Source organism: Oryza glaberrima, chromosome 7 (assembly GCF_000147395.1).
Source record: "Oryza glaberrima chromosome 7, OglaRS2, whole genome shotgun sequence".
NCBI lineage: Eukaryota > Viridiplantae > Streptophyta > Magnoliopsida > Poales > Poaceae > Oryza > Oryza glaberrima.
The window spans coordinates 3,146,154-3,289,509 of record NC_068332.1 but is presented as its reverse complement, the minus strand read 5'-3'; the positions used below and the strand labels follow the sequence as shown (position 1 = coordinate 3,289,509).

The 143,356-nt window shown below is 41.2% G+C and overlaps 9 protein-coding genes, 3 long non-coding RNA genes and 1 pseudogene across 27 annotated transcripts; 6 read left to right on the top strand and 7 right to left on the bottom strand.

Moving 5' to 3' along the window:
• Positions 1-8,010: 8,010 nt before the first annotated feature.
• Positions 8,011-12,441, top strand: LOC127778631 (uncharacterized). 4 transcript variants are annotated; one of them, XR_008018545.1, is made up of 8 exons: positions 8,011-8,578; positions 8,977-9,096; positions 9,240-9,310; positions 9,491-9,582; positions 9,708-9,830; positions 10,784-10,886; positions 10,997-11,052; positions 11,690-12,439. It is a non-coding gene; the product is annotated as an uncharacterized LOC127778631 (long non-coding RNA). The 4 variants fall into 4 exon arrangements; XR_008018546.1 differs by lacking the exon at positions 9,708-9,830 and having other exon boundaries at positions 8,977-9,142; positions 11,690-12,441; XR_008018547.1 differs by lacking the exon at positions 9,708-9,830 and having other exon boundaries at positions 8,012-8,578; positions 9,477-9,582.
• An 11,394-nt stretch (positions 12,442-23,835) lies between these two features.
• On the bottom strand, positions 23,836-26,935 carry LOC127778398 (uncharacterized). 3 transcript variants are annotated; one of them, XR_008018504.1, is made up of 5 exons: positions 26,428-26,935; positions 26,229-26,299; positions 25,061-25,595; positions 24,675-24,932; positions 23,836-24,287 (listed from the first exon to the last, which is right to left on the bottom strand). It is a non-coding gene; the product is annotated as an uncharacterized LOC127778398 (long non-coding RNA). The 3 variants fall into 3 exon arrangements; XR_008018505.1 differs by lacking the exon at positions 23,836-24,287 and having other exon boundaries at positions 24,419-24,932; positions 25,061-25,134; positions 25,383-25,595; XR_008018503.1 differs by lacking the exon at positions 23,836-24,287 and having other exon boundaries at positions 24,419-24,932.
• Positions 26,936-35,557: 8,622 nt separating this feature from the next.
• Positions 35,558-39,300, top strand: LOC127779920 (F-box/FBD/LRR-repeat protein At1g13570-like). Of its 4 annotated transcripts, XM_052306852.1 has the most exons (6): positions 35,558-35,663; positions 35,774-36,060; positions 36,290-36,463; positions 36,562-37,419; positions 37,522-37,674; positions 38,512-39,300. In XM_052306852.1, exons 3-6 carry the CDS (start codon positions 36,401-36,403, stop codon positions 38,926-38,928), a joined length of 1,491 nt encoding a protein of 496 aa, XP_052162812.1. In that variant the 5' UTR covers positions 35,558-35,663; positions 35,774-36,060; positions 36,290-36,400; the 3' UTR covers positions 38,929-39,300. The 4 variants fall into 4 exon arrangements, with proteins under 4 accessions (XP_052162812.1, XP_052162814.1, XP_052162813.1 ...); XM_052306854.1 differs by lacking the exon at positions 35,774-36,060 and having other exon boundaries at positions 35,564-35,663; XM_052306853.1 differs by lacking the exon at positions 35,558-35,663 and having other exon boundaries at positions 35,718-36,060; positions 36,294-36,463.
• A 929-nt stretch (positions 39,301-40,229) lies between these two features.
• LOC127778765 (glycosyltransferase BC10-like) lies at positions 40,230-42,599 on the top strand. The gene is made up of 2 exons (XM_052305384.1): positions 40,230-41,490; positions 42,226-42,599. The coding sequence occupies exon 1, from the start codon at positions 40,381-40,383 to the stop codon at positions 41,458-41,460; it is 1,080 nt and encodes a 359-aa protein (XP_052161344.1). The 5' UTR covers positions 40,230-40,380; the 3' UTR covers positions 41,461-41,490; positions 42,226-42,599.
• Positions 42,600-60,878: 18,279 nt separating this feature from the next.
• On the bottom strand, positions 60,879-64,535 carry LOC127778727 (uncharacterized). Of its 2 annotated transcripts, XR_008018556.1 has the most exons (6): positions 64,423-64,535; positions 63,983-64,330; positions 62,320-62,915; positions 62,143-62,240; positions 61,937-62,042; positions 60,879-61,354 (listed from the first exon to the last, which is right to left on the bottom strand). It is a non-coding gene; the product is annotated as an uncharacterized LOC127778727 (long non-coding RNA). The 2 variants fall into 2 exon arrangements; XR_008018555.1 differs by having other exon boundaries at positions 62,143-62,915.
• On the top strand, positions 62,294-66,027 carry LOC127778726 (nuclear transcription factor Y subunit A-2-like). Its single transcript, XM_052305346.1, has 6 exons — positions 62,294-62,385; positions 62,597-62,942; positions 63,998-64,116; positions 64,217-64,285; positions 64,461-64,604; positions 64,761-66,027. Exons 1-6 carry the CDS (start codon positions 62,377-62,379, stop codon positions 65,151-65,153), a joined length of 1,080 nt encoding a protein of 359 aa, XP_052161306.1. The 5' UTR covers positions 62,294-62,376; the 3' UTR covers positions 65,154-66,027.
• Positions 66,028-67,108: 1,081 nt separating this feature from the next.
• Positions 67,109-68,203, bottom strand: LOC127779917 (uncharacterized). The gene has a single exon (XM_052306848.1). The coding sequence runs from the start codon at positions 68,116-68,118 to the stop codon at positions 67,543-67,545; it is 576 nt and encodes a 191-aa protein (XP_052162808.1). The 5' UTR covers positions 68,119-68,203; the 3' UTR covers positions 67,109-67,542.
• Positions 68,204-68,443: 240 nt separating this feature from the next.
• Positions 68,444-70,349, top strand: LOC127779216 (RNA-binding protein CP33, chloroplastic). Its single transcript, XM_052305956.1, has 4 exons — positions 68,444-68,938; positions 69,041-69,142; positions 69,271-69,576; positions 69,930-70,349. The coding sequence occupies exons 1-4, from the start codon at positions 68,507-68,509 to the stop codon at positions 70,122-70,124; spliced, it is 1,035 nt and encodes a 344-aa protein (XP_052161916.1). The 5' UTR covers positions 68,444-68,506; the 3' UTR covers positions 70,125-70,349.
• Positions 70,350-70,534: 185 nt separating this feature from the next.
• On the bottom strand, positions 70,535-81,513 carry LOC127779214 (uncharacterized). 6 transcript variants are annotated; one of them, XM_052305951.1, is made up of 15 exons: positions 79,615-79,677; positions 79,300-79,382; positions 78,822-78,997; positions 75,172-75,303; positions 74,122-75,050; positions 73,966-73,986; positions 73,566-73,847; positions 73,413-73,456; positions 73,229-73,309; positions 72,456-72,526; positions 72,271-72,381; positions 71,976-72,058; positions 71,501-71,717; positions 70,954-71,037; positions 70,535-70,783 (listed from the first exon to the last, which is right to left on the bottom strand). In XM_052305951.1, exons 5-15 carry the CDS (start codon positions 74,147-74,149, stop codon positions 70,708-70,710), a joined length of 1,098 nt encoding a protein of 365 aa, XP_052161911.1. In that variant the 5' UTR covers positions 74,150-75,050; positions 75,172-75,303; positions 78,822-78,997; positions 79,300-79,382; positions 79,615-79,677; the 3' UTR covers positions 70,535-70,707. The 6 variants fall into 6 exon arrangements, with proteins under 6 accessions (XP_052161911.1, XP_052161912.1, XP_052161910.1 ...); XM_052305952.1 differs by having other exon boundaries at positions 78,822-79,015; positions 79,471-79,618; XM_052305950.1 differs by having other exon boundaries at positions 79,471-79,618.
• A 2,196-nt stretch (positions 81,514-83,709) lies between these two features.
• LOC127778824 (uncharacterized) lies at positions 83,710-87,763 on the top strand (annotated as a pseudogene).
• A 2,819-nt stretch (positions 87,764-90,582) lies between these two features.
• On the bottom strand, positions 90,583-91,986 carry LOC127780759 (peroxidase 5-like). The gene is made up of 2 exons (XM_052307714.1): positions 91,688-91,986; positions 90,583-91,507 (listed from the first exon to the last, which is right to left on the bottom strand). The coding sequence occupies exons 1-2, from the start codon at positions 91,901-91,903 to the stop codon at positions 90,758-90,760; spliced, it is 966 nt and encodes a 321-aa protein (XP_052163674.1). The 5' UTR covers positions 91,904-91,986; the 3' UTR covers positions 90,583-90,757.
• Positions 91,987-94,023: 2,037 nt separating this feature from the next.
• On the bottom strand, positions 94,024-97,028 carry LOC127780489 (peroxidase 2-like). The gene is made up of 2 exons (XM_052307403.1): positions 96,712-97,028; positions 94,024-95,001 (listed from the first exon to the last, which is right to left on the bottom strand). Exons 1-2 carry the CDS (start codon positions 96,934-96,936, stop codon positions 94,180-94,182), a joined length of 1,047 nt encoding a protein of 348 aa, XP_052163363.1. The 5' UTR covers positions 96,937-97,028; the 3' UTR covers positions 94,024-94,179.
• A 22,077-nt stretch (positions 97,029-119,105) lies between these two features.
• Positions 119,106-125,903, bottom strand: LOC127779079 (protein ETHYLENE-INSENSITIVE 2). 2 transcript variants are annotated; one of them, XM_052305769.1, is made up of 8 exons: positions 125,725-125,903; positions 124,994-125,413; positions 124,362-124,448; positions 124,127-124,240; positions 123,816-124,028; positions 122,776-122,952; positions 120,000-122,657; positions 119,106-119,855 (listed from the first exon to the last, which is right to left on the bottom strand). In XM_052305769.1, exons 2-8 carry the CDS (start codon positions 125,267-125,269, stop codon positions 119,535-119,537), a joined length of 3,846 nt encoding a protein of 1,281 aa, XP_052161729.1. In that variant the 5' UTR covers positions 125,270-125,413; positions 125,725-125,903; the 3' UTR covers positions 119,106-119,534. The 2 variants fall into 2 exon arrangements, with proteins under 2 accessions (XP_052161729.1, XP_052161730.1); XM_052305770.1 differs by lacking the exons at positions 124,994-125,413; positions 125,725-125,903 and adding an exon at positions 124,785-124,964.
• Between the last annotated feature and the right edge of the window lie 17,453 nt (positions 125,904-143,356).

Genomic DNA, 143,356 nt, shown 5'->3' with positions numbered 1-143,356 from the left:
CAAGATTGGCTACATGGGCATCGAGAAATGTAAATATTAATGAATCGCTTGTTTACGAGGAATGACTAGTACTCTCTCTATTCCTAATTGATCTTCATATATGATTTGTGCATCAATATGTTAGGAACTCAATTGGGCTGTACATGGGCTATGTTAGCCATACTACAAGCCCAGCCCATGAAGACTGACGAAAGGATACAAAAGGCAGCAGCAGCCCTGCTCGAGTCATCGAACATATGAACCGGCACGGCGGCGGCGGCGGCGACGACTGTTCCTGTCTTGGAACTCGTCGATCTCTTCTTCTTCCTCCCTACTTCTGCTAGTGACTTGTATCTCATATTCACTCCAATTTTCCACCACAGGGATTGAGTTGTAGTAATACAATTGCAGTTCAAACCACCTCATCCTCCATTGCTTGTACTAGATATTGTTTTATTGAGATCTGGGTATTGGGTTGCTAACAATCTGGTATCAGAGCCGTTCGGTTCACTGGGATTCTTGTCATGGAGGTGTTGGGGAGGCAACCATGCAAGATGGAGCAAGAATTGAGTTGGGAAGGTTCTCATCCAAGCAGCGCCCACCAACTGCTCGATGGAATACCAAGCCAACCTGGGATGTCCAAGGAAGATCAGAGGATATCTGAGCCCATTCCCATCAATACCACCATGAATAAAGAGGAGAAATGGCTAGATGAAGCTTTGGATCGGATATTGGAGAAGTTTGAACAAATGGAGGCCAAGCGCCGGCAAGAGGACAAGCTCAATCAAATTTTTCAGAAGTTGGAGGAGATAGAGGCTCGTAGGAGCAAGGCTTCCGAGGAGACGATTGCTGCCATAAGGGCAACCACCGCCATTCTCAAGGCTGCATCATCTTCGACACCTATGGCACCACCTACTCCAGCGCCCACCAACTGTTTGATGGAATGCCACAACAACAACATCAATTGGGTGGCAGTGAATTCAAGTCACATCCGCGAGGTACCTGCCCCGATGGTTGCCTTCGAGCTTGGGGACGTCGAGGACAAGGATCCTGTCCCCTACATTGCCGCCAAGGACCTTCCCAAGGTCACGCCCACCAAGTGTTCGACGATATGTTCCAGCTCCGACACCAAGCCCGATCACACTGTGGCTACTGTGGTTACCTGCGCCACCCTTGCCGTGTCATCAATGGAGCTGGTAACTATTGACGGCACCACTGGCAGCACCAACATTGACATCCCTGATAGTACCAAGGCGATGCCCGCCAACTGTTCGACTGTTGGCCTTGATGTCAAGGGCGGCGCAGACCACGCCAGGGTCACATGCCAGATCATGATGGGTGTGCCTGAGGGTGTTGTATTACCTGATGCATCATCCGAAGTCTCGTCGCCATGGTTGATCGCTGAAATGGACCTTGCCAAGCTGATGCCCACTGAGTGTTTGATGAAATGCCTCAAAACTATCAAGAAGTTGCTGGTGGGGCATCCCAAGAGAGATCCTTGGCCACCTCCCTGGTCAGGTGGTGTGGTTAGAGGAGGGGAGGTGTGGCACATCCCATGGTATGTACTCGATTCCTTTTGGACAAGTGTAGGTTTGATGCCACCATGGCCAACTCCAACTTGTGATGGAGTGATTAATGGATGGGATTTGTAGCCTATGGCTGGTCTAGAATTCAAACTCAATTGGGCAAGGGTACATCATTTGCCACCTTGGCCGCCACCTACCGAAGTAAGTTGTCTTGCATTGGTATGTCAAGGCAATGTAATGATTCTCACTGAGCTGAAGGATATTAATTTGCACCGTGGTGAGTTGAAGCCATGGCCTCCACCAAATCAAACAAATTGTAGAAATACTTTTGTTCAGGCTGCGCAATGCAAGTGCTGGAAAACTAGAGTGGGAATGAGTCTATGTGCTAGGATGGAGCAGTGGAATTTGTTGAATCAGGAAAGTTGCACAATGGTTGCAGTATCTAGCCTGCAGGAGCATATTAATGGGCAAGAACAAATCTTATGCAAACCTTGGAATCCAAGTGACAACAGGACCTCAATTGACATAATTCTGTTGAATAGTTGGTCTCTAGTACACTGCTATCATCTGGGGCATATTGTTGGCCTTACATGTCTTGAAGCTTTGGCCATTCTAGTTTGCCATGAGATGGTTAAGTTTGGGTGGGCTGGTACTGTGTACAATGACCAAGACAGGCATACAGTTGTCAGGCCAGCAAGAGCATTTGTCAGGCATGAGCTTGACATCGGGAATGGTTCACATATACTACATGTTTCAGAGGCTGGAGCAAGATGTGGGTCCGTGAGGAAATTGCTTGAACTGATAAGGAATGAGAGGACTTTCCAAATTAAAATTATGGTGAAGAACTTATTGCAAGAGGTAAATATGATCAGCAGTTTTGACACTTCTATACTTGAGATGAACACACATGTTCTGAAATATTCAGCTTCTACTCAAGTACTTGATGCACATGCACTGAATATTTATAAGTCAATTGGGCTGCTGAATCTTATGACACACAAGCAATTGCAGTGCCTGCTCATACACAGGACAAAGAAATTTCTACTTAGTGTTATTGTCGTTGTCCATGGGAGCAGAGGATCTAGTTTTGAGGCTGGACTACACCTATGTGCAATTTCAAGAAAATATCTTACATATAACAGTATGGCTATATGGGATACTAAGTTGCTTGGCATGACTAGGAAGGACCAGTACTATGAAAAGAGCCAAACCAATCAAAGGTGGATGCCAAAAGAGTGCTGGGCAAAAAAAGATCAATCAAAAGCATGCAATTTTGCTCCAAAGGAGTTATATCGAAGCAACAATCTTAGCATCCATCAGTTTATTCTTCAGGAAGATGACTATTGGAATTCTAGATGGTTCACATACATTTGCAATATTTTGCATCGGCTTGAGGACAAGCCGAATTTTAAGAAGAGGGAATTGCTAGGAACTTAATTGGGCTGTACATGGGCTATGATAGCCATACTACAAGCCCAGCCCATGGAGACTGACGAAAGGATACAAAAGGCAGCGGCAGCCCTGCTCGAGTCATCGAACATATGAACCGGCACGGCGGCGGCGGCGACTGTTCCTGGCTTGGAACTCATCGATCTCTTCTTCTTCCTCCCTACTTCTGCTAGTGACTTGTATCTCATATTCACTCCAATTTTCCACCACAAGGATTGAGTTGTAGTAATACAATTGCAGTTCAAACCACCTCATCCTCCATTGCTTGTACTGGATATTGTTTTATTGAGATCTAGGTATTGGATTGCTAACACAATACCAAGATAATCCTGCGGAGCACTTAATCAGCATCGAAAACATGCATTATCGTTTCGTATCCGTGAATGTAGCGCCATCAATTTTGCATATCGTATGGCTGGCCAATCAGTTGTGAGCTTATTAAATCCATGCATGCAGCGGCTCCTAAGAGCAGGTACAATAGCAGGCTATAAGTAAGCTGCAAACATATTTTAATAAGATAAAAGATGAGAGAGAAGAGCAGCGGACTACAAATCTGTAGCTAGCTGCAGCACGGACTCTAAGACGTAATGTGTGTATGACGGTGGGACCATATGCTAATAGTATAGTAAGCAACTATCGTATGAATTGGCTATTAAATTGGCTATAGAAAAATTGGAGCTAATAGTTGACTATACTATTAACCTTGCTCTAATTAGTTTTGCATGCCGCATAGCCTGACCAATCAGATGCATGTAGTGTTCGTTAGGAAGTGTCATTAACGTCCTTCACAGGATTTTCATCGCCTCCCCACCGTAATGCGAAGATCAAAATGGAATTATCATTTTTTTTGCAATACAATGATCAAAAGGGAACGGAGGGAGTAGCATACTCCCTCCATTCCAAATTGATCTACATATTTCATAGGTACACCAAGACCAAGAAAGCTAATAACTCTCTCATACTATATTTACTCTAACAACAAACTCGATGTATGCACCATCCCCACTATTTCCTAACCAATAGCAAATCAAGATATTGCATGTGGGTTATAAATACTTGTATGCATGGATGCATGCATTAATATCCATTTACTCCAATGCACAAATAACGAATAGACTTAATAAATGAACATAAGTATGTAGATCATTTAGGAATATCCTCAAAAAAATTATATGTAGATCAATTTGGAATGGATGGAGTATTTAAATAGATGATAAATAGAATCACTTATCCTTGGTCTGTGTGCCAAGATGAAATATGACTATCAAAAGTAGATGGAGGGAGTATCTTTTATAGTACTCTCTCTGTCCAAAAAAAACTCAATTCCTGGGTTTCCGTGTCTAACTTTTGAACGTTCGTCTTATTTGAAAAAGTTATGAAAAAATTTAAAAAGATAAGTCATGCATAAAGTGTTATTCATGTTTTATCATCTAACAATAATGGAAATACTAATTATAAAAAAATTTCATATAAGACGGGTGGTCAAACATTGAACATCAAAACCCAGAAATTTAGTCTTTTCGGGACGGAGGGAGTATCAGATAACCAGAACATTAGTCAAACGGGCCAACAGTCAAACGACAATGGGAATAAAATTCTGGAAAAACATTCTTGACTTTGCTCTCTAAATTTCTTTTTTTTTTGACGAGGAATTTATGCATGGTCGTTGCTCATCTCAGTAAAAATACATTCTTGACTTTGCTCCCTAATCCTCAATTTTTTTGTTAATCTAATAATCTTTCTATCTAGCGAGGAATTTATCATGATCACCGGCAGTGGAAAGAAATTCTTTCTTTGCTCTAAATTTCAAATTTATGGCAAGTGCAAAAAGAGTTCTGACTTTGCTCTAGATTTTGCTAAGAGTAAATTGCACTTTGCACCCGATAAAGCACGCTTAGTTTCACTTTACAATACGTTTAGCGTATACATATTGCCTTCAAATAAGTTTCACTTAGCACCAGAATATACATAATCAAATCTATAGAAATTTCATAAAATCAAATTTTATAAGATATGGATGAAACTTTGTGAAAACATGGTCTTTATTTTTTAAAAAAAAAATCGTAAGGTTCACTCATGATTTATAAGATTTTGCTTTAGTTATATGACACAATCTAGTGCAAATTGAAAATTATTTTGATATGCCCTGATACAAAGTGAAAATTGTCAGGGTCACGGGTAAGGTATACACTCTACCTTTGAATGTATGTTGTATACTGATATGGTATACCTGCACGTATACGGATGTTTCCTATATACGTTAAGGAAATTGATCACGTAACAAAAACAGAGTCCACGGATGGAAGGAGTCCTACTCGGACAGAGCTGGGTCATTACTGTATCGTGTGGGGTCCGATGTCTCCGAGTTCTACTTGAAGACCAACTGACCTGCGGTATAAAAGGGACCCCCTGAGAGGACCTAAGGCATCGAATCTCACAGCCAACACATCCACCACAGCCTATGAAGTCGGAGCCTACAGGAGCCAAGTCGCCGGGTGATCTAGTCGAACCAACTCGACTACGGTCTCGTCGGTATCATCGAGTTCTGCTATTCCCTTTGTAATCTGTGGTTTCCATTATATAATCCCATATCAATTAGATTAGGGCTATTACCTATTAAGGGGCCTGAACCAATATAATCCTTGTTCCCTCTTTACTTGATATTATACTACGTAGATCCTCGTATCAGCGTACCCCAATACCCTCTATATCCGGTCTATGGGTATCCCCGTTGACAAAAATATATACTACTATTTTTTTTAAGGAAAACAACATAAGAGAGCCTTTTCATTGACCCCTAGGTGTAAATCGAAAAAGAGAGAAGTCAAACTGAAAATACATAGTAAACCCAATGCAAAATAGAACACCCAGTGGAAAGTGCAATTCACTCTTCCGCTATAAGTTCACCAGACATCCCTCACGTTTACATCAAGTCTGTTTAAGATCCCCAATTCCCAATACCATAAATCTCTACCCCTTAATTATTTAAAACCGTTCAAAGTTAGTCCTAAGATAGTAAACATTAAAATTTTTCTTGGTTTCACTGATGTGGTATATGTCAGGCCCCACATGTCAATGTACCAGTGAGACGTTATTAGACGGAGAAGGCTCTCCTGGTACAGCAAGACGATACGATTGGATTTCTTGTTGACCTGACCGCTACTGCAAACTTCATTGTTCAGATTGGAGATTCGATCCACAAATGATCTGAAGCTACGTACCCCTCCAGTATGAAGCTGCTCTGGATAATCTTCAGTCATGTCAGCACGTAACTTGTGCGGTTTTGCCTACGAAAAGCATTTGCTGTAACTTGAGCTTTAATCCGTGCACAATAGTACGGCATACTCGCTCCGTTCATAAATATTTGACGCCGTTATGTTATTTTTTTAACATGTTTAACCGTTCATCTTATTAAAAAAATTTAAGTAATTATTAATTATTTTCTAATCATTTGATTCATTGTTAAATATACTTTTATGTATACATATGGTTTTATATATTTCATAAAAGTTTTTGAATAAGACGGGCAGTTAAACATATTTAAAAAATCAACGGCGTTAAATATTTAGGGATGGAGGGAGGGAGTGGTAAATATCATTATGTGTGCACAATTTGCTGTAACAAGCTGCAGCCTGCGTCCCAACCAGCTGCATATTCTAGATTAGTTAATCATGGCACAAATTTTGACAATTTAACTCTTCGCAAAAATTAATTTTACAAATAAACCATGGCCAAAACTTATTTAAAAAATGACCTTTCTATTCAGCGTCAAATCGTATGACGCTAAATTTAGACACCTCAGCGCCAAATAGCACGGTGCTGAATACATGTTGGTACGTCGACTCAGCCTCCCATCCGCAGTGGCACGGCATTCAACGTCAGTTGACGTGACGCTGAGGTGTCTAAGTTCAGCGCCATATAATTTGGTGCTGAACAAAAGGGTCACTTCTAAAATAAGTTTTGGTCACGGTTCATTTGTAAAATTAGTTTTTGCAAATGGTCAAATTGTCAAAATTTGTATAATCATGGCCCGTCGAGCTCCGCGAGCATTTTGCCAACCGGCATGGCCACTTGCTCGCCGCTCTCTGACCTTATGCCTTTGGCTTTCCACATAAGGTCGTCGTGTGGGTGGAAGCCGGGTGACGAGATGTCGGCGTTCCAAGGCGTAACGGAGCCTCGCGAGAGACCTCTTCGACACGCGCATGAACATATGGGCCTCCGACTATGCCACATCAGCGAAACCAAGAAAAAGTTAGAATAAATTCATGTGAGGTCTCTTAACCTGTTAACAAATCCGATTTTCATCCTTCAACCAAAAAACCAACTTGTCAACAAATCCGATTTTCATCCTTCAACCGAAAAACCAGATACAACGGTCACTCAACTGTCAAAGCCGATACATGTAGGTCCTATGGCGGTTTGGACGGCGGTTTTTACTGACGCAATATAGGTCCCATGGCAGTTTGGACGGCGGTTTTCGCTGACGTGGTGTCTAGGTGGCTACTTTGACTCAGTGTTCACATTACGTGATGCTTAGTTGGTAATTTGATTTGGGAAATATTAGAAATAGGTGACGTGGCGCACGGGGAGGTGTTCATCTGTAGCTTCTTCTCATCTCCCTGTCCCGCTGCTGCTGGCACATGCTGATGCAGCGTGCCACCTTTGAAGTGAAATGCAAAATCAAAGATAATTTGCATGTCCCTCCATCGACGCGGTTCACTTTTTTAAAAATATTTAACCGTTCATCTTATTTAAAAAATTTAAATAATTATTAATTTTTTTCTATCATCTAATTTATTGTTAAATATACTTTTATATATACATATAGTTTTACACATTTCAAAAAAAAACTTTGAATAAGACAAACAGTAAATCATGTTTAAAAAAAGTCAAACATTTAGGAAAAGAAAAAGTAATAAATACTAGATCGATCACTTTCCCTATATCTATACTAATATAAAAATTACGAATTTATCCCCAATCCTTCAATCCTTCAGTTCCGCTATCGCGTGGGACCCACCCCTCACCCTCTGCACCCGAAAAACCGCGCACAAAAAAGAAAACAAAAACGAAAATCCATCCGCTCCCGCACGTTTTGCATCGCCGCTAACCTCCGCCCGGCCCCGCACGCCTGCGCCGCCGATTCCCTCCGCTTGCACCGTCGTTCTCCCCATGCCGCACCGCCGCTTCCCTCCGCCCGCTCCTCTCCCACGCCGCCCTCTCCACCTTTCCTCACGTCCCGTCACGCCTGCCCACCTCAGCCGCAGCCCACAAGCAGGGTACCGGATCCCGTAAACCCTAGCCTTTGCCTCGCCCTCGCTGCCTCGCTGGCTGGATCCCCACTATCTGGGCGCCGTCGACGTCTGGTCTCCATCGAGCCGCATCGCCCTCGCGTCTCCACCACACCTCGCCGTCGATTACCCGTAGTCCGGCCGCCGTCGATCCCTCGACATCTTGTGTCCGCCGCGACTCCTCTGCCCCCTCCGCAAACTCATCCGGATCACGTCTCCCTTGCTGCAAGACAAATGTGAATCTATGTTGAGTTCCGGACAACTGTGGGCGAAAAGGCAAAGATTTTAATGGCTGACGAAGGCCAGCGACCGGAATTTGACGATGAAGTAGCAGTAAGTGGAATTCCTCTGTTCCATAGCCAATTACCTTCTCCTCCAAAGTTATTCTCTCTGTTTGGTGCCTCTCAAAAATTAAAATTAACTTAGGATTTTTCTGTTCCATAGCCAATTACCTTCTCCTCCCAAGTTATTCTCTATGTTTGGTGCCTCTCAAAAATTAAAATTAACTTAGGATTTTTTTTAATAGATCGATAGTGGCTGCACAGATTACTATGTGCGTGCAATGGACCCTATGAAATCACAATGTTTGGGAGTAAATTTAGTAAAAGATTGCTATTTCACTGTCAATGTTTGGGAGTAAATTTGTGCCTGCAGAAGTTTGGTTTTATCCCCCTATGCAATACGAGTATAATATATGTCTGATTGGTGTCTTTGTTTTCGCTCATATCAAGCCAAAGATTGAAAGAAAGAGAGAAAGAGATCACAACCTGGTGGAATATCTAGCTTCAGCGGAATAGAAGGGTCTTCCATCGCGTTTGCTCAGATGACAGAAAAGTGGCGCAGTTAAGCTGGTAGGAGTTTTTCTTGACAGGAAAATTCAGTCGCTTTCTCTTCCATGTAATATCCTCAAATTTTTTTCTGTAATTTCTTCCCGTCATATGAACTCATGATTCTGTGGTGGTGCCCTGATCTTGATTTCTGTGGGTTGTTCCAGGTGGATCTATGGAGAGAGATGGAGCAACTGCACCACCGCTAATGGTGAAACACAATGTGTTTGAGGAGAAGGTGATTGACTTGCATGGCATAACCATGTTACGGTGTAAATGTTTTCGAACAAAAGTGCAAATTATGCATTTAAACAAATCTGAATCCTGTTTACACCTGAATCAACCTTAACTGGTGGTTTAGCTTGCAATTTTATGAGCAGCTCAATTATATAATTCTGAATCAGGGTCATGCTAACAGATAGGTGATGTATTGATACAATGGATTGTTTCCAGCAATTTTCTTGAGATGGCCAACTAATTCAAGAAGCAAATTGAAGCCATAATTTCCAGGTAAGAGCTTCATTTTATTTCGATGTGATTGCGCCTACAATATATTTTGTATAAGAGTACCTTTGGGTATGCGCACATTGATATTTACAAGTCATTTTTGTATTTATTTTTTCATCATGTTTCAGATAAAACAACAGGCTGCATACTATTTTCTGGATTTTTCTATGGGCATGCATGCTCACCAGAGTGGGAGTATATTGCATCCCATGACTAAATTTATCATACATTTGTCAACCTGCTGACCACAGGTTTTTTAGCTTCTTATTCATAACTACAGTTAGCAAGCAATGGTTTCAATATGTTCGTACTTGAGGGAGGCCATATACCTAAAATAAGTATATGTCAGTATTTTCAATAAAGCATGTGAATATGTTTGAAAGGTGGTGCAGAGCTTGCAAGTTATCTTCTCATTTTATCCAATAAACTATTTATTTAGCTTTTAGTAGCTCTGTATTTTTTTTTCTATCTTCCTTTCTCTGTAAAGATAAAGATGAAATGCTTTTAGTAGCTCTGCATTTTTTTTTCTATCTTCCTTTCTTTTTCTTCTTTCTTTTCCTCAGTTTCATAAGAGGTATAATATGAGAATTTTGGGTATAAGCAATTTTGCAACAGATTGAGTGGATCCATGCAGCAAACCATTAGCTATAGTCTGTGTGCTTACTTTTTTTGTTTAAGCACTTCTTTTCACATTTCTAAAAAATGTGGGTGATAACGCATTTCTAAAAATTATGGGTGATAAAACTTTTGTTTGTGCCTAGCTTAAGATCCTGAGGTATTCTGAAAAGAACATCTGTACGTGTTCTTAGCTGTAAAATCTGAGATATTTAACAGAAATATGGAGACATTTATGAAACTTTATTATAACTATGGATGCTAGGTCAGGTAACTTACATGGAGATAATACCTTGATGGGGTAGAGGGAGTAGGGGGTCGTTATTAGTTTGTTAATTTGCAAATAATCCTGATGAATGGATCTGCTTTGAGATTTGACAATGATAAGTTGGTGATGCTTGACTAAATTTTTTGATATTGTGGTTAAAGACAGTTGATTTCCCTCTCAATTCGATAATTAAACACAGGACTAAGTATAATGGGATTTTTTTTGTGAACATGTGCTCCTTTGTATGTCCTGCCATATATACATACATATCCTAATTGTGATGCTAGCCGTGGATAACCATTCTACGATGTTTTATTTCAGGTTCAATCACGAAAATATGCATCTGGGATATTTAATTTTCCAGCATGCAAGCTAGCTATAAACTGCACTGAACATCATTAATCTGGCATTGGCAGATTTTCAGGTCAGCTTATGGAAGCCTTATGTGTATTCCAACTAATAAGCTCCTTACTTTGTATTAAGGTTTGTAATTTTTACATAATTATCAATCCAGTAACCCCCTTCTATTTTCAGGCCAGTGCCATAAAGCCCCTTGAACTTGTCAGTGCCATATATAGTAACTTGTACAGGTAATACAAGTTCTGTTATAGTAACTTGCGTGCAATTTGGTTGCATGTGTGGTTGTATTTCGGTTTGATCAGATATATAACACTAGCATTTCGGTTGGTTGCAATTTTTACCATCAAGGCCTGCATGGTGATTACAGAATCTGAGTTAGCTATGCACATATCTCTGAAATTTGCCTAGCATACTTCCACATCATTCTCCCAGGATTGGCTTGTTATATATCTCCCTAACAACAAGCAACCTATAAAGATGCCATAATAAAAAAAATGCTAAGAATTATGCTTGAGTTTTGACTTCTAACAATCAGATCCCTACCTGATATAATCTGTACTCTAAATGATGGTAATATAGCCAATAGTTTTAGAATGCATGTGTGGTGACCATCTAGGATTTTCATACGGTACTTATTACCTTTAGGTAACAACTTTAGCATATTGTAAGGGCTATCTGATGTGCAACTTTAGCTATCTGAACAATGCTATTGCAATTATCTTTGAGCTGCAAACCACAAGAAAGCTACACTGTTAAAAAAAAAAAAACAAATCCCCTTTTCCTTATGTATAGTTGCATTACTTTCAGTATTACAAAATGATCATGCAACATTCCTCTTGTGCTTATTATGTATAACATCTTTTCTAGGTGGGATGTGGCTGATAGCTGAACCAATTCTGGCAATGTTTCACATTTTGTTGAAGAACTGCATGTAGAATAGCTTGCTTTGGATGGAGAAATCTACTGGAAGGATGGTAAATCGTCTTTTGTACATGCAAAGCCATCAAAAGTAGCTATTTTGTGTTTGCAGGTGCCACTCTAGACTAGATTGGGTGTTTGTGGTGCGGGCATCTGACCTGTATTTCTTAGATTGTAATCAGATGCATTTTGTGAAGGATAAAGTCATCAACAGTAAATTAATTGTGTAAAAAATATGTATTTGTTTCATGATCATTAATTTAATTGGTGCACTTGGCAATGGTACATTCGATGCAACATATTATATTTTGTTTTTTTAAAAAAGCTGGTTCTTAGTGTCTAATTGCATGCTAAACAGGGAGACAATCTGCCAGGACTAATATCTTTTGCCAGGAATAGTTTGTCTGCCAGTAATTCATTGTCTGTCGGGAAAACTAAAGAATTGCCGGTACTCTTCCGCCAGTCAAAAAGATATCTAACACTCAATTTTTTTCATAGGAACAAACCATTAGTGGTGATAATTGACATGTTGTGTGCTAACTATGTTTGGTTAACTAAAGAAATAATGTTTATTATTTTCCAACGGAGCCAAAATTCTATGAATATCATATCTTTTATGTCATTGACAATGGAATGAATTATTAATGAATAATGTTAGATTTATGTTCATGAAACATTCAATTAATGCCAGCTATAAACATTCAATTATTGAAACATTCAATTAAGTCAGCTATAAACATATTTTAAGCAGGTAAAAGAGGAGATATCTCTCCTCTTTTACCTGCTTAAAATATGTTTATAGCTGACTTATAGTCTACTATTGTAGCTACTCTAATAAAGTTTAGTCTTTCATTGTAGCCCGCTATTGTAGCTACTCTAATGAAGTGAAGTTTAGCCTTTCATTGTAGCCTGCTGCTTTTATCTCTCCTCTTTTACCTGCTTAAAATATGTTTATAGCTGACTTATAGACTGCTATTGTAGCTACTATAATGAAGTTTAGCCTTTCAATAATGAACTGGTTTCTGGTTATCATTCAATGATTCATCAATATGTGAAAATGTTGGACAGTAAACGGAAATGGAAAGAAAGATACTTCTACAAATTATTCTATTTCTATGAAAGTGTAAAAAGAGCTCACTATTTATTTTATATTTTCTATTTTGAAATTGAGATGGAAATGACACATTCTATTTTTTACATTAACATTTTAGATAGGAACAAACAACATATGTTAGATGAATCTTAAGATTCTAATTTTACACAATTGATAACTTCAGCTTCAAAAGATCATAAATGATGAAAAACTTTGCACGTGCACGCTCACTAGTATATAAATATACACTAGTCTTCCTCGGAAGGATCGAGCACATGCCCTGCGAAGACGATGGATTGCGACCTCTCCTCGACGATGAAGAAGGCGAACAGATGGTCGGCAACGAAGTCCACCAACTTCGGCGGCGGCGGGTAGTAACCGTCGTACAGCGAGAACCCGAGATCATCGTCGAACTCCTGCCCACGGGGACGCACTCCGGCGGGAGGTGGTCGTCGACGAACTCCGATCCGGCGAGGAGGTGATCCTGTCGAGCAGGTCCGATAGACCGGCCGTCGCGGTCGTCAGGGAGGAAGACGAGCATGGCGAACGACGGGAGGCTGTCGCGGAGCTTGAGGTCGTTGTGGGTGTCGCCGCCTTGTACGGCAGGCGGAGCACCTTGAAGCCGTCGTGGCACGCGACGTGGTGGTAGAACCCCGCCGGCCGCTGCATGAAGGACACCTCGACAGAGCTCCCGTCGTCGAGGCGGCGGAACTCGCGCTCCAGCGCGATGTCGTCGATGGCTTCCACCCGGCCCACCTCCACGGAGCGCTCGGCGACGCCGGACTCCGCCAGTGACGGCCTGATGAGCACGTACCACCGCCTCCTCCTCGCCGGCCACGCTCGTGGTACGTCCGGTCTCCATGTCTCGGTAAGAGCAGCTCACTTCGAACAGGTGGGTGACGTCATCCCAGGCGGGGGCTCTCGGGACGACGATGAACAGCAGGAAGCTTCTCTCCTAGCTCGTCGGCGACGGAGAGGAGGCCACCGATGCACTGCGCGAACCCGTCCTGGATGGCCGCCTCGTTCGCCGCCACGTCGTGGTCCTTGTCGAAGCCGAACGTGTGGACCGGCGGGGAGCGGCCGCCGCCGTCGGTGCGCACGAAGTACAAGCGGTACGAGCGCGTCATCGTAGTTGGCGTCGCGGCCGCCGCCACCTCCTCCTGCTCCGGCGCCGCTGCGCAAGTCGGCCAGCGACGACCCGGGAGCCGCCGCGCGTGTGGCTCCAGCTACGCAACCGCACTCGCCCACCGCCGCTCCCGCTCCTCTCTCTCTCTCTCTCTCTCTCTCTCGTCGGATCAGATTGAATCGAGGGGATTGAGGTTCTCTGGGGACGGCGGCGATGGAGATTGGAGAGCCGAGATGGACTTGTGGGGCCCACGTGGTCCCACCATCTTTATTCTTTTTACTGACATGCGGGTCCACGTGGGCTCCACCCTTTTTATTAATTTATGTGCAAAACTGACATGTGGGTCCCACGAAGTTTATTATTTTCCAGATCGAATTGCCACGTAAGCGCACGTCAATGCCACACCAGATGAAGACCAATTCAAATTAGCCATGAAGACGCCACGTTAGCAAAACAGATGTCAAAACTGGTAAGGGATCCGTTGTATCTGGTTTTTCGGTTGAAGAACGAAAATCGGATTCGTTGAACCTCAGATGAACTTATTTCAAAAAAAAAAATTAGTCAATACTACTTTGGGATCAACTTTGAACGGATTTGAATAGTTGAGGGGTGAAGATTCCTACTGGGGGGATTAGGGATCAGACGTAAAATTGAGGAATGACATGTGAACTTATTCCTTCTCCACGTGCACACACGGTCCATGGTGGACTAATCCACCGATGGGTAGGCCCAAATCTATCGGTCCACATAGGAACGTCCACATATATCTCCATCTTCGTACAAGTATGGGCGGTCGTTGAGGCCCATACAGGCCTTGTGTAACAAATAGTCACCACGCAACACAACACGTGTACAAGTAGAGGTAATACAAGGAAGTGTTTGTTGTAAAAAAACGTGATCACTTGCATAATTTCCAATCTTGAAATCACCTACTATTTTTTCTTTGGCAAAATTTGCTAAAGGATACCCAAAAAAAATATGTAATTAGCTGTGGGACATCGCAAAGATGTGAATTTACCCGAAGACACTCAAAAAAAGTAGTAATTTGCTGCAAGACACTGGTCGCATTAAAATATAATATCTCCATGTAAAATGACAGTTTTGTCCTTATCTTCTCTGTTGTCCCTTTTCCCCATCTTCAACGTCGAGCGCGCACCCAGCGGCTACGGCAGGGATGACGGACGTGTTCGACCAACACTGCGACCTCCTCCTCCCTGATGCAGTGGGAGAAGAGCACGCAAATGCGGCACTCCTAGCACTAGTACTCGCCGTAGGGCGCGAACGCGACGTCACAGCCGTAGAGCAGCCGCTCGGCCATAGCGCTCCTGGGCCGGCTCGCCGCAGCGAACGACGACAACCACCACTAGCATGCGTTCGAGCTAGAGTAGCAACACCAGGCCATGTGCCGCGGTAAGGGATGGAATGCCTGGTGCGGCAACGTGCCGAGTAGGTGGAGGTATCTGAGCAGCGGGAGCCTCCGCGGCTATGGCGGAAGCCTCTGCCAACCATCGCCATCCTCCCACCTCTCATGCCTATTACTCCTATTCACATCTGGAAGCAGTACGAGGTACATGAGCGCTACAATGATGTCAAGGACTAACAAGACAACAGCATCTCTGCAGAATGAAGGATCCACTGAAGCAATCTGTTTCTAATTGGTTACAAACTTTATAGGATCTTTTTCATTTTCTTTTGTTTCTTCTTGTAAATATTTACTATAATTATTCTTTCAATAAATGAAAATCACACTGCTGGGCAAAGACCTGGCAGTACTTTCAGTAAAAAAAAAAACAAGATAACAGCAAAGTAAGAGGGCCATTATATGCACAGCAAAGCATTTGTTTGCTTGGTTGTAGCCGCATGCGGTAGCAGGGTGGATGGATGGATGGGGGCAACACCTTACACATGTATTACATTATGGCCTGGCAACTCGAGCAAATGGGAGCGACAACTGAGGAGCGTTTGAAGAACATTGGAACAAAGAAGAAGATAAGGGTAAAAGTGTCATTATATATGGTTTCTCTCTCATCAATTGAGTAGATATTATATTTTAATGCGTTCAGTGTCCTACAACAAATTACCACACTTTTAGAGTGTCCTTGGGAAAATTCATGTTTTTACAGTGTCCCATAGCTAATTACATATTTTCTGAGTGTCCTGTAGCAAATTTTGCCTTTTTCTTTTTAAAACAAACCCGAACTTTCATTACTCCATTAGCTGAGATATCCTCGGCAACCAAATTTGTAATACAAGATAGCATAGATACAAGCACTGGCTCAGAATCTGTCAAGCACAACGATCCCAGCTCAGGAAGTGTATGGGCTACTCTATTTCCTTCTCTTGGCTTATAATTAACCCAGAAAGAGATAAAATTTGAAGACAACAAATGCTTCAGTTCCCATATCACAGTGTTATAGTCGGGACCATTGTTGCATCAGACTCCAAAATGAGCTCAGGATATAGCAAAGAGAGCTGACAATCGGATACACTTTGGAAAGAGGCAACAATACATGATATATACCACTGGAATTATGTGCACAAGGTTCATAATCATGAGACTAAGATCAAGAACCGCTTACCCACTCATGAGCGATATCTTCGGATTTCACAAAAACCATTAATGAACCAATGAAATCTGAACAGATCCTGTGACAAATTTAAAATAAAGTTTGATTTTCTTTTTAAAAAAAGATTCACCAAACAACCGAGCGGTTTGTGTTTTTTACCCAGTCAACCGGCATCGTAAACCATGGTGTAGGACTATCGGGGGAAGAAGGAAAAAAAACACTTGTACGTGGATGGAGTAATTTACAGGGCAACTTATCAACAGCTCGGATTCCCTAATACAACTGCAGAACCAAGTGATGAACCAATGGTGACTAGAGTGTCCTATATTTCACTGGAAACAGTTAACTAGAAAAGCGAGCCGATTCTTCTGCTTCTAATGCTTTCTCGCTAACTCCACAAACAATTTCTTCAGGGGCCTCCTCTACAAACTACAACATGAAAGAAATGCATGGTTAAATGGATAGTTGCCATGCAGAAGAAATATCTGCGTACACTTTCTGAAATGAGATGGGCCAGCAACGGCATCATACTATGGATTTCTGGCTGCATCTCAAGAAAGGCGCTTGGAGAGCCGGTTGGAGAATAACGTATCATTAAGTCGGTTGTCGCGCAGGGATCCAGGATAAGAGATATCAGCCAAATTACCCTCAAAATATCAAAATATCCGGTAGATATAGGCCTTCAGACCCTCATCAGCAACAAAATTGTGACCGATTGATTTGCATCACCTGGAATTATCAAAAGTAGTCAAGTAGATAATTGGTTGGCAAAATGCATCAAGGAAGATCGTGTCTGAACAATTTATGGCAAGAACATGGGGGTGATTCACTTACACAGTTACACTTCTCCTTGTCAACCGTTGAAAGTAAAGACAGGACCAGCTTCTCCTTCTGCAGGCATTAAAGCGGTCATGATGATGAACACTTGAACACATAGCAAAAAAAAAAAAGACTTATACTAAGACATGTTCCAAAGCCACAGTTATGAAAGTAAAATCAGGATGTTGATGCTTATCCCAAATACAGTCTTTTCATCATGTCAAGAAAGCTGCAGGGGAGCACATCTGAGAAAGAAAGCAATTGTTACGCATATGCACGTACAGGTTCCAACAGTGAAGCTTGCCCAGTTAATAACCACACATATGGTTTGTTTTGTAGCAACTAAAAGCTTTAACTTGAGTATTGCAAGAAGATCAAACAAATAATACTTACCATTCTTCTTGGTAACAAACATCGTGTGCATGAAATTGATTCTTAGATTTCTAAATGAAAATATCATAGTACATATAACGAAATGCCACCAGAAGGAAAAAAAAAAGGTCAAAAAAAGACACTCATCGATATGTACTCCAGGACATCTGCATCAGTACAACAGAACACTCTGCTCGAACACTGTTGATACCCCTTATCTGTTATCACATTTACAATGAAACAAAATGATCAGCACAGCCAATGGCACCACTTTTAAGTACGAGCAGCTCAAGTGAAGTATTTACCATAGCAAATTCTGAAATCTTCTGACAAGAGAGAATTCTTAGGAAGGGGAGGAGCAGGCCAGAGGGTAACAACATTTGGTTGTTTTCTGTACAGCATTGGCTTAATAAGGTCAACAATGATATGCTAGTATGCTACTGACAATGAAAGTGAAAGTAATGCATTGTAGATTGCAGGGAATAATAATCAGCAGTTAGGTATAACTACCTGCCATAATTCAGTGACAAAAGGCATGGAGGGGTGCAATAGCTTCAGTATGTTTTCAAACACATCCAATAGAACACTTTATGCCATAGAAGAAGCTGAATCATCACCAGAAAGGTATAGAAATGTCTTGCTACTTGCTAGCTTCAATACACCTGCACAAGAATTAATTAGTTAAGACCTAAATCCACTAAAAACAATCAGAGCAGCATACAGGAATAATATAATGCAGAAGGAAGCATGGGACCAGGCAACAGCTTTGTTCTACTACTAGATGACAAAGGTAAGGGAAATACACCAAGGAAATACAGTAGTACAAAAACATGAACCAAATTTATAATTTGTTTTATATACTCATGTTCAACATAAATGAAAATCCTGTTTGTCTGAAGAGCAGCGAATCAACATGAAGCGCAACAGTACATAGCTTAACTGAAAGATGAAAAGCTAATAAAGCTTTTCGTGGTGCTAACATACCCACACTCAAGAACATCTGCATGGTAAACTTGCTTAAAATACTCCAAGAATGGATCTGGCTGGCCAAACAAGTGTACTAAAAGGTCCCGAACTCCTGATTTAAAAAAAGTGTACTGAAAAGCCATAGAGCACTGCAGGACAACTGCAGCAAGTCAAACTACAAAACTATCTGTAATTTCTTAATAGCTGAAGCAATTTATAGTATTTATACTTTTACAAAGTACAACACATGAAAATAGCATTCATACAGGCAAGAGTACCAAAAAAAAACAATAATGCAGTATAGGAGTTGCATTGACTATTAAATCTTCTTATTGCAGGTGTGTGTGATAAATACAAGGAGATGGATAAAAACTATTCCAAAGCACCTAACATGGTAAAATTCAGGAGGAACTTAGTGGATTACTACATCTTAATAAACACAGTTCTGCTCCATAATGCAATCCCTACAAAAAAGAAATTAGGCCTATGTTATGAATGGAAGAAAACAGAACTCCTTCTGTCCCAAATTTTAATACACAGTTGTTATGTTTTGGGAGGGAGGTGGTATCACAGAACCAGATGCTCACCCACAAAATGGAGTATTGCAGAAGAACAATTAAAAGCAAAAAATGGCAGATCACGACAAACCTTGAGAACCAAGTGTCAGTGTGAATATCAGGATCTTCATATATTCAAGTTTTAAACTGACTTTCTGTTTTTTTTCCAGAGCTTTGGCAAGTGCCTCGTCTGCATTTGTAGCAACAATATAGTGTTCATCACATGTCCTTCCAAAGAAAAACCAAACAGTGATCCGACGATCCCACCACAATTGTCTACTTATACACCAATCCTTTGTTTTTGTCAACGAATGATTATACATATTTGCAGCAGCAGCACACCAAAAAATATTGGAGAGGGGGAAAGGAGAAGCAAAGTCAGTAAAAAGAAATAATTTCTCAAGGAGAACGACAGTCAGAGAAATTAACATTTTATTTGGCATAAACAATATATAGTTTTACTGAGTACAGAGACAATTTCATATTTAGTAGTTTCAGTAAAAGATATGCTCAAAAGACAAGTATGATTCATGTATTACCTTTTCAAATCTCTCTGGAAGAATAGTTAGTTAGCTGTCCTTTTTCTTTTCTTGTTTTTTTGAATACGCATGACTATGCGCATGATTTCATTAAGAAGGAAGAAACGATGGGGGAGTGGCTAAAACGCCTTCCTCCCCAAACAACAACAGCAGATTGCTACACAAAACACAACTCAGACAACCTGACCTTACCCAGCTGGGTTTAGTTGTCCTTTTTCAACAGCACAGAGGGCCTTTTTCAGCTTATGGCCCCATAGTGTCCAAACCACTACTTACTAATCAATAGGTCTATTACCTAGGAACAAACAAAACTAGTTTGATAATCTCTATACAGAACATCAGTAGCCAGTAGCCTACATATATCAGCAATTCAGCAGGAACAGGAAAGGCGATTACACTTACTCAAAGTGTATCAGTGTTCCTTCTTTACTGCCAAGTTAGTCTCAACAAGATCAGAGCACAACTTCCCTCATGCCCCGAAATGATCCACACACTGAATAAACATAGCAAAGTCAGTGAAAGCAAAGAAACTATTAAATACAGATGGCCCAGAAGCTGTGTAGCCTGCAGTGCAAGCATAACTGAACAGATCAAAGAAAGGACGGACTGCTCAACGTCTACCACGAGAGATTGCCGACTCAGCATTCATGTATATACAAAATACTCGGTGCACATGTAGTCGCTGCAACTTTTTGGTGTTTGCATGCATGGAAGTTTACCTCTAGCCACACTGCATGCAAGATCTTGACGATCAGGTTCAAAGCATAGAAGCGTGCCTTGCTGGCCGATAGGAGACTGATGCTTTACATCAGCACAACTCACCGCAGTTATATAACATAGCACCAGCAGCAGAAGCCACATAGTTCAAGAAAGCAAAGCACATGATCAACAAAGTGCAAAACCTGAGAGTATTTTGGCAGCAGCGGCAGCGGTAGTTCAAAATTGCTGCAGCTTGCAGCGACTTTGAACTGTCGCAGCCGCAGCGGGCTGCGGCAGCCATATATAGCTGCCAAACACAAACAGGGCCTTGTCTTGCCTAGTTAAGATTTGAGAAGCAGCAGATGCAAAGCAAGTGGAATGCAGGACATTTCAACAGTGGCGAATGGATTTCATTTACTTGCAGGCACAGATGAGCAGCAGAACCAAGTAATGGAAGGGAAACAACATGTAGAGCGCTGACAGTATTTGAATTTCATTTCATTTAGAGCAAACATCATATATCGGAAGCTAAGGGGGGAACCTTCCTGGAATAGTAACTTCTTTTTACATGAAGCAGAGTATCATTCAGAATCAACATGTGGTCGAAAACTATCAAAGATGACCAAAGAGACACCATAGTATTCTATTCTGTTCTGTTCTATTCTATTCATCTCCAAATTGATTATGTGCCAGCTAGCGTAATGTGGCCTATTCAAAGCCGATATGTGGGTGAGAACTTAAACAGAAGCACCATTGAAGCTTCACCGTGTCAATGTCCCGAAATCTCAGCGACGCGGACGCAGCATCAGGCCGGGCCTCATCAGTAAGTAAAAGTCCCATAGCGGTATTACACTGGTTTTAATAGTTGAGGGCCCGTTGTATCTGATTTTGTGGTTGAATGATGAAAATCGAATTCGTTGACAAGTTAAGGGACCTGGGATGAACTTATTCCGGATGGGAACGGCCGAGCGGCCCAAAAAGGAGGGAGGCTTGGGCTGAAGGCGGCCCAAGGAAGGAATGGGAGCTTTTCTTTGGTTTTCAATTTATTTAAATTGATGTAATGAACTTTGTGACTTTAAAATTAGCTATTGAGCTCCGAAAATTCGCGGAAAAATCCGGAGAGTATATTAGGGCATAAAGAATATTACAAAATATTCCCGGCCAATGATTTTTACAGTAAAATTTTAATTCCCTCATTATTTCACTTGATTAAATTGCTTTAATTCTTATTTAATTTCTAGAAAATGCATTATTAAATGATTTTTAATCCCTAACGAAAATCGGGGCATTACAGCCATGGCCGCGGTTTCGTTGAGCCGCCGTGCCAGAGGCGAGCGCGCAACGGCGGCGAGCGCGCGGGGGCACGCTGCGACGGGGGAGGAAGACGGCGGCGCTGACGGGAGGGAGGGGGATGGCGGCGACTGGGGAGGAGGTCCTTTTTGCTGATAGGAACCTTTAGTCTTAAACTATATCAAGTATTTCTTTTGGCTGATAGGATAAGGTCCATGGCTGAATGTACATCATATTGTTTGAATCAGGATTATGTGATATGTTGGTTATGAGCATTTCATTTCTTACTAGAGATTTAGTATTACTGGAATTACATGCAAAGAGGAATGGTAGCAAGATTCTCTGAACTTATGTCCTAAGCAATTTGTTTTACTTACATCACTAGTATCGCAATGTTCTTCTTTTTGCTGAAAATAGTTAATATGTTATGTGGTATTTGTGATTATCTGCTGTTGAACAGAAATTTAGGAATTTTCTTCATTTGATTCTCGTGTTTTTCCTGAATTTTGAGGAGTAGTTTAACCTTATGTAACCTTTGGCTGTAAAGATTTGTTAACTTATTGTATCCTTGTTCTCAGGATCTTATTTTGTCCAATAGTCACGTAACTGCAGACTGCAGTACCGGATTTAGCACGGTATAATATTGCCTTCATAGTTGCATGCATCTACTTGTGCAGATATATAATCTAAGAAAAAGTAAAATTTGATAATATCGCATGGAAAACCTGACAAACTTCAATTCTTTTTGGAATAGTTGCTTGAGTCTCAAGATTTGATCCCTAAAATGGTTTACCTAACCAGGAAGTGCCATGTGGCTGGTAGATCGAGTTACTTCTCAATAAATCTTTAATCTCGCGGCTATATATTTCATCATTATTTATGTTTTAATTGATATTGATGTTATCATTATTCATTCCTGTAGAATGCGTTTGTATGATGTGTGCCGTAGAGTTTATCTTTTGCATTCTAATTCAAGGAATCTTACAGCATGATTGTTACTATATGTTGATTAAAGTTGCTTATACATATTTATAACTTAAACTGGTGCATGGACAAATTTATTAATATTGCGACAAGGCTTAAGGCTATCTTTGGCAATGTTGCAATTTCTGTTAACCCAGAGAGGTATGAATTCTTCTTAAACGTTCGGTGAAGCTAGTATACTAGGGAAAAAAAAACTTCTGTTGCTTCATGTTACAAGCTACACTATACCGGCCTGCATAAAACTGTTCCATTTCTTGAAGGGATTGAGTTTAATAACCAATCTTCTTTTCCGTGTTAAAAATGCAGGATAATGATTAATGCTTACAAAGTTATGCACAATATGTTGGCAACCTGGTTACCGTTTCCTTTACATTTGGGAGACATGTTCCTAATATTACTAATATTATCTCTAGTACTTTGTATCTTTTCAGGAATTCAGTAAGGGCATTGCAACGCTAGTCAAAGTAAAGCAATGCAAAAGGTTCTGATTCACTAGATGCTTTTATTGTGTCCAAATGTGCATGACCATCTCAACTGACCATGATCGGATTGCTGCTCAGGTTTGTATTCATATAAATTAAATTGCGTGTTCAACATAACATTGTGAAATAGTGGGCTCTATTAACTTACTAAAATTTTTGCATTTCATTTCAGTTGGTTGTGGAAAATGTGTTAGCTGCTGAACTGAGAGTTCATGTAAAAATGTTTGGGAGTGGAAAGAAATGTCAGGCCTTTTCTGAAGCTAGACCAATTTGTGTGCACTGTGTTTTTATGCACCTAGCACTATGATATTTTTGCTTATATGAAGTGAACCTTGCTAATAATTACTTGGATTTGGTGTTAACCATCTGTTGCTATCCTCGGTTACCGTTAGCGATTGTGTGCATTGCATTACTGTTGGTTTTTGTACTTTGGTTATCAAGTGCTGTTGAGCTGTGGCTTCTGCCAGTGGTGCTATGCTATACTAATATGCCCGTGCTCTCGCTACGACTATATTTTAAAATGCAAATGACATGTTTCTTAATTGTAATCATTCCATAGTTGATAATAGGTGCACAAGAAGTTTAGTTCAGAAACGCTTTTCTTCACATCGTGAGTGTCCACATCAAACTAATGTTGCACAAAATAAAAACTACCAAACATAGTTGTGAGCCAAATGACATGCAAATCATAAATGTTATGAGCAAGCAATTGTACACAGTTTCCTCCGTTGCACATTAGTAGTACATTCCAAAATCTGGGAAAAAACTCGAGATAGATAAAACCAAGTATAAATTGGACACAAATAACTCCCATGTCGTCCCTTCATAGCATATGTCCCATATTCTCACTGTGGAATCTTCTTGATCAAATTTCACTTGATCAAAGTCATACCAATAAATAAGCACCGAGTCAAACATACAGATCACCATTCCTTAGGATCAATAGAGATTTCTGATAAAGAGCATTAGTGTCTACGACACCCCCTTGTTCCCTTCCCTGCACTTCACACTATCTCTCCAACTCAGTTTAATTGAAACTTATAACACGCTGATCTGTTTTGAGACAAATAGAGGAAAATAAGTATAATTAACTAGGCACAAGTGAAGGCGGAGCTTTTAAGGGAAAACAAAAAATATCTAGTAGTAGTATCTTACAATCCAGAAAAAATCAATAGAGGACCATGTAAACATATAATAAAATTTTTATTTCACAAGTTGCAGCTATTGGAACAGGTAATATGACTGAAAATGCTTATCATTCATACACCAGTCAGTTGTTCATGTCAAGCAATGGAACGAGCCACTGTTTGTCTCTAAAATAGTCTACCAAAAGCTGAAATTCACACACGAATATATTCCTTCTCTCTAAAACGATCACCATTTTCTTTAACGTATGATATATAGTAACAAAGTCTGACAGAGCATGTCCTTCTTGCACACCTTTGTCTTTGTCTCGCAATGTATGTAAAGCTGCATATGCCTTATCTTGCGCTCACCAGTAGCCCAGCTGCACAGGTTCCAATTATCCCATGGCACAGGGCCATCCAGGTTCAAGAACCTGGTCATATTTCCTAAATCTTTCCATCATTCCTACTGTTAACTGGTTCATTTGTACACTGCAGAATAACTTGTCTACTGCTTCCCCCAAAATTCCCATTTTGATGTATGGCACGCAACAAGCTCAACAGTCGTCACATTCTGATAGAAATTAGTATAGTTAGTCACAATTCTTTTCATGCAAATTATGTGTAAAAGCATTGAGAATCAAGACCTAAAAAGGTTTAGATTGATACAAAATTCAAGAAATAAGAAAAAAAAATTTACACCTTGGATATAATGCTTTTGCCATTGATCCAGCCACTAATCTTTTCATTTGTCTGTCATCCACCTGCAGATCAACCTAATTCTAAATGGACATCAATAATCATCATGGCCAATATGTTCAAATGAACATCTGAAGATGTGTTCTAGCAAATTCCAATATCTAACCATGTCACCCATTTACAAGCACAATAGCTGTTTCGTAAGAGAGGAAAATGCACAAATATGACACTGCAGAATCTGCTAGCACAATAGGGTAGGGGAAACAAATCCCCAAATTGTGCACATTGCACTTCACCAATCAGTTCCCAATTCGTAGTACCTTACCTGTTCCTCCGTCGTCGTTGTCTAGATTGGAGCCGATGATGCAGACACGGATGGAGTCGGTGGAGGTCTGGGTGGTGTTGAGGGACAGAGGCGGCGACTCGGGCAGGTGTCGGGGGACAGAGGCCACGAGTCGATGACAGGACCATTAACCAGTCTTGTGAGCTTCTGTGAACACATTGATATTAAAGCCTCCACAAAATTTGCCTCCAGTATCTAGTAAGGATTGAACATAATTTAGAAGAAAAACAACAAGTATGATAAACTAAAATTTACAATCCCCTTTCTCACTCTTGCATTCCTAAAATGTACAACGGCACGTTTCAACCAAAAGTTACCAGAAAAGCTATTTCCTACCCATTAATAGGAAAGAATGTTTGAAGAAAACAGATCTCCTTGGGGACCTGTACAAAATTGTGTTCCTTTCTGATCAAGGTTTACATATAACTTGCCATTGCTGTAGTTTCTACTTTAGTGAGATAACTGGATTAGCATCCAACATTTGCCATTTACAGTTGAGCAGCTCCACTACAGTTCTAGACCACCAGCAAAGCAAATCTTGTACAGCAGGAGCAGCCCACTCATTAACCTAGTTGACTGAGATCAGCACATAATGATTGGATAGCAGCGACTACTCCACAACCACTCGAAACCAGCAAAACAAACAAAAATGCTGCTCATCTTACGTCAACCCGTACAGCAATCTATCAGTACAAAATGAGCGCAAATTTGACGGCTGCCGCAATAAACAAATCAGATATTTCAGTTGTGTATAGGTAATGAATTCTCTGATCAATTTTTCGTAGGGAGGGGGGGGGGGGGGGGGAAACGATTATCGGGAGGCCTCACCGGTGAGCACGATTGCCTTGACTTCGTCGCGATCCATGCCTCCGCGTACTTCTCCTTGAGCCCCTGGATGACTGCACGACGCATGGGGAGCAAAATCCAAACCCGTGCATGGAATCAGTGACCAGCAACACCAAAAACCCCAACACCAAGAGATGGGCAAAAAAATAAAATCGAGATTAAGAAAGCGAGGAGGGTTTACTAATGGGATGCAGCACATTGACCGGCGGGTTGCAGAGGGTAACGAGCATAGCATGACGCCGTCGGCGCCCACCTCCATGATGACGCGGATCGACTCTGCCATGCTGGCTCGCTTGCTCCGGGAGAGCCACACCGCGAGGACCTAGGGTTCGATCAAGATAGAGAGAGAGGGAGAAAGAAGAGGACATGGAAGGGCACAAGGGGACGGGAAGAGAGGCTCAGGTGGCTGTGCGTGGCGACGATGGCGGAGATCTCGACCGGCGTAGGAGACGGCGCGGAGTGGATTAGGGATGCGGAGGCGGCGGCAGCGGCAGCGGCAGCGGCAGCGGCAGCGGCGGCGGTTGAGGGGGAGCGAGCGAGAGAGGAATTAAGGCAGCGGGATGGCGCGATTTGTGGGGATGCGGCGGCGGTGGCGACGGCAAGGATAGTGGATGCGGCGGCGGTCGAGGGGAGCGACCGAGAGATGAGGAGGGAATGCGCGTTCTGAGAGAGGAGGGGAGAGCCGGAGAGGTGCGTGCGGATGGGACGGGAGAGAGGAAACGTGGGACTTTCTGAGGCGTTGGATGAGATGATTCTGGATCGTCGAATTTTTTTTTTTTTGAGAATTACACCACTAAAAGCAAAACACCGTTAAATCCTGAAAAATTCGCTCCCATGGGGAGTCAAACCCAGGACCTCAGGTGCTACTGAGGTTCTTGTAATCACTAGGCTACAGGCCCTTTTGCGAATAGTCGAATTTGATGAATGAGGTTTGTATAGGACTGTAGATGGTGAATTATAGGGTAGATAGAAAACTGCGATGACGTCAGAAATGCATTGAACCTGATCTTCAAGATCATGCATGCAGTGTGGCTTGAGGTAAACCTGCATGTTTATAAACACAAAATGTTACGGTTATCACATCCACATAAATACCAGCAGTGTGCACTGATATAAGAACAGTAACTTTAACTTGATGTCATTGAAAGTTGCAACCCCATGCAAGAACGACTGATGTTTAGGTGATACACGGTATACTATCTGTTATCAAATTTGCTCTTGTGCATGCTTACAGAACACCCCGGACCATATTTATTAGGAGTAATTTAGCTTCGATGTAAGGAGCCATCTTTGTTACTCCTACAACTTACAATTACAACTAGTTGATTAACGTGTTAGAATATATAGAGGTGCTTTCACTCTGCAATTGGAACTGGGAACTGGTGGAATCTGAACCGAACTGATCGTCCTATATGCAGCGGGCTGGTGGCCTGGTGCTGTGGTACGTCCTCCCTTGCACATCCCTGTTGCCCCAAGCGCTGGCAGCCTTGCCCTAGCGGATTTTTTTTATTATTTGAACTTTTTTAATTTTAAAACAAACCCATTCAAACCTTATTTTCAAAATCTAAAACCTTTGGTCCCGCCAGCCCACCTCATATGGCAAAATAACATTGACACGCCACACGCTATAAGCATGGCAGTTTTATCTTGCCACGCCGCTTGCTAGACCGGCGTGGCTAAATAATGCTGTCACGTTAGCTAGATCAGCATGACAATGTTGTTTGACACACCACACAATATAAGCATGGCAGTTTTATCTTGCCACGTCAGCTCGCTAGACCGGCGTGGTTAAATAACATTGTCACGTTAGCTAGATCAGCATGACAATGTTGTTTTGTCACGTTAATATGGTTGGTGTGGTCAGAAGGTTTAGATATTAGAAATAATTTTTGAAAGAACTTATTTTTGAAATTAAAGATTAAAAAGTTCAATTTGTTTTTTAAAAAAATCTGCCCTAGCCGATCTCCGCAAGAGACTAAAGTCTAGTCGCCTGGAGCCTCGCGAGCCGATGCATCGTTGCTAGGGTTCATCGATCTTTCCGATTGATTGCCGGGCATAGTTATTTCTTTTAGATAGTGCAGGTCCAATCGGTTGCTTTTTTTTCTATAAGAAGTCAAAACGGCTCGTTAGGGAATAAAAATGAATTTAAAGGTAAACTTATATATATATATATATATATATATATATATATATATATATATATATATATATATATATATATATATATATATATATATATATATATATATATATATATATATATATATAGGGTAAGACTATTTTACACCCCCTATAGAATAACTATTCTGTACCCCCTCCCTCCCTCCCTCCCCCGGTCCCGCACCACCTACGCGCGCCATCCTCCCCTCTCCCTCCTGGCGCGCCCCTCCTCTCCCTTTTTCTTTTTTTTTCGCTCCCTCCCCTCCTCCCGGCGCGCTCCTCCCCTCCCCTTTTTCTTTTTTTTCGCTCCCTCCCCTCCACCTCCATCGCTCCCTCCCCCCTCCCCTTTTATTTTTTTTCGCTCCCTCCCCTCCACCTCCATCGCTCCCTCCCCTCCCGGCTTCGCCTTTTTTTCTCCCTCCCGATCTCCCTCTTATTTTCTTCGCTTTTTCTCTCTTCCTCCCTTCTCTCTCCTTTTTTTTCTCCCTCCCGATCTCCCTCCTCTGATTTTCTTCGCTTTTTTTTTCTCTTCCTCCCTTCTCTCATTTATTTCAGGAATAAACCTTTTTTTCTTCTCTTTTCTAGAAAAATTAAAAATAATTTGGTGAATTCAAACATGATCTCATTGTTCATGCGAAGCTTTCCTAACCCATTCACCCTATGACACTATGTGATTAGAGATCATAATTCTTTGTTTTTTGTTTTGTATGTCTGTTCAAATTTTGTGAGAACAAATAAATTATGTTACTGTAGGAATCACACCAGCAGTAACGTTATCGAAAAAGTGTAGTAACATGATACGTTACTGCAAAACTTATAGTCTGTTACTACACTTTCGGCAGTAACATCATGCTGAAAATTGCAGTAACAGAGAACGTGTAACAGTAACAGCGGTATTAATGCTTGTCTAGAGCTAAAACCTTTAACTCAATTTTATTTTTCTAAGACGTTTGCACCATAATGTTCATAAAAAGTGTTTATAAAAACTAAATCCATCATGACTATTTTTTGACATCGTTACTGTGGAAATCAGTCATTTTACTACACATTGACCGTCGTGTTACTGCACCGTTCCTACGGGACGAGAACTAAAAAGAGGTAAGTCTCTATCTTTAGAGAGCAACATCTCTCAGATAATATCTTGTTTTTCTAATATGTTTGCACCATAATGTTCATAAAAAAGTGTCTAACGAAACTAGATCCATAATGACTATTTTTGACGTTGTTACTGTGGAAAGCAATCATGTTACTACACGTTGACTGTCATGTTACTACGCTGTTCTTACGGAACGAGAACTGAATTACTGCACAAAAGTGGAAGTGTTACTGCAAGGCAGGTACATGGTACCACATGCTTATGCAGTAACACTATCCAAAGATTATAGTAAGACGCATAGTTACTGCAAAACTTATAGTGTTTACTGCACACTGATAGTAACATCGCGATGCGATTGTAGTAACGTACAACACATAAGTAGTAACAAGTAATATTATAATATTACTACTTGTGAAGAGTTAAATTTCAAAAGACTAATCTTTGAAGAGCAATATCTCTAATGTGATGTACTATTTTTAAAACCGTTTGCAGCATGATATTAAAAAAAGTGCATATCAAAAGTAGATCCATCATGACTATATTTGATCGTTGTTACTACACGTAAGACATGATATTACTATATAATGGACGTCTTGTTACTGCACTCTTGTGAGACGAGAGCTAAGAAAAGGTGGGTGGTGGGGGGAGTCAGCAGACGGGTTGTAGACTTGCTATTAAGAGTTAATAAGTTGTAGACTGACTAATCATCCCTCTTCTCCCGAATCGTTGCTCCCCCAATTCTTCACAAAGCACTCCAAAACAATCACCATTATCTCTCGAAGGCTCCAAGTAAGAAAATATGTATGTAGTAGGGCTTAAACAACCTCTCATGCAATGTCTTTTTCTCCTTGAAAAAAATATCGATAACTTATTGGTTGTTACTATGTTCATGCAGTAACTTTACTAAGCAATTATAGTAACACACTATGTTACTGTACTCTTGTAGTAACACGAAAGATGCGGTAGTAATAGTAATGCTATAGTGTTACTGCATGTGGAGGATAAACTTTAAAATGTCAATTTTTGAAGAGTAATATCTCACAAGATATGCATTATTTTTAAAAACCGTTTTCACCATAATGTTGTAAAAAAAGTGCTTATCAAAACTAGATCCGTCATGACTATATTTGAACTATATTTTAACGTCGTTACTGCAAGTAATACATAGTGTTACTGCACAATGACTGTCACGTTACTGCATAATTCCTGCATGACGAGTGCTGAGAAGAGGTGGGTTGTGGAGGAAGTCCCATGGGTTTGACCGATGTGGGGGCGTTTTGACTGACCTTTGACTGAGGTGGGAGGCTTTGAAATCCACAGGCGGGTTTAGAGAAATAGCACTAAGCCTCATGGACAGCAAATATGAACTGTCCATAGCACCGAAAAACTTAAAAGGGAAATCATAGGGCCCCTCTCTAGGATACCGGGATTTGAAATCAAAAGTAAGATCTTTTGTTTTAGTAGCACTAACAAAGCTGAGCCATCTGTTTATGTGGTCTGCATGTTCATTATCCAACTTACCTTGGATTGCTATTTTTTGAACACTTAGACCACTGTGTTGCGCAAAGACTTAACTGACTCTCTCGATGAACATTTTCATCCTAAGCCGTGCATCATGTGAGGTCGAAGCTAATCTTGGCGACATCGAGTAGAAGGAGAATTCCAAGTTTACATGGGAACACCAAATTTTTTTCCAGTGGCTTGATAATATACTCGTCCTTGCCGCCTCTTTTATCGGCAGCCGGGATATGATACCAATCAATATATCTTGCAACGAGGAGAACAATGGTGTCAACTGTACATCATTGAGCAGACAGACAAACAAATCAGCATGTTGTTGATGAATGAATTATCAATTGATCATACCGTAGGTAGGTCATTGAAACGAATCACTGGTCTTTTCCTTTTGGTCGTAGTAGCATCATCCATGTCTTCTTCTTTTTTGGTTGTATTAGTTCCAATCCGTTTCAAGCTTCGTTTTGTCTTTCTCGTAGCCACCAAAAATATGAGGTTTCTTTTGCCAGTAACCAAACTGCTGCCCACAGCAGCAACAGCAACACCAACACCTAGCTAGTAACAAAATTCATGGCTTGAATCTTACTAGGAATCTTACTAATCTGATGCAGGGATCGATTGATTGCCCTGTTCTAGATCGATCGGGTACTGTTTCTGGAAGATGCAAATTCCCTGTACGGGCAAAAGAAGAAATTTTGAAGGGATTGGAGGGGTGAATACCTGAGATGTGGTCGATCGGCAGGATTCGCACCCGCGGCAGAGGCAGATGCAGACGTTTGGAGGAGGAAGATGATGATGAGCACCGGACTTGACCTGAATCCCCTTCTTCATGGACATCTCCGAGCAGTGTCAATACTGTAATCTTAAACAAACACTGGTAGAATTATCCATTTTTTAAATAGATGTCGTCGGTAACTTTTTTATTAGGCGTCGTTTCATTAAGAAAATACATAATTTCTAATTTATTTTCTAAGTCGTTTTATCACTTAAAGTACCTTAGGCAGGCATGGTTATATCTTATACTTTTGTATAAAATTTTGGATGATTCTGTAAATATCACTTAAAGTACCTTAAGGCAGGCAGGCATGGTTATATCTTATACTACCTCCGTTTTTTAATAGATGACGCCGTTGACTTTTTCACACATGTTTAACCATTCGTCTTATTCAAAAATTTTATGCGAATGTATAAGATATAAATCACACTTAAAGTACTATGAGTGATAAAACAACTCATAACAAAAGAAATTATAATTACGTAAATTTTTTGAATAAGACAAGTGGTCAAACATGTGAGAAAAAGTCAATGGCGTCATCTATTAAAAAATAGAGGGAGTACTTTTGTATAAAATTTTGGATGATTCTGTAAATATCACTTAAAGCACCTTAGGCAGGCATGGTTGTATATCTTATACTTTTGTATTTTGTATTTCAAGCTAGAACGGTGTACTTCTGTTTCAGTATTACAGCCATGATTGCTGACAACAGGGGTGCATAATATGATGCTGACAATAGCCCAATCATGCATTCATCGTCAGGTTCCGAAACCTTCCCTAACACAGCATAGATACGAAAAGGTACTCTCAAGGTAGGAAGTAGGAACCTACTCCCTCCGTCCCATAAAGAATATGACTCCTCCTAAGTTGATGTATGTGGACATAGGGGTGTCCACATGTATGTGGACATAGGGGTGTCCACATACATTGTCCTCCTAGGTTGATTTTTTTTTTTGGACGGAAAGAGTAAGTTGCTCTGAGCATGACCCAATCTACAAAAATGAACGGATGAAGAGCACGATTATCTCAGCGCAACTCCATTTAGTTTGATATACTCCAATCCAAGGCAAGGGGGTGGAAATCAATCATGAGTTCACGATGGACCACCGAATACCTGCAATACGATAAATCAAGTCAAAGCATTGGTGGATAAATCAGAATCTAAATCTGATTAAGGCTGCAAACTTACTCCGGTTAAAATGTCTTTTGGAAACTTTGGTTTAGTTTTGGCGTCTGTATCCTCAACTGGTTTATTTTCCGGAATTGGGCGACCAATTTTTTCTTCTCGAACTTCACTGAATTTGGTTCTTCCGTCTTCTGTTTCTGCTTTCAGGATCTCAGAAAGTTCATAGAAATTCCCGTACTAAAGTTTAAAAGTATAATAACATAGGAAAAATGCTTAATGCTCAATATAGTTTGTATTATGTACAATAATAGTAAAAAAATATAGAAGGATGTAGTGATATTGTTGTAAAAGTACAGTAACACGTCACGTTACTGTAGAACACATAGGACATTACTGCACTTTTGGCAGTAACGTCGTAGTAAAATTGTAGTAGACCAGGAATCTAAACAAAAATATATGGGTTAAAGCCTCACATACTAACCATATACTTGTTACTGTACAAAAGTAAGAGTGTTACTACATAATAGATGCATGTTACCACTTCCAAGTAGCTATGTTACTACACGATAATCGTAGTTTTACTACGTCATTTTTATGAGATGAAGATCGAATAGGTGGGCTATAGGTAAAGTCTGTAGGTGGCTTTGGGTGAGGTCTGATTGATGTAGGAGTGTTTTGAACAATTTTATGCATTTGGTAAAACTATGTTCCTGCATGTATATACCCATGTTACTGCAAATTACATAGTAACTACTGCATATGGAGTGTTAAAGTTCAAAATGCCAATATTTGAAAAGCAATATCTCACAAGATATGTATTATTTTCTAAAACCATTTTCACAATGATACTAAAGTGTTACTACATGTGGAGGATAGAACTTCAAAATGCATCTACATACTCCTCTACTCAAGAAACCGTTCTTCCTCCCTCTTCTTAAGAAAACCGGTCTTCTCCCTCTAATATAGTGTTACTGCATGCATGTATATAATGTTACTACACTTTTGGCAGTAATATTGTGGTGAATTGCAGTAAATCAGGAATTGAAACAAAAATATATGGGTACAAAGTCTCAAATACTAACCGTATATTTGTTACTGCACAAAAGTAAAAGTGTTACTGCACGGCAGATACACGTTACCACCTAACAGTTACACATTACCGCATATTTATGCAGTAACACTATCAAGAACTGCAGTAAAAACTTTGTTACTGTAAAACAAATAGATCGTTACTGCACCGTTGGTAGTAACATCGTGGTGAAATTGTAGTAAACCAGAAATCAAAAGAAAAATATGGGTTAAAAGTCTCACATGCTAAATATACTTGTTACCGCACAAAGTGGAAGTGTTACTACATGGCAGGTACACGTTACCACATGTTTATGCAGTAACACCATTCAAAAATTGCAGTAAGACGCATTGGTACTACAAAACTTATGGTCTTTACTGAGTAACGTCGCGATGAGATTATAGTAACGCATGACAGATGGTAGTAACGAGTAGTAATGCTATCTAGTATTACTACTTGTGGAGAGTTAAGATCCAAAAAAAACCCAAGCTTCGAATAACAATATCTCTCAAGTGATATATGATTTTTTTAAACCGTTTGCACCATGATGTTAGAAAAAAGTGCTTATCAAAAGTAAATCCGTCATGACTATATTTCAACTAAATTTGAATGTTGTTACTGACACAACGTTACTGCACGATGGCTGTCGCGTTACTGCACTGTTTCGCAAGACGAGAGTTGAGAAGAGGTGGGTGGTGGGGGAGTTGGTAGGCAGTTTGACCAGGCTTTGACCGACGTGGGGGTGCTTTGACTGACCTTTGACTGAGGTGGGAGGTGGGTTTGGACCTTGGGAGGGAGGGGGTGTAGAATAGTTTATATATATATATATATATATATATATATATATATATATATATATATATATATATATATATATATATGTTCTTGGTGAATTAAAAGCCAATGCTGAAAAAGAAACTACATTAAAAATATCTTAAATCAATCTTAAAATTAAATTTAAAAATTTAAAATTTTGTTTTTTCTTTGGCTGATTCCATCCAATGAGATCAATCTTATTGAACTGGTGAATTCGCCGACTCACTAGTTTGACCATGGTTCAAAAGTAATAACAAATATACCCCTGCACAAGTATAATCATTTCATCACCTTAAAAAAACAAAAAAAAGGTAATTTAACTATTTAAAAAATATCATTATAATTCATCTATTTATAACCGTGTCATTAACATTTTACAAAATTAGAATCATGCCAGTCTCTAGTCGTGGTAGGATTATTTTGCTTTCAAGAAGTCAAAGTAGTCTATCCAAGGTAGCATAAGAGCATCCCAACAGCTCATCCAAATTTTATCTTTCATATACCTACTAAATGGTAAAAAAAAAATTCTCTCTATATCTTTTTTTACTTTAACAGATCATCCATACTACATCCTTCTATATTTTTTTTACTATTATCTTCTAACTAACCATACAAAATGTATGTATTATTCTTTAAGGGCTATTATTTGAACAAATAAATTGCTATATGCTTTATTTTTTTTCTCACGTTAATTGCTATGCAGTGCCATCTGCCTATTAAAAAAGAAACGAGAAGAAAATCAGGCAAATCGGCACACGGCCCTGAAAATCAACCAGCACACGACGCAACTCAAGCGGTGGCGGCAGTAGGCGCTGGCGACGGCGACGGCGGGCAGGGGCGACGACAGTCATCAAGATCTGGTAAGCCCCTCCTCTCCAACCTCACTTCTCCACGGTTTCACCCTCCCTCTCTAAGAGGGGGGGGGGGGGGGGGGGAATCATTGAGTGATGACTGCCCTATCCCTGAGCAGACGAGCCCCAGGCGGCGGGCCGGCGACCTAGCCCCACGCCACGCCGGATCCGGCTGTCCGTTGCCGGCGGCGCTATGCCTGCCTCTTTCTGAAAGTTGACTATCGGTTCAGTGTTCGTTTCGGATTAGAGTTGGAGGTCAAGTCGGTGCTCATCATCTTCTAATATATATATATATATATATACAAATCATCATCTTCTTCTTCATCCAAACGGCTGCGCCGCCGCTTCCGTGCTCTGCATCTTCCTCTGCCGCGGGTACGAATCCTGCCGATCGACCAAATCTCAGGTATTCACCCCCCCCCCCCCCCCCAACCCCTTCAAAATTTCTTCTTTTGCCCGTACAGGGAATTTGCATCTTCCAGAGACAGTACCCGATCGATCTAGAACAGGGCAATCAATCGATCCCTGCATCAGATGCGCTTTCTTTTTCTTGCTTACATCCGACTGTTATTTGGTTTCCGGCGAACAAGCCTCATAGTAGTTCCTAAGATTCAAGCCATTAATTTTGTTAATAGCTAGGTCAACGTGTTGGTGTTGCTGCTGTGGGCAGCAGTTTGGTGGCTACGAGAAAGACAAAACGAAGCTTGAAACGGATTGGAACTAATACAACCAAAAAAGAAGAAGACATGGATGATGCTACTACGACCAAAAGGAAAAGACCAGTGATTCGTTTCAATGACCTACCTACGGTATGATCAATTGATAATTCATTCATCAACAACATGCTGATTTGTTTGTCTGTCTGCTCAATGATGTACAGTTGACACCATTGTTCTCCTCGTTGCAGGATATATTGATTGGTATCATATCCCGGCTGCCGATAAAAGAGGCGGCAAGGACGAGTATATTATCAAGCCACTGGAAAAAAATCTGGTGTTCCCATGTAAACTTGGAATTCTCCTTCTACTCAATGTCACCAAGATTAGCTTCGACCTCACATGATGCACGGCTTAGGATGAAAATGTTCATCGAGAGAGTCAGTCAAGTCTTTGCGCAACACAGTGGTCTAAGTGTTCAGAAAATAGCAATCCAAGGTAAGTTGGATAATGAACATGCAGACCACATAAACAGATGGCTCAGCTTTGTTAGTGCTACTAAAACGAAAGATCTTACTTTTGATTTCAAATCCCGGTATCCTAGAGAGGGGCCCTATGATTTCCCTTTTAAGTTTTTCGGTGCTATGGACAGTTCATATTTGCTGTCCATGAGGCTTAGTGCTGTTTCTCTGAACCCGCCTGTGGATTTCAAAGCCTTTCTGAACCTTAAAAGGCTCAAGTTAGAACACACAAATATTACTGATGAAAACATGCAGATTTTGATCTCCAACTGCAATGCCTTGGAGTTTCTTGGTATCGTTGATTGTGGGAAGCTCACAAGATTGTCGACATCGCACCTTTGGAACCAGCTTAAACATTTGCATGTCGAGAGCTGCCATCTGCTTAAAGAGATAGAGTTGAATCTTGGCCTGACGAAACTTGGGTACAAGGGCACACTGATACCGTTGTCACCTCCTGGGCCATTGCTGCTAACGAATGTCTGCATGAAGCTGCAACACGCTCGTTCCTCTCTTGGATATATCTTCACCAATCTTCCAAGCACGCTGCTCCATCTCGAGACGCTGAGTTTGCAATGTTCAGAACTCGAGGTTTGGTCATGAACTCAGTTCTTCTGCATTCAAATATTCTTGCCCATCATTCCCTATGTGAGATTGATTGTGTTATGTCTCTTCTCTTCTTGTGCGTATCAGAGGGCTATTTTGCCAGAAAATCATATCAAATTTATGTATCTAAAGCATTTGAGGTTGCAATTGAGACACCCTGTGACGGAAAAGAAGATTGATCTTCTTGACTTTGCCTGCCTACTGGAAGCTGCTCCTTTACTGCAAAAGTTTGAATTACATGTAAGTCTGTCTTTTGGAGATTTGGATTACGCAATTCACTTATGTAAACCGATCAATCTTCTTCAAACTGAATACTGTCTTAGTGGCTTTTACATGAGATTTTTTTCATTATGTGGGTACAGATGGTCACTCACTTTATATTGTTTATTGAACACTATTTTCTGTTTCTAGCAGAACTGCTTTTATATTATGTTAGATTATATCTGCTTGGACATTTCCTTTACTTGCTTGACTCTGACTTCAGTTTCAACTGAAACACAACCACACAACCTAATCCTGTTTTGGACTAAAGTCCATACTATGAACATTCTTCTGAGCAACAAAATAATATAGTTCTGATAGAGCTTTTAACTCTCTTATTATGCAACACTTTTTTACTTTTGTATAGATCTAGAGTGGCATGCATGTAACTTGCAATTACAGTGAGAAATGAGCTAATCGTTAATATTCTAGCTAGTCTGAAAAAAAGCCCCATCCTATATATACAATTAAACCACCAAATCAGTAGTGCTGGCCTGAGTTAAATGGCCTGCCTTGCCTATATGCTTTCTGTTCTCTATATTCATGTAGATATACCTATAATAACACCACCATGTTTCCCACGATGCTGATATTTATCTTTTTTCTAAAAATACGCGAATATTAGGAAAATGACCTAATACAAAAAAGATGCTGATATTTATCATTTTTTATGCTGATATTTATCATTTTTCTAAAAAGACGCGAATATTAGGGAATGACCTAAAATCAAATAATTAGAAGGGGTGAGACGCCCACAACCTTGTGGAGCTATCCGGAAGACCCCTGGACGTTTCTCATTTATCATTTTTTTTCTAGATGTGGATGCCCCTTCACCATCAACGGTATCGCGAAGAAGCTCATGGCGAGCTACGGAGTCTTCCACCGCAGCCTCACGCCCATCTCAGGCTTGTACACATTAGTGGATTCATCGGCATGAAAGACCAATTGGAGCTGTCACTGCACATTCTCAGAAATTCCGCCATGATCAGGGCGATGAAGGTCGACCCCAAGCCGCTCTTCGCCCTTCCTTGTATATCGATGCTGTCACCCTTGGAAGGGTTTCAGTATCTTGATGGGTATGAGGTCGCCATTGAATATCTCTGCAGAGAAGACCACAACAATGTCGTCGATGTTTCTGAAATTCGTCGTGAGGAGGTCGAAACGCTCTCGGTTTGTGAGCTGGTTTATCCAGATTGTGTTCGCCTTACCCGTAAGGCCAATTCCTCTTCCTGATTAAGATTTGAGCCACTCTGAAGGTATTGTTCATGCCAGTCAAGCTCTACACAATTTGGACGACTTTGGAGTTTGGAGCCGCTAAGTCAGCCCTGATTAGTTTGGTTTTGGTTTTTGGACAACTTAGGATTGTGAATTTGAAGAACAACTCGTATGTGTTTTAGTTCCTTGACGGTAACTTATTTAACTTCCTTTTCTGTATGATGGTTGCTTCAGAAAATTTCATCACTGGAAAGTGTTTTTGTGATTGGAAATGGTGGTCGTTCAGGTTAACGTCCTGATTTTTTCAGTTCAGACTTCAGAATGATTTTCTTCCTGGAGCTGCTTAATGCATCATTTATAAGAAAATAGAACTGTGAATTTTGGTTTTCCTTAGCTTAGACTTCAAAGCTTATTTGGAAACGTCAGCAATTTCATGTGGGCAAATTAATTAATTCCAGAATAAAATCCCTGTGAGGAAGGCACCTTGAGTGCTTGGATGGACGCTACGAGAAAGTAACATGTTTAGAACCCTTTTGAAGGAAAATAAAAATAATGTATCACATCATGTTTTCTCTATTTTATTTATCGAATTCTTCTATCATACAAATGATAGTTTTTAACTTCTTCATTTGTTTAAATGTATGATATTGTTGACTATAGTCGGTCAAACTTTAAAACTTTCACCATCAATAGCTCTTTAATATAATAAAAGAAAATCATATGGGTAGATTTTTCTTTATAAATATTTTTACATCATTATAATTTTTCAATTTTGTTATATCATAGTAGAAAAATATTGGCATAAGTTACACATCAAAGATCAAATAAGTCATCAGTGTTAAAACATGTTAACAGAAATTGAGGTGATCTATGTACAAAGCTCATGTATGTGTTCTTTCTCACACTTTCTCAACCTGTTAATTGGTAATATTTTATAGGACAATTGCTTTTTAAAATCATAGTAATCAATTTCCAAATTTTATTAAGCTAATCTTTAATTAAACATACGTTAATTCACCGCATGATTTAGCGTGCCGGTTCCCCCCAGCCCTATGCACCGAACACAACCGAAAGCCAGCAGAGTAGACAAAGCGATATACTCGCCACGTGTCCACCACCTTCCCCTGCCACGTACACCCCGCATCCGACGGCGCAAATCCATCCATACCCTTACCACTCCCACCCACGACCGTCCACCACCCCTCCACCCCACTGCCACCGGGCCCCACTCAACCGTGGGCCCCACGTGTCATGGACACGAGCCCTGTGATTTTTCCTTTTATATAAGCTCGAGAGTGGAAGAGGAAAAGAGAGCGAAAGCGAGAGCCGCGAGCTCACCTCACCTCACTCCTCGCCTCCTCGCTTCCATTCCCCGATCGATTCCGGCCGCCGGGAGCATGATCTGACCCCGGATTCCGGCGATTCGATCCGCGGAGAGCAAGATCGGTGGTCCTTTCGCCGGAATTGGCGATGTCGTCGTCGCCGTTGGTGCTTACTGTCCTCTTGTTTGCGTCGCTGACCGGGCTGGTGGTTCTTGCCCCGCGCTCCTCGTCGCCGCCGGCGACGGCGACGCCGTCGCCGCCTGTGGTGGGTGATGGGGTGGGTGGAGGTGGGGAGGATGGTGATCTCGCGCTGTTCCGGCGAGCCACGCTGGACGGCGGCGAGGGGGCGGCGGCGATGGCGGTGGCGGAGCCTAAGGTGGCGTTCTTGTTCCTCACCAACTCGGAGCTCACGTTCGCGCCGCTGTGGGAGAGGTTCTTCGAGGGGCATGGCGAGAGGCTGAACGTGTACGTGCACGCCGACCCGGCGGCGCGGCTGATGATGCCGCCGACGAGGTCGTTCAAGGGGCGGTTCGTGGCGGCGGGGCCGACGAAGCGCGCCGACGCGACGCTGATCGCCGCGGCGCGCCGCCTGCTCGCCGCCGCGCTGGTGGACGACGCCGCGAACGCCTACTTCGCGCTGCTGTCGCAGCACTGCGTCCCCGTCCACTCCTTCCGCCACCTCCACGCGACGCTGTTCCCGCCCCCCGCCGCGGCGGCCGCGGCGGCGCGCCGCCAACGCCGCCTCCCGAGCTACATCGAGGTGCTCGACGGCGAGCCGCAGATGGCGTCGCGGTACGCGGCGCGCGGCGAGGGCGCCATGCTTCCCGAGGTCCCGTTCGACCGGTTCCGCGTGGGCTCCCAGTTCTTCACACTCGCGCGGCGCCACGCCGCGCTCGTTGTCGGCGAGCGCCGCCTCTGGGACAAGTTCCGGCAGCCGTGCCTGGACCAGAACGCGTGCTACCCGGAGGAGCACTACTTCCCGACGCTGCTCGACATGGCCGACCCCGCCGGCGTCGCGCGGTACACGCTGACGCACGTCAACTGGGCCGGCAGCGTGCACGGCCACCCGCACACGTACACGGCGGCGGAGGTGTCGGCGGAGCTCGTCGCCGACCTCCGCCGCCCCAAGAAGAACACCACCCACGACTACATGTTCGCGCGCAAGTTCTCGCCGGATTGCCTCGCCCCGCTCATGGACATCGCCGACGCCATCCTCTTCAACGATTGATCTCCATTGCTGCTGCTCTGCTCATCAAAGGTAATATTCAGAAATATTCAGAGATTTAAAGATTTATTACTGCTTCTTGATCATGTTCATGAACTATTCATGATGGAATGATGCATGCCATTTTAATTAAGCCATAAATTTTGCAATTACGAGAGCATGAAAACCGGCAATTAGTGGAGTACTATTCAAATCTGCAATCACAAATTCACTAAGTGAACCAAGGCGTCAAAGCCTCGAATTTATTTTCAAATTTGGAAAAATAAATGCTTGAATTAAGTTTTGTTTGCTTTCACGCGACAGATTTGTCAGCTCCGTTATCAATCCACGTATATATACAAAAAAGAAATTAAGTCTGTTGCTTCTGTGATTTACAAATGAAAAGGACATGTCGATTAGTCTTAGCTTGGTCCTGCATTTGGGCAGAAAATTATGTACCTTTCTCGCCCAAAAAATAGAAAAAAGAATTTAAAAGTCTCTACATTTTGTAACTACATAGTCCTTACTCTATGAGATCATGGTACTTGCGTGTCAATGTTTGACAATGATATCCTAACCTCTACTTGATCAGAGTCCTTGCTAATGCTACGCATTGTCTTCCATTTTGACTAATACCAGTTGATTTTTTTTGTTTCAATCCTATCCATCCATGCAAGTTTTAGGTTAGGTTTATGACTGGTTGCTTGCACATTTGCACAGTTGCATAATCAATCAACCTCAACAGATCTAATGAGCCTAAATTATACACCTTTTTTTTTCCTTTTGCAGGAGTTGATTTTGCAGAAGAAGTGGCCTCTGTTATTTCTCCCGGTGTCTGAAACCTGAGAAGTTCAGAGTTTCAGAGTTTCAGTCCCTTCCTCTTCTGTTCTTGCCATGATACTTGGTGTAATCGTCTGTAGATTAGAAAAAAGAAAGCAAGTGAGCAACAACCTAATGCGAAGCAGCAGGTGTTGCCTGGATCATCTCATCAGATAACATCATGATCTCATGATCCATCTATATAATCATCCAATGCATTTGCCTAGAGCTAGCAGCCTAATGCTGCCTGTGCCTGAATGCATTAGCTGATGAAGTGTCAAATGTCAATTAGTGTTCAGTAATCAGTACTAGTATACTGCAATTAATAAACCTCTTGCAAAGCTACTACTACTTGTCAGCTCCTGTGCATAAGAAGTAATTAAGCAGACAGGTTTTTGTAGCAAGTTTCATGTGATGACTTTTGAGCAGAAATAAAATAAAGAAAATGGCAGAATCAAGCAGCTGGAGAGAGAAGAGTAGCACTGCATGCATGAACAGATGTGCAAAGTTAATTTACATATTAAGCGATGCAAAGTGTGTGTGATTAGGGGTGCAAATGGTGAGTTGACCCCGCCAGTTGCGGATCAAGGGGCTTAATGCTACTATACTGTATTATCTTTCACGTCTTCACCTGAAGAAAGCAAACGCATTTGCATCTGATTAAGCAACATATATATTATGCTTTTGTTAATGTTTATGTAGACTGTATTGTACTACTACGTTCCTTCTTGCAGATGCATATGGCAGGATCCATCCTAATTAAGTTACAGAAGCATGAGGTAGCATCACAGTTAAGTAGGAGGATTATTAGGAACAAAAGAATTTTAGGGGATTTTGTGGAGTTGATGTTAATCCGTTCCGAATGAGCTACCAATGGTCCTTAATTTTGCTTATACGGTGTATGAAATGACTGGGGGCTGCTAGCTGGCGCGTGCGCGCCAGCAGCGAGCACCTCACCTCCCTAATTATCTATAGTACTATTAGTTAACATCCATTTAACTACTAATAACGAGTAATTAGAGAAGATTCTCAAGATTTTTTTTCTTTTTTGGGAGATTGTTGTACCAACAGATTAAAAATTTTTAAGTCAGTTTTGAAAACTTTTGATTTAAGATTTAAATTTAAAAGTCAAATTTTGAAAACTTTCCACTCGGATTTGAAAACTTTCAACTCAGATTCGAAAACTTTCAACTCAGATTTGAAAACTTTCAACTTGAGATTCAAAAACTTTCATGTCCAGATTTAAAAAAATTGAAAACTTTCAACTTGAGATTCAAAAACTTTCAACTTAGATTCGAAAACTTTCAAGTCAAGATTTGAAAAAATTGAAAACTTTGAACTTGAGATTTGAAATTTTCAACTCGATATTTAAAAACTTTCAAGTCCAGATTTGAAATATTTGAAAACTTTCAACTCGAGATTAGAAAATTTTCAACTCGAGATTTTAAAAATTTCAAGTCCAAATTTTAAAATTTTAAAATTAAGATTTAAAAAAATACTAGTAAACTAATCACTAGTAAAAAAAGACTAATCTAAACTAATTACGTTACGTACGGTACGGTAGAAACAGCGAAAAAGAAAAAAAAAAAGAGAAAGAAACAGCGAAAAAAGGGTACCAGCGAGAAAGAAAAAAAAAAGAGAGAAACTACCCAGCGAAGAAAAGGAGACAGAGAGCGCGGGCCGCGTGGGCCGAAAATGCTCGTTGGCGGGGCGCGCACGCCAACTAGCTTTTCCGGAAATGACTGACCCGGTCGTAACAGGAGGGTTGTACGGTTATATTCATTATATATTTTGATAATGTAGTATATTAATAAATTCCACAAAGTACTAATATTTTGACCAAACTAATGTAAAACTATAGATTTAATTGGCAATTATATCATAAAAATTTAACATCAAAATTATCATAAAAGCACATGTTTAATATATAGTATTGCAGAATTATAGATTTAACACTAATTGAACTAGGGGTGAGAATGGATCGGGTAGATCCACTCCAAATCCATTCGAAACGAGGATATGGTATGAGATTTTAGAAATCTGACGGATATGGATGCAAATGTGGATAGTATGATGTCGATGCAGATGAGGATATGATATGGTATCTCTAAAATCTGATAGGCCGTTTGCCGGATAATCTAAAATTATCAACACATGTAACATAAGTTATGGCCGGGTCAGTTATTTCATACACATGTAACTATTGATTTCATACACACATAACATCCGACAAATTTAATCTGTTTTTAACCGATTCCGCACCATTTTTGATATCCGAAACAATCCTCATCTGTATTCGCATCCGTACACTATCCGCACTTGCTCCGAATCTGCTCCGTTTTCACCCCTAAATTTAACTCAAAACTGCAGCTAGTGTAACTCCACATTAGTGTTTGCATCTAAACTTTAAAATATGTAGTTTTCTGTTAACTTTTTTACCCATTAGTTTTTGACTTCACCTTAAATCTACAGGTTCGGAACAAATTTAGTAAAAAAACTATATTTTGTTATATATTGTATTAAATCAGCTGTTTTGTGAAATTAAGATGTATGTAGTCTTGTAAAATTTAAATATTTATTCTTACTCAAATTTGAATATCCTTACTTTTAGTACTTTATCCAATTTAATAGTAGTACTACATGTACTATGTAGAAAACGGACAGGTGTACTCAGCTAAAGCAATAGATATAGAGCAGGATAATAAACCCTCCATTTCGTACTTTTCTCTTTTTAAAGTTTAATCAAGTTTATAAAAAAATATAATAGTACTTTTAGTATAAAATAAATATATTATTAAAATATACTCAATGCTAGATTGAAACTAATTTGATAATTTAGATATCGGCATATCGCTAAATTTTCCTATATTTTTTTTTTCAAACTAAACAAAGTTTAACAAAAGTGTTAAACGACATATAATATGAAACGAAGGGATTAATGAGCAATAACTATAAGCAACCATGTTAGGTGCTCGCACAGTCTCTTGCAAGCTTAGGCCTTATTTAGTTGGGGAAAATTTTTAAGTTTGATTATCACATCAAATATACAGACACACATTTAAAGTATTAAACGTAGTCTAATAATAAAATAAATTACAGATTTTGCTAGAAAATTAGGAGACGAATTTATTAAACCTAATTAATCATCATTAATAAATATTTACTGTAGCATTAAATTGTTAAATTATAGCGTAATTAGGCTTAAAAATTCGCCTCGCAACTTATAAACAATCTGTTTAATTGGTTATTTTTATATTTAATATTTTAGGTAGGTATTAAATATTTGATGTGACAGCTTTTGAGAATTTGCCGGCCGCATACGAGGAGAATACACCTGCGTTTTCGAATGCAGGTGTCGCACGGGCACACGTACGTGTGCGGCATGCAGGGAGCGAGGTATGCCACGTGGACGGCAACGCTGCGTTTGCTGGCGCGGATGCACCGTCATCTATGCATTGGATCCGTGGGTTTGACCTGTACGCTTTGCACATGCGCTCGATATGCATTGAGATTCGGCGAGAAGAAGATGCACATGCGTTGTGTGTGTGCACGCCTCGTTCATGTTGTTGGCATTATGTAGTATATATTACTATGTTTCATACTAATATATAAGGTTAATTATTGCCAGTGAGAGGGAGATATTATTTTTATGTTTTCAGTGATGCCGACATAAGAAACAACACATTCATTTACACATTTAATTGATGATTAAAATAACTCATATAATCTATTGTTCTCATTTTTGTTGTTTCAAGTAAGTATTATATGTAAGACAAACTATATTAGAAACAAGCATTAATTGAATCAAATATGCTGAGTCAGATAAATATCATTACAATTCATCTATCGTAACCGTATCACTGAAATTTTACAAAATAGGGACCGTGCCATTGTCGTTAAGTTTTCCATCCATCTCCTTCCTTCTTCGTATTCTTCTTTCTCTCTTCCCATCTTCTTGCATTGAGATGGCAGCGGTAGTAGTGCGAGCGGTGGGGGTGTCAACGAGCTGCCGGGAATGAAGCAGGAGTGTTGGCCGAGCCAGCAATGACGACGCCGTGCTCGCCCATCAGCACGACGCCAGAACCTCCGAGCAGCATGCATGCTCGTTGCTCCGCCCCAGTTGCATGCTCGGTTGCGTCCTCATGATCCGTCCCCGCACTTCTTGTCCTCCATGGTGTTGCCCTCGCCGCGCGCCGGTCGCGCGCGTGCTCGGCGATGCCGCTAAATGCGCCCTCGTCCTCCGCTCCTGATCCGCAACGCCGCCCTCGCCGCGCTGGCCGCATGCTCACCGTGTGCTCGGTGACGCCGCCCTTGCCACGACGGTTGCGTGCCTAACAGCGCCGCCACCGCGCGCGGCCCGCTCCTCTGCAGCGGAAGGACTGCTCGCACTCGGCGAAGATGGGCCGCTCATCCTCCCCAGCCGTGCGCTCGAGAGGACGGCGACGTACGGCAAGGCCCCGAGATCTGGTTGCGGCTGCTCGTGAAAGGAAGAAGATGAATTTGACGGGTAGGTCCCACGTGCAGATGAGGGAGAAGATGAAAAAAGTGACGGTGATAGTATGGTTCTGATTTATGTGATTTTGAATGGTATGGATACTCATAAAAGAATTATAGTAATATTTATTTGAATCAATATATTTGCATTGGTATGGATCCAATTAACCCTAGAGACAACATATGCATATGCATGAATTCATCTAGATGTGGCTTATTTTATCTTCCACTTCATTAATTTCTACACATCATTGAAAATACTGACATGGCATCCTATTTAATGGGAATAAAACTCCTATTGGTTGTGGCCTAAGACACACATGCATATATACAATTAATTAGCATCTTCCCTTTCTTTTAATTCTTTTAACCTTCATTCTTAATATCTCTAATTTTATTATATGCATGTATTGTATTTATTAGGATGATTAGATGTGATAATAATATTTTTTTTTTTACTTTTGCGTTAGAGATAGTTACGCCTTATATTACTAAAATTAATCTCTACTTCCTCCGTTTCATAATGTTAAACTTTCTAACACTGCCCATATTCGTATAGATATTAATAAATCTAAACATATATATGTGTCTAGATTCATTAACATTTATATGAATATAGGTAATGCTAGAAAGTCTTACATTGTGAAACGTAGGGAGTAAATACTAAAAATTGCTACATTTCTAATACTAAATAATGGATTATCCTCAACAAGAAGTTTATTTTTGAAATGAACAAGAAATTAAAATAGTAAAACTGCAATCATGAAAGCTCAAATTCTAGACCAACACGCATGGATGTGCCGGATTTGGGCTATCGAAATGAGGCCTAATTAATTCCAAGTTCTTGGATCACATTTACGAATTACGACCTTGTTCTTTGGGCCTTCAGTCCCAGCTCATCTAGTACAAATTCCTGGCCTATGTACCCGGTCCCCATCGTTTAGCTTATTTCCTAATAAGCCAAAACGGCTTATTAGGAAATAAAAATAAATTTATGGGTAAAATTTTTATAAATGTATTCTTTGTGACTTAAAAGCCAATGTTGAAAAAGAAACTACGTTGAAAATATCTCAAAATCAATCTTAAAATTAAGCTTGAAAATTTAAAATTTGGCTTTTCTTTAGCTTATTAGGCCATCCTATGGAAGCCTGGCTGGAATTAGGCCCATCTGAGACAGAAATGGGCCGGTATTTGGGCTTTATCTAACCAGCCACATATGTCAATTTTGCTTCTCTTTGGGAAGCAAGCAGTCCCCAATTTTTTCTCTGTTATGAAAATGATTTGCGTAAGACCGAATATTGGTAAAAGTAAAGTAGTATATATAAGAAATTTTACTACTAAGTAGTACTAGTAGATGTATAACAACAACTATTTAATTGCATCGAATTCATCGTTAGCAAGATAACTATAAGTAGCTTCTCTACATATGATCGAGATTTATAGCTAAAAATACTTATATTTGGGATGAAGAGAGTATTTAATAACATGCCACTCTTTAGTTGCTAGAGGCTACGGTTCTCTAAATATTATCCAGATTCATAGCTAAAAATATTTATATTTTAGGACACGTACGTGCAGTGTCGCTCTTTTGTTACCAGATCGAGGTTGCGCTTCTCTAAATGTCATCCAGATTGTTAGTTAAATATGCTTATATTTTGAATTAATGACGTGCCAATCTTTAGTTACGAGAGGTTGCGCTTCCCTGAATCTCTCTCCAAACAGTGGAAGATTGAAACCCTTTCAATTATTTTGATTTGATTCCAGACCACCACTGTATAGCGCGGCGGCGGCCTAGATGACGACGTCGACGAGGAGGACCCAGATGACGACGTCGACGAGGCGCCGGCTCGGCAGCGAGCCAGGCGCGGCGACGGCAACGAGCGACCGATTCGCTTTTTTTTTATTATTATTTTTGGTATTTTTGATTTCGTGCAGTCGATATAATACAATCGCACGGGATAATCGATTATCCCGTGCGGTTGAACTGCCCGCACATGAAAATGCTAATTTTTTCAGACGATTGGCTCCAGGCGGGCCAGACAACCACATGGAAAAATCAGAATGACCGTTTGGAAAAATCTTGAATGTAGTTGTGAGCGTTTCTCTCTCATGATTTCAGTTAAACACTAGAGATGGAAGCACATTGTGACACACTGACACTGACAACGACAATATTGAATCATGATTACTAACAGTTATTTTTTCAATAAAACATAAAAAAAGGCATGGGTAGTTTTCCTGCTTTTTTTTTTGTTGACATGGTTCATTAAAGAAACCCGGGTGATCTTTCCCCGAAAAAAAAAAAAAGAAACCCGGGTCTTAGAAGTTAGAAAATGTTAATATGGATGAAAATAGGAAAAGCTGGAATTTAGAAACCTTAAATATACTTTCTCGGTAACAGTAAAATTTCTTATAGTTGGAATCCTTAACTAACGCTTTGGTGTCTCTATGTGATCAGTTCGTTCTTCTCTCAATCGATCTCCAGTTTTAATCGTTTGCTAGATCTCCAAAACAGAGCTAGAGAGCATATATAGCTAACTATATAGCTATATATAAGCCATTTCTGCAATGCTTTCGACAACATCTGATCGATGTGAGCATATCCATGCATGATCTGCTGTGTTCATCTGCTGTACATTCTGCATATGGCGACACCACCTGACGCAACAGTGATCTTCTGCTAAAACCACTGTATACTGCCGTTGCTGCTGCCTCTACCTCGTCCGTCCTGCAATAATAGTGCTGCAGGATCATGATCATGCTCCAGCTTAATTAGCCATATTGGCAGCACTGCCTCGTCGTCGATATATGGAAGAAATTGTGAGAGCAACAGAGCTAGTACGATCGATTTATGTTTCAGTGTTGCAGAGATCGGTCGATCGATGGATCAATAGTGCATGTACAGTACTATTGATGGGAGTACGAGGAAGCTGTTGGCCGGTGATCTGTCCATGCATCCATCTCTAACTGTATTAATATTTACGTACTCTTTCCGTCCAATAATAATAATAATAATAATAATAATAATAATAATAATAATAATAATCCTATAGACGTATTTCTTCCGTCCTAAAAAGCCAACTTCTGGCGATGTATCTGGAGCCTATATCCAGATACATAGGGATATAGAGAGTATCTAGATATGTAGATATATTATTAGAATTAGATTTTTGTTAGGACATGGAAGTATATATATATATATTGCTACACAAGAGTTAATTGGACATGTTTGTGTAATTAAGTGTCTGTACTGTGTACTGGCAAACAGTGCATGTCTATGCAAGCATCATCAGTGTGTGAGAGAGATGTAGCAGCTGCCAGCAAATATTGCTAGCTCTCCAACATAGTTAACTTCTGTTTGATCCTGAGCATTATGTCATTAATAACAGTTCATGCCTACATGTATAGTATATGAAGAAATATTCAATATAGTTATTAGATATCCTCTTTAATCATATGGATGGGTATTATTTATCTCTTATATATACGTGTAGTCGAAATTAACTACCGCCTCCTCCTCATGTCAGAATATAACAACTTTAACTATAAATCTGGATAAGTTCATATCCTAATTCTTAGCTAAAAATTAATAGTATATTTTAGAACGGAAGAAGTAATTAGTAATTAGTTCTAGATTTGCTAGAATTAATTAGAGAAGTCAGAGGTAGCTAGGCATCTAAGCTACATGCACGCCCATCTTATTCATCTCATCATATTTGTTCACTAACTTCTAAAACTCACTAGTAATTATTATCGTAATTATTATCTAGAGTATTTTAAATATCATATAAACATGATATATCATTTATAATTTTGTTGTATTTTAGAAACTCAATATGCAAGCAATGTAAAAGCATTATCTCCACATCATTTAAACATATATATTTATTTAAACATATATATTTACTATTTCTATAATGTATAATATGTATTCATTCACATATCCTGCAACAAAGTAAGGCGTATCAACTTAGTGCACACTGAATTGAATATCCAATTGTATGAGTGACGGCTAAGATCAGATTAACCAGATGTATAATAAATAAGCACTCCAAGTTGAAGAAATTCTGGACCATGCATTCCTCCACGCATGCATTTAATCTTCAGTTCAATTTACAACTCCAAATGGTTAATTTATAAATTCTAAACCCTTAATCGATGACGCACAAGTACTAGCACTACTGTTCTTCGTCGTCGTAACTAATTAGTACTCCCTCCGTATTTTAATGTATGACGCCGTTGACTTTTTAATCAACGTTTGACCATTTATTTTATTCAAATTTTTTATATAAATATAAAAATATTTATGTCATACTTAAAGAACATTTGATGATAAATCAAGTCACAATAAAATAAATGATAATTACATACATTTTTTAATAAGATGAAAGATTAAACGTTTATCAAAAAGTCAACAGCGTTATACATTAAAATATGGAGGGAGTATATGGAGGGAGTATATAATATATAAATAGTCAAAATGACACCTCGATCCGGTGATCCGATCATCTCTCTGCGAGTGAGAATGGAGTAAATTTGCAGAGTGTGATCGATCTGTGTTAATGTCGATCAATGTCTGTCAGTCTGTCAGTAGTGCTAGCTACAAGTAGTGACAGAGATATATGTATAATTAACAGACAGAATCTTAGGTTAGTGGGCGTTAATTACTTATACTTATACCTTGGGCCACACACTAGTGCCATAATTAAGCATCTTATAGACCCCTAACTAGGGTCAGATTCTGCTTGGTTGGCTTGATGATAAGCACATGTTTACTGCTTAATTAAGCACATGCATGCATACTTACACAGTTAAAAACAAGACGTGCTCATTACGCACTGCATCCTGCGTACTATATTTAGTATACGAATCACAAGTTGTTGCAGGTTTGTTACATTCTACTAGCAAATTATTCATATACTGAATATATAGCTATGTAGAGTACTAGTAGTAGAATGATTAGCTTAGTTTGCAGAGAAGAACATGCCATTTTGAGCACTTGATTCTTTCTTTCTTTCTTTTTTTTCATTTTGTGTGGAGGGCATGCACTCGATTATTAATTTAAAAGCTAAGTTAGGAGAGGATAAAAACTAATTTATGGATGAAAAACAACAGCATACTATAACTCCATTATTTATATTAATTAATCATATAAAGTTTCGAAGTTTGACTGCCCACATTTTAGGACATCATCTATTTAAAAACAGAGATAGTACTTAATTAGCTAAGCCTTTTCCTTGTGCAATTACATTAAAGACAAATACATATACACACCCCACGCATGCACAACTAATCCTAATCCCTTTTTTCATAGCGTACTTTAATTTACATTCGTGGCATAATTAACCACACAACTAAAGTGATGAATCTGTGTCAACCTTTAAATTCTCAGTGAAAGTGCATCAAATATATATATATATATATATATATATATATATATATATATATATATATATATATATATATATATATATATATATATATATATATATATATATATATATATATGGCAACATATCCTATGCACACAGGCCCTCACGTGTACACACGTGCACACCAACTAAAAAATGTCACCAAAAAATCTAGAAAAAATCATACACATACTTTCAATTGTATTACACCTAGAGTTAAAATCTTAACGTCAAATTCATTATATTTTAGCCGTAACAAAAAAAAACAAAAAATCTGACAGTTTTAAGGTCGCAATTTTGTCAGAATTTTATCTTTTTTTATTCTCTATGTAGAATGAATTTGAAGATGCGACTTTGCATGTAGATGTAATACTATTGAAAGTACATGTATGAATTTTTCTAGAATTTTTTGTAATAATTTTTAGTTGGTGTACACGGTGTGTACACGCGAGGACCTGTGTGCATAGGATACGCTCCATATATATATATATATATATATATGTATATATATATATATATAGTAAATTTGTTTGGTGCTCCATGGTGCCCGGGCTCCATGATTCAAATTGAGTATATACTCAATTCAAATGAGTATGAATTTTTTTTAAATGTTTAGGTATTAACATTAACTACTTTACTAACTAGTTCAAACAAGTTTGAACTGAATTTAAACATGTTTTTGTTAGATTTTGATTTTAGGTATATAACATCTAAACATATAATTAGTTAGGTATGTAATATTGGAATGTGAAATAAAGATAAATTTGAGTTGTTTTATTGCTAGGTATAGGTATGAATCGAATACTTATAACTAGGTATATACTCACAATTTAAAAATTTTGAAAATTTTGGGTGAATTTGTGTATTTCATACCATGGTGCCCGGGCACCATGGAGCCCCATATGAGTGTCCTATATATATATATATATATATATATATATATATATATATATATGTATGTATGTATATATATATGTATGTATGTATGTATTAGTTGGGTATATCTGCAGGGTTTGAACCCTGATAGATAGAAAATTCACAACCACATCAAACTAATTAAGGTGGTTTGCGAGACCCACAGTTAAGTTTATTTAATTTGAAGCTTACCCATTAAGCATGCATGTACTGTTCGTACGTCACGGTTACCGTAGTAAAACATTAGTCAACTAATAGTTGATGTTACCAAAACCCAACAGTTTGAACCATATGCATGTCTTATTATCAGCTACATATATAGATGCATGCATGTTGTCTATACTACATCTGCTAATAATTAAGAATAGAAGGTACAAATATAGGCTCAACGAAAACGTTCTTAATTAATTGGTCATATTTGGCTCTACATGCATCCCATCGATCCTTGCATTAGGTCAAACACATGCATCATAAGTAGACTAGATGGTGTGCTTAGTGGAGACAGTCACCTTAAATTGTAGTAGCAGACGAATATTAGCATTAATTACATTGCTAATGTACAAAAGTTCAAAAGACAACTAGCTAAAATTAAAGAAAAATATTTCAATTTGAGATATGTCAACCTTTATTAATTTGAAGATGAGTTCGGTTGAAAAAGAAAATAAGGTGTTCGACTTCTTAATTTAACTATTTACTCGTAAAGATACTCTATAGGTTTTTAACGTTTGATGCCGTTAACTTTTTAATATATGTTTGATAATTTGTTCTATTCAAGATTTGTTTTTACAATCAATATGTAAAAAATATAAAAGTATAAGTCATATTTAAAGTACACATGATGATAAAACAAATTAAACAAATAAATGATAATTATGTAAGTTTTTAAAAAGACATATGGTGAAACGTGCGCCTAAAAATCAACAGCTTTAAACATTAAAAACCGAAGGAAGTATAATATAATATTTTTTGAGATATCGTTGGTATAATTAATCTACAAATTAATGGCATTTCTGTATGAAAATTCATTATGCTTTCATGTAAAATAAAGACCATACTAATACTCATTATGCGAGTAAATAAGATTTTACTCCTCCGGTTTAATTGCCAAATTAATCAAAGACGCAATAAGGATTATATGTATACACGAGTGGATCTCGGATGCGTTGCGTTTTCTCTACACTACGGCGTCAGCTGCTGACATAAGCCAAGCACTTGTCAACGATGATCACCTAGTATTAATTGTACAGTATTTTGTCCCCCTGACAAGGTGGGGCCCACACGTGCGCTGACTAGCATACGTGGAAGCTTTTCACCCGCACAGCTTTTCTGGACGGCTGGGATCTGCCAACTGACAAACATAATCGATCTGCACCGTTGGATCGACGCAAATGTGTACTTAGCATCTCCTAGAATTTGATCAACAATGTACAAGTCTATAGATAGTCAAGACTCAAGACCATCTATCACCTCAACTTGTGGAAAACGTTATATTGTAAATTACCTATGCTGAGTTAAATTTGCTATAATTAATTAATTTTCAGCAAGTAGTACGTACTTCAATATATAGTTAATTGAAGTAGGAAGCACATACACATATTAATTAATTATAAGTAGTTGTTACTAATTAATTGTGGAGAAGGATCTAATGGGTAGCTAGGGGTTAAAAATGTTTAGTGGGAGTCAGGGACATCAATAGCTAAGCACAATACAACATCTTATTTAATTTAATTTCATGGTATTTCTTTCGTTTTAAAATATAAGTATTTTCGAAATATATTTAGGAGTAGTAGATTAGTACGTAGGATAGATAATTAACTGATTTTGTACATGTGATCCATGAAGAGAGCAATATGGGATGCTTATAAATTAATTAACCATCAAATTTATCGAATCAAGCCACAGCAGAACTAGCTAACCTATGTAACTACTGACCGGGCAAATTAAGCCATACAGTACCAATTTGCTTGATATTATTAGCAAAGCTAGCTAGTTAAGCTTGGAGGTATAGTTCTATTAGTGTATGAAATATCTTATGGGCATAACTAAGTATATTAATTAATTAGTTGGTGTGTGATTTGGATCGATCTCTTGTACATATATGCATGTGCATTTGGGTAGTCTTTGATTCAAAGGATATAGTAATTAATGTAAACGTAGATTACAATTGATTTGGGGGTGCAACGGGATGCATGGTTAATTAATTAGTTAGTTAATTACTGTAATTAATCCAATTTGGGAGAGAGGTTGGTCGACACAGTTGCTGCAGTGTCTTGACCATTAGCTTTGGATGTGAATGGGCTGTACATGTGACTGTTAATCTGTTAAATATACGGTCCAATTGGAACAAACTGTGTCGGCCTGTACATAATCAGTTAATGGAATAATTAAGTTGGTGATGCATATTTTAGTTTTTGTTACACCCACAAAAAATGGCCCAATTAAACAATCAACACGTTGTTTGGATGAAAACATTGATAATATATATATGTCAATTTGGACAAATATATACGTCGCCCCATAGCGACTTTTCATGGATGTCGGCTCTCAAAACACTCGCAGCTAATTCGTCAACCCAAACAACTCATTTTTCATCCATGAACAGTTTTAAACACCTCCTTGGAGATCTATAAAACAAATATATATTTTCGAACATCCAAATGATAAGACAATAAAGATGTTGCTTGGCAACGGTATGGTAAGTGATCACAAACAAATTTATATGTAGGTTAATTATGCGCCGTGCAATAATATTAACAATTTAATTACTACCTTACTTTGATAATATTTACTTATTGTTTCCATTGAAAATGTGATCCGATTGAGCGTGTGACTGCAACAGCTAGACGGTACTAGCTGACTAGTCGACCCTTGTGTATTTTGCGGCCCTTAATTAGCAAAACAAATTAAGAAATTAATTTATGATAGTGGCCTCTGTACCCAACAATACTGTCGATCGATGGAACCCTATGTACTAAATCAATGCTACAATTATATCGTCTTAGGAAGAAGGTGTATATCATATCTAATCAAAACTAGTGCTGTAGATCGACTACTATAGAATGAGAAATAGCTCCAACCATTTTCAACCTATATGTATACTTCTCAAGCTTGTAATTTTGGAGTCGCATTGATATTTTTTAAAGATATATTGACGTTGGATAAATGTGAATCATATGTGTCTAGATTAAAATGATTTTATAGTATTATAATTAATTTATTCCGGTTATGTACCTCTATTGCAATAGAAATTAAGTCGTTTGTATATATTGATTTTCAAATTTCAAAGCATCATGTTTTCAAGACCAGAGAGATATCATATATATATATACATCAACTGATCGTGTAATCCCTAACAAAAGCTAGAAATTAATTGAGCTTCCTCCTTAGTTGATGTGCTTATTATTATTATTTTTGAAACACGTTGCGCTCTTATAAACGTGTGCACGCTCAATCTATGAATACACACATGCACACCCTATATATCCTTATGAACACATCTAAAAACTAGGTTGGCATCTTGAGATTCACAAAGTTACAATGGGCATCTCGTTGTTGATGGGTATGTTGTCTAGCTACCATTGAAAGAATAATTAGTCATAAACGTGTGTGCACCTATACCAAGTCTAGGATTAGGACTTGAATCCGGCTAGATAGGTTCCACCACCAGGAACCGAATCAATTGAGAGCTGATTACTTCGTGATGTGCTAATTAATTTTGTTCCATCATAATATATATTTCTTAAAACAAAACATGATGGAGAAAATTTCAACATGAATTTCATGTACATGCTTTTTTTTAATGTTTGGAGAATATAATAGTCAAAGAGATATTAGGATACAGTAAGTTCTTGTTTAACTGATCGATCTAAATCCAGTACAATGTATAAATAAATACCCACAAGGCTTAATATTGTATCTTACATAAGTGGTGAAGAAGCCAACGACACTTTCAAACCCAAACGACTAATACTCCCTCCATTTATTTTTGATAGGCACATTTCTAAATCTGAAAAAATTATTTTTGATAGGTATATTTCATTCAACAACTTATCATCTTAATGACTTTCTCGGATTTAATACATGACTCTCTATTCTTCCACACAAGATTGGCTACATAGGCATCGAAAAATGTAAATATTAATAAATCGCTTGTTTACGAGGAATGACTAGTAGCATGTTTAAATAGATGATAAGTATAATTATTTATCTTTGGTCTGTGTGCCAGTATGAAATGAATAGCATTTATCGATGGTCAATCAGTTTAATTTCACAGAAATCGATGCCAATCGGTAGCGGCGGAGCCCAGCCCGTCGGCCACCTGGCTTGCATAGGAGCTGGCTTCACCACTGTCCAGTACTCCACAGTATTATCTCCTTTCCAATCTTACACATATATACCCTTTTGTTGTAGAACTTGTGTGAGTACGAATTTAATTGATTGATTTAACCATATCAAGGTAGATCTACCAAATTGTGTACTACTGCTGAAAAGGCCCAGTGACAATGGATTAAAGGCTTTAAAGCTGTCCAAGATGCAATTTTTGTGGGTAGCCCTAAGCTTAAGTGAAGGCAGGAAAAGTGACAGCACAAAAGATAAAAACTAAAGCAAAAGATGATCAAGGAGAGGGTCGACATGCACGTGAATGTGTGTGTTCGGTTGTTTCTGAATGGCTGCGTAGATCGGGCAGAACTAAGCACTATTGTGTCCTATACTACTATGTGTACGTAATTAATTAAAAATTAAATCAGCTGGCTAGCTCTCTTTCTTGGAGATGTGTCTCTAAGAGCAGGTACAATAGCAGGCTATAAGCTAGCTATAACCATATATCGATATCGAGAAGAAAAAATAAGAGAGAAGAAAGCGGGCTACAGATTTATAGCCGGCTGCAACACGGATTCCAATACGTTATGAGTTTATGAGAGGTAGGACCGGATATTAATGATGTAGTATATTTTTATAGGTAACTATTGTATGAATGGGCTATTAGATTGGCTATAGATGATTTGGAGCCAGCTGTTGGCTATACTATTGAACTTGCTTAATCAGCTGGGATCGATGATCTCGTACACGAGGCTCGATCGTACTTACTATATATATATTAATTGCTTGTTACAGTAATTAACAAGCTAGCTAGCTTTAAGCCGTTTTACGAGGTTTGTCCATTGGGCGAAACCAATCCAATTAAGCAATGGATATGATGCAATTGGTCGAATTGTTGATCAGCTAACATAACTACTGGGTTCATTTATCTTTATGGGCGAATCAAATTAATTAGTTGGTGTACATGTTCAATTATGCGTCTGACTAGATATTATTATGGTAACCTTGTTTACGGGTGTACTTCCTCTCTAAAAATTTCCAAGATATAATTCTTTATGTTTTATACTTTTACTAGAAAAATACCCGTGCGTTGCAACGGGTGAAGACTATTTTAATCTTATTATTGTTATATGGTTTAGTTAAGATGAAATTCACTGTAAGAATTCACTTGGATATATATATTTTTAGAAAATTATGAGCTGCAATTAGGAGTCTGATCGTCTCAAGTTAGCATGTGAGTTTTTTAAAAACAAATTTCTTATATGATTCCTTCTGTATTTCCAAAAGTGAACAATCTTAAAAACTGACTCAAATACGAATATGTATTTCTAAAAGCAAACGAACTTAAAACCGACTCATACACGAATGACGTACCAAAATACCGGTAAAAACATCTTCAATTTTTATAATAGTATAGATGTAAGTCTTTAAAAATTAATAATGTGAAAGCTTTGGTTAGGATGAACCTTTTCTTTTCAGATAATAGAAATAGTTTATATCTCTTGCCTCTATCAACAGGACACATGACCAACGAGTCTAAGAAAAGAGATAAACAAAAAGACTCGAGGTTATGAGACAAATCCACACATCTCCTGTCCAATAATATTTAACTAAAATACCGAATAGAAAACACATATAGTCTGTAATGTTATTTTACAGTAACTACGCCATTCAAAGTGAAATAAAAGACTTTTAGCTATTGATTTTAAGACTTTACCTCTATTGTGTACATTATCCTGCTCCTATCGTGAAAGCATCAAGAATTAAGAATGCAGTTAGCTGAAAGACATGAAAATAACCTACATTAGTTAGACAATTTTTTGTTATTGAAAACTACTATATCATCGTGACAATGCCAAATTCAACAGTATAAAGCATTAGTTCCAAACAAAATCAGTTTTTTAACGGATCTAGGTACTCCCATAAGCTAATTACCAAAAAGTACTTTTAGCATTTCGGGGAGGAGAAATGTTGAAAGAACAAAAAGAAACATCGCCAATCTTACCGTGCGACATGGCAATGAAAGAAAAAAAATTGTTGTATGGTTTGATTTTCATGGCAAACTTGGCTACATCATTTTAATACAATAAAACTATATTGTAAACCTGGTTATAATTAACGTAAGACTAACTCGGATGATAAAATGGTTCCTATATTCTGGTAAATGCATGGGTCATCTTCTCCCTTAATCAGTGCAAGATAATTGGGAAAAATGATGGTTTGTGTCAGTAAATTTGTGCTAAGCTTCGAGGTGAACGATCGATGAGTACCAAAATTTACACAGCGAATCTTTTGACCAAACTTTAGCTCAAAATTGGTGAAATGCATGAATACACGAAAGGACAAGTGGGTGATATTGAAGACGGTGTCACGTCCAAATTAAAATGCTGAATGCGGACGAATATATATAGAGCCTAAATATATCCTAATCCCTTCACAGAAATTAAGAAAGTAAGTGAAATTAAATGGTGCAACATTTGTGACTGTTTGAGAAAGAAAATAGATAGAGAAATTAAATAGAAAATAGTTGTAATTGCTTAAGATGAGGGGTAGATGGAGAATAGCTATATATTAAAATAAAATTGAACTAAAAATATATATATTTTGAGACGAAAGAAATATCATATATCATAACTAATTTAAAAGTTTCATAACGTACTCTCTGAATGAACCGCCACCAAAGAAAATTTATGTCCAATACTTTTGTTGTTAAACGTCATATCATAGTATGTATTTGCTGGGCCAGCTAACTGTGGAATGGCATATATGGTGCCATAAATGTGGAACAGTGTAGAATTAAGCCCTAAGCAAGCCACTGCTGAAAAAAATTGATTTTGCCTTCAATCTGGTTAACTTTCTTTTACTATAAGTAACTTGGTTGATAGTGTTTTAGGTCATTTACAACCCAATAATTAGGATGGTGTCGCCATCTAAAATAAAAAATGATGTGGCAAGTGAGTAAATGAGGAAAGAGAAGGAAACCATGTCTTGCATGAGACATGGTTTCTACATAACATCCTAGGCATCATGTGAGATAAATAACATTAAATTGAAGTATGAAAAAGTGGTGTTTGTATTGAAAGAGTAGTGTCTAGTACTAATTTCTTGATGATGTGGAGTTTATGAAAACTATGTCTAGTGTCTTGGGTTGGGACTGGCCTTAGACCACCGCTGTCTTATATCAGTCACTAATTTTGGATCACATTAGTCTCTTCTACCTGTCACTAATTTTGTACTGCTAAATAAGTTCAATCACAAAATTTTTTTGGCTAAATAGTGTAAATGTTTCAGCTAAGTACTGTACATTAGTTGTGATATTTTTCATGTAGACTTTTCAAAAGAACAAGCCATAAGCACCTAATTAATCAAGTGCATGCAGTTCGACCTGACAAAACTATAAAATCACACTATAATTATCATGGAGACACACTCTAATCAAATCATGTTCCCTCAAATGTTCATTTGCCATCTGCATTTGGGGATAGCCTTAAACGGCATTGTCTGTACAAAGATTCAATTCCACAAATATCTTTAATTAACCACGGATGTTAGAACTAGCATTGTTCGGAAATCTAGTAGGCTGCTATAAACGGTTGTATACCAGGTAATATAGTACTACTTCAGTACATGGCAGAGAAAAAAAAGTGTGATTAGACAGTCATTGGCATCCTTTGATTCTTTTCTGTGCATAGACAAAAAAAAACATCACTCAAACTGAAAAAAACTGTTGCTTCTACAAGAGCAATTTAACCAAGAAACCAGTAGCAGTTGTGGAAGTCAGTTAGTACACTATACACTGGCTACCACAGCATAAAGGTTGCAGAGATCTAGGGACAGTTACACAGCTGCCTTTGCCTGTCCTCATTGGTTTTTTTTTTTCCTAGGTTCATGTTTTCTTTGCTTGCTTTGCTGAGTTCTGTTCCCAATGGTTGCTGCTCCAGTTCACAGCTTGACTATATCTGGCAAGTGGCAAAGTAGGTTAGGATGATAAAGTTCAGTCAGAGTAGTGCTTACTAGAATAAATAATGTTGGTGAGGTTGTGCAGTATGTGATCACTGTGGTTAGAGGAAATCTTGGGTATGTGTGTCTTGGGTTGGTTACTTGGTTGGCATGGCTGGATTGTTGGCTGACAAGTGTAATTTTAGTTTCTGAAAAGGAAAACTGGAGCATCAAAATATATATTTTTGGAACTTCGGTAGTAGTTTGGTAGAAATTAGAGATCTATTTGTTACACAAATAGAATGAAAAGAAAACATATTTTTGTTTAATGTTGGACGCCTAAGCTAATCATGGTATATGTTCATGACTAATCAACTCACGGTCATATGAAATTGTGTCGACATCGGTAAACTAGTCAAAACAGCGTATTATCCATCCATACACAGTTATAAAACAGGGACATTGTGATGGCTTTCATCCTCTGAGCAACAAATTATGGCTAGCCCAAGCGCCACAATGTGAAAAACAAACCAAAAAACACACAAACGATACAAAAACTTACGCAGGTTTATTTAGTTGCAAATTAAGAAGAATGGGCCTACCTGAAAGGGTCCATATGATCAATGCTCTGGTGATGTTTTATAGGGGCAGCCGTTGTGCAATGGTACATCATGAACAGTGTTTCGTGTTGAATGCTGCGCAGAGTGGCTGGCCACGGAAGATCCAAGGACGGATGGCGATTGAATTAATTTTAATAATCAATGATACTAGTAGTAACATCTACTTACTGAAGTTTTGGAAAAATTACCACAAGGGCTTTCTTTGTGTCACGAAAGCTTCCTCTCATTGGCCAGCTCCAGCTGCTGCCTCTCCTCTCTTCCTGCCTTGGATTCAGCAGCAGCTTACCTGCATATATACACATAGAGGTAGAGAGATAGATGGTCAGATAGATTGAGCTAAGCACACACACACACTGCATCAGTACCTTGGTTTGGTTGATTTCTCTGAGTTTGTGTTCTTGGCATCATCATCATTATTAGCCATGAGAAGTGTAGGTGGCTTGGTGTTCTGAATTAGTTTCAGTGTTCTCTTTGCACTTCCATGTGTTGCACTTGCATCAGCTATAGTTCCAAGAAATTGTGTTTTTGATGATATAGGCTTCTCTGTCTCCATTTCTGCATATGTAGTTTGCTTTCTTGGGCTGTGGTTTCAAACTTCCAAGCTTTTCTTCCCTCTCATGGAAGAATTTTCCGTTCTTGCAGGCAGCTCTGAGCTTCCAAGATCACGGCCATGGGCTTCAGGCGATCACCGGCCGTGGCGGCAATGGCGGCGCCGCCGCTCACGCATTGCCATGGTGGGCTGGAGCCGGAGCCGGAGCTGGATCCCAAACACTGCTTGGAACAGGAGGAGGAGAAGAATCATTCTGCCAATTAAGCAACACAATCATGGAGGACACCCGAATCCTGCAAAACCACCACCACCAGATCCTCGCCGCCGGCCGGCAGCTGCAGCAGCGCCACCACTTCCCGGCAATGCCGCCGGAGCGACACCACCACCCTCCTCCTCCAGCTCCTGGAAGCCCTGCCATGAAGTTCCCAATCATCTCAGGTGAGTCCCAAGAACTTGTCCAAGATTTGTAGTAAGATGATCATTGGAGGTGTGTCTCGTTCATGGCGCATTCACGCCGTCGCGGTGGCGCCGCTGTCCTCCCATGGTGGAGATGGTGTACCGGCCGGCCATTCCGGGTGTTGGCCGCCGGCCATTTCGGTTAATTACTGCGGTGCAGTGAAGAAAAGATTGTAGATATGATGCTGTGGTCCTGAAAACTTTCATGGTCCAAGTCCTAGGAAACTTTAAATGATGATGATTTTGGGGTCACTGATTCTGTGAAGGAGGTGAGGTTTTTGTTGCCACAGTTATTAAGAGGTGTTTCTGCTCCTAATCATCTTTTTGTTTCTTTTCAAGAGTAAGCAAGTAGTACTGGGCACATAGGAGATTATTTACTGTCGAGTAGGAAAGCTGCCCAATGTCATGCAGCTTTACAACTGAAGAAAACTGAAAAAGAAAAAGGAGAGATGTTACCACTGGAAATCTGGTAGTACCAGCACACAGAAAGGGTGGGCCTGGATGAACTGAGTTACAAAACTTGGGAAAAAGAAGTGTTTTATTTTAAACTATGTTTTGAAGGGGGTACAGATTAGAACATTATTTTAGTGTTAATTAATTTGTTTTGTGGAAATCTATGTACTTGTTGGAATGTTCATTACTGGCAGATAGTATGGCCATAGTTTTGCAAGAATGGAATCAGGCTCCCCTCTAAAGGCTTTGGACTGAACCAGTGCATTTTATTCCCTTTTATAAAAGTGGAACTGAAAGTCTTTTGGGAGACTGAACAAGGGAAAAAGCTTTAGAGCAAATGACATCACTCTTATCAGAAAAGGATCTAATGCTTCAAATGTTTTAATAGGCAGCACTACTCTCTTCTGTATTCTAGATGAGATTCCAAAAACATTCTTAATTGTTATTCCCTGGTTGGAATCTTCCCTGCCCACTAATTCCCCCAGCAGAACATAGTCAGACAAGATACTTTGATAAAAATAAAAAAATATATTGTCAAGTACTAAGAAATATCCATGATGACAAAATACCTTTGTGGTTTTCAGGTGACTCTGATCTTGGCAAAGATCTGAAGTTCCATGAGTCCTCTGCGCCGACCATCGCCGCGTACTCGCCATTGCAGGAGTACCAAGGACACTTTGAGCTAGCCCTTGGCCACTCCATGGTGAGAATTCTCTTACCCAATTCAAGATTTACTCCAGAAACTGAATCTCAAAAACATCTTTGGTTGAACCAGCTAACTGTTTGTTTCTGCAACTCTGAAGGTTTTCACCAACTTCTGCAACTCTGAACAAAGCTATGGTGTTTACTCCCCCTATGGAGCTCAAACCATGGTATATATGTTCTTCAGTTCTTGTCTTCTTGATCTCTGAACATCTCTGTCCAAATCCATGTGTAAACTTCAGTTCAGATTCAGCATCAGTATGCCATGCCATTTTGACAAGAATCTGAAGAAGTTTCAGATGCTTACTGTGAATATTTTCTCTGAATGTTTTGTGTGCTTCAAAGGCTGGGAGGATGCTGCTGCCGCCGGCGATCGCCACCGACGTGGGTCCGATCTACGTCAACGCGAAGCAGTTCAACGGCATCATCCGGCGGCGGCTGGCGCGCGCCAAGGCGGAGCGGGAGCACCGGGTTTCCCGGAGCCGGAAGGTAAGACGGCGGCGACGGCGACGGCGGCGGCGAGTGCTCGTCGTCGTCTCCTTCCCTTGTCAATTCGCCGGCGAACTGGCAGTGACAGTGACAGTAACAGTGACTGACTCGTCTTCTTCTTCTTCTTCTTCTTCTTCTTCTTCGGCGACGGCGCAGCCGTACCTCCACGAGTCGCGCCACCGCCACGCCATGCGCCGCGCGCGGGGCAGCGGCGGCCGCTTCCTCAACACCAAGAACGCCTCCTCCGCCGCCGCCGCGGCCGCCGACGCGGCGCCGGTGAGCTCCGGTGGCGGCGACCACGGGGCGAGCAACAAGAGCTCGTCGGCGTCGGAGGCGACGCGCGTGTACGACGACGACGACGACATGGGCGCGGGCGGCGGCGGCGACGGCGGCGACTTCCACCACGCGATGGGTCACCTCCGCTCGCCGGCGTTCTTCCCGTCGCTGGCCGCGATGATGGACGGCGGCGGCGGCGGCGGCGGCGGCGAGGGGAAGTGGGCGACCGCGACGCCTCACCATGGCTGCCGCGTCGACCTCCTCAAGGTGTGACCGCCGCCGCTGGCCGTCGCCGGCGAACCTCGCCGGCGCCGGTGGCAATTCATCCTTGGCTGTAGTAGTAGTAGTAGTAGTAGACTAGTAGTGTATGCGCAATGGAAATCAATTTCATGCAACTGATGCAAACTGCTTCTCAGTTGCTCATGTAAAAAGGACTAGAATTTGATTTTATTTTGATGCAGATTTGTTTAAATCTAGGCTCTCATTTTGTGTGTCCTTTGATTTTTGATGTCTAGTTTGATCTTGGTGCTTAGATGACTAGGTTGATTAAGGTGTTAACACTGTTTTAAAAACATTCAGACTTTGCTGACAATGATTGTGTTGTAGAATTAGTTGCAAGTCATGGAAATCTTATTTCATAGACTAAATTTTATTTGGGTACAACATTTTTGTAGTTAATAACATTACTTAAAAGTTGAAACAACATAATATTTTTGTAGTTAATAGCATTACTTCAAAGTACAGTAATCCAGTCTCCATAAATCTTCATAACTGATGAATCAGAACAAAGTCTTGCAGATGGTAAACTGCCAGGTTTTCCATTTGAGCAACTGAAAGAATTCTCATATTATAGAAATGCAATAAACAGCAGGGCAAAGCTGAAGCATCATCCATCTATAATTTCTCAGGAAACAGCTGCTCTTCCTTGTTTGAAAAAAAAAAAAAAAGCAACAAGCAACAATCAGTGATACCAAAGCAGCCAAGCAATCTTACAAAAACCTCAAGAATTCAGAAGGTTTGGTTCTTGGAGCTCGTCATTCAGAAGGTTAATTGTTAGGGAGACTATATCAGGGAGATGAGAAAAACCACCTAGCAAGTAGAAACCAAGACAAGTCATGGAAATCTTGTATCACAGACCGGATTTTATTGAGAGTTGAATATTTATATTAGTTAATAGCATTACTGCAAAGTGAGGTACAGTAATCCAGTCCCCATAAATCTTCATATCAGATGAATAAGAACAGAGTAGATGCACAGTAGATGATGAATGGAGGGCTGCAGATGGTAACTACTACCAAGTTTTACATCTGATAAAGCTGAAATTCTGATAACATTGAAACACAATAAACAGCAGGACAATAGGGCATGCTGAAGGATCATCCATCTGTAATTTCTCAGGTTAGTCTTCTCCCTTGTTTGACTACAAGCAACAATCAGGGATACCAAAGTAATCGATCAATCTGACAAGAACATAAAACACACACTCGGTTTGGTTCTTTTGCAGCTCATCATTCAGAAGGTGAATGGTTAGGGAGACTATATTACAGAGAAGCAAAAATCACTTTGCAAGGAAAAACCAAGACAATATACGAGTATATGACCATATATTCTGAATTAGTCTAGGCATGTCTGTAATCTGCTGGTTGCTTTAGCCTACACAACAAAAACCTACTAGACCATGGAAATTTTATTAATTTGGACAAACAGGAGAAATACTCGAGTCAACATAGCGAGATGTAAATGGGTCCATCCCAATTTAAAACACTCCTCAGTTATCTCACGTAATACTAGCAGGGTAAATCTCGGATAGTTAACAAGACAATGTAACTAAACTTTTTATTGCACAATATTCCAATCCTCAGACAAATGAAATACTAGCCTATCCATCAAGCACAATACCTATGACAAATTTATACTGCTGCTAACAGACAGTTTCCCTTTTTCACCACATGATCAGAGGCATTGGTCACATTAGTACCATATAAAGGCCTTGTTACACAAATATGGCCAAAATGAATCCTATAAAAGTTTAACCAGAACCCGGTAAAAAAATGCAGTAAAATTTTCAATAATATTTAAACATCAGATTGCAGTCACAGTATTGTTCACCTGAGATTTCTATAAAAGAAGCATTTCTGACTAAAAAAACGCTAGCAAGTTACTACCAACTAAAAATACCGCTATCATTTAGTACAACAAAAGCAATTGCGATTGAAGACTAAAACCTCACAGCTAGTGTATGTATACTATGTCCAGTTCTCAATAGATTTTAGAACATTCTGCTCATGGTTCATCACTTAGGCCAAACTTATCCAGCATAGCGATTTCAGTGGAACTCAAGATTAAACAAGATTAGACATTGCAATCACCAGCAGTAATTAGTAACTACCCAGCAGTATAAAATCAATGCAACAAGAGACAACAATCCAGTACAGGCAACCTCCTCATGGGTGTGCCAAAACAACATAATACTAGCATCAAAATTTCCTCAGTAAATTGCTTATCATGTCCAACAATTATTCCGTAATCGGCTTTATTTCCCCCACAAAGGGACCCAAAAATTAGCTTGACGAATCTATGATATAGTAGCTCTGCTCATATCAATCACAGTAAGATCATAAACTCAATTGCTAACCAAATTTGAAAAAAACTGTTAAGTTACTCAGGAATCAGCCTTTTCAGTCACCACTTCTTTCTCCTTTCTCTCGTCAATGGTGGTGGTCGGCGAGGAAGAAGACGACGACGACTTCTCCTCAACCTGTTGTTTCTTCTCGTCGGCGGCGGACGCGGCCTCCTGGGCCACCGCATCTAGCTTCTTCTCCCCGCCTTCCTTTGCCTTGTCGAAGGCGATGGCGGCGTCGGCGTGGTCGTTGACGGCCTGCTCGGCGCGGAGCACGGGGGCGTAGTAGTCCGCGTGCGCGTCCATGCACCTCTTGAGGTTGGCGGTGACCTCGAAGCAGCGCTCCACCATGTCGGAGCCCTCCTCCTTCCCCGCCGCCTCCACGCACTCCTCCCACGCCACGAACGCCTCCTTGCATCCCCCTCCCTTCATGAACAAGCAGAACCCACACTCCCCTTCCTCCTCCTCCTCCTCATCTTCCCCTTCCCCCTCCTTCTCCACATCCGCCGCCACCACCACAGCCTCCTCCGCCGCCGCCGCCGCCACCGCTACGACGGCGGGTTCTTCCGCCTCTAGGTGGGGCGCTGCGGTGGCGGGATCAGACGCCGGAGACGCCATTGCCGTGATCTGGTGGTGGTTGCCTCTGCTTCTTTCTTGGGAAAGAAGTTGGGGAGGAGGAAGAAGAAGAGGAGGAGGAGTCGCGCCGCCGCCCGCCGCCGAGTTGGTGTCGGAGAGGGATTCCTCCTCCTCCACCACCTCCTTGGGCCCTAATGGGCTCCAGGCCCAACCAAAGATAGGCCCAATTACAATGGGCCTAGTTATTAGGACGTGTTGAAAAAGTTCATTTTACCTCCCACAATTCGACCGTGGGCAAAGATGACGGACGTAAATAAGACTTATTTCGTACGGCCCATTAAGAAGCGGATAAGAGATTAGCAGTAGTAGCAACGCCACCACCGCTGCTCCACTCCTCGCTTCTCCCGCCATCTTCTCCTCCTCCACGGCCATGGCCGCCGTCGCGTTCCGCTCGCTGCTACACCCCGCCGCCGCGGCCCTCACCGAGCGTGTGCCACCGCCTCCCGCTCACCTACGGCTCCAGGGCCTTCACCGCCACCGCGTCGGCGTCCTCAACCTCTTCGTCGCCTCCGGTCATCGCCGCCGGATTCTGCTTCCCCTCGCCGCCGCCGGTGGAGAGTTCTCTTCGGAAGAGGAGGAGTACGCCAACGAGGAGGAAGAAGAGGGGGAGGAGTACGTGGAGGAGGAAGAGGAAGATGGGGAGGAGGAGGAGGCGGCGCCTCGCGGATACTACCCGCCGAGAAGCCGGCCGGCGCTCGGGCAAGAGCCCGGCCGCCTCTTCGTCGGCAACCTCCCCTACACCATGACCTCCGGCGAGATCTCCCAGACCTTCTCCGAGGCCGGCAGGGTCGACAACGTCCAGGTTTCCATGACCAACCAATCAAAACCCTCAAAAATTTTCCCCCAATTTCTGAGTTATTAGTATCTTGGTCTGAATCTGATGGTGGATCTCATACTGGTGCAGATAATCTATGACAAGGTCACCGACCGGAGCCGCGGCTTCGCCTTCGTCACCATGGCCACCGCCGAGGAGGCTGCCACCGCCATCCAGATGTTCAATGGGGCCGTGAGTTTTTTTCACACACCAATTCAAAGCAATTCTGCTCCATTTCACTGAAATTGAGCTATTGGAGTGAATGAAATTATGAAATCTGGTCAATTTTGTGGCATTGTGGCTGTGTGCCTTATGTGTAGCTGCTTGGAGGGAGGACTGCAAGGGTGAACTACCCGGAGGTGCCGCGGGGAGGGGAGAGGGCGGTGGGATCGGCGGCGGCCACAAGGGGGAACAGGCGCGACGACGGCACATTCAAGATCTATGCCGGGAACCTGGGGTGGGGTGTGCGCGCCGATGCTCTGAGGGCGGCGTTCGAGGGGCAGCCCGGCTTGCTTGATGCTAGGGTCATCTTCGAGCGCGACTCCGGTCGGTCCAGGGGTTTCGGATTCGTCTCCTTCAGGACTGCAGAGGATGCACAGGCTGCATTGGAGGCATTGGATGGAGTGGTATGTGTTGTCTAAAGTTCTCAACTATCTAAATCTTTCTTCTTGATGGACCTGAATTAGCTGATGCCAACTGATTTAATAGCATAAGTGAACTACTGGGGTGCAAATGTTAGCACTTTAGCTTCCATTATGGAATGCAGCAACAAGGTTACTAAGGTTTGATTTGTGATAGTATTTTGTGCTCAAATGATGGTCACACTGATAATTTCTTTGTTGCTTCTTTATCCCATGGATAGATAATAATCATACACTATGCAAAACTCTTATGTTTGCTAAATGCAAAATCATGTTCTAGCATGATTGGAAGCTTCATTTACAAATCAGTGGCTAACATGATTGTATATGATCTGCAGGAACTGGAAGGAAGGCCACTGAGGCTCAGTATGGCGGAACAGAACCCAACAGCTGGTTCTCCTAGCACAGTGCAGTCACAGGAGGAAGAAACTGCTTCAGAATCATCTGATGCAGAGACAGAGCAGAGCATTACCTCAGAACCTTCTGAAGCTGAAACGGAAGAGAGCAACTTGCAGACAGCTGCCAGTTATTAGTATCTAATTGATGGTTGCACTGATTTACTTATTCTGCCATTCGGCATTCCAATCTAAATTGTACTTGTCCAATTGAAAATTTTGACACAAGAGATGCTAAAATGGGATATGAGCCATAACCAATAGAATATTATTAGACATAGAGGTGCTCCGAGTTTCAGTTATTGCTGTAATATATTGTGCAGAAATCTAAAGTGCAACTGTTTTGCTTCCTATATTTATTCAGTTAATATGTTCTCTGTGTTATATGAAGTAAAATATTGGATTCATTAAGGTGTACCTATTACTTGAATAAATTGGGGTGATACTTCGTTTCTACTTTTCTTCAATTTGTTTCTACTTTTTAGAAAACCGTTACTTCTAGAATATAACTAAACTTGAGTAATCCAATGTGACTGTTATAGTAGATGTAGTGGGGATTCACTTCCTTATTAACATTTGTAGAACATGAACGACACTCTCATAGCAAGCCAATTTGGCAATTGTCGAAGTACAAGATCTTTAACCAAGCAAAAAAAAAAAAAGGTAGCAAACATCGTTAAGTGAATATCAAGTTAAGTAACAAACGCTCTGTCATGTCCCATCAACTATTTTGAATAGACGCACCACTCTCAAACTGTGCATCAGCAGAAGCATCCAGATCCTGAGGGAAGAAGAGCCTGCAAGGTAGAGAAATGAAAGATTGAGCTCAATAACATGATCTGATGAAAATTGGAGACATGCAGAGCTGTAGCATCAATGACAAAATTACTAGTAAAATTTAGAGAAATTGACTGCATTAAATGAGTACTTAGACCAGACAGCAAGGCATGACGCACGGACAGCTTACCTGCACGTGTTGTGGTACAGAGTTTTACTTAAGCCTTCAATGTCAGCAATTCCTTTGCATCCAGCTACAACCTCAAGAACTTGCCTGGGATTGATGTATCTTCAGTTATTAATTTTCTTGGAGGAAAAAGTTAGGCGCAAGTGTAAAGTATAAACAAAAGAAAAGGTTGATGAAATCAATTTCCGTTCCATCGAAAGATTCATGATTGATTATGATAAGAATTTAAATTGATTTAAAATCTGGGCAAATGATTCTGCATCTATGGAAAATGCTAACCAAATAAATATCTGCAAAACATCATATTGAACTGCCAATGGTCAGTATTTTGTTAGTCAAGTAAGACATTTCAACAAGCATGTGGTAATAACAAAATAGTTTAATGTTCTCAGAATGATGAGCATTACATCTACTGTGTTTCCTCAGAAGAACCAAGTAAAAAAAGCATGAAAAGCAAATAATAACTTCAGGTGTTCATGCATTGCAGGCCAGTCAAATACTTACTGAACAATAACCTTATTAGAGTTTATGCATAATTGTGTTGAATTACCTGACTAAGCAGGGCTCATTGCGACCTTTTACTGTAGAATCCGGCTCGTACTTTTCTTTCTTCTTGGATGGCCAGACAGACTTTACGAACTTGATTCCAGCATGAGTATTTTTAATATCACAGTATGGAGAGTCTGTCTCTATCATCATCCTCTCTGCAGGAATACCTTGTAGAACCTCAAGATTTTCACTAGTCTTCAGAGAGCATCCATTAATACCTGCATTGTACATTAAGTCAGTATGGTTTACCTGACATAACTGAATTATAATGGAATGAGAACGTTTTAATTGCTACTAATATTTGTATTCACATCTAATTGCCCAAATGGAGGTCTTCACCAAAAAAGAACGAACTTGCGGCAGAAACTGAAATGAATTTTGACTACAAATGGAAGTGTTGTGGTACTCTGAGTTCTATAATTATCAAGGTGCAGCACATGCAAATTTGTAACATCAAGGGGAGGGAAGGAGATGACCTATAAACATCTTTTCAAAGGAAAGAAGCTTATCACGGTCCTCTGCAGTTCCAGTGAAGGAGTGTGTAACACCACCAGGGAATCTGCGATGGAGAAATATGGTTCTCAGACTTTGAAAATATGCAAATACGTCAAAGTGATTTTCAGAAAGTGAGACATAAAGAAACGTAACTAAATCTTATTGTCAGCATCTTTAATTGTGCTGATCTAGAACACTGGAGGAGTACAAAGCAGTACTCCTCAGTAGTCCTTGGCTCCTTGCCTATATAGTATTGGTATACAGATTGAGTATTACCTATACAGATTTTCTGACACAATCTCACAGAAGTCTTCACCAGCAGCCCGCATGTGAAGAAACATTGGCAATTTTACTGCTTCAGCCAATTCAAATTGCTTCTTGAAGTACCTAAACAGTATAAAATTGCTCAGAAAAATATGTGAATAACTATCATTATTCGATGTGTTTATGTGAGAGTATACTTCTTCTGTACATCCGATGGACAAAAGTGAAGTCGATCATAATCCAGACCACATTCTCCCACTGCTACAACCTGTAGGAATTGAAAGCCATATCAGAATATTGCAAGTTTTGACTCCGAAAGACAGAACAAAAGAGTAAGTAAATAACTGAACTACTTATGCAAAAGATTATATGTTCAGGGAATCCAACTCAGGGTATATTTATAACTAGATATTGTTACATAGTGAGTTTGTTTGCACTTTACAACACCATTAGAAAATGCATACTGCAAAGAAGATAGAACTCTGCTGCTCAATGATTTTGGTCTTCTGTTAATAGTAAGAACTACAGACATAATTCAGTGAGTCCAATTATTTTCAAGCAAAATATATGGCAAGATTGCAATAACATTTCACTACAGGACACGGCTTGGGAAGTCTACAAGCAGATCAAGCACTACCACAGCAGCATTTCAGCACTTTCTTCTTACTATTCTTCTGGAGAATCTGGAAACACTGTAATGGGTGATCTTCAATAGCTTACCTCCCTCAAGAACAAGACTGCTACGACAATGCATTTAAGATATCTAATTCCTGAATAAAACCCGATGGTTGACATGTAATTCCTATATGGAAACAGGTACTTTCTGCCACCCTATATGTTCTCTTACTATTTGCATGGTCTTTGAAAAAGAAATGCCAAATATATTATATATTTAGGAGGGGATCCCCAGGTGAACTTAAAAGAAACATTTCACTACATGATAGACCTGCAGGACAAGTGATACACACACCTTGCCTTTCGCAATTCCTTCCTTCGCCAGAGCCAGCAGCGCCTGGAAATGCCCTTCCGGGTCTCCACTCTCCTCAAACTCCTAACATTCAGCAAAGCACTAATTACATGACCCAATCGCAAAAGGCACGCGCCAATCTCAGGTACCAGCAATGAAAGAGGAATGGAACACAATCCACCCCTACCCCGCATCTCGTCGGGTGCACGCCCACCGTGCAGAACAGCCTCCCTGCATCGTACAAGCACATCACAGCTTCTCAGGCACATTACAACAAACACCTTGAAGGCACCAAGGAGAACATAGTCAAAACAACCCGCATCCAAGCAGCTGAGCTCACCGTCGGTCTCGGCGATCTCGAGAGCTTCCCTAGACTCCTTCAGCGAGCCTCCGGTGACCTTCCGCCCGGACCAAACCAAAGAAAGCAAGAGATTAAGCACACCAAAGCCGAGCCATAAGAAAGTAGAAACCAAGCAAGAAAGAAGGCGAAAGGGGGAATGGCCGGCAGCAAAGCAGCGTACGATGATGCGGTCGACGCCGGCCGCCCACGCGCGGGCGAGCACGGCGGGGATGTCGGCGGCGTGGCACTTCTTGCCGTGGTAGATGCCCCTGAACATGCCATCTTCAGTTCGTTCGCATCGCAGCAGCAAAGAGCAAGACGCAAGTAGAAAAGCGTGAGAGCCAGACAGTGAGCCGAGAAAAACGAGATAAGAATCGTGAGGAGAGGAGGAGGTGGGTACCGGTGAAGTTGACGGCGATGTCTGCTCGTCGCGGTGGCGCCGGAGACGGAGAAGAAGATGAGAGGAGGAGTAGAAGAAGGCCGGGTCAGTCCAGGTAGAAGCATGAGAGTCGCGAGCGAGAGGGAGGAGAGGGAGGAGAGAGAGTAGAGCACTCGCCGATGAGCTTGACGCCGGTGGACGCCATCGCCGCCGCCGCCGCCGCCGCCGCCGTCGAGATGGGGGGAGAGTCCGAATTGGGCCGAGGCCGGTCTTCGTGTTTGGGCCTCCAAGGCTCCAACTAACCAAACTTGAGTTTCGTCTCGTTCTTTTAATTTTCTTTAAACTAGAAAAAATACCCGTGCGTTGCAACGGGTGAAGTTTATTTTAATCTTATTATTGTTAAATGGTTTAGTTAAGATGAAATTTATTGTTAAATACCCGTGAGTTCACTTGGATATATATTTTTTTTAGAAAATCATGAGCTGCAGTTAGGAGTTTGATCGTCTCAAGTTAGCATACGAGTTTTTTAAACAGATTTCTTATATGATTCCTTCTATTATCAAAAGTGAACGATCTTAAAAACCGACCCAAATACGGATATGTATTTCCAAAAGCAAACGAACTTAAAAATTGACTCATACATGGATGACGTACCAAAATACCGGCAAAAACATATTCAAAATTTATAATAGTAGAGATAGAGATATACGTGACGAGCTTCATGGTATGTCCGATTGAGATTAGTCATCCGTGACAGGTGCCATAACTAATCTCGTTTGACTCATATGCTGGGCCAAACCTATCTATGACAGGCCTTATACTTAGCTCGATTGAGATCACTATAATCCGTGCCGGCCAAATGCCCGATTAAGATAATATCTCATATCAGTGATCTTTGCTTAGTGACGGTAGCCCTTCCCGACACCGATTGAGACCTATCCCATGCTAGTGAATCCAGTGGCTAACAGAAGGTCGCAGCACAATCGAACCTCTGCGTCGTGACTCCATGGCCGTGGGATAAGCAGCAGCCAGTCACCTCCTCATCGCAGAAGCTTGCTATTGATCCGATCCGATTTATGAAAAAATCGGAGGGAGATTTTTTTTTTCTGAAACAAGAAGGCATCGAGTAATGAACTGTAGGGGAAAAGTTGATGTTTCACATGAACTGTACCATAAAAATAGTTTTGCAACCAAAAAAGGCTAAAATTTGCTCAACAATTAACCCACCTTACAACAAAATCACGATCAGTTCCTTCAAGTAAACAAGCTCACAGCCATTGCGTATAAGGATGAAGCATCATGCTCACCGGAGGTCATGGACTCCTACCAGGTCTGATGCAGCCACCTGGCCTCGTCCTCCTTGTCCAATCACGAAAAAAGACCGTGTGATTAATGAAGCAAATCTGGGCGTTGTTATATGGAGGCAGTGAAACGCAAGAGATCAGTTCGAATTGAGAAAGAGGAGACTCGAATTGAGAAAGAGGAGACGAAGAGATCGAGTCGGAGAAGCGTCCCTCGGAGAAGCGTGGGACGGGACGGACAGGTCAGGAAGAGGTGAAGCTGACGGATCAACGTGCACGCCTAATGACCGGCGGAACCGACGAAACTCCAAACTCCTGAATCCTGATCCGATTTAGACACACAATGACTGACGAAAAACTACGGCAAAAACATCTTAAACTTTTATAATAGTAGAGATTTAAATAAATTTATATTTTGAGTTTATAATAATTGAAACCTGATTAATCCTACACTAATTTTTTTCCTTCTTTTTTTTTGCTTCCAAATGTTGTTCGGATTCGGAATTATTGAGCACTTCTTTATAAGCAGCAGCAATTGCAGTGATTGATTCGTTCAAGAACAAAACTCTTCAAAATCCAATCCTTTTTTTTGATCGGATCGACTGCTGAGATGGCTGTCTCCGGCATCCGCATCCTGTCCAAGAAATTCACGCCGCTACTGTGCAGATCATCGGTAAGTAGTTCATGAAATTTCTTAGGCTTTATGATGGCAGTGTGACAAACAGATTAAACCCTAGTAATCTTTGATCATCATGATGATGTTGATTACCAATGCATGTTCCAACCTGCCATATGTGACTGGCCAGTTTTCCTTGTTTAATATTATTAGAATTTAACTTGTGGTTTTCATCTTAATTACACAGGTAGCAAGAACTGGCATGGCCTTGACTAAAACCAACCACATGAGTACACCATTTGTGGATTCTCTTAATGGGGCTAAGAGACCTTTTTCATCCAGTTCCATCATCGAGGACCGTCATTTGTTTCGTCAATCTTGGTATCCATGGCCTCCAGTGCCAAAGTAAGTAAATCATATATTACTAGAGCCCATGCGCTAGCTCTAATTGTTTTTTTCTATGTTGATTGTGTGTTCATTATGTTGCTCAAGTACAAATTTTGCAGTCTCATAACATTTCTCTCTCTCTATTTTTTTGTGCTTTGCAGTATTGAGGAAGAATTTACGAGACAATGGAGGATTCGTTTCCTTGCTAATTTTCTGTTCTTAGTATATTCCAGTGGATTTATCGCACACAAGCGTAGGAATTTAACTCATAAGATGAAATTAGGAGCTACTAGCTTTCAAGCATTGGGAGCCCCTGCCTGCCCACCTGTCCTCCCCAGAGACACAGAGAAGAGCTTGTAATTTAAGTTTTGGTTGTTTGATCAACTTGTAAGTGTTGTTAGTTAAGTGTTACTATAATGGTTGTGGATGTGATCCGCATGATTGATGTCATCATGAATATATGCAACATATGTATGAACTTGATGCTTATTATCTCAATTAAAATCAGTCATTATGGGTGTGTTTGGTTGCCTGTACATAGGGTGGCTCGCATCCAGCGCCAGCGGGATGTGGCGCATGTGTTTGGTTGCCTGCTCACACGCGCGAACCAGGATGCGCTGATGCAAAATCTGCCTCCCAGCCAGGCTGAGGGGGAACGCTCGATTCCTTCGTAGCTCCTCGTCCAGGCTCGATTTGTGTAGCACGTGGGGACGAGCGGATGCAGGCGCGCACGAGCGAGTGCAGGCAACGCGTAGGGGTCGGTCGATCTGCTCACCCCCATCTCTCATTTGTTTCTCTCGCCCATCCGATTGCTCATCGCCGCTCTTCGCCCTCGTCTCCATCGTCGTCGCCGCCCACCATCGTCTCCAACCTCGAGATCCTTAACCCTCGCCGACTTCTCCACAGCCTCCGTCTCCGTCTCTACTTCACGGGCAAGAACCGGCGGCCTCGAGCACGTCGCCACTCGCCAAGTCGCCATCGGATCCAGCAGATAGAGGCTCGACGGAGGACGCTGCTGCCATATCCAATAGAGGGAGGCGTGAAGGAGCTCGCTGGAGGTTTCGGCGACTGCCCCTCTCTGCGCCACCGCCTCCAACCTCGCCGGCCACCGGATTCCTCCTCACTGGTCACGGATTCCCCATCTTGGCTGCAACTCTTCCCTTCCTTCATCAGCCAAAATACCAATGGATCCGGCGGCCACGAGCTGGATGCTGCCAGATCCGGCAGCCTCGGGCTCATGGCCACCGGATTCTGTTGCTCCGACAGCTCCGAACAGCAGCGCACACACGACGGCGAACGGCAGGTCGGGGCTTCGGCGGAGCGGCAGGCCTAGCGACATCAACGAAGCTCCTCTCCTCTCCGTTTCTTTTTCTGTTTTTTTTTCTTTTCTTTTTTCACCGACTGGCAAACCGTGACCATGAAATGTGGGAATATAATGATGTTTACTGTATGCATTGCTAATTATTTCACTTATTTTATAACTTTGTGCCATGCAGATGTGCTGGTGTATATATATCCTGCTTATTTGACGATTCTTAAAATAATTGTTGCCACGAATCAATATCAATAATTAATATAGAAGATAAAATCAAATGTTTAGTACTTAGAAATTTACACTCTTCATGAGTTAAATTTTAGCTTATCTAAATGGTAGTCCACAAGTTCTAGGTGGTAATCTCACCCTTTAGAAAAAGAGATACCTACCCCTACCATCCATGCAACCAACCAAACAAATTCTCTTTCAAACTGTATTTCTTATACGAGTAACCAAACAAAATCTCGTGTCAGCCTGGCTAGTCTAATGCAAACAACCAAACAGCTGCATGTGCATCATCTCAACCAGGCCAAACTCAGCCTGGATGAGAGAGATGGGCCAGGCTAGGGGAATACGAGCAACCAAACGCACTATATGTGTATATGTGTTTGTGATCTCGTATGTATGTTTTTCTTTTGAGATATGTATGCTGGATGAAGAGAGGCGACACCGGGACATGCAACTATGTCATCAGCTTCCCTTGTTGAGCGAGAAAGAAAGAGCTTGTAGTTTTAGGTTTTGCATGTTTGATCAACTAGAAATTGTTATAAACTGTGGTTGTTATGGTCTGCATGATTGATGTTATCATGGCACAGAGTGCCCAAGGCTGCAACTCTGTTCGTGCAAGTATAAAGTATAAACAAAAGAAAAGGTTGATGAAATCAATTTCCGTTCCATCGAAAGATTCATGATTAATTATGATAAGAATTTAAATTGATTTAGCTTAAAATCTGGGCAAATGATTCTGCATCTATGGAAAATGCTAACCAAATAAATATCTGCAAAACATCATATTGAACTGCCAATGGTCAGTATTTTATTAGTCAAGTAAGACATTTCAACAAGCATGTGGTAAAAACAAAATAGTTTAATGTTCTCAGAATGATGAGCATTACTTCTGCTGTGTTTCCTCAGAAGAACCAAGTAAAAGGAGCATGAAAAGCAAATAATAACTTCAGGTGTTCATGCATTGCAGGCCAGTCAAATACTTACTGAACAATGACCTTATTAGAGTTTATGCATAATTGTGTTGAATTACCTGACTAAGCAGGGCTCATTGCGACCTTTTACTGTAGAATCCGGCTCGTACTTTTCTTTCTTCTTGGATGGCCAGACAGACTTTACGAGCTTGATTCCAGCATGAGTATTTTTAATAGCACAGTATGGAGAGTCTGTCTCTATCATCATTCTCTCTGCAGGAATACCTTGTAGAACCTAGAGATTTTCACTAGTCTTCAGAGAGCATCCATTAATACATGCATTGGTACATTAAGTCAGTATGGTTTACCTGACATAACTGAATTATAATGGAATGAGAACGTTTTAATTGGTACTAATATTTTTATTCACATCTAATTGCCCAAATGGAGGTCTTCACCAAAAAAATAACAAACTTGCAGCAGAAACTGAAATGAACTTTGACTACAAATAGAAGTGTTGTGGTACTCTTTAAGTTCTATAATTATCAAGATGCACTACATGCAAATATGTAACATCAAGGGGAGGGGGGAGATGACCTATAAACATCTTTTCAAAGGAAAGAAGCTTATCACGGTCCTCTGAAGTTCCAGTGAAGGAGTGTGTAACACCGCCAGGGAATCTGAGATAGAGAAATATGGTTCTCAGACTTGAAAATATGCAGACACGTCAAAGTGATTTTCAGAAAGTGAGACATAAAGAAACGTAACTAATCTTATTGTCAGCATCTTTAGTTGTGCTGATCTAGAACACTGGAGGAGTATAAAGCAGTACTCAGTAGTCCTTGGCTCCTTGCCAATATCATTATTTGTCTTTGTGGTCATTATGGTATTGGTATACAGATTGAGCATTACCTATACAGATTTTCTGATACAATCTCACAGAAGTCTTCACCAGCAGCCCTCATGTGAAGAAACATTGGCAGTTTTACTGCTTCAGCCAATTCAAATTGCTTCTTGAAGTACCTAAACAGCACAAAATTGCTCAGAAAATATGCGAATAACTATCATTCTTCGATGTGCTTGTGTGAGACTATGCTTCTTCTGTACATCCGATGGACAAAAGTGAAGTCGATCATAATCCAGACCACATTCTCCCACTGCTACAACCTGTAGGAATTGAAACCCATATCAGAATATTGCAAGTTTTGACTCCAAAAGACAGAACCAAAGAGTAAGTAAATAACTGAACTATTTATGCACAAGATTATATGTTCAGGGAATCCAACTCAAGGCATATTTATAACTAGATAGTGAGTTCGTTTGCACTTTACAACACCACTAGAATAAGCATACTGCAAAGAAGATAGAACTCTGCTGCTCATTGAGTTTGGTCTTCTGTTAATATTAAGAACTAAAGACATAATTCAGTGAGTCCAATTATTTTCAAGCAAAATATATGGCAAGATTGCAATAACATTTCACTACAGGACACGGCTTGGGAAGTCTACAAGCAGATCAAGCACTACCACAGCAGCATTTCAGCACTTTCTTCTTACTATTCTTCTGGAGAATCTGGAAACACTGTAATGGGTGATCTTCAATAGCTTACCTCCCTCAAGAACAAGACTGCTACGACAATGCATTTAAGATATCTAATTCCTGAATAAAACCCGATGGTTGACATGTAATTCCTATATGGAAACAGGTACTTTCTGCCACCCTATATGTTCTCTTACTATTTGCATGGTCTTTGAAAAATACATGCCAAATATATTATATATTTAGGAGGGGATCCCCAGGTGAACTTAAAAGAAACATTTCACTACATGATAGACCTGCAGGACAAGTGATACACACACCTTGCCTTTCGCGATTCCTTCCTTCGCCAGAGCCAGCAGCGCCTGGAAATGCCCTTCCGGGTCTCCACTCTCCTCAAACTCCTAACATTCAGCAAAGCACTATTTACATAATCCAATCGTGAAAGGCACACGCCAATCTCAGGTGTCAGCAATGAAACAGGAATGGAATACAATCCACCCCTACCCCGCATCTCGTCGGGTGCACGCCCACCATGCAGAACAGCCTCCCTGCATCGTACAAGCACATCACAGCTTCTCAGGCACATTACAACAAACACCTTGAAGGCACCAAGGAGAACATAGTCAAAGCAAGCCGCATCAAAGCAGCTGAGCTCACCATCGGTCTCGGCGATCTCGAGCGCTTCCCTGGACTCCTTCAGCGAACCTCCGGTGACCTTCCGCCGGACCAAACCAAGAAAGCGAGAGATTAAGCACACCAAATCTGAGCCATAAGCAAGAAATAAGAAGCGAAAGGGGGAATGGCCGGCAGCAAAGCAGCGTATGATGATGCGGTCGACGCCGGCCGCCCGCGCACGGGCGAGCACGGCGGGGATGTCGGCGGCGTGGCATTGCTTGCCGTGGTAGATGCCCCTGAACATGCCATCTTCAGTTCGTTCGCATCGCAGCAGCAAAGAGCAAGACGCAAGTAGAAAAGCGTGAGAGCCAGACAGTGAGCCGAGAAAAACGAGATAAGAATCGGGAGGAGGAGGCGGCGGTTATACCGGTGAAGTTGACGGCGATGTCTGCTCGTCGCGGTGGCGCCGGAGACGGAGAAGAAGATGAGAGGAGGAGTAGAAGAAGAAGGCCGGGTCAGTCCAGGTAGGAGCATAAGAGCGGCGAGCGAGAGGGAGGAGAGAGAGAGTAGGGCACTCGCCGATGAGCTTGACGCCGGTTGACGCCATCGCCGCCGTCGCCGCCGAGATGGGGGAGAGTCCGAATTGGGCCCGGTCTCCGTGTTGGGCCTCCAAGGCTCCAACTAATCAAAAGGAAAAAGTACACCCAAGGTCCCTTAACTTATCATCGAATTACAAAATCGTCCCCTAACCGTAAAACCGGATACAACACGTCCCCTAAATTACAAAACCAGTGAAACTAGGTCCCTTGGCGGTTTTGATCTCGGTTTTATTCGATATGGCAGCTGAGTCAGTGTGGGACCCACGTGAGCCCCACGTGTCAGTCCCTTCTTCCCCTCCCCCTCTCTTGCTCTCTCTTCTTTCCTCCACAGTTCGGCTCGGCAGTGGGCAGGGCAGCCGCCCGGTGGGGGAGGCGGGAGACCGGCGGCCGGCGGCCGGCGACGGGCGACGAAGCGGCGGTGGCACCGCACGGCCTCCCGCGCCTGCCCTCCCACATTGTCGCCACCGGGGGGAGGAGCTGGGCGGGGCTGTCGAGGGTGGAACGGGGCTCGGCCGGCGGGGCGGAGCTAGGCGCGAGCGACAGCCGCCACCGGCCGTTGTATAGCTGCCGCTGCCCACCATTCTTGCCGCCGCTCGACGCCACGCCACCCCTTCGCCCGCGTGTCACCACCACCATCGCCATCCAATCGGATGCAACCACCCGGCGCCACCATTTCTCTTCCATCCCGACGCCGACCCGTGCCATCGTTGATTTCTCCTCCCTCGCTAGCCCCACATCCTCCCTCTCCGTATGCGCTCACCGCCGGCTCCCCTCCTCCCTCGACGGCCACCGCCGCCGGTCTCCCCCCCCCCTTGCTAGCTCACATCAAGCTCACTATCGCTCGACGGCGACATCAACGATGAGCGAGACGACGCGGCCGGCGGTGGCGCGTCCTGCTTCCCGGACCACCTCCTCCGGTTCAAGTGGCGGCGGTGCCTCTGTGGTTCGTGGCCGAGCCGGTGACGGTGAGGTCGTGCGGCCCCGCCGACGCCGACGCGCGTGACCTCATCGCTTGCCTCTTCGCCAAGGACCCCGCCGCCCGCCTTGGCTCCCGCCGCGGCGCTGCCGACATGAAGTCCCTAACGTTCTTCAAGACCCTCAACCTCGCCCTCCTCCGTTCGTCGCGCCCGCTCGTCGTCCTTGGCGCCGGCGCCGCGCCGCTGCACCGGTCGTAGTCGTGCAAGGCGGCGTCAACAACGCTGTTGTCGGCGCCGCCGACGAAGCCGGCCTGCCCAGAGTACAGAGAGAAGATAGAGAGAGGAGGAAAGAGAGAGGAAGGGAGAGGCTGGCCTGCTGACGTGGCATCCTGACATGTGGGGCCCACGCTGACTCAGCTGCCATGTCGGACAAAACCGGAGTCAAAACCGCCGAGGGACATAATTTACACTGGTTTTGTAAGTGGGGGGACATGTTGTATCTGGTTTTACGGTTAGGGGATGATTTTGTAATTTGATGACAAGTTGAGGGACCTTGGGTGTACTTTTGGAGGCAGGGTCGGCGGAGTCGAAGAGATGGCAACAAGGGATCGCTCTGGCACCAAGCGGGAGGAGGGCGTCGACGACCACGACGCCGATCGCGAGGTCCTCGGGCTTGGGTTCGTAATAGACGACCTCACGACCACCCGAGGCAGCTTTGGCGCTCTCTTCCCATCCTTGGTATCTTCCTCCACATAGCCGTTGCCGATCGTTGACGCGTCCTCGTCGAGTTCCGTCCCAGCCTCAACCTCATCAGCTCCACCCCGCCGCTCCGCTCGTCCCTCTGCTCCACCCCACCACCGTCCCATTCCGCTGCAGCTCCATCCACCGCGCCACCGTCCCGCATGCTCTGGCTGCTGCTCGTCTCGCTCAGCCGGCCGCTACGCCCTGCCCGTCGCCTGCTCCAGGGGAGAGAGAGAGGATAGAGAAAATAATAGATTAGTGAGGCTGACATGTGGGGCCATATGAGTCCCACCATTTTTTTTATTAAATTGCCACGCAGACACCACGTCAGTCAAAACCGGGGATAATACTGCTGAGGGACCTCATTTGCATGGCTTTGTAAGTTGGAGGATGCGTTCTATCCGGTTTTGTGGTCAACAGACGAATTTCGAACTCGACGGCAAATTGAAATGAACTTAATCCTAAACTTTTCCTAGTACAGAATTAGGCGGCCCTAGAACCGTGGTTGGGGTGGTGGGCCGGGGTGTTACGTTAATGGGCCGCATCACCTGTAAAGGTCCAGGGCGTGAGGCACGGCGAAGGTGCGTGCGTGCGTGCGACCGACCTGAAAATCCAAAGCACTCGCGGCGCCGCGGCCTCTCCCTCCCTCCTCCGATCGCCGACGATGGCGCGCGCCGCCGCCGCCACCGCCGCGGCGATCGCTCCGCATCTGGTTCCGGTGATTCGGGGCGCCACTCCGGTGAGTTAACTTGGTCGTCGATCCGTCGTTTTCTTCCGGCAGATAAACCCTAACCCCTGAATTTTTTTTTTGTGCTTCTCTTGTACTTCTCGATTCGATGCAGTTCTCTTCCGCCGTCGCCGCTGCCGCCGCCGCCGCCTCCACCCCGGCACGGTCATCCTCCGCCCTCACCCAGACGCTCTCTTTCCCGATCCAAGCTACCAGGGTAATATTACTGCTCTAATTGCCATGTCTATCTGCTACCTCCGTCCCCTAATCCAAAAATATAGGCTCCCTTATATTTCTTTTTTGGGACGAATGAAACAAAGGGAATCGATTCTGTCACACGGGTGGATTTGGGTACAGTAATTGTAAACCAAACCCTCTTGCTATTCTGATTTGCTACTACTGCTCTATTGAGTTGAGTTGATACTAAGTAATTGGATTGGATCATTTTGTTATTGTTGCGCGTGCTTGCCTATTTTGTTGAACAAAATTCCTGGTTATTGCTGCTGCACTATTCCTCCGTTAAATGCGCCTAACTTGTTGTTTCTTGTTCAGTCCGCCGCCACCTCCACCCCACCATGGGCTTCCTCCGCACTCGCCCAGCCCCGCTATTTCTCCACAAGAGCTACCAGGGTAATATTACTGCTCTAATTGCCTTGCCTATCTGCTACCTCTGTCCCCAAATCCAAATATGAGGGATTTTGGCTCTGCATTCGCATTGCCAAAATCCCTTGTATTTCTTTTCGGGGACGGATGAAATCGATTCTGCATTTGCATCCACGGTTCCTAACTGGATGAGAGAGGAGCGACCTGGAGAAGCTACCTGTGACGCTGGAAGTTTTACCCCTGTTTTCTGTCCCTAGAAGTTTTGCCCCTATTTTCTGTCCCTAGAAAGGCCTGAAGTTACCTAAAGTTGCATTTTGATCTCTCTGTGGTTGAAGTCTTGCTGCCCTGATCATCTGTCCTTCTTGCCACACGGGTGGAGTCTGCTTTTAGGATTTGGGTACAGTTCTTTTCTGATTAAGATTCAGATTTTATCCACACTCACCCTGTCCTGCTATTTCTCCACGCGAGCTACCAGGGTAATGTTGCTAGTTTAATATTTTATATCACTATTTTGGTGTGATTTGCTGAAAAAAAGTTGTTTTCTGATTTGCTAAAAGAAACTATTTGATAGGATTTTCTAAAGTGATTTATATTGCTATGACACTAAAAATGATTGTTTGAACTAGCTTTTATCTGACAACATCCTTTGATTTCCTGAACCCTAGTTTAAAGTGCCAATTAGTGCAAAGATATGTAGTGTTGAGTGAAAAGTTTGGTTTGGCTTTTGTACCTTGTGAAGTTTTTATGAAAAATTCTAAGTTATTTGCACATGTGCATATGCATGTGTTGACGCTGTTGTCTTCTCATGGTTACTCGCATCTTCAAACAATTTCTTACAAAAATATTATCAAAATTATGTATGTTATGGCCGTTAGGTGCTCGCGTGATTAATTTTGTATGATGCAGATCATATATTAAAATTTATATGTATGACTGATATGTGGATCGATTTTAATTATGGCCTTTATATATTATGTAGTTAGCAAGCAAGAAAATGATATTTATCTGAAGCAAACAGTTTGTTCTTGCATGGTTGTTTTGGCACATCAAGAAAATATGCCGTTTGCTAGTTTCTAATATAATTCTATTTGCTGGTTGTTCAGGGGGAAGGTCAGACGAAGATAAAAATAGGAGGATGGGAGGAAGCTTACAGGAAGCTCAATCTCAGAATTGACCATTTGAATGCTGTGATGAGGTACTACCTTCGGCTCGAAATATATAACTTGTGAAGTTTCTCGTGTGGCTTGTGAATTTGTGATAGGTTTAGATAGTAACAAGGAAGTATGAGGAGAAACTAAATGCGAGATGATCATTGTCGGTTGAGATGAGAAAGTGGGTGGAGAATTTGCTAACATTGCATTTTTTTTTTTGGATTTGTATATTCCGACAGGGATGGGCAAGGCATGCAAGTGCATCGGGAGGTGCTCAAGGTCGTGTCCGGTGACCGGTGGTGTCTATATTTTTTATTGTGGTCACTATCCTTCATCTGAAGGAGACGTTTGCCCGTCGCCGTGCTGGACCCCCCTCTGTGATATCTGATGGGCACAAGTGCTAGTGGAGAGGGCAAAAGTGACTAGGAGAAGACAAGGCTACGAACGGAGGTGCAGACTAAAAGGCGGCGTGTATTGCGAGTGTGAAGAGGGACTGTGAAAACAAGTGCTGCGGGAGTTGTATCGAACGAATTTGAGAAGTAACGGCATTAGATGGGTTGGTTACCAGTGTAGTATTTTTGTTGCCACAGTGAAAAGCAAGTTTGGAGGCCCGCTAGAGATGGCATATGTTTGTGGCATTGAAAAGGTTTCTATGGCCCCCAACAAATTCCTTTGCAACATGCTCGTCGTTCGCAGAATCCCTCGTAGACACGTTGCTGATCGAGCGGACTAGTGTATCCGGGCATTTACCTGTTGAGGTGTTGTCGCCGCCGCCGCCGCTGAAGAAGGCGATGCGTTCGTCGGCGGCGGCGGCGCCGCGGCTGGCGAATATCAACGGGCCTGACCTTGAATCTCAGTGAGCAGTTGCAGGGTTCCTGCTCATAGCGCTGGAGCATCAGTGAATACTACCATTGAACACCCCGGACCATTTCATGTCATACCTCTTGGTGAGTCCTATTGGCCTGCAAATGAAGAATTGTTTGAAGAATTCAGTGATGCATTTTCCACGATTTTAGAGGTATCCTTCCCTACACTCAACAATTCTAATGTAGACACGCTCTCACATCTAGCTTGTGATTCCAGACTAGTAGATGGGTCCACTATCAGTAGCTCAGGTTTTATCTCTCGAACTACCTGTTTCTTCTATAAAGCTTATAGAGCATTTTCTGCCATCTCCTGGCAAAAGAAACAAGGGGACAAATCTAAACAAATGTTTTCTTAATGCTATAGCATTCAACAGCCAATGGTTGTATAAATTCTACTAACAGATCGAATGTAGCGTGCTCTTTGTGAGTTCTACTTTGACATTTTAGTTCTGCCTGTTAATCATTTGCCCTTGATTCTTCTTTATGACGAATTATCCTTTTTGGTTGGAGAACAATGTTCTTCACCCTGCAATTATTAATTGGTAGCTACAAAATGATTGCTAGTATAAGTGAATAGAAAGATAGATCTGTCTTCAACATTTGTTCGTACGTCTTACATTGGTTGTTCACTGCACATAAATTGTTTTTTTTAATGAACTTATAATTTCAGGTTTAGGGAATATGTAGCAGAATTTGAGTTTGACAATGTTTTTCTTGCTGATCTTGACAAGGTGGAAGAAGAGGGATAATTTGTTGAAGTTTGACAATGTTTTTCTTCCTGACGAAGCAGTCGTGGAAGAAGAGGCGGACGAGGCCGGGGCCATTGCCGGGGTCGCGCAGGATGGCGGCGCGGACGACGTTGCGGACGAGGTCCTCCGCCCTGGGGCAAGTGTAGTTGTAGTATCCGACCTGCAGCTGCGCCTCCGACAAGGACAACGACGCAATGGAGAAGAACAGGATCGCCCACGCTATGATCACCGGCGAGCCGTGACGACGAACACCGCGTGCTGCGCTGCACATCTTTCACTGCTATACCGTGTGTAGCTTTGACGATCGCAGTGACCGATGCGTCGGTGTTGATCGATGCAGTGTGTAGGAGTAGTAGTGTAGTGGTGCAGCAAATTAAAGCAGGAGCTAGGCGTGACGGTGATTTATATACATGGATCGATGGTGGATGTGCGTGCCGTGGTGAAGTGATTAGTGACAGATGGAGAGGGGAGCAGAGTTGACCTGGAAGGTACTCGTACCTCGGTAAACTGGAGACGTCACGTTGATTACATGGCTTTCCCACCCGTTGCCGCGACCTCTATTTAGCAACGTGTTTTAACCTTTCGCCGCTGAGCCATCGTCGTGGTAGCAATATCACGTTGTAAAACTGTAACTAGAAGCGTGGCGTCGTAACGATTTCGAACGAAGAGACGCCGCGTCAAAGATAGTCGTTGCGCCACTGAGAGGCGTGCACCGCTCGATCGCCACGACGAGGCTACACGAGACATGCAAGCGAATCCGCCCGCACGCCGCGCCGACGTCGCCCGCGCTTCGTCCCCAGCCGTCGTGTGCGTCGCGTCGGCCTCGTCCCTGTCGTCGTTGATACCGGTCGGGTGATTGTGCATCGTAATTCCCACCCTCGGTCACTAATTTTGGATTCTGATACCCTTCGATCGTGTAACGGCTAGCGCGCCCGCAGTTCCCCATCCAATCCAAGCTCGCACGTTGTTCACTAGCCAAACGTACGCGACGCATGGCCCAGGGGCCAGTGCGGGTGCCGCAAATATATACCAGTGAGAATCTTAAAGTAGGGAATGAATGGTGCATTTGTCTTTCGGAAATCTACTCAAATTCAAATCTTCTTTTTAAATCAGAACTCAAACTCAAATCTATTTTGTGCGAAACTGGTCGCATAAACGGCAAACTGGCCGTCTTGGTAGTTGGTCGGTACCGGATCACCCATCTATGGTCTAGCCCAAACACCTGCCTCCAGAAGGGCTCTGCACGTGAAGTTTTGGGCCACGGCCCAAACCGAGGGGTGGCTAGCTAGCGCGTAGTGCGTACTCCCGCTTAACTATCTCTATTAGTTAGCACTTAACACTAATGATAGTAAGTAGGAAAAATTTTGAATATTTTTTTTAGATTTTTTTACTAATAGATTGAAAATTTTTTAAGTTAGATTTGAAATCTTTCGATTTAAGAATTAAATTTTAAACTCAAATTTTGAAAACTTTCAACTCGAGATTCGAAAACTTTCAAGTCCAGATTTGAAAAATTTGAAAACTTCCAACTTGAGATTTGAAAAATTTTCAACTCGAGATTTGAAAACCTTCAAGTCCAGATTTGAAAAATTTGAAAACTTTCAACTTGAGATTTGAAATTTTTTATTTGAGATTTGAAAATTTTAACTCGAGATTTAAAAATTTTTAAGTCCAAATTTGAAAAATTTAAGTTAAGATTTAAAAATTACTAGTAAACTAACTACGATTTTTTTCTCCTACCCGTGCGGCAGCGAATTGCAAAAAAAGAAAAAAAAAGAAGAAACAACAGTAGCAAACTACGCCAAAAAAAAGAAGAAAGAGAAAAGAAACGCACGGGTGCGTGCGTGGGCTGTGTGGGTCGGAAGTACGCGTCGGCAACGCGCGCACGAATTAGCATTCTCGGCTAAACCCCGACCATTGTTTAAACCGGCTAGTCCGTTGGTTCACTGATTAAACTCGATCGACATGTAGTTTTCCTCTTTAAGGAAATGGTAGACAAACTTTATGATGGATCACCTGATCTTTGGAGACTAAACTATGGTGTAATCACTTTGATTCTGAAGATAAAAGATGCAAAAGTTATCAGAGCTTTCGGACCTATCTGCCTGCTTATTGTCTGCTTCAAAATCCTAACAAAGATACTATCCAATAGATTATCTCTGGTAGCTACTAAGATAATAGGGGGAGAGTCAGACTGCCTTTGTTCCTGGCAGGCAGATTCTGGATGGGATAGTTATTTTACATGAACGAAAAAGATCCCACCAGTCTGGTATTATCTTGAAATTAGATTTTGAGAAAGCATATGACAAAGTCAGTTTTCTCTTTGATGTGTTAAGAAAGAAAGGTTTTTGGGAGAAATGGATTGAGTGGGTAAAGGCTGCCACCGTTAATGGGAGGGTGGCTATTAATATAAATGGGGAAACTGAAGAGTTCTTCAAGACTTACAAAGGGATGAGACATGGTGATCCTCTCTCCCCTTTGTTATTCAATCTGGTAGCAGATGCCTTGTCTGAGATGTTGATCAAGGCCAGAGAGGCTGGACACTTAGAGGGTTTACTTGGTCAAGGGGGGCTCACACATTTGCACACTGGTGGAGAAGTGCTTTTTAGTCCTAATTCGTAACCTTTTGTAGTCCCGATTTTTTAACCGGGACTATGAATCCGGGACTAAAGATCGCTATCTTTAGTCCCGGCTATCTTTAGTCCCGATTGGTGTTACCAACCGGGACTAAAGAGGCTAGATTCAGTTGCTCCTTTATTCTTTTCTTTTCTTCATTGTTGTTTTTAATATATTGATTTCACTCCATCCCATCCCAAAAATCCCAAATCAATCATCCCCGAATTGCCTCCAAATCCTCAAATCGATCATCTCCAAATACATCACAAAATCTTAAAAAAAATTACATCACAACTTCCACAAAATTCATCACAAATGCATCACATATTCACATCACACACAAATCTCAGATCCGAATCACAAATTCTCCAAAAATAATAATAATAACGGCGTTTTCGCTTAGTGGTTACAAGAGCCTCAGTAGCACCTGAGGTCCTGGGTTCGACTCCCCTTGGGAGCGAATTTTCTAGGATATAACGGCGTTGTGGTTTCAGTGGTAGGCGACATATCCATCGACAACGAGGTGCCTATGGTGACTTCGTCAATCTCAAGGATTTGCCGGCCCAGTTTTCGAAGATGCTTATAGGGGTAGGGTTTGCGTGCGTGTATTCATAGAGGTGAGTGCGTGTGCGTTGTGAGTATCTACGTTGCACTGTGTAATTCTAAAAAAAAAAGCCCCAAATCTTTTACATGAGCCATACAACCAAAATACTATAACCAGAGTGAATAACAAATTAAGGTGGTTAATTTTCCTCCTCTTATAGAACAAGGTGGCAATAAAAAATTGCAACATGAATGGTGTGTGTGCATGGTGTAGATTGGAGAACAAAAACGTTTAATTAGCACAAGGTGCAAACTTGCCACTAAGCAAAAACGGCACGCACACCAATGGCACAAGTGCGTTCTTCACTCGAGCCAGCCAGTATAGCTTTTTAGCTGTTGGTGACGTTGCAGAACCTCCTGACCTCCCCCCGCGCCCCGGTGAGCACCTCGATGCCGCCCATCTTCACCATCGACGCCGCAAACCGCGCCATCCACGCGGTCAGGTCGCCGGCGTTCTCCCTGACCTTCTCCGCCGTGTCGTTCCGGCCGGTCAGCAGCGCCGCGTCCGACGTGAACAGCACCCGCCCGGCGAGCGCGTTCTTGAAGTACTGGTTGCCCAGCGTCGCCGGCGACACGGGGCTGTTGTTCACCACGCCGTCGTCGGCGGCGCTGCCGTCAGGGCACGCCGCCCTCAGCGCCGCCGCGTAGCTCGCGTCCAGGGACGCGTCCACCGTCGGGTACAGCCGGTTCTTGAACCCGGAGCAGTGCGCGGTGCCGATGGAGTGCGCACCCGAGAGCGCCACCAGGTCGTCGACGGTGAGCCCCTTGGCGGCGAAGCTCTGGACGAGCTCCCCGGCGTCGAAGAACGGCGACGGGATGCTGGAGAAGACGGAGAAGGCGGACGACACGTTGCCGTCGCGGCGGCCGGCGGGGACCGGGTAGACGAAGCCGCCGGACTTGGCCACCGAGTCGCGGGCGGCGAAGGCGAGGATGTCGGCGCAGGAGACCTTGCCGGGGCAGACGGCCTCGACGGCCGCCTTGATCTTGTTCACGGCGTCGTACCCGCGGAGCGGGATCGCTGTCTTCTCCGGCGAGCCGTTTGCCTTCGTGGGATCAAGAAGGATGGACGCATCACAACCCTGCATGATCAAAAAACAAAAAAAAAAAAACTTCGTTTACATTTTTTTTGGGGACAAAATGAAGTAATTAATCATCAATATCTAAGCTTTGCATGCAGTAATATATCTTGTGAGAAATTAAAACTGCTATCGATTCATAGTTGAAAAACTAAATTAACTTGTGGTTAGCAATTACATTACCATGACAAAGCAATCATGGAAATGCAAACGCAGCAGCGCCGGGGCCATGGAAGGGTCAGCATCGATCAAGCCGTAGACGACATTGCTGATCGTCTGCTCGGCATTTGGGCACGACGAGCCGTAGAAATTGTACTGCAGACTTGCAGTTGATATGGAGATGAGGCTCATAGCCTGGAAGGCTACCATGAGAATTAGCTTCATCCCCCTGCTGAACATTCTGAATTCTGACAAGGTTGTTCACGAGGAGACAGCAAAGAAACGCCTGAAACCGAATGAATATATGTGTAGTGAACGCTACCTCAAAGGATTGGTTGATGTTTGATGATGTGACAGGCAAACATTCGATGTATTTATAGGTACAAATGGATGAGCAAATTGATCATTGATAATTGAGCTACTCCTTTTGAATGAGGAGATTGATTAAATAAGAGATTTGAGGAATATTTGGAGAGCAATCATCAGAATAGTTATTTGCCAGTTCTTGTTGTCTAACAACATGGGGAGCAAAACAGCTAGTAACTGATAAAACGTGTAGGCGTTGACATCGATCCATACCTGGCGTTGTGACGGTGAACTTAATTTAAATTCGGCTGGAGCTATATAGAGTAAATTAATTGGCCGTCCAGATGCATCATGCATGTGTCAACCCAAGCACAGTATTTGATGGAAGGATGCATGGCGGAGCTAGAAAGATTTTTGAGCCCAGACAAATTTCAATATAACTGATATTTGCTATAGAAATTTCATCATCTATTTACTCATTAATATTAAAATTTTGTGTAGTTTTCGCTAACGAGCCCGAGCAGCCGCCCGGTGGCTAGTTCCGCCCCTATGAAGGAGGTCAGTTTATTTGGTCGATTTGACAACATGTATCTTTATTTCAATTCAAATGCTGTTACCTAAGAGCGATGTATTTGTAGAATTTCTTTCCATGTACAGTAGTAAATTAATTAACTTTCACGTCAAAAGCTTGTGTTAAGCGTATCCACTGGAAAGGACGCTAACGCCATACATATCTTTAGGATTTTGAGGGAACTATAGCAGGCATGTTCGCTAGCTCAAATATAATCGAGATTATAGTGGTCTCATCAATATTTAATCACTCCATTACTGTTATCTAGCATCCGAACCAGGCTAGATTAATTAAACATTTCCTTATTTGACTTCCCTTTTGTTTAAGAGGTCCTGTTGACTGGTTGGGAAGCAGCTAACCTACGTTCATCCCAGCCGTGTGTCAGATCACGTCAACTACTGGGCCTATCAATTGGCAGGTGCAAAGCGAGCGACCAATAGACTAGCAACCCCGAAAATTTCCATGTACATGCATGGATCTAAACAAATGTGTTTCAACATGTTTTTGGACCCCATTTTTCAAAAGTTCTCATCTGCACTCTCTATTGATTTGGCTAGAACAAATTTATTTTTTTCTCCCATAAGTGTTCGGTGATAATCATGTCAACCGCAAATCAGTACTAAAAAAGACACATAAAAGTCAGCATTATAGGTGCCGGAATAACTAAAACCGGCACCTATTATGCTTTTCCCGCCCACCGGAGCGCCCGCGGGGGGCGCTAAAGGGAAAAATTGGCACCTTTAAGTATTTATAAGTGCCGATTTTGAAAAAAGTCCGACAACTATACTATAGATGCTGGTTTGTTTATATGTGTTCATCTTGTGTTCTTGATGTTCATGTGTGTTCTTAGATATTCATGTTGTGTTCTTGTGTTCTTAGATGTTCATGTGTGTTCTTAGACGCCTCAAGTGCAACCACCCCAAATGCTTAGATCCAGTCTATGGAAGTCGCGGCTGCCACGTGTGTCATCCACCTCATCTCTTGGCTTGGAACCCATGGATTGTTGGCTTTAATACCATATTGTTACGAACCCACTCTATGTGATTTAGTGAATTCCAGCACAAGCACACAATTCTTCCTCCAACACTTGATACACGAGTATTTGGGGATACAAATGGGAGAAATGGAATCAAGACTGAGAATTAGCAGTAGATTGGAGAAGAAGAGATAGCCAGGGATTGAAGAGAAGAGAGATACAGAGGTTGAAGAAGAGAGAGCATCGGAAGGAAGAACTCAGGTTTCATCTATTTTGTTCGATCCCCCCATCTGTTGGATCTGCTCCTTTTGTAGCGGCTTGAATGATTGGCTTATCGCAGCGGATTAGGCCTAGCTAGCCATGGGCTCAATATGCATACCGATTCAGCCCAGTTACATGACAATCCACGAGTACTAAATATGTATGGGATTTAGTCTATGCACTAACAGATGCAAAATCAGGGACGAAGGTAGTAACAATTCATAACAAGTAAATATATGGGTAACCACAAATACAAATACTTTATATTATACTGGAGTAGTCTTTTTTTTTTCGAGTACAAGGTTTTCTGTATTTTAGAACGATGAGATATAACAAGAAAACATATGGCTACGACCACATCGTCTGCATGCATGTACGTAACCCCCTGCATAAGTGGCCGAATTAGCTCTTGCTGTGGTTGATGGCGCCGCACTTGTTCCTGATCTCCCCCTTGCTCCCCACCGGCATGGGCAGCTTGCTGAGCTTGAGCAGCGAGGCGGCGAAGTCGTGGTCCCAGAGGGCGGCGTTGTCGGCGTACTCGCGGACGTGGCCGCGCGCCTCGTCCTGCGTCAGCAGCTGCCAGTCCGAGTTGAAGTTGACCACCTTGTCGAGGTTGTTGCGGTAGTAGGTGTTGTCCAGGGCGCTGACCGGCCGCAGCTTGCCGACGAACGCCGGCATGAACCTCGCCACGGTGGCGAGGTCCTCGTCGCGGGCGTTGTTCACCACCGCGGGGTCGGCGCCGCCGCCGCGGGAGCACCTGTAGTTGAGCAGGTTGCGGTAGGACGGGGTGATCTGGTCGGGCGGCGCGGCGAGGCGGGCGGTGAAGGAGGAGCAGTGGCCGTCGCCGACGGAGTGCGCGCCGGAGAGGACGACGAGCTCCTCGACGGTGAAGTTCTTGCGGGCGAAGTTGTCGATGAGCTGCCGGATGGTGAAGGTGGGATCCGGGAGCTCCGCCTGGGCCTCGTCGGCGGAGGAGACGACGCCGTCGAGGCGGCCCGCGGGGACGTCGAAGCGGACGCGGCCGTTGCTGAGGATGCTGCTGGCGTCGCGGGCGGCGAAGATGAGGATGTCGGCGCAGGAGACCACGCCGGGGCACCTCCTCTCGAGATCGGCCTTGATCTCCTCCAGGATGTCGAATCCTTCCAGCCCGATGCTCACCGGCGCTGCCGTCTCAGGACGAGGGTTCTCGTCGGACGCGTTAAGGAGGACGGAACCATCGCAACCCTGCAATACTCATGCATGCATGCATGCATTGTGCAACCACTCATTAGTCCCAAGTGCTTCAAAGCTACTAGTACCTCCTTAGTGCTTCAAAACTACTACTCCTTTTCACTATATAAATTGTTTTGGTCCTCTGTTTCGTACTCCCTCCATCTACTTTTTATAGTCATATTTCATCTTGACACACCGATCAAAGATAAGTAATTTTACTTATCATCCATTTAAATATACTACTAGTTATTTCTCGTAAACAAACGATTTATTAATATATTTACATTTCTCGATGCCTATGTAGCTAATCTTGCGTGGAAGAATGGAGAGTAACGCATTAAATTCCGGAAAAGCTAACGCGGAGTTAAGCAAATAGCGCGCACTTTTTTTTATCGAGAAAGGACTCGTCGTTTGTGTTTTTTCTGTTAGGCCCGCATCTTTTTCCCTTTTTTTTCGCGTTTTGTTTTTTTAGTTATTTTCTATTTTTGTGTTATTACTTTGAACTCAAAATTTTAAACTTTTAACTGATATTTGAATACTTTCAATTTAAATTTGAAATGTTTTCAATCCAGATTTGAAAAATTTCATCTCAAATTTAAAAACTTTCCACTCAAAATTTGAAACTTTCAATCTAGATTTGAAAATTTTCAACCAAGATTTAAAAACTTTCAACTCAAAATTTGAATTTTTTAAAGTCAAATTTTGGAACTTTCAACTTTTCATCTTAAATTTAAAAAATTTTCAACCCAGATTTGAAAACTTTCAACTCTGATTTGAAAACTTTCAACTTCGACTTGAAAACTTTCAACTCCGATTTGAAAACTTTCAACTCAGATTTAAAAGTTTTCAACTTGAGATTCAAAAACTTTCAACTCAGATTCGAAAACTTTCAACTTAAGATTTGAAAACTTTCAAATCAAAATTAAAAATTTTCAAGTTAAGATTTAAAAATTTTCAACTCAAAACATTTTTTGAAAAAATATGTGTGCTAAAGATTAAAAAATTAATCAGACAAAAGCGAAAAAAAAGCTAAAAGAAAAAGGCAAAAAAATTGCAAAAAAATCTTGCGAAAAAAAAGAACAAAAAGAAGCCTGATGGGCTTCCGGGTTGGGGCCAACTGGCGTGTGCACGCCAATTAGCCACCCCCATGAAATCCAAAAAAGTTATTAAGAGAATAGGTGGTTGGATTAAAATATGTCTATCAAAAGTAAATTTTTTAGATTTGGAATATGATGGAGAGAGTATTATAACTCATTTTAATTTTTTTTCAAACCTTTTTAGGTTTGATTAAGTTTATGAAAAATTTTAGCAACATTTACGACACCAAATTAATATCATTAAGATTAACATTTAATACATTTTGATAATATAATATTTTCTTTGTGTTGAAAAAGTTACTATATTTTTCTATAAATTGAAAGTTTGACTAGGAAAAAAAAATAGAATGACTTATAATGAGAAATAGAGGTAGTATAAATGAATTCACTCATAAATCCATTTAAAACCCAAAACAATTTATAATATGAAATAGATGAAGTAGCTTCCACTGATATGTACTCACTCCGTTACACAATGTAATTCATTCTATCATTTCCCATATTCATATTGATATTAATGAATCTAGATAGGAAATGTATATATCTAGATTTATTAATATTAATATGAATGTGAGAAATGATAGAATAATTTACATTATTAAACGGAGGAAGAAACAAAATATACCCTGACAAAACAATCATGGAAGATGAGACGGATGAGGGAGCCGCCTATGCCGCGGTCCTGTATGATAGCCTTGATGACGTGCGACCTGACGATGTCCTCGACGCCGCTGCATTTGTTGTCGTAGTAGCCCACCTTCAGCTCGCCGTCGCCGGCCTCCGCCGACGACGGGGCGGCGGCGAGAAGCGCGGTCGCCATGGCACAGACAATTGCTACCGTGAGCTTCATGCTTCACAAACCTATCTAGGAGACCAAAAGCAACACAAAGCTCAGCGAAAGCTAATTTGCTTTGTTAGACAGCTATAACTGAGTTAGCGATGCTTGAGCGGCGAGGCTACATGATGCCTAAGCTCAAGGCAGGGGTATATATAAATATAAAATTGCCGGGTTCGGCCGAAAAATTTCAGGGCCATATGCTAATTAACTGTACTGAGAGTAATATTACAGATATATTTACGGCGTTGACAGTCTTATGAAAGATTGGATTAATGGTACACACTTTCCATATACTTCTTTTGTTTCAAAATATTTTGAGTATTCAAAAATTTATGCCACAATATAAGTATTTATGGGACACTCAGTCCAGTGCACAAAAATCGTTCTGTACATTTTCATCCGATGCTTGAAAGGGATATATAAACAATTTAAAATTTAACCACTAAAAGATATTTTTTTCACTCTGCCTTAGTTTTGTTAATAATCATATAAATACTTATATTTTAAATCATCTTACAAAACTATTTTAAATTCTTTTTTCAACTTAGTGTACCCTCCAATAGCGAACACAAAATTATTCAGCTAGTACTCAGAAAAAGGACACTGAAAGTACCAAAATAGCAAATCTAATGTACAGACGATATATACATACTCCCTCCGTTCTAAAACGTCAACGTTGGAAAAGAAAGAAATAGTATACGACAATAGTACAGTGGCACTTGATGTAGGGGCTGTTCCTTAGAGATTGTACTGTAGCGAAAGTAGTGCTTTGAAAAAAAATTGCATGAATACTGATCATTGATTTTTTTTGAAAGAAATATACCGGTTGAAATTTGTTTGGAAGAAATATTCCATCGGTATCGCGGGGTAGGAGTGCAATACCGGTATACCGAGGTTAGCACGCGGCTACGTGAAACTGCCACAGTATCGCTTATTGTTGACGGTCATTAAGTGTAAACTTTAACCGTCAACTCCTGTATAAAGAATATAAAATATTATATCAAAACTTGATGGTAGGGGTTTATTGCTAACCATTTTCACTAGTTTTGATAAATATATTTATGCAGGTCATTTATGAATAAAAATACATATGTCATGCCATAAAATGAACCTCCGGTCAATCATACGTGAGTAAAAAGATTGGAGGGCTCATATGACAGTTGAAACCGATTTAAAGTAGGCCCAAACCAACCTCAGTCACCATAGAGGCCTACCTGTCATTCACTGGATGAAGTCGATGGCTAGAGGCGGTGGGAGCCGAACTAGACTTGCCGTCCCCAGCTTTCTTTTGCACATGGCAGCGCCCTATTAGATGGTGATCACGGTTACAGATGAACCGACTGAAAACCACCTTACAACCATCATATCTAAACATTTTTTTAAAAAAAATTCATACTCATTTAAATTGAATATGTACTCAATTTAAATCTTGGTGCCTGGACACCATAGTGCCCCAGTTAATTTTACAATATATATAAAGGAATGTGGGAGTAGTTGAAATAAAAAGATGCAATATCATCATCCTCTAACAAGATGCTACATCATCATTCAATAACAATTATTACATTTAAACATTATGAAGCATGCTGTATTATTTGTAATTTTATGATTTATTGAATTTTAGAGTTTTTAAAATGTAAGCATGTTAAATCATCATCCCACATAATTCAAATATTATTTCAATTTAACTCTTCATTCTTTTTTATAATATTCTATATATAGTTCATCCTCACTTAGTTAATGTTATTTCTCTCTTCTCTCATTAAGCCATATCACATCAATTATTTTTAGTCTTAGATAATCTATGGTCCAAAATATCTCCCTCCTTTTCTTCTCTCATAAAGCCATATCATCTTTACTTTTACATTTAAATCATCATTCTATACACTATTTAAATTTAATTTATCATTTAAATCATCATTCTATACACTATTTAATTTTAATTTATAATAAATCACATGCATCAATTTATGTAAACTTGTATTGTCTAGCTAGCTATCTTACACATTGTTTTCACATGTTATTATACTAACTCAGTAGCAACACGCGGAGTTTTACATAGTATATATAAATGCCAGCCGCCCAGCCGGTACACTCTAGGAGAAAATGCATGCGTACTAACGTCATTTTCAGTTCGGTGCAAATCTACATCATCAAAGTACGTATGTACAACACCTAAATTCGTATATATACTGGTTGTGGCAAACTGCAAGCTAATTAATTAACTATATGGCCGTCCAAATTTGATTCTTAGCGCCTTCTTTTTTATTCGTGGGAGATTCTTAGAGCCTTTGCTTCTTATAAAATGAAACCTTGAATATACAATATAGGACATGTACTTTTTTAAATTAGGATGTACGTACATATACAATTAATTAACATTTGATACATTTTCTCTTCGAGTGAAAGTCTGAAGTACTCAAATGCTCACGTGTTTTTCCATGGCACATATACTATTTCGTACGAAAAGGCATAACATGCTCGACGAAATATTATTAGATATGTATGTATTTGTTATTTTTATACAATAATGTATTTTCTACGAGACACTTTCATGGTAGTTTTCTAAAATGACCATAATTTTAATATTTTAACATTTTTCAGCTCAACTACTAGATAGATACAATTACAGAGATGACATTTTAAATTACCTCATGCCAAGTTGGATGTTCAGCCTGGTTTTATCTTTTACTAAATTGCAGAAAATCTCCAAACATTTTGGAGGTGATTGATAGAATTTTTCTAAAAAATATCGGACAAAGAATTGAAATTTGAATAATTTTTTGGTAAACTTAAACATTTTTTAAATTAAAAAACATCCAAATTGCAAAAATAAAGAAAATGTTTACGGGGTCCATGGAAAACTAAAATACTTAAAAAGTTAAAAATATATTTTGATTTTTTTCAGATTTAAATATATTTTTTTTCTAATTAAAGATGTCCTTTTAGGAAGTGAGGCGCTGAAATTCCAAAATTTTCAATTTGCGAAAGGGCGTAAAAGCACCTTTTTAAAATTTTATCTGCCCAAATGAGTAAAATGTTGAAATAATGATCATGGAATGTTTTGGCAAATTACCAAGTAATCGAAGTGTCCTGGCAAAGACACGTTCTATAGTGCTATACCGCAGGTATAGTTAAATATGATACTTCTGTTTCTGTTGAGATTATAGGCATATAATGATTTAATCTATTCCATAAATAAATCATGACATTACAGATGAAAACTAGCATGAACGCATCATTAGATCTACACATGTAAACTACACAGTATAACATGAACAGATCAAATATGCGCAACATATTGAACACGTACCGAGGTGACGGAAAGACCGGCTGCTTGGTCGAAACTTTTCGCAGGCGTCTACGAAGGCACGAAACATGCGAGCGAAGAGGAAGGCGAGCCGTCGCGAACGAACAGGGAGCAGTCGCGCGAAGCGCTTCCCAAAAACCTTATTGCCGCCTTCTCCCGGTGCAGGACGTCGAAGGCAGAGGTTCCGGAGACCTGCTCTCCCGATCGCCAGTGCACGCCGGCGAGCGAGATGGAGTAGTCTACGAGCGACGGCGCAGTACAGAGTAGGAGGCAAACCCTAGATTGATTTCGCGTGTGTTGCGTGAAGACGGCGGGTCGATTTATATAGAGAAGGGTCGCTTGATCAGGGCGCCCGCACGATCTCTACTGCGCGTAACCGAACCGGATAAGTCGCGCGTAACTTATCCGGACTCCATGCCGTTTGCACGCACCGGATTTTTCGGAACGTTTCTAAAACAAAAACGAATCCGAATTTGCAGCAAAACAAAACTGCAAAAGAAGGCTGCATCTGCGCAAGGGTGAGGAGCCAATTTTTCGGACCATTCGATGCGTACGTCGTGCACGCGCGCCGCCTGCCCGGCGAGGCGAGCGAGCGCGCGCGTGTTTCCTCTCTTCTCTCCACCACACATGCTTCAAATGGCTAGGAGGGCATCCTCCCTTTTAAGGAGGTCCCCCTCTCCTAGAATAAGTAAGGTGGTACTAAACTCCACATGCATGCCATCCCATGAGGTGGGCTTTTGTGATTTTCCAAAGAATTAATCTTCGAGTGGGCTAAGGCCCATTCATTAATTCCAAAAACTTCTACTACAAATTTTGGCATGAAACATATTTGGATTAGTTTTCTAATATATAAAACTTGACTATCAGGGTTAATTTTCTAATATGTCTCTAAATCTTCTTCTACTAAGACTCTTAGAATTTTTCTTTATATATCTCTTGTAAACCTCACAGGAAGTATGCGACAACCCAATGTATCCTATGCGTTTGTACCCAACTCCTCTATATTAATTATTGCCGATCTATGCACGTAGGCTTTTCCGGTAAGAGTTTTTCACATAAAAGTCATATATTAGTCGTGCATCTATTTTTATAATAAATGGTATTAGAACTTTAGAGATGGATATACTAAGGGTCTATTTGGCACAACTTCAGCTTCATCTCTACTGGAGCTAGAGCCTAACTAAACAGTTTCACCTCCACCTAAAATAAAAACGGGGCTGAGTGAAATAATTTCATAAAATAAAGATTTGGACCAATCCCATACCAAATAGGCCCATCCGGGCCGCCGGCCGTCTTCATCATCGTCGTCAATTGTTTAGCGAGATTTGGCTTCGCATCAAACGCCGACGAGGAGTCGACTGATCGACTCCGATTTGACGAGCAGCAATCGCGACGAGCAGCACGTGCAGGAGAAAAGCATCGGCTCCAACTGATCATGTCAATTCAATTTCACGTTGAAACTGCTAAGTCCACCCAAGCTTATGTACCAGGAGACTCCTTGATCAACGCTTTGTGCACACAGGAATTGCACCCAGAGTATATCGTGTTTCTGCTTTGGTTCAAGCAAATTTTTACCACACAGCTACTCCAAAACACCCCCATAGAGACCAACCTTAACCTTATACATGCCGATTTGCTTTAAACCGACACCTATAACATTTTTTCCATCATATTTCAGTGTAAAATTAAGAACCGGTACCTATAACAACTCATTGACTGAGTTAGCTGGTACATGTTTATAATAAAATCCGGTACCAATAGTCCTCAAAAATCATATATGCTGGTTCTCACAATAAACCGATACCTATGAACATCACATAGATATTGGTTCTTGTAATAAACTCACACCTATAACTACGGCGGTATCATATGTAACGGTTTTTATGAACCGGCACATATATGTATCGCATATGTGCCGGCTGGTTTACAATTAAAACCAGCACATATGATGACACAACTTATATATATGTGTATTTTTTTATCTATCTTTTTCATATAAAGTCGGATGAAGATAAAGTTTATATCAAATTTGTAGAGCTCGACGATATCTACAACTTCGTAGTTGATGACTTTCCGATTTAAGTTTGTTTGAATGTCCGAAAATGTGTTACATTGTCTCAAACCTATTTGCATGAGTGGATATTTAAAATTTCTGAACGATATCAGATAGACACAAAACCTATATAAAAGTTGTAGATATAGATAAGATCTACATTTTTCTACACTTTTCATTTTATCTTATCTATGGTGTTAAATATGGATTATAAGTTCAAATGATAGTGGTCTCAAAACAATAGCATTTGTTTCCAAGACAAGAAGTGTTTGTAGGTGATATGGCAAGGTGACTTTGTGTGAAGTGAGATGTCTTGAATTTGAATTTTTCTTGACACATTTGTATGAATATGGATTCAAAAATTATGTGACTTTTGGGAATGAGAGTGTGATTGTATAGGTGTCTAATAAAAATACCAAATATTTTTTTCGACTTTTTTAGCACCTGAAAAATAAAAAACGAAGGTGTGTCGGTTCAAGAATCGGCACCAATGAGCATTCATGTAGTACTGCGAGCAGATTTAGGATTAATTCTTATGACGAGTTTGAAGATAATCTACCACGTCTAGATTGAGTACATATTCTCATTATGATAAGTAAATATTTGAAGTGGGGTATTTACCTAAGAGGAAAAGCACAGAAAAAAGAAGAAGAATATTTAAGTCGACGAGAGGGAGCCTCACTCCTGTCTAGATCACAAGGTGATCCAATTTTCTGACAAATTTTGCTACCATCATACCCAACATACCAGGAGGTTATTGGGAGATCCAAGTACTTTGTTTTGTGCACTAGAGTTTTGCATTTCTACTAGGGTTACATAAATTTATGGCAGCATATTCAGGATTTTATTCCAATAGCGAGTTTGAAGTTTGTGCATCATGTTTCGTGTCTATGCTAAGTTCACACCAATGGTAAGTTTGAAGTATGGTTCATCTCTTTTCTATCGAGGGTACTACATGATGTTGTTTGGAGATTGAAGATTTTTATGGAGGACACTACGGAACGGGCGCCCGATTTTTGGAGAAAAAAATTGGGCCCCCTAAGCATTCATGCAATCTTTTCTTCAGGGAAACCTCCACACGCATGCACGCAGTCATTTCTTCTCTTCCACATGTGAGGTACATGCAAACTTCTCCCATCCCCTTGTCTCTTCTCCCATACTCTTAATTAGCAAATTATAAACCATTTTTTCTTATGAAATACTTATCCAATTTGTGATTCAATTGCACCGTTGAATTTGTTGCAATTAAATCTTTACAAAGAGATCTCACATGATTATATTTTGGAGAAATAAAACATATGTAATTATATTACTAATTGAAACATTTTTATGATAAGTGGGACATTGATTTGTGACCTCTAAAACAATACAAAATATACATTGAAATATTGAAAGAACAATACGTGCAAGATCCTAAATGATCTAGTGAAACATCTGCTGAAATGTCCAAAAAATACCACGTCTAAAATTTCAAATGAGCTAGTAAAATACCCAGTGAAACATCACAAAATACCTACTGAAACATCCAAAGAACACCATGTACAACATTCCGAATGAGCTAGTGAAGTATCTTGTGAAACATCACAAAAAACCTTCTGACACATTCAAATAACATCACGTGCAACATTCCGAATGAGCTAGTGAAATACGTTCTAAAACATCACAAAATGCCTTCTGAAACATCCAAAGAACACGACATGCAACATTCCAAATGACATAGTGAAACATCACAAAATACCTAGAAAAACATCAAAATAATACCATGTGTGCAACACTTCAAAATGACCTAGTGAAACATTAGCTGAAACATCACAAAATACCTCCTGAAACATTCAAAGAACACCACGTGCAACATTAAAAAATGATACAATGAAACATCAGCCGAGGACATCACAAAATACCTCCTTAAACATCAAAAAAACATCCCGTGTAACATTTCAAAATGACCTAGTGAAACATCATTAAATACCCATTGGAACAGTAAAAAAATCCATTATAACATCACACGGTTTGAGGAGAGACGCATGGGAATCCGATTGTTTTCCCTACAATCAGGCGTCTGGACAGGAGCGTTTCGGATTTTTATGCTACAAGGGAAATTCGTCTTAAGATGGAGATTGTTAAATATGTGATCCAAATTTCAGCATGCAATATGTTCAGATTGTCAAAACTTGGTGGTACATTTGGCTACAAAGGAACGCAAAGATCTTCAGAGGAGAAGAACCGGACATGCAAAGGACTTCACACCAGATCATCCAAGATATTCAAGAAAGCAGTTTTGAATTCCAACCGCCATGAGTGTATCTCTTCCCTTCTCAAACCAGGATCTATGGTTCTGAGATGATTCTAAGTTGTTTTTCCGCATTAATCGTGTAAACCATACTTTTCTCTCCTTCTAATATATTCGGCAATACTCTTGCCGCTTTCCTTTAAAAAAAATAGCATGCAATATGTTCGGATTAGTTTTATAATAAAACACTTGATTAGTTTCTTATTATGATTGTAAGTCTTTTCCTACTAGGACTTCTAGATTTCTCTTTTACATGTCTCTTGTAAGCTACACGAGAAGGGTGCGACAACCCAGTGTGTCGTGCGTTTGTATTCAACTTCTCTATATCGATCATTGCTGGTCGGTGTCCGTGGTTTTTTCCCGTAAGGATTTTCCACGTAAAAATTTGTGTGTATGTGTGCGTGTGTGTATAGAACTACTATGTGGCACCTTAAGGTGCTACGTATTAAATGGCACGTGATACAGCCCCCAGCCCCGCCCACTGCTCAACCCCCCACCACTGCCGCTCCCAACCCTGTCCCCCACCAAGTTTATAGCATGCAGTTAAAATTTTACTCACCAACGATCAATCTCGATCCCACCCCTGCGCCCCTGCCCCCACTCCTATAGTCCAAATAATTTTTTTTACTAACAGTGAGATAGTTTCTTGTTGTACTCTAACGATGTCAGCATCTTGAGTTATTTTTTTACTCGATGCGCATTAAATTGTTACGGAACGTAGAGAAGTGAATCTTCAGGAAGTAGTCATTGCAAAACCGCCACATAACAGTGATCACGCATAGTTATCGTCTTCTCCTAAATATCTGGATCGGCTTTTCTCTTGCGACAGCAAGCCCCTCTTCCTTGTGTCGCGACTGGCTAATCGGTGATCGCCAGCACCGCCGCAGTTGCTACCGGTGGTTCTCTCCCTACGACGACCAGGTAATGCGCTATCCACAATCCGTTCATCTTTTTTTTTTCTGATTTTATCTCCACCTCGTAGCCGGTATCTATGATGGACCTCTTCGTAGCTGGCATTGACGACTGCTTCGCTCCACCGTCGCCGTCTCCATCATCCCTGATGACACCATGTGATGGGGCAGGATGACGGATCCGGCCATCGTCGGCCCAGATCCACGAGCCCATTAGCAAGGTGGCGAGGAGACCTTCCCTCTACGGTGCTGAGGAGGATCTGGTTAAATTTTTGTCTATTTCTCGAGGAAATTAAAAAGAAGTCAATGGCAAGCCATAATGGTTTCCTTCCACCGTACAGCTAGCATGCCAACCACTTTCTGTACATACAACCAACCTATTCCTTTACCACGCGCGTCTCTCCAGGTCCCCCCCCTCTCTCTCTCTCTCTCAATCCCAATCGATTTTCTTCTACCCACGTGGGTCCCACACCGCCACACGTCAGCCTCTTCTTCCCCTCCCCTTTCAACCTCTCTTCCTCTGTCCTCTCCTCTCTCATCTCCTCTCTTCTCTGTATCTGTCCGCTCTCTCCCATGGGAGCAGCCGACCAGAGGGGAGCAGAATAGGCGGAGCGGCGCCGCATGAGGCCGGCGGGCAGAGTAAGCAGGCGAAGTGGGGCGACGGTGAGCAGAGTGGCAACGTGCGAAGCCGCCAGCGCGGAGCGGGGCATCGGCGAACGACAACGACGATTGCGACGAGTTCGACGAGAAGGAGGAGGACACGCACCACCTCTTCCTCTTCCCCGTCTCCTTCATCTTCGCGCCGACGAGGACGTGACGTGACGATGACGCTGGTCCTCCCCATCCTCATGCATCGCACCACCATTGCTGCCGACGCCACGGACGGCTCGCTTGCTCCCATGCCCGCCGGCCGGCAGCGAGCGCACGCGAATAGGGAGGAGGTGGGGAGGGACAGCCAGCACACGGAGAGAGGGAGGATGCGGTGCAAGAGCAGGCCGGGGCTCCAAGTCCGCCGAGTCCACCTCCACGGCACCCGGCCCCGTCTCTGCCTCCGCCTCTGTGCCCAGCGCCGCGGCGCCTGCCCGCGCGGGGCGGAGGCGACGCCGCGCCGTCGATGCCATTCGCGACCGTCCGCCACCCTCGCCTTCTCCCGCATCGCAGCCGCCGTCGCCTCCTCCTCTTGCGCCTCGCCCTGGCGGCCTCCTCCTCAGCCACTGGCCGGTTTGCCCAAAGAAGAGAAGAGAAGAGTAAGAGAGAGAGAGGAGGAAGGGAGAGGAGGGGGAAGAGAGAGGGTGCGGACGTGGCATCCTGACATGTGGGCTCATGTGGGTCCCACACTGACTCTGCTCATGTAGGATAAAACCAGGGTCAAAACCACCGAATGACCTAAAGTGAATGGTTTTTATAAGTTGAGGGATGTCATATATTTGGTTTTGTGATTGGGGGATGATTTTGTAACTCGATGACAAGTTGAGGGACCTTGGGTGTACTTTGATTGGCAAATAGGCGGCCCAGGCCATTCGGCCCCTTTAGTATGATTTGATTTTCTTTAGGATGGAGGGAGTGCCTCAGATTGTTGCTCGTTAATTGCCACATTGCCGACTGTCAACTCTTCGTCATTGTTGTCACACTGCCGAACGACTGCCCAGAAACACTTGTAAAAAAACTGTTGTTTGGTCGCCTGGACTGGTATAGTTCCATTTTATTTTTAGGACAACGAATTACCATCCAATAAACGCTATGCACTAGTATCTCTATAGATCTGCATGTTTCATTGTTCATAACTTCATATAGGTGCCGAAAAGCTCGTCCAAAAGTCAACAAACAGTCAAAACGACAGTATTTATTCCACACATTCATGTTTCATCATGTGCATGCACATATTTCTTCCACACGTCCCATTTGGCCATGTCGTGCATGGCCAGACCTGGCACAGCAAGCACCAAGAACAAGCTCGGCCCGGTCGGCCACAGAAGAAGATCCTCTGACGTGAAATCTCCCCTGACGTGGTCACTGACAGGTGGTCCCGCGAGCGGTTGGGCCCCCACATATCAGTCACCACGTCCCTCTGACTCCATGTCAGTGGATCCTAATCCGTTGGCTACCTATTTTTTCACAATGATTATCCTAATTTTTCTCATGTTCTTCCTATTTCTTCCTTATTTTTCCTTGCCCTCTTTTATTTTCTTTCTTTTTTTTCCTGTTCCTATTCTTCTTATTCTTCCTATTTTTGGTTTTCCCAACTTCGATTTCAAATGTCATGGGTCACGTGTTCCAACAGCGTTGCTAGGCGGCAGATCATCTGCATAAGCACGGCATTGACAGACGCTCGACCTGCCCATTTTGCGCTCGGAAGCATGAAATAGCGAGCCACATCATGCTCGACTGTGTGTTCGCTCGTTAAGTCTGGCACTACATCCGGTATCCCCTTGGCTTGCCTAGGCTTGCTCGGCCCCTCCGTAGCGATTCTCTTCAGGTCTGGTGGCCGGTAGATAGGGCTTGCCTGCCTTAGCATCTTCGTAAGGCCTTCGACTCTCTGGTCCTCTTGGTTTCCTACAGCTTTGGAAAGAGCGGAACGCTAGGGTTTTCGATTCTTTCTCTTTCGCTGGTCTCGATGGTTTTCCAGTACATTCGCTAGGAGGTTCGTCTCTGGTCTCTCGCTGGTCCTGTCTCGTTTGGGAGCTTTTGGGAGATTAGGAGGCTCCTCCGCCACCCCCTCCCGCGCTACTAGAAAAAAAAATTTTTCATGGCGTCACACTATAAACTGACGGTTATATGCTAAAATCGCCAGCAAAAACATGAGGGGTGGGGGGTATAGGACCGCCAGCGAAAACCGATTTTCTCTGGCGGCCATGTTAAGACGTCCGCCATAAAACATAATCTATTTTTCGAGGTGGATCTCTTAAATGTCCGCCAGCGAAAACCGACGTTTTCGCATCGGTTTTCGCTGGTGGTTACTAAACACTTCCGCTAGCGAAAAAACAGAGCCCGCTAAAAAAATTTGGCATCATTTAAAATCACGCGCGTGCTGAGATATTTTCCTTTCACCCACCCACTGCCTCTCTCTCCTCTATCTCCTCCTCTCCACCCACCCATCCACCTCCCTCTCCTCCTCCTCCCCCACCTCTCTCCCCTCCTCCTTCCCTGCGCCCCCAGCTTCCTCCTCCTGTCGACGACCGAGATCTGGGAGGAGCGCGGCGCCAATGACGGGCGGGAGGGGCGCGGCGCGGATGTGCACGGCGACAACAGCGACTACGACGGAAGCGGTGACGACGATGACCACGAAGGAAGCGGCGGCGCCGCGCCCTCCCATCCCCTCCTCTCCCCTCTCCCAGATCTGTCCGAGGGGAGGAGGCCGCCGTCGGGAAGGACGGATCCGCCCCGGCGGCGGCGCGGGGCGCACGGCCGCGGGGCCTCGGGCGGTGGAGCGTGAAGCCGACGCCGCCAGGTCACGGGCTGTGGTGCTCGGATTTCTATAGATTTGTGTGGATTTGTGTGCATTTTTGTGGATTTTTGTGGATTGTGAATGGAAAATTTCTGTTGACTGTGTGGATTGTGAATGGAAAATTTTGACTGTGAATGGAAATTTTTTATTATAAATTGTTCGTGTAAATTTATGTGAATTTGTGAATCGAGGAGTGGATTTGGGAATAATTTGAACCGATGTTGACGGAGGCGAACGGAGCGGTGTTGCTTTGTCATTTCTTTTTAACCTGGGCCACTATTTTCGCAGGCGGTTGGTATAACTCAACCGCCAGCGAAAATCGTTTATCGCTGGCGGCCGGTATAACACAACCGCCAGCAAAAATCAATTATCACTGGCGGCCGATAACCGCTAGCGAAGATCTTGATCTTCACTGGCCTTTGCTTTTTGGCGGTACCAAAAACCATCAGCGAAAACCCAAAATGGCCGCAACAAAAGATGGTTTTCGTATTAGTGCCGCTAGATACGAGCAACAACTTCTAGTTTTGACTCTTTTCCCTTCCGCAATCCTTTTCCTTGTAACCGACAGCGACCAGTTTGGTCGATTACGCTGTATAACTAAAACTTTATTTTTTTTCTAATATACTAACATGCAATTTCATGAAAAAAAATATTTCATGGGTCACACGTGCACGTCCTGGCTCCTCTTCGGCCATATCTTGGCTCTGGCCTTAGCACGTGAGCCGCCACGGCATATCCTTGTCGAGCAGTGCATAATAATAATCAGGCTGTACCCATCAAGCCATGGGCTAGGGTGGGCTGACCCCACATGCATGCCCGTTTGATCACAAATACTAATTGTTTTGAGATAATTCATGTCAAACTGTATTTTTTTGTTACTTATATCTTCTATTATATTATTAAAGGAATAGAAAAAGAAGTCTCCACGTTCGCTCTCATGGTCTAGAAATTCTCACATTAATCGGAGAAAAAGAAAAGGCAGAGTCCATATAAAAATACAATTTAGAAATAGTTGAAATTCGGAAATAAAAAATAAGGAATATTAGAAGAGGAGACTAGAGTCCATATAGAAATACAATTAGGAAATAACTGAATTTCGGAATTAAAAATAAGAATATTAGAACTAGAGTATAGAGTACATATAGAAATACAATTAGGAAATAGCTGCAATTCGGAATTAAAAATAAGGAATATTAGAAGTAGAGTATAGAGTCCATATAGAAATACAATTAGGAAATAACTGAAATTCAGAATTAAAAATAAGAAATATTAGAAGTAGAGTATAGTCCATATAGAAATACAATTAGGAAATAATAGAAATTTGGAATTAAAAATAAGGAATATTAGAAGTAGAGTATAGAGTCTATATATAAATACAATTAAGAAACAAAATAGAAATTTGGAATTAAAAAATAAGGAATATTAGAAGTAGAGTATAGAGTCCATAGAGGAATTTAAAACTAACTAAAATTTGGAATAAACATAATAAAATTAAAAGTAGAGTTTAGAGTCCGTATAAAAATACATTTTACAAATAACTAAAATTCGAAATTAAGAAAAACATTTGAAGAAGAGTTTAAAGTCAATATAGGAATACAATTTAGAAGTAACTGAAATTCGAAATTAAAAATTAGTTTAGAGTCCACATAGAAATACAATTAGAAATAATAAAAATTCTGAAATAAAAATAAATAATATTGGAAGAAGAGCATAGAGTCTATATAGAAATACAATTTACAGAAAATTCGGAATTAAAAAAAAGAAATATTAAAAAACGAGTCAATATATATTTACAAATAACTAAAATTTGATATTAAAAATAATTAAAAATACAATTTACAAATAACTAAAATTCGAAATTAAGAAAAACATGGGAAGAAGAGTTTAAATTCAATATAGGAATACAATTTAGAAGTAACTAAAATTCGAAATTAAAAATTAGTTTAGAGTCCACATAGAAATACAATTAGAAATAATAAAAATTCTGAAATAAAAATAAATAATATTGGAAGAAGAGCATAGAGTCTAGATAGAAATACAATTTACAGAAAATTCGGAATTAAAAAAAAGAAATATTAAAAAACGAGTCAATATATATTTACAAATAACTAAAATTTGATATTAAAAATAATTAAAAATACAATTTACAAATAACTAAAATTCGAAATTAAGAAAAACATGGGAAGAAGAGTTTAAATTCAATATAGGAATACAATTTAGAAGTAACTAAAATTCGAAATTAAAAATTAGTTTAGAGTCCACATAGAAATACAATTAGAAATAATAAAAATTCTGAAATAAAAATAAATAATATTGGAAGAAGAGCATAGAGTCTAGATAGAAATACAATTTACAGAAAATTCGGAATTAAAAAAATATTAAAAAACGAGTCAATATATATAATTTACAAATAACTAAAATTTGATATTAAAAATAATTAATAACTAACACGTATATAAAATACAATATGAATATTACATATTAGTAGTTTTGTAAAGTTATTGCAAAATTAAAAATTATGTTGTCATTTTAATATATTTGAATAATATAATGAGAAAACATACTATTGTCAGGGTTATGGATACCACATACCTAATAGTAGTTGACTAAATCTCGGCAGGACCCACCACAAACCATGTCTTATACGGAAACTGACTTCAATTATGGAGGGAGTTCCGGATAAGGAAAGACAACCAAAGTTTTACATGGAAATGACAAGGACTACTCGAATTGTATCAATATTGGTTTCCCTAGTTCTACTTGGACAATGGGACACCTGTGGGTATAAATACAAGCCCCCCTTAGGAGGACAGGGGGACACCCACCATGACAGGATCAACATGGTCACCACGATCGACACAGACGACCACCTCAATCAACAACCACCACAATATACGGAACAACAGAAGCCACAACATACAAGCCAACATATGCCAAGACAAGCCGCCGGATATCGACTTCAGGGATAGGCATGGCTATTCCCCTACGGTGTCTCCGGATACCATCAGGAGAGACGAAAGCGCTATCTCTGATCTCGCCGGACACGGATTCGAGGAGAAAGGCTACCCTGTTGTCGACTACGCGTCAGACCTTCAGACCGACATGTCGACAACAGTTAGATAGGCTACCCTACATATTGTACTGGTCTGATTATGGTGAATAAAAGCAATACCGGCTCCGGCCAACAGGATGTAGGGTTATTACCTGACAACTCAGGGGCCCGAACCTGTATAAAAATCCTTGTCTCCGTCTCTTTCACCTCAGTCTCGCGTATATCCTAGCACCGACGATCCCCATACTATGCAAATACCAGAATTGCGACATCAAACGTCGACAGTGGCGCGCCAGGTAGGGGGATTTTGGTGCTTCAGGATTTCGACGAGATGGGTTTAAAAGATGGATTCTCCAATAGCAAGCTACTCGACGACTTCGGCTGTGGAGATCTAACCCGACCGGAACATGTCTTCCGACAAGATCAGAACCATCATCGTCATCGACAACTTGGTCTATCGAGATCTCCCAAGCCTCAAGCTCCGCGCCGTACCAAAAGATGTCAGATCATATGATGTCGAACGAGTACGCAATAAGGTAATTGGTAGATTGGTTTTTCAAATTGATCTACTAATTTCGTAGATACATCCGGCATGTATCTACAAAGGTACGTAATATTTTATATGCAATTTATCGTACCTATTCAGATGATACAACATTATCATATCAGCAATTTATTGTGTTTACCTAGAGCATGTTTCTTATACAACATCCGTTGTGCGAGTACTTCCGATGATAGAACAACTACGGTCTAACGCTGGGGGTTCACTCCGTTCTCTTATGTATAAATCATGCTTGTTTACGGTTTACATAATGCCCTGATATTTACATCTGCTTATTGTATCCTGATAATACTAGAAGATCCATGCAGTTCTTTGAGTACATACTCAATATTATCTGCTATATATCTTGCCTTCTAGAAAATATTTTTCAGAAACAATTGAGCACTCGAGTAGGTTATGGTCGAGTATACTCCATTATCGAGAACATTCTCGACAAATGCGGAGTTATCGCACCCAACCTACCAACAAAGACCGACGACCTATCTCATAGCACCGGCCATGGCTGGACTACTTGAGAAAAGGTTGTTAACGGATAATTCCTCGCGAACGTCGTCGGCTTGATCACCCGACATGATTACGAACGGACATCCGGATATGCTATAAGTTGGGTACGTGAGTCATGCTGGCCACATGAGATACACTTGCAATAAACCAACTCTAGCACTTCCACTGGTGTTCGAGAGATAATTCTGCTCGCTCACTGGTTCTCGCACCAGTACGTAGCAATCTCTCACACCGCAGCTTCCATTGGTGTTCGAGAGATAATTCTGCTCGCTCACTGGTTACCGCACCAGTACGTAGCAATCTCTCACACCGCAGCTTCCATTGGTGTTCGAGAGATAATTCTGCTCGCTCACTGGTTATCGCACCAGTACGTAGCAATATCTCACACCGCAGCTTCCATTGGTGTTCGAGAGATAATTCTGCTCGCTCACTGGTTATCGCACCAGTACGTAGCAATCTCTCACACCGCAACTTCCATTGGTGTTCGAGAGATAATTCTGCTCGCTCACTGGTTCTCGCACCAGTACGTAGCAATCTCTCACACCGCAACTTTCATTGGTGTTCGAGAGATAATTCTGCTCGCACGCTGGTTCTCGCACCAGTACGTAGCAATCTTTCGCACCTTAACTTCAGATGGTCGAGGTATGACTACAGCATCGTAGCGGTCCTCGCACCATGACTTCAGATGGTTGAGGAACAGCTACGACTGGTCTTCGACCGGCAGCGTAGCGGTCCTTGTACCACGACTCCAAATGATCGAGGGACACCTACTCACCGGTTCTCAACCAGTTGATCGTAGTGATCTCTCGTACATTTGCTTCTAGTGGTCGAGTTACGACTACTGCCTGGTCCTCGACCAGCGATGTAGCGTTTCTCCCACTACTTCCACTTTAAGTGGTCGGGTGACGACTACTGCATGGTCCTCGACCAGCGATATAGCGTTTCTCCCACTACTTCCACTTTAAGTGGTCGAGTTACGACTACTGTCTGGTCCTCGACCAGCGATGTAGCGTTTCTCCCACTATTTCCACTTTAAATGGTCGAGTTACGACTACTGCCTAGTCCTCGACCAGCGATGTAGCGTTTCTCCCACTATTTCCACTTTAAGTGGTCGAGTTACGACTACTGCCTGGTTCTCGACCAGCGATGTAGCGTTTCTTCCACTATTTCCACTTTAAGTGGTCGAGTTACGACTACTGCCTAGTTCTCGACCAGCGGTGTAGCGACTCTCCTACTACCTCTATTTCAACAAAGTTGATAGCAGGTATACAATATCGCCAAGTGTTTTATCCAGAGATCCCTTACCACGACGACACCTAGCGTTGAAACCTATCTTACTGTCCCTTTACGCCGTCTTGACAAGGCCTCCGAGGAACCTAAGGGAACTTCGGCTGGGGACGCCTAGAGCCGATAAGGCCTTGTCGGATCCTGTAGAGACAAAAGACCATGTAAGATCTAGTCGTGTAAGAGTTCTCGCCGTGCGTATTAACCAAGCCGTGTAATCGGAAACTGAGCTTTCCAACTTCACGGCTGGGGGCTAGGATCAGTGTTTGTTCAACCAAGGCAGGTCAAGGGTCCAAGAGCCTTATCCTCCAAGAACGATTCTCCGACGACAAGGCTGGGGGCTAGGGAGAGTGTATGACTCTACAAACTGACTGATCGAAGTCGGTAAGAGAGAAGACGCTCATACACAAAACATTGGTCGGTAAATTTAATTCATTTTCAATTTACCATACATATTATAACATTATCACCCTTTGGGCATTCGCTCGGGAGCTATTTCTATCTAATATTCTTTTCTGAGTATTGATTTCAGGAAAATTCTATTCGACATTCACGAAGACTCTATGTCTCTATGGTTCTACACCAAGATCGACTAAGGCGAGTACGACAAATGTTGACAAGGCTCCGTCGCAGACTCTACGCCTTCTCGATCGCTCGAGAACGGTTGCTGGATCTCGACAAGGAATACGGAATGAAGAGATAGTGTACTAGCCGAGATAGAATTTCTTGACTTCAATCTAAATTCTCGATTACAGCAAGACGGGAGACTTAGTCGTACGCTCTGTACTTCCTTGGTTGACATCAGAGATTGACTTAGACAAACCCTTTTGGTGCCCGCACGAGGCTGATAAAGGAAGTTTAACGTTATCTCTAAACTCACCGAGAACGGTCACGTGAGCACGACAACAGTTACTCCAGGGTCTGCGGTTGAGAATATGAATCCGTTCATTTGCATTGAAGTCGGGGGCTACTGTCAGGGTTATGGATACCACATACCTAATAGTAGTTGACTAAATCTCGGCAGGACCCACCACATACCATGTCTTATACGGAAACTAACTTCAGTTATGGAGGGAGTTCCGGATAAGGAAAGACAACCAGAGTTTTACATGGAAACGACAAGGACTACTCGGATTGTATCCATATTGGTTTCCCTAGTTCTACTTGGACAATGAGACACCTATGGGTATAAATACAAGCCCCCCTAGGAGGACAGGGGGACACCCACCATGACAGGATCAACACAGTCACCACGATCGACACAGACGACCACCTCAATCAACAACCACCACAATATACGGAACAACAGAAGCCACAACATATAAGCCAACATATACCACCTCAATCAACAACCACCACAATATACGGAACAACAGAAGCCACAACATATAAGCCAACATATGCCAAGACAAGCCGCCGGATATCGACTTCAGGGATAGGCATGGCTATTCCCCTACGGTGTCTCCGGATACCTTCAGGAGAGACGAAAGCGCTATCTCTGATCTCGCCGGACACGGATTCGAGGAGGAAGGCTACCCTGTTGTCAACTACGAGTCAGACCTTCAGACCGACATGTCGACAACAGTTAGATAGGCTACCCCACATATTGTACTGGTGTGATTATGGTGAATAAAAGCAATACCAGCTCCGGCCAACAGGATGTAGGGTTATTACCTGACAACTCAGGGGCCCGAACCTGTATAAAAATCCTTGTCTCCGTCTCTTTCACCTCAGTCTCGCGTATATCCTAGCACCGACGATCCCCATACTATGCAAATACCAGAATTGCGACATCAAACGTCGACAGTGGCGCGCCAGGTAGGGAGATTTTGGTGCTTTAGGATTTTGACTTGATGGGTTTAAGAGATGGATTCTCCAATACCATGCTAGTTTTCATTATCGACGCGGATTTCTTGTGCACGTACATTCACTGACGTGCTAGTACCAAGTAATAACAAACTACTCTTGTTTTAAAATATACTCCTAGTACTCGATTAGACACTAGCTATCTAGTACTGTAAATCTAGACTGATTTGATAGTACTATATGATGTTTTTTTCGAGTACAAGGTTTTCTGTATTTTAGAACGATGAGATATAACAAGAAAACATATGGCTACGACCACATCGTCTGCATGCATGTACGTAACCCCCTGCATAAGTGGCCGAATTAGCTCTTGCTGTGGTTGATGGCGCCGCACTTGTTCCTGATCTCCCCCTTGCTCCCCACCGGCATGGGCAGCTTGCTGAGCTTGAGCAGCGAGGCGGCGAAGTCGTGGTCCCAGAGGGCGGCGTTGTCGGCGTACTCGCGGACGTGGCCGCGCGCCTCGTCCTGCGTCAGCAGCTGCCAGTCCGAGTTGAAGTTGTTTTCTGATTTGCTACTACTGCACTATTGAGTTGAGTTGATTCTAAGTAATTGGATTGGATCATTTTGTTATCGCGTGTGCTTGCTTATTTTGTTGCACCTTCCTAGTTATTGCTACTGCACTATTCCTCCGTTAAATGCGTCTAACTTGTTGTTTCTTGTTCAGTCCGCCGCCACCTCCACCCCACCATGGGCTTCCTCCGCACTCGTCCAGCCCCGCTATTTCTCCACAAGAGCTACCAGGGTAAAATTACTGCTCTAATTGCCTTGCCTATCTGCTACCTCTGTCCCCAAATCCAAATATGAGGGATTTTGGCTCTGCATTCGCATTGCCAAAATCCCTTGTATTTCTTTTCGGGGACGGATGAAATCGATTCTGCATTTGCATCCACGGTTCCTAACTGGATGAGAGAGGAGTGACCTGGAGAAGCTACCTGTGATGCTGGAAGTTTTACCCCCTCGTTGAGACTTGAGAAGGATTTATTGTTTTGTGCTGACAAGCAACATTTTGATGCTTTTCTGGTGCAAAAGATTATGATGAGGCGCCTTGAGCAGCGCATTAGGAAACAGGAGAGGGCGGCAGGAAGTATGCATGGATGGCGTATTGCTCATCTGAAGGCAAACCACAGGCTAGATTTGTTAAAATCAGACATGAGGTAAGAATGAAGAATTTTGTGAAAAGAAACATGTTTGTTTAGGTTAGGTTTTGACAAAGTTACTACGTTTTGACAGGGGTGACCAACTCAAGGTGACCGCGCACATGTACAGGGACCTGTTCGTCATATTTGCCGGTGCACTCACGGTGATGAGTTTGGTCGCCGGCGCCATAAACTTCAAGGAAGCGCTGGCTGAGCTGTTCGCCCCTCAGTCTGAGAAGATGCCTGCTGAGGAATCCAAGGAGGCCCCTCCGCCTGAGAAGATGCACCACCCCCGGGAAGCCCTGCAGGTCTTGGGCTCTTGGCTATTATAGATCGATGTGGACCTGATGTGGGAAAAAACCTGTTATGTAACTAAAGGTTAAGACAAGTAAAAAAGAAAACCTAGCTTTCAGATTTACAAGAGAAGATAGAGCAAATTCGAGTAGAGGTGTGTGGGTACAACGAGAGAGAGAGAGAAAAAAAAAAGAGGGTTCTGGTGCGTCGGCAAGGATGCTCACCGCGCAGGAACGAGCTCGGCGGAGGCCGAGGGGATGGAGGCGGCGCAGGGAGCAGCAGGACGCCGTCCGGAACAGCTGCTCGCCGGCGGTGGCGGGGATCGGCTCCACGGCGGGGCGGCGGGCCGTGGGCGATCAAAACGGGTTCGGAACATCCTCTGAACTCGTGGAGCCCACATCCAGTTTTTGATGACGTGTTCACGGTTTTGCTTCCAAATTTCTAAAAATTTACCCAGATGTAATTCGTAGTGTAGTTAAACTATAATGTAATTTTGAACCCTTATTTAAAATTAAATTTGTGTAATGGAGTATTACATTTATCTTTGATGGGTGGCCTAATCTACGAGTTTTTCTTTAAAGAACCGACAGCGGGAGCTCTGCCGAATAAAAGAACCTTGGAAGACTAACCCTATTCTTTTCTCCAATAAAATTGATAAGCTTTTGGATACTCGTGGCACGCTTTTCTAAACTGCTAAACGGTAGTTTCATGTGAAAACTTTCTATATAAAAGTTGTTCTAAAATATCAAATTAATATATTTTTCAAGTTTGTAATGATTAGAATTTAATTAATCACATAATATTATCACCTTGTTTTACGTGAAACACTTAATCTTTATCTTAAAGAAAGATTCAAACACCACCTAAGTTTCTCTCTCCTGATTAGTATTCCCAGAGGTCTCCTTTGCCTTTTGTGCCGTATTTGTTTTGGCTATCTTGTTTTCCCAACATCTAATCGAGAATACTGTGTCGGCCGGGTTGTCAAGTTTCCCGGTACAAATCAAGTCCAAAGGCACAGTTTCTGAACAGGTGATCAGTATCCTCAAAAGCTTCTGAGCAAAGAGAGCATATCCAATTGCATGGCCACAAAGTTTATGGTTTTGTGATAAAATTGTTAGCTATCCTTGCAATTTTGTGAAATGCAAGACTAAACTTGCGGTGAGGCAAATTCAGCAATGGATACTCTGAAGTCTGAACCCCAAAAACATGTTCTTGGGTGAGGTTGCAGTACAGTGCCACTACGCCTGGTGTTTAGAGAAACATTAGGATATAATTAATCCATATCGAGTTAGTATTTCTTTATCTCTATCCATACAAATTATATATATACACCGGTCCCAGAGGCTTAATACAGTAATCCACATATACGGTAGACATCTCCAGCACACGCTATCAAATGCCAACGAGACAAAAAGATCATAAGCTGGAGAAAATGTGAGAGACATGACAGATATTAGATGAACACAAGGCATCTGGAAATCTGGCAAAAGCTTTTTCTCAGTCTTGGCATCCTCTCTGAAGAGAGATTACACAGGGCATTCATTCAGTTTGTCAATGACCCCCAAAAAAAAGGTTAAAATGCAGAGACTAAACTTTACAATGGTGCATCAGCTGACTACATCTGTTGTACATTTTGGTGGTTGTTCTTCTGGCACATGAACAGTTACCATTATACAACACATCACATGCAAAAAAAAAAAAATCAAGAAAGAAACAAAAAAAAACGAAATATGATGGAAGGGACCAGAAGTGTTGGCCAATTCCTCAGGTCCCTGCAAACGTTGTGCAACGAAAAAATCCAGGGCTCAGGGAGGGCAAGCCACCATGGCTGGCTGCCATCCTTGAAGAACAATGGTCAAAGTCCCCCTAAAACGCGACAGGATCACGCTGCCCAGATGCCTTATTATTGTTGTCCCTTGCTCGAGAGCCTCCGCTTGTATCGCTTCAGCACGGAGGCCAGGTTTTCCTTCCCCTTGGGGAAGGCGACATCCCCAGCTGCGGTGCCACTCCTGCCCTTGCGCCCTGAGACTGCGGTCTCCACATCCTTGATCATCTCCAGGACCACAGATGCGGTGGTGAAGGAACCTCGGATTTGCCTTGGAATGGAGTTTGTTGCTACCAGGCTACTGTGGCGCAGGCTGTTGAGCACCCGGATATCTCTGTGAAGGCACGCACATGCGCTGAGAGCACTCCGAGGCTTGGAGAATGCAGGATCCAGGATGCCCTGCATTACATTTGAGCGAAAAAAAATGATTTGACAGAGTTAGTCTTGTACGTTGAAAATGAGCAGTTTCAGGTTTGCAGTCAAGTCTTGGGCACTGAAAAACAACACTCAAATTCAGACTAGTTCAGGACTGAAATAGCTCACCTGAAGACGGTTGAGAACATAGGTATACTTGCCCCAAAGTTCTGGCCTGCTTTCCACCAGAGACAGGTCTAGCACCCGGCGGATGCACCAGACACCGAAGCTGACAACGAGGGAGGCGCGCCAGATGCAGTCGTCTCCGCAGTTAGGCAGTACGCGCATGTACTGGATGTCTGCCTTATCACATGGTGGTTGCTGAGTATCACCAAGCAGCAGTTGGTTGTCACTGGTTCCTTGTTGCAATAGCTTCTCTACCGCAGCAACTTGATCAATCAGATCTTCGTCGCTGCCACCATTTTGCTTGAACAGCCACCCTGATCCTTCTAGCTTCAGGATCTTCGAGATGCAGAATCTAAGAGACTGAAGAAGCTTCGCCTCAGACTCCTTGTAAGAGAAATCATCGTTGGTCATGCCACCCGATCTGCCTGCAGGGTTGAACTCGCTTTTAGTGAGCTCCGCACTCGACACACCAAACAGCTGCTCAAAAGGTTGCTTAGCCCAAAGGGATCTTGCACTTGGGTTTGGGCTTTGTTGCATTGAGAAGATATCCCCTGGGAGCTTAGGTGGAGAGAGCTCATCAAACGCCAAGGGAGCTGCAGGCCTGGCCACCGAGTTTGTATACTGAGATCTTTCCGATGCAAGCCTGCTAAGGTACGACTGGGATCCAATGGTACCACCACCCAACTTTGATTCATTCAACAGAGCACTCCTGCTTGCAGCAATCAGTGCAGATATGTCTGGTGAGCTGTGGTACTTCTTTGAGTAAGCTGATGAACCAGCATTTTCATTCCCGTCAAGAGTGGAAGGGTCATAATAGGATCTTTCTGCCATCATAGTACCTATCCGGGATGTTGCTGCGATCTGTGAAGGAGTAGCTCCCAATGAAGCAAGCAAGTTCTGGTTACGAGCATGCATGACAGAATCAACATAGGTTGGCACAGCCGATGCAGAAGATTTTGGAAGTCGCTGTGGGTCCAATGGCATGCTAGAGTAAGGATTTCGATTAGCATTCATCTGTTTTAGGTATGATGCGAGCTGATACCCATGAATCGTTGCAGGTTGGTAGAATTGGTTGTTGTCTGCGTATGATGGCGTGCTAAAATTTGAATTTAATCTTGCACCTTGATCGAGTAAGCTGTTGCTTGAACTCTGCAGTTGGGTACTTGGTAACTGCATGCCCTGAGACCAGGCTGATGACCCAATGTTATTGCCCATCTGAAGCCCATATGTCAGATCCAAATTTGACATCTCATTCTTAGTAGACATCAGATCCCTTGAACTTCCCAAGAAGGCAGACCCTTGTAAATTGTCTCGTACCATGGGACTCTTCGGGATTTCATTAGCTTGATTGTCTGCTCTTACAGTTGAGCTAGGTGTTCTTACGTCTAGCCCAAGCAAGATGTCAAACCTTTTAGAGCTAGCTTCTTGAGTGAGTTTCCCATGGTAATCAAAGAGATGCCCCCAGAACTCATCAAGTATGGCTGCTAGTTGCCTCCTTGCTGCACGGCCCAAACCAGATAACCTCGAGAGACTCCCGCTGCCATTGCCTGCATCTGAGCCTTTCCCCCTGCTGAAGGTAAGAGATGGTGGGCCATCATCCGATGCACAGGAAAGATTATTGCCTCCAAGTGGCTTGTTGTCAGACTCTAGAATATTTGGAGCCTCCTTATCATTGTCCATCAAAAGAGCTGGTTCTACTTCAATATCCCTTTCGCCTGTGCTCTTGGAGTCCACACTCTCTACTGTACTTTCCTCAGCCACAATAGCATTAGAAATTGGCTCCAGAGGCTCTGGCCAGTCAACAGCAACAACTGATTTTGACTCTTCAGGAATGAATGATGGAGAGTGACAGGATTCAGGAGCGGTAGATGTATGAGCAGTGGAATGTTGAGAATCATGATCAGATTCTATAGCTGTGTCCGAACTATCAATGTAGTCCAGAGCTGATTTCAGACAATCCACAGGCTGAATCCTAGGAGAAGGGACAACATCAGATCTCTGATCTTCCTCATAGGTAACATTGCCCGCACAAGTCTCTTCTCTGTCTTGAGTAGTATTCAAGAGCTCTTTCTGAGAAGGCACAGACCATTCCTGCTGCAATTCAGCTTCACGGCTTCCTGATTTCAGTGGTGTAACAGCCATGTAGAGTGAAAATGCAACAGAGACACAAGCCACCGTGATGAGAACCGTAGATGGAAACACCACAGGGCTTCCAGTATTCCCTTTCAGAGTGTTCAGCCAACCACTGTCACCAAACAGCATTTCTGCCATAAAGATGATATTCGAAAACAGCATGAGGAGAAATGCAAGAAATGTTAATATCTCCAGATGCAAAGACACTCTGTGGGCACCCATTATCAATCTTGATGAGGCAACACGGAAGAGTGGCACGACTGATGATGGAAGGAGCATGGCCTGGATAATCTGGCAGATTATCAGTAATTGGTATATTCCTTCAGCACCTGCAACCTTAGCACAGTACAGAGCAGGAACTATGGCAAAAGCCTTCAGTATCAGATGATGTCCAGAGAGAGGAAGATTAATGCCAAACAAATGCTGCGAAATCACTTGGCTACCAATAGCAGATGTCAACGAGATGATGTGGCTAGAGAAGAGAAGAACCACTAGAAATATAGTTGGAGCCATAGGGTTTACAAATATCTGCAAAATGATAAATGTTAGGTAGTGTATATCACTTTAGGATTGCTACTGAAACAAGATTTCTTCAGCACCAGCTTAGCATATCACAGGGTGAAGTAGTAGGAACTATAGTACTAACCTGGTTCATTAGTTCTACAACATCTTGGAAGGTGAGAAGAAGGGTGTTAGTGGATTCAGCTGCTGCAGAGTTCATTAGAACATGATTCACCAGAAAAATTCCAGTAAAAATAAATAATACTGAAAACAAGTGATCATGAAATAAGGCACCAACGGCAAAGGCAGATCTTTTCTGACCCTGAAAAGAGATTATTTGATTAGCAAACATGGATACAAGCTGAAAAAAAAAGACAACCAAAAGCATAAGACACAAAGGGCAATGAAATGTAGCTGGTTTTGCTGTCAAACTCACTAATGCTATCCATTTTTATACACTTTAGGTAATATATATCATATACTAGCAAACCTAAGGCAAAGACCTCATGAACACTAGACACTTACCATTAGTGAACCAAAATATGTACACGCGAAAGTAAAAAAGAAAACAAATAGAAATAGGCCACAGTTTTAGGGAACAAACATTTACTCAAGGAACATTCTAGATTTGTGCTTGTCAATCAGAAATAGTATTCCACATGTGGCACAATAGCTTATTAAATACTATAGTTTCATTGGCCATAATTATTAGTTAAGCTCCAAACTGGATTAAGTGAGAACAAATTCTTTCACTAACTAACAATGAGCATGCCTAACATAATGCTGCAATTCGCTAGAAGATGTATCTTGGTGTTTTGAAATTAAGTCAATGAACATCACTTCAACTCTGCGCAAACAATTGAAATAGGACAAACCATATCTTTTTCAGTTGGATACAGCGTACCCACAAACCACTGGATCTATTAGAACAAAAACATTCTCCACTAAATCCGATATTAGACTGGTATAACTAGTCTAATATAGTGACCCTTGCTATCAGTTTGGAATTTCTGAACTGTTCGAAACACTAGCAAAGCTAGCAACATGTGTCATTGTGTGGTGTAAATAATTGTGGCATGCCATTGACCATTGTCCACCAAATGCCCAAACCCCCCTCACCCCAAATGCATCAAATCAAATATAATTCTAACTATGTAATGGGCACAAAGAAGCATCATAATTTACCTGAACAACTGATGAATGGATGTAAAAGTTGTGTGCCATTACGTTTGCACCAAGAAGAGCCATCAGAGAATAAGCACTTTCACCACTGAGCTTGGGGAAAATTACATTCGTTGTCAGAGGAATTTGTGGTTGGCTGACCAATAAACCAAGAACGTAGCAAAGAAGCGCAAAGCCTGCAATGCAAGCATTTAATGTCCCCGCCATCTTCTTTCCCTAGAATAGGTATATGAAAGTAATTGACAAATATTAACTCCAAATCAGATTACAATATAGGTTTGAACTTTTCTATATGAGATAATCTTCTTCTTTACCAGGTGTGATATAGCATATGGTAGCAGATTAGGAACAACGGTTGCAAAACATATCCCAGTGATGAGATCATCATATTCAAATAGAAGATTGAATCCAAGTGCTATCCCAAAAATCTGAAATTGCCAGATATTACAATCAGAACAAAGCATGTGCAAAACATGCAGCATTTATGGCTGAAATTTCTCAGGCTCAGATCTCATATTAAATATCGAAAAGAGAAGAGGCTGAAAATACCATCGTCAATTCTGATGTCAACAAGGACAATCCTGCTTGAACACCCAGAAAGATGCATGTTGGCCTGCTGTATTCTTGGTGGCAGATCTTTGTTCCATGTGGAAAACACAAAAATGTCAGCAACCTCGAAAGAATTTCACGAACAAAACGAATAACATAGAAGGATCAAAGCACACTGTTTTACAGGGAAAGTTGGTTTTTCCCCCTCCGCAAAATGGCCAGCTAGAAAGGGAACTTGAGATGAGCAAAAGTTCCTTTTCCACCATTTCCGAAAACAAAACACCTCCTTTCTTTGTTTACTATCACAACATATACACCATAAGGGCACCAAAAAAAAAAGAATAGGATTCTTTTGCACAAGTATAGTTCCAAGTGAACCATCATTTTCTTTATCAACAGGAATTCACATACGAGATTTAGGACCTTCATTATGAAGCTGCTTTTCCTACTCATCAGAATTCGCTCAGAGGCTCAATTCAGTATCAAAAACTCATCATCATTTCTACCATTTGCGAAACGACAAACCGATGTCGATCAATTGACTGACGATGATGAGGATGATGATGAATCATTCACCACTACAAAATCAGACAAAACAAAAACAACATCAGGTGAGAAGCATCTCGAAATACCTCGGCGAGGCTCCTCCCGGTGACCGTGCCAATGCAAGCCGCGAGATACTGGCACAGGATGGCCATGAAGTTGAAGAGGAGGGCCAGCAGCACGAGGTCAAGGCCGAACCGTGACCCTGCCTCCACCGCGGCCACCCATTTCCCGAGGTCAATGTACCCAATCGAGATCAGCAGCGCCGGCCCGAGCGCGTGGAACAGATGTGGCGCGCCGCCGCCGGTGACTCCGCCGCCGCCGCTCGCCGGAGACTCCGAGCTACGTAGCTGCTGCCCATCCATGGCGCCGCAAAAAAAAAAAAAAGATTTTCTTTTCCTCCTCTCCTAACCCAGCTTAGTCACCGAGCAAGAAGACGAACTGTGTACAGAATCTGATCTCTTCTGCTGAATTCCTTGCCGATGAACTCCACCACCAATCATGGAAATCTGCAGATTAATTATGGATATTAGAGAGAGAGAGAAAAAAAAGATTTGGATTAGAGCAAAGTGAAAAACTCAACGAGCAAGAACAAAAAAAAAATCAATCCAAGAAAGTGAAGCTCATCACCAGCAACCTCAAGAGAGAAAAAAAAAAACCCCAATCGAACTCGAGATGGATCTGATCTTCTCCAAGACTACGCCATCGCGGCGAGGCTAAGAACAGCAGAGAGGAGCCAAGAACAAGTAGAAATTGCGGGAGGAAATTGGGGGAAACCAGGGAGGGAATCGCGTGGGGTGAAGTAATGCAAGAATCGTACCTCCTCCTGTTCTTGGGCAGCTAATCCCCGGGGTTAATTAGCGGAAAATCGCAGCTTTTTGCCTCCCCTTTTTCCCTGGGTCCTCCTTATCTACGGGGAGAAGGAGGAGGCGGAGGAGGAGGAGAAGAAGCTAGCAGAGAGCAGCAGAGGCTTTTCTTTCACAGCTTTCAGCTCTCTCTTTCTCTCTCCTCTCCCTAGCTCTTTTTCTTCACTATTTTTTTTATTTTTTTTGTTTTCTTAAAAAAAAATTCTGATCTTTTTGTTTATATTATTTGGAAGATTCTGTGCTTACTGTGTAGTGTTGTTCCCCATGTTCAGCAGTGGATGGACTTGGTCCATGCACCAGTCAGTGATAGTCCTACATGCTAATACTACTCCCTTTGTTTAATGTTAGCATGTTTTCTGAATTGTCAAACCTTATATTTTATATAAAAAGTTTCTACTTACAAGTTTTGTTAATATTAAATATTTTTTTAAAAAAATACTTTATAATAGTAAGTACTCCCCTTAAGTAATTATGCATTAATGGTTATCTTCATTACCCTATTAGAATGAGCTGAGTTCGTTCGACTGAAAAGAAGGAAGCCTAAATGAGAAGTCCCTCTTGGGAATAATGTGACTTTACTTTTATGGCTTCTCAGTCACCAACAATGGATGTAACTAGTACTAATACAACTATCACTTAACAGTGTCTAATTAAGTCAAAGACATGGAAGACTTTCAGCAATTGAAGTATGGTAATGAACTTGCTACGATGTGTGGTGTGGTGTGATGGTGCTCTCCAATAATTCAAAAGGCACTGTTATTAGAAATAAGCAAGGTTGCATTGCAAAGCAACAAGATTATAACATTATCACTTTTTATTGGCACTTTGCCCATGTTGTGCTTTCACTGTTGGAGAGGACTTGAAAGTGTCAACGTGGCCAATCCTTTTAATTTGCAAGCTAGCTTTGAGGTTGACAGTAGTAATGCTGTTTGGCATAGGCTACTTTTCGCATTCCCACGTTTTGGATATGCATTTTTTCTTTATTTTGGGAAGGCATGAGATGAAAGTTTGTATTGTTGTTGTATGAAATTGAATGAAGGATCTTTTTTTTTCGTGACATTGTTTGGGGATTTAATGAGTTTGTTGAATATTTTGATCTGAATCTGAAAGTTTATGAGTAAAGTCCATCACCGGTCCCTAAACTTGTACCGCTGTGTCATCCCGGTCCCTAAACTCGCAAATCAACCGTTCAGATCCTCAAACTTGTTCGACTATGTTATCCCGGTCTCTAAACTTGCAGATCACTCGTTTAGGTCCTCCAACCTGTTCAGTTGTGTCACTCTGGTCTCTAAACTTGGATTCGAATATCATCTGGGTCAAATAGGATGGTCTAAAGACTTTATATTTAAAAATAACTCATAACTTTTCCATGTGAACTCTAATGAAGACAAACTTTATATCAAACTTGTAGCCCTCGACGCTATCTACAACTTTGTAGTTGAACTTTTTTATTTTAAGTCATTTTTTGTCCCAAAATGTAATTTTAAAATTAAAATATCGAAATCTATAAACATGCAACAATATTTTGGGACCCTAAACAGTTTTAATTCAAAAACTTTTTAACTACAAAGTTTTAGGTCGCGTCAAGGGCTACAATTTTGATATAAAGTTTGTCTTCATTAGAATTCACATGAAAAAGTTATGAATTATTTTTAGATATAAAGTTTTTACACCATCATGTTTAGGGACCGGGGTGACACAACTGAACAAATTGGGGAACCTAAATGAGTGATCTGTAAGTTTAGGGACCGGGATGATATAGTCGAACAAGTTTGAGGACCTGAACGGTCAATTTACGAGTTTAGCGACCGCGATGACCACAACAGTATAAATTTAGGGACCGGTGATGGGTTTTACTCAAAGGTTATTAAGAGCTCAATCGGAATTCTCACTCAATATTATAAAAAAGGCAACCTCTGATGATTAATTTGTAGCAGTCATCTCTAACAATTCGTGCAATAATTAGATAAGGTCATTAATGAAGGTTTAAACACAATTAATGAAAGTACACTTTACCAAAAAAAAAATAACCTCTAAACTTTCATGGTTATGAATCTTTTTAGAGATAAGAGAAAATCACTACTGGTTTATGTCTTCAAGCCAAATATCAATCGGCCGACTTGCAAAACTGTTGAAAATTAAATCAATTGAAATGGTTTTTGTAAGACTATTGAAATCGGTCTGGGTTAACTGTTTTAAGCCTCCTTAGCTCTAAAAGAATTACTACTATGTGGTATGAATCATGTCGCCATATGATATATACGATTCACAATCAGTCAGAGTTTTCCAAAAAAAAAACAGCTAGTATTAAACACATTTTGTGAAATAAATATATGAAATTGGCAACAGTGATCAATAAAACTACATTGTACTAATAACAAGCGAGGAAACGTCGGTGGCTAGCATGACCTGATAGAGAGATAGGTGGGTAGCACATATCAAGCGTAAAGTTACGAGTCAATCATGTTTCGAGAAATACATAGGAGAGGAACGTATCACTAGTTCACAACAATTGTACCTATCACTACAATTCAACAAAATAAATCAAATACATAATATTAAGCTACACTGATATTGATTGCGATCAAATAAACCTTAATTGGGAATTTTGGGATCGTATCAGTCGATCGAACGATGGCACATGCATGAAGCACGGGTAAAGCGTACATATGTTACTTAGGATCTCGACAATATACTAATCAAAATATATAGGTTAGTTATCAGATTATTTTCTATAATTATGTACGAGTTCCATTATAATTTCTGTATTGGGGTAAAAAACCTAAGCTCGAAACTCGTGACTCGGATCGGCTCGTAGTGAGCTAGCTCGCCTCGGATCGACTCAAAATTATAGTAATAATGATTAATGAGTAAGCCAAGCCAGACGTTTTGCTCGTGAGTTTAACGAGCTAGCTCAGGATTGAGCTCCATGTTTAGTTCGTTAATACAAAAGATCACCATATTTTCATCTAAGTAGTGCTTATCAATAACTAGTCCTTTATTTACATCCAAACTAGTTGTATTTAGTGAATCTCCATTAACTATTTATTAAGTTTATATATGATAAAATACTAAATTAAAAATTGAATGTGGTATCAATGCATTAACAAACCAGCTCGCAAATCAAACATAGCTAGGCTTTTAGCTCGTTAATTAATTTTAACGAGTCGAACCGAGCTAGCTCGTTAAGATAATCTCGATCGAGCGACTTATTTCCTTAAAAAGAGTCTCTTTTATCCACTCCTATTTGTACACATGTTTGTGCATGAATTTCTTGTGTTGTCAACGCAAAGCAACAAACAAAGAGTACAGTAGACAGGCTACATGTGACAAAGGGTGTATGGACCGGGTTCCTGCAGGTGCATCAGCAATCAGCTGGTGTGATTCGATCAGTGGAGGAGATCCCACGCGGGCGGCGCCCAATGGACGGCGCCGATGCACTCTCTCACTACCCTCTCTCCAATGCACATGTCCTCACCTCATAGGGTCCCAAACATTGTAAAATTTATACCATTTTATATATATGTATGTATATTTGTGCGTGCCACATATATATATATATATATATATATATATATATGTACAGTGCACATCATCTCTGACCCACTTTGTTTTTCTTCTACTCCATTATTCTAGTCACCACACATATCATCCTTCCCTATTTTTTTATTTGTACCAATTGGATTGTGCCACCTGTCCATGCCTTGTACTGTACAGCATTGCCTTGTTTTATGGGCACAGATTATATGTGATGGTCTTCATTATTGTGTTTAAGGAACTGAGCTAGAGCTTATTATTGGGCATGGGTTTATATATTGCTTTCATAGTTGAGTAGAGGAGGGATGTGTGTACAATAATTAAGTTACTACATTAACTATATTTATGCGTGGTAATCGGGATGCATATTTTACTATAATGATTTACCACATTAATTATAAGTTACAATATTAATTAAATTGTGATACAGACAAAATGGTACTAGAAGGAGATATGTGCAATAATATACTACATTAATTATATTTATGCATGGTAACCGGAATATACATTTTACTATATTAATTTACTACATTGATTAGTATAAGTTACTATATTAATTATATTAATTGTGATACAAACAAAATGGTACTAGGAGAGATGTGCAATAATATACTACTTACATTAATTATATTTATGCATGGTAACCAGAATATACATTTTACTATATTACTTCTTTCGTCTCGTTTTAAGTGCACTTGTGGGTTTTTGTGTTCAACGTTTGACCATATGTCTTATTTGAAAAAAAGTTAAAAAAAATAAGCCATGCATAAAGTGCTATTCATGTTTTATGATCTAATAACAATAAAAATATTAATTATAAAAAAATTAAATAAGACGGACGGTCAAACGCTATACGCAGAACCCACAATTGCACTTAAAATGGAATGGAGGGAGTAATTTACTACATTGATTATACTATATTAATTATATTAATTGTGATACAGATAAAATGGTACTCCCTCCGTTTCATATTGTAAAACTTTTTGGTCTTATCTAGATTCATTCATCGATCAGTGTGTATGTTTTGTATATGTGTTTAGATTCATTAACATTTATATGAATTTGGGTATTTCTAGAAAGTCTTACATTGTAGAACGGAGGAAGTACTAGAAGGTGAGATGTGTGCAGCAAGTTACCATAGATTGATTACTGGCAATAATAGTAAAAGATGTGTTTGATCAAGTATATTTATGTATATGGTACCAGCTGAATGTATATAATAAACAGTATGGTAAAACATTTGTTTGGATATTAATAAATGGATGAAGATGAACTAAATAATTGTAAAAAAAAATTAATTAACATGCTGTTCGAGTATTACTAACAAGTGGTAAATGATATAGCAGTTCTGCCCAAGCAATATATATATAACGTGCGGGTGACTACAGAGACTACCGATTAAGATGTCGATATCGAGAATCTCATATGATGGAACTAAAAACATTTAAAGAAATACAAAATGGAGTAGGATGACCAATCCTAGAATACCATCAAACTTATTAGTATTGTAGTAATATAATGAATTTATCTAGGCAATGTTGACAAAAGAATGAAACGCTCCAATCCCAGAAATGAATACCCAAGGGCGATTAATTGCATTGAAATCCTAATAAGATCATCTAATCCCAAAAGGCAATCAACCCCTAGCTTATTATTCCTCCAATCATATAGAGACATGTACTCTGGACATATCGATATGGTCTTCAAAATACCACATTGTACACTAGCTTTGATTATCACATATATTAGAAAAATTCAAAAAATTGAAATTAAATTTATCATGAAAGTGCATTTTTGATATAAATACTAACACAAATGACTCTCATGTATCCAATGAAGCAAAATGTTTGAGAACATATCGGTATGAAATTGTACAAGAGTTTGATCAAAGTCATATTCAAATTAATGAATATTATTTATGGGCTATGGCTAGAAAGAACATTATTATATACACTAAAAGCCCTCATTCATGCTAATTATCAATAAATTTATTGACATGTTAATTAATAAGAGATTCTACATGAAAAAAATAAGCTCTCTTCTTAATCATATTTTGTACCACAAGGTGAGTTCCAACCTAATTGAATCTCTAGCTATAAACCAGAATTGCTGCTTAATTAATTTGTGCACCATGTCTAATTCAGCAATTGAACAGAGAGCTATCTAGCTATAGCTATATACATTGAATTACTAGTGATCCATGCCATGAAATAATTTTTCAGCACTAACCTTTTACTGTTTAATTAGATGACAGCACATCCACCGTCCTCAATATATATATTTTATTCCTTTTGAAAAGTCTCAAGAGACATGTCATCAAGATAGGTTTTGGATCCATGTCAACAAGTTAAATTGCAACAAACAGAGATCACAGTGCCCCTCTTGCAGTTATATCAATTAATATATGAAAAAGGAGAGGGACCCCTGCCAATATGATAACAATAAAGCAAGAAACGATAGAGACTTGCCTCCCATTTATCCTGAATATATCTCATGTAAATTATTCATCCATTTGCTAATTGTTTATCCTTGAATCCACTCATCCCTACGAGCCTACTCGAGCTAAGAGTTGACTAGTTAGCTAGAAACATTATTTGCTTTGTTAATCCCCATACACACATCATGATGTAAAGAAAGGGATGCACATAATTAAACAATAGTAATACATCTTGTTTGTTCTTGCGTCACATATGTGTGCATCATGAAATATACTGTTATTAGGTGCGTAAGGCCCCTACCTAAGCAACGATTTACAAGCATGCCGGAGTTGGTTATAAGTTAAGTACGAGAACTGTGCGTGTGATGTGGACACGGTACCATTTAATGATAGTTGCAACTTACAAACTTAGAGGAAAAAGAAAAGAAACAAGATATAATTAGGCTGGCTTTAATTTGCAGTGGCATCTTAAATGTGTTTATGAATAAATTAAAATTGGATAATCTATATACCCCCGTACAAGTTATAAGCAAAAAGAAATTGTGGGTAAAACCTTTTATATATTTCAATTATATATTTCAAAGACAATGCTGAAAAATAAACTGTGATAAGAAAACCTCAAAATCAACTTCAAAATTTAGTTTTAAATTCAAATTTTGGCATCGGCGATCATGAGGCTTTAAAGTGTATGGTAGGTTTTTTTATTCTCGTTGAAAAGTACAAGCATTAAGCATTTAGCTAGTAGTACGTAAGGTCTTAGTACGTAAGATCTTAGGGCCCCTTTGAATCGCAGGATTGAAAAAACGTAGGAATAGGAAAAACGTAGGATTTTGATAGGAATGTAAGTATAAAACAGAGGATTGCAAAACACAGGAAAAACATAGGAATGACCGTTTGATTGAACCACAGGAAAAACACAGGAATTGGATGAGAGAGATAGACTCAAAGGAAAGTTAGCAAGAGGTTGAAGCTCTTGCTAAATTTCCTCCAAAATCTCTATAGGATTGTCCATTCCATAGGAATTTCAAAGGATTGGATAGGATTCAATCCTTTGTTTCAAAGGGCTTCATAGGAAATTTTTCTATAGGATTGAAATCCTCTAAAATTCCTATGTTTTTCCTCCAAATCAAAGGGGCCCTTAGTGAAGTGATGCATACACAAATATATATATCAAACTCAAATGATATCTAGCTACAGTCTTACAGATTGATGGAAAAAGAAACATTATAAGTCAAAGGCAAATATATTTTTTATAAAGTTGATTAAACATTAATAAAACATATTTACCACGCATTAAATTAAACATATTAAACACCAGTAAGTAAAACCTGAGATTTTCCACTATTATGGCCAAACTCCAAAAGCTAGCACAGAGAAATTAAAGAGAGATAAAGAGCACTGAGAAACTTGGAAGCCATGGATGGATTTGATTAATTTACTTTAGTTTTTCTCTGCGGGTCACAGAAAGTGACACCGGCTGTCACGAGAGAAAAGGAAATGAAGACGAAAGAAAGCGACAGGTCACTGTACAGGAAGACATATGACACGGCTGCACAAATTAATACTACTAGTATAATATTTAAAACAACAAAATAAATTAAGCTTATGAATTATTATCACTTCCTCTGTCCCACTGAATAAGATGCAGCCAAACATGCCACGGTTTCCAAAATTAGTACATAACTATATAAATTTCTCATATATTACAATGCTCGTAAGTTAATTTGGAAACTTAAGATGCCGCTTAAAATCAAGATCTTTATATGGTATTTGCTTAAGGGAGTTGTGTTAACCAAGGATAATTTAGCAAGACGGAATTGGAATGGTAATTTAAGATGTTGCTTTTGTACGAAAAATGAGTCTATCCAACATTTGTTCATTGATTATCATTTTGCAAAGTTTATTTGGAGAGTATTTCAGTTTTCTTTTGGTTTATATATTCCTACTAGCATATCTCATATTTTTTATGATTGGCATCAGAGAGTCGTAAATAAAAAGAGCAAACTGATACTTGTTGGAGCTTCTACCTTGTGTTGGGCTTTGTGATTGAGTAGAAATGATAGAGTTTTGACAAATCACCTACTGTTACTTATATGTAGGTCATTTTCAAGGCAACATATTAGCTTCGTCTATGGGCACAATTACAAAAATGTGATGAAGATGGAGATTTCCTAATTGTTGCATGTTGTAAGCTTGAAACGACGGTTATACAACTGTTGCCAATCATGGATGGATATTTACCAACAGACTGGAATAATGTTATTTTGTCTAGTTTGGTTTCCTTTTTTACAAAATGCTAGTTTGTAATAATTGGCTATAGCTCTTTTGAGTAAAGGTCGAGATGTTATTTTATTCCATTATCTAAAAAAATATATTACAATGCTTGTTGCAACAAAATCATAATTATAGGAAAGGACATTCAAATGCTAATTCAATGATATTATTTTCATCAAATAAAATTTAACTTGTAATAAAATAATTATTGGTCAAATATTTAAAGTGATAAATATTAAATTGCCGATGCGTCTTATTCAGTGGGACAGTGGACAGAGGAAGTATTACTCATCATGATACAGTTTGCAAAAACAACAAAACTGTGTGCTTGGAATTCAGGGTGTTCTTCCGGTATCTGGGCATGGGGCTCTCTAGTTGCCGTGCAACTTGTTTGACTCACTGTGTCATCACTGAATAGAAGTACAAATTGCATGCAGGAATAGAGGAGCATATTATATATTTGTGTACATGTGGTCTTGGATATTTCTCTACTATTTATGTGTCTATATATATCTAGCTGAATGTTAACGTTTTTAGATATTTGCGTGGCCATAAGTTAATAAATTAATACCGGTTAGTTGGCGTGTGTGTGTGTGTCTATATATATATATATATATATATATATATATATATATATATATATATATATATATATATATATATATATATATATATATATATATATATATATATATATATAGAGACTCCTACAACATGTCACAGCTCACATGGCTGCTATATATCAATATATGGTCAACTATTTTTATTTCTTGTGAGAACTATTTTTGTGTTTTTGTAAATATTTCTTATCGAATGTTGTTTTTGCAAATAATTTGTTTTCATTGATTTTTTTGTTCAAACTTATGATGATGAGTAAATTTCACATACCCCGTTATATGCCCGCTTGTAAAAAAAAACATATACTAGAAATCTTCTCTCAATAATCCTGCCTTTCACATAATCAAGTTGTTTTCTCGCCTGGCTGAGCACGCCAACTTGCTATTCCACCATACCACCATCGTTGGTTGCCTACTCCGCTAGGTTTTAGTGTGCATGATGGCGGCTGGGGCGGTTCCCCCTCATCAAAAATGGAAACCCACACCACGAGCAAGGTAGGGCGAGCATGGTGAGGGAAGGGTACTCACAAGGTCACAAGGTAGCTGTTGACAGAAAACACGAGGCCTAGGAGATCTGCTTAACTCCAGTGCAGGTCCAAAGCTTGTTTTCGAATATATGAGCGTGCCAGTTGATTTGATCCTGTAATCAACAAGAAATAGAGACAAAGAATTCGTGGTTAAATCTATAAATGATAGCCGATCTGCTAGGTGTCGATGACATATCATTTATCTTCGAGCCGATGTCATATATGAATCGATCGGCGGTTATAAATAGACAGTAAGGAACTAAATCTATTCGATCGGCTGTAGATATTAACGATATATAGTTCTTATATTAATATATACTTAAATCAAGTGATTGGGATAGATCGGTCACCATGCCGAGACAATATAAATCACTTAGATCGAAATATATATTAATAACAGGATTATATATGTTTATAGCATAGGCGATCAGATAGATCTAGCATGTATCGGCTAATACTCCGATATATATAAAGATATCAAAACAAGTATAATATACCAAACAAAAGCTTAATATACTTAAATACAATAAGATCTTGACATAAAGGGCAGATTTAACATGTCTCGGCCTGCCCATTAGCTTGTGCATAATATGGTGAAGAATTCAACAATTTGATGCCCACGCTATCGGCAAACTGAACAAACTCATCGGACACGAAGATTAAACCTTGATCAGTTGTAATAGTTTGAGGAATACCAAATCGGTAGATTATATGTTCTTGAACAAATTGAATTGCATCCCCAGAATCAACTTTCTTCAAAGGAATGGCCTCCACCCACTTGGTGAAATAATCAGTCGCCACCAATATAAACTTATGCCCTTTACTTGATGGTGGGTTTATCATACCGATCATATCAATTCCCCAACCTCTGAATGGCCACGGTTTAATAATAGGATTCATAGCCGACGCCGGCGCTCGTTGAATTGCCCCAAACTTCTGACAATCTTGACACCCCTTATAATATCTGAAGCAATCCTCCAGCATTGTCGGCCAAAAATACCCTGCACGCCAAAGTAACCACTTCATCTTATGGGCCGATTGGTGAGTGCCACAAATTCCTTCATGAACCTCGCCGATTGCAACTTTAGACTGATCGGCACTCAAACACTTAAGTAACACTCCATCAATCGTCCGATAATAAAGCTCATCATCCAATAGAGTGTACTTCAACGCCTTATATCTTAATTTCCTAGAAGCCGATTGAGATGGATTATGTAAATATTGATGCACATCATACCTCCAATCATCGGCTGTTATTGTTGCAATTTCAACCTTAACATCTTTGATCATCGCTTATACCCCGATGCCCCTTGGGCCAAATCATTAGCTTCAATATTTTGTTCTCGAGATACATGCTTTAAAGTAACTAGCCGAAATTCCTTCATCAGTTCTTGGCACTTCTCATTATAAACCATTAATGTATCATTATTGCATTCATACTCCCCTGCCAATTGACTGATTACCAGTAAAGAATCCCCCATGATTTCAATAGCATCGGCTTCAACTTCCTTGAGCAATTGCAACCCTTTAAGCACTGCTTCATACTCAGCTTGATTATTAGTCGCATAAGGTTTAATAGCATAAGCAAACTCGAAACATGCCCCCCTAGGGGAAATTATAACTAGGCTGATACCACAACCATGAGTACACACCGATCCATCAAAGAATAAAGTCCATGGCACCATTTCAACCGAGCCGATTGAATCATCACGATGTTCCACGATAAAATCGGCTATAGCTTGTAAATAATGCCTTAACCTCGTGCATGAAAAATATAAACATAAGCATAACTTCTCCACAGGAGAATATCTAGTCTCTACATCCAAGAGCCGACGACTGAGATAAAATACAACTCGTTCTTTTCCATCCAACTCCTGAATCAAGACTGAGCCGATTGACTTCTCACCGGCCGACAGATACAATCTAAAAGGTATCCCTTTCTGTGGAGAAATCAAAACAGGAGGGGAACTCAGGTATCCTTTAATATTATCCAAAGCCTTTTGCTGCTCTGCCCCCCAATTAACTGCTGATCGGCCTTCAATCTCAACAATGGTGTAAAAGGTTCTAATTTTCCGGACAAATTAGAAATAAACCTTCGAACAAAATTAATCTTGCCGATCATCTCCTGCAATTCGGTCTTGTTTCCCGGGGGCTTAATCTTTTTGATCGCATTGATAGTTCTCTGAGTTATCTCAATTCCCCTCTCATGGACAAGAAATCCCAAGAACTGGCCAGCCGATACACCAAAAGCACACTTTGTCAGATTCATCTTCAAGCCATATTTCCTGGTCCTCTCGAAAACTTTTCTTAAATCGGCTATGTGGTCTTTTATTTCCTTAGATTTAACAACCACATCATCAATATAGACCTCAACCAGCCAGCCGATTAGATCATGATAAATAATTCATGGCCCGTTGATATGTAGCTCCAGCACTCTTCAAGCCGAAAGTCATAACAACCATTCAAATAAGCCGATTGCACCAGGACATCTAAAAGCTGTCTTATGGATATCTTCTTCAGCCATAAAAATTTGATTATACCCTGCGTTTCCATCCATAAAACTCAAAATTTTGTTCCCTAACGCAGCATCAACCAGCTGATCGGCTACTGGCATTGGATATTCATCTTTCGGTGTAGCTTTATTCAGATCTCTAAAATCAATGCATACCCTTACCTTACCGTTCTTCTTGATGACAGGAACTATACTAGAAACCCACTCAGCATATCAGCAAGGACGAATAAAACCAGCATCATATAAACGCTTAATCTCAGCCTTGACAGGTTCAAGCATATCGGCTTTGCATCTCCTCGGAGGCTGCTGGTGCGACCTAACCCCTGGTTTGATAGGTAGCCGATGTTCTACAATTGATCGGCTGAATCTAGGCATCTCATAATACTCCCAAGCGAAGCAATCTCTAAACTCTTTTAAGAGCTCTATCAGCTTGGTTCTAAATTCTGGAGACAAATTCTTACTAATAAATGTCGGCCTTGGCCGATCGCCTGGACCTATATCTATTTCTTCCAAATCATCGGCCGACATAACACCTTGACCTTGCTTGTCATCGAGATCATCTACTGTATCCTTAGTTTAGACATTTGAACCCTCCACGACGCCCTCAAAATAATAGCTTGGGTTCTCCATCTTCAACTGGCTGTATATCAGAATTGGACACTTTTAGAAAATCTCCATCCCAAACTTTTCCAGATAAACAATCAAGGCTATCCATCTCCCAAAGAGCTAAATTGGCACTGGCAACATTAACTGACCTGTCGGCTGGTACGATCTCTATTTTGTCGCCTTGCCACTGAATCAAGCATTGATGCATAGTTGAAGGAATACAACAATTGGCGTGAATCCAATCCCTTCCAAGCAACAAGCTATAAGAACCCTTCCCATCGATGACAAAAAATGTGGTAGGAATAGTCTTACTACCGACTGTCAGCTCCACATTTGAAACACCTTTGGTTTCCGATGGATTGCCACCAAAGTCCTTGAGCACCATATTTGTCTTGATGAGATCCTCGGCATTTCTACCCAACTTCCTAAACGTAGCATAAGGCATCAAATTTACCGCGGCCCCACCATCAACCATCATTTTAGACATCGGCTTCCCATTGACATAGCCATTTATATACAATGGTTTAAGATGCCGATTCTCTGTCCCCTCAGGCTTCTCGAACACCGCCTGTTCTGGTGATAGAACCAACTTAGCCGATTCCTCTTCCACCTCGTCGACATCGGCTTGATCGATCCCGAATTCGGCTGGCAAGGTAAAAACCATGTTAACTGGTGCCGTCACAACACTCTTTCCTTTTGCCAACCTCTTTGCCTCATCGACTGCAACATCATCGACTACAGGAGCCTGATTCTTAACACGCCACTCCTGCCTCGGTTTTGCTTTCTTCAGCCGATGATTAATTTCTTGCTCGACCTCCTGGAAGCATTCCCTACTCCTCAATCTTTGAACCCTTCTTTTCTGATTCTTCGTAAAAATACCAGAAGGACACCATTGAGTCTTCCTATTTTTGTCATCTTCCGAATCACCACGTTGGTTTACTGGGCCCAATCTTTAATGAACAGGTACTCTTGTCTGTTTTGGCCGATTACCTCCATCGTACAATCGGCTTGAACCCCCTGCAACATCACTGCATCCAGGACAATCCTCGATAGATGGTAGCCTCATACCTTCATTCCAACAGAACCTGAAGAACTCACAGCCCCAATGAGTATCAAAGCCACCATTATCTTCTTCATGATGCCTTTCCTGTTGCTTGTCATATTTCCTTTGATATTTGTTTATAATTCTAGCCGAACTTACTTGATAACCCCTCATGCGCCCCGTATCAGCTGTTCGGTCAGCTGTGTGTACCATGTTAATGGGAAATGGGTTACCATCGACCCTCATCGGCTTTTTGGAATCATCAAACTTAATCTTGCCTCCCTCAATGGCCACCTGAATCTGTTGTCTAAACACCTTGCAATCGTTAGTAGAATGGGACCCAGAATTATGCCATTTGCAATATCTCTTTTTGCCTAATTCCTCAGCTGATGGAATCGTATGACCAACAGGGAGTTGAATTTGCTTCTCTCGGAGTAGTAGATCAAAAATCTTGTTAGCTTTAGTAATATCAAAATCATACTTCTCTTCCTTTCCAGAACTCTTTACCCATTGGCACGATATGACCTTTTTACTCCTCACCCATTCGGCTGCAGCTATTTCAGAGTCATCCTCATCGTCAGCCGACCCATACATGTAAGGACGAACATGATTAACCTTCTTAGAGCTTTTCCTAGCCTCCGCAGACCTATGCTCGTGCAAGGTTAACTTTTGTATCAGATGTGACAAGCTATCAAAGTCTTCAGACGAGAATTTCTCCCTAATCGGAGCAATCATACCCTGAAAGGCCAGATCGGCTAACTGAGCGTCAGTTAAACTCAAGCTGAAGAATTTGTTCCTCATCTCCCTGAATCTCTGATATACTCGTGCACAGGTTCATCATGCCGCTGCTTAATCGCCGTCAAGTCAGATAACTTCATCTCATGAACCCCACTATAGAAATAGCTGTGGAATTGCTTCTCCAAATCGGCCCAACTATTGATCGACCCATACGGCAGAGAAGAAAACCAAGTAAAAGCCGATCCAGACAAAGATAACCGGAACAACCTAACCCTCAGAGCGTCCACAGCCGATGCTTCACCACACTGAGCTAAAAATCGGCTAATGTGCTCATAAGTTGACACACCATCTTGTCCCGAAAATTTGGAGAAATCCGAAACTTTGAACCGATTGGGGAGAGGAACTCTCTCAAACTACTCAGGGTAAGGCTGCCGATACAAGCTTCCAGTCTCTTTTGGTTTAAGCCCAAACTGTTCCCTCATTACATCAGCAATCACATCGGCCCACGGTCGTTGCTGAGCTGCTCCCTGTGACTATTGTTGCATGGGCTCGAACTGATCGTACTGAGACGCAAACTGAGGTTGAGCCAGTCCCCCTGGCTGATATTGGGCTTGCGGGGAAGGAAGCTGATATTGATAATTCAAGTTGCCCCCCTAATAATTATGAAGGTTCGGCAGAATATTACGTGCCAAATGCTCGGGAACAACTTGAGGCATTACTGTGCCATCCGGCTGTACGTGGCGAACCAAGTGTTCTGGGACGACTTGATTTAAAAATTGTTGTACAGGCTGTCCACCAGGCGTCACAAACCCGGCCGATGCGCTCATTGAGCATTGGTGCTGAATCGGCTGAACGATTTGCTGTCTTAACGACGTCTGCTGAATCGGCCGCGGAGGCTGTTGCCTTGGTGGCGTTTGCTGAACTGATTGCACATCTTGTTGCTGGATTGGTTGTACAACCTGCTGAATCGGGAGTGTCTGTTGAATCGGCTGCTGCTGTATTGGATCAACAGCAGGTTGAGGCGGCAGAAACGTGGCAGCAACCTGATCTTGCGTCAGCCGATTCGAAACCTGCCCACTATGCTGTGGCTGCTCTCTCATTAACAACCGAGGGTTCACCAGCTGGCCTGGTGCCAATGCTGACGGAGCAGGTAAGGGAGTCGATGCCGGCGCCGTCGGCTGAGCTGATGGTGCGATGGGGGGAACTGCCTGAATAGATGGCTGGGCATCAGTGATCAAAGGCCGATAATTTGGAAAGACACCTTCTTGCAAATAAACTGGGCCTACAGCCTGATGCTCAGCTATTGATCTATCGGCTATTGACTTCATCATGTTTGATAAGGTATTGACTAACACCCCAGACTGATTGATCAAAGCATGGTGCATAGCATAGTCGACCCGGTCTTGGAAATTATTGAGAAAATCTTGTGCCGCATCACTATTCTGATTAAGATTTCCCCCTTGCAACCCCTGAGCACCATCACCTTGAACTCTATGCACTCCATCGCCTTGAACTCCATGGACCCCTTGAGAGTTGTCACCTTGACTTCCTAGAGAACCGTCGGTAGCACCTTTGTCACTCAGTTGAGCCGAGCCATATGGAGCTTGTTTCCCGTCTTTACCTTTGGAAGAACTGGTCCCAGGATCATCGGCAACTACCTTTACTTTATACTTCTGAACCAATGTTCCCTTGCGGGTTTGCATGAATGAGTTCAAGAATTGATCCCAGGCTTGCTGCAACATTGCTTCAAAATCCTTCTTCTGCTCAGGTGTGAATTTCTCTAGATCGATGGGCACGATGTTTACTTCATTGACGTCAGTCAACCCCAACTTCTGGATCTTTTCTTTAACAGTGCTTGGGCTAGCCGAGGATGGCGACAGCAGTGGCTTCTTGGCCATGAGGAAGAACTGCTTGCTGACTTCTAATCGGTCCCACCGGGCGTGCCAAAAGCGTGTTGACAGAAAACACGAGGCCTGGGAGATCTGCTTAACTCCAGTGCAAGTCCAAAGCTCGCCATCGAATGTATGAGCGTGCCAGTTGATTTGATCCTTTAATCAATAAGAAATAGAGACAAAGAATTCGTGGTTAAATCTATAAATAATAGCCGATCGGCTAGGTGCCGATGACATATCATTTATCTTTGAGCCGATGTCATATATGAATCGATCGGCGGTTATAAATAGACAGTAAGGAACTAAATCTATTCGATTGGCTGTAGATATTAACGATATATAGTTCTTATATTAATATATACTTAAATCAAGTGATTGGGATAGATCGGTCACCATACCGAGACAGTATAAATCACTTAGATCGAAATACATATTAATTACAGGATTATATATGTTTATAGCATAGCCGATCAGATAGATCTAGCATGTATCGGCTAATACTCTGATACTACTCTATATAAAGATATCAAAACAAGTATAATATACCAAACAAAAGCTTAATATACTTAAATACAATAAGATCTTGACATAAAGGGCAGATTTAACATGTCACTGAAGCATATAGATCGAATATGGTTAAATCAGATAATATCGGCTGAAACTCCGATACTACCCTAATCGGCAACCAGAGGACAGGCTAGAGATTTATATTCTAAGCACGACTTAATAGATCAATCTCAACTGATGCAGCATTAAGTATGAAAAGAAGAACAATATCTATACAATCAAGCCACTGGATGTTTCATAAAGTGGTAGATATCTTATATAATCTAGAACAACGTCGCTATTTAACCTAATCGGCTGCCTTCTATTAACAGATGTTAGCCGATTGTAGGTTAGATGACGATATTGCCAAAGATTATGTAAGATATATGATAACTCGATGAATTATATAGACAGGATTAGAGTGTCATAAAGATAGAAGCACTAATCTCGAGAACACAAGTCGACATAACAAGTTTTACCTCTTGTTGAAGATCGAAACCGATGCAGCTCAACCCGAAAGCAAGAACTCGTCGAAACAAAACTAAAGCAAAAAGGTGGCGATGCGCCGAAATTGTATTGAACATGTGTGTTAAAAATTACATAGGGTTTGGGGTCTATTTATACCCGAGGATTACAAGATATGTCCATACCGGACACGACCACTATCTCTAACAAACTCTAAGGTACCATAAGTCTTTGCGACAGACTTTTGCCCAAACATATCTCTATGGAAGTTACATAAAACATCATAATTAATATATACAATTGCCTTCTCAGGACTCTATACATGTGCGGCAATCATCTTGAAGCACCTCAATTCAACTCGATGTCATACACCAAATTATACTGTCGGAATCG

What these genes read in the sequence shown, in the direction of transcription:
- LOC127780489 (XM_052307403.1), bottom strand. Translation starts at nt 96,936, where the DNA reads ATGAAGCTCACGGTAGCAATTGTCTGTGCCATGGCGACCGCGCTTCTC. An exon ending in TCCATGATTGTTTTGTCAGG is followed by an intron (nt 95,002 to 96,711) that starts GTATATTTTGTT and finishes TGAGTATTGCAG; the next exon opens with GGTTGCGATGGTTCCGTCCT.
- LOC127779920 (XM_052306852.1), top strand. Translation starts at nt 36,401, where the DNA reads ATGGATGATGCTACTACGACCAAAAGGAAAAGACCAGTGATTCGTTTC. An exon ending in TGCAATGTTCAGAACTCGAG is followed by an intron (nt 37,420 to 37,521) that starts GTTTGGTCATGA and finishes TGTGCGTATCAG; the next exon opens with AGGGCTATTTTGCCAGAAAA. An exon ending in TGCAAAAGTTTGAATTACAT is followed by an intron (nt 37,675 to 38,511) that starts GTAAGTCTGTCT and finishes TTTTTTTTCTAG; the next exon opens with ATGTGGATGCCCCTTCACCA.
- LOC127778726 (XM_052305346.1), top strand. An exon ending in GAAGTTCCCAATCATCTCAG is followed by an intron (nt 62,943 to 63,997) that starts GTGAGTCCCAAG and finishes TGTGGTTTTCAG; the next exon opens with GTGACTCTGATCTTGGCAAA. An exon ending in CCTATGGAGCTCAAACCATG is followed by an intron (nt 64,286 to 64,460) that starts GTATATATGTTC and finishes TGTGCTTCAAAG; the next exon opens with GCTGGGAGGATGCTGCTGCC.
- LOC127779216 (XM_052305956.1), top strand. Translation starts at nt 68,507, where the DNA reads ATGGCCGCCGTCGCGTTCCGCTCGCTGCTACACCCCGCCGCCGCGGCC. An exon ending in GCAGGGTCGACAACGTCCAG is followed by an intron (nt 68,939 to 69,040) that starts GTTTCCATGACC and finishes ATACTGGTGCAG; the next exon opens with ATAATCTATGACAAGGTCAC. An exon ending in TCCAGATGTTCAATGGGGCC is followed by an intron (nt 69,143 to 69,270) that starts GTGAGTTTTTTT and finishes CCTTATGTGTAG; the next exon opens with CTGCTTGGAGGGAGGACTGC.
- LOC127779917 (XM_052306848.1), bottom strand. Translation starts at nt 68,118, where the DNA reads ATGGCGTCTCCGGCGTCTGATCCCGCCACCGCAGCGCCCCACCTAGAG.
- LOC127778765 (XM_052305384.1), top strand. Translation starts at nt 40,381, where the DNA reads ATGTCGTCGTCGCCGTTGGTGCTTACTGTCCTCTTGTTTGCGTCGCTG.
- LOC127780759 (XM_052307714.1), bottom strand. Translation starts at nt 91,903, where the DNA reads ATGTTCAGCAGGGGGATGAAGCTAATTCTCATGGTAGCCTTCCAGGCT. An exon ending in TCCATGATTGCTTTGTCATG is followed by an intron (nt 91,508 to 91,687) that starts GTAATGTAATTG and finishes TTGATCATGCAG; the next exon opens with GGTTGTGATGCGTCCATCCT.
- LOC127779079 (XM_052305769.1), bottom strand. Translation starts at nt 125,269, where the DNA reads ATGGATGGGCAGCAGCTACGTAGCTCGGAGTCTCCGGCGAGCGGCGGC. An exon ending in TGACATCAGAATTGACGATG is followed by an intron (nt 124,241 to 124,361) that starts GTATTTTCAGCC and finishes TGGCAATTTCAG; the next exon opens with ATTTTTGGGATAGCACTTGG. An exon ending in TTGTAGAACTAATGAACCAG is followed by an intron (nt 122,658 to 122,775) that starts GTTAGTACTATA and finishes ATCATTTTGCAG; the next exon opens with ATATTTGTAAACCCTATGGC.
- LOC127779214 (XM_052305951.1), bottom strand. Translation starts at nt 74,149, where the DNA reads ATGGCGTCCACCGGCGTCAAGCTCATCG. An exon ending in TGCACCCGACGAGATGCGGG is followed by an intron (nt 73,310 to 73,412) that starts GTAGGGGTGGAT and finishes GCTGAATGTTAG; the next exon opens with GAGTTTGAGGAGAGTGGAGA. An exon ending in AATGAGCCCTGCTTAGTCAG is followed by an intron (nt 71,038 to 71,500) that starts GTAATTCAACAC and finishes CATCAATCCCAG; the next exon opens with GCAAGTTCTTGAGGTTGTAG.